At 44.0% G+C, this 126765-nt stretch overlaps 1 protein-coding gene across 1 annotated transcript; it reads left to right on the top strand.

Annotated features, from left to right (window-relative positions):
* Window positions 1-25093: 25093 nt before the first annotated feature.
* On the top strand, window positions 25094-120769 carry HS3ST3A1 (heparan sulfate-glucosamine 3-sulfotransferase 3A1). Its single transcript, XM_082705775.1, has 2 exons — window positions 25094-26911; window positions 118015-120769. Exons 1-2 carry the CDS (start codon window positions 26313-26315, stop codon window positions 118634-118636), a joined length of 1221 nt encoding a protein of 406 aa, XP_082561901.1. The 5' UTR covers window positions 25094-26312; the 3' UTR covers window positions 118637-120769.
* The last annotated feature ends 5996 nt before the right edge of the window (window positions 120770-126765 follow it).

The following is a 126765-nucleotide window of genomic DNA, read 5'->3' as shown; positions in this document are numbered from 1 at the left end:
CCCTATCTTACTGAGATGATAACGTACAAGGATCTGGATGCAGAATTTGTGTGAAAACTCAAAGCCCTTTGCCTTGATTTCCTTCGGAATAAGGGAGAGCATCTATGGATCAGAATGTCCCCGGAAGTGTATCAAAGACACCGATGACTGAGCCCACTTCAGAGTCTGGATTCAGGAGGTCAGGGTAGAGCAGAGAACCAACATTCCTGACAAGGCGTCCTCCAAGGCTGATGCTGCTGGTCCAGGTGCCAAGCTCCATGAACCCTCACTCCCCAGTTCCCAGAACTTTCGGCGGAAAGTGCAGGACTCTCCAACTGGGATAATGCCGGAACCATCTTGCCACTAAGCCTGACCTTGTACATGCCCACTGAGCCATTTATTCTTGCTAAAGTCTTTATTGTTCGCAGACAGAAGAGTGAGAGCTAGACCCGCAACATGGCCACCATTGATTAATGAGCCCCCTGCCGCCCTTGTGGCTTTGGGAGGCTCTGGCATGAAGCTTTTGCCCTCAGAGCCCTGCATTTGGGGGGAAAGAAAGAAGAGGTCTCTTTAGAAAGGCTTGGGGTGAAGCCGGAGGGGCTGGGCAGGGCTACAGCTCACTGGAGAAATACCAACCTGACCCTCTCCAAACCCACAACAAAACCTTTTCTTGAGTGATTAGCCCCAGAGAAAGGTGATTTGTTAAAGCCCTGGGTTCACCGCTTTTGTGTCCTGGCTTAGGACATCTGGCAGGAGCCAGAGAGCCCTCTGATACTGGGCTCGATCTCCATTCTCATCCACTGGACTGTGCATCATTGAAACACTGGCTACTCATTCTCATGCTAATCCATGAACCCGGAGAGCAGATGTGAAACATTCGTTCTGTTCCTGCTCACTTGTAAAGAACTAATGCCACTTTTTTTTAAAGGCAAGGGCCGAGTTGGGCTGAGAGAGGGGTGAAGGTGAAGGAGGAGAGGGGAAAGGAGGGGACCGGGGTGAATTCCAGAAAGGCATAAAAGTTTCCTTTAAATGATGGTCTCTCCTGGTGGGCAAAGGGCTACAGTTTGTGTAGCACTACAGCCAGCTCCACAGAAGACGGGAAATACAACTTCATATTCAAGGAAGTGGGTACCTCCATCTTGCAATGAGAGTAAGGTTTATAGGATGCAGAGACAGAAAGGCTTGGAAAGTTCTCTGCAATGGGCTCCCATGAGTCTTTGCCTCCTGCCTTTCCAGAGCTTCATCTGTGGGGCACGGAGACATCATTGCCTCCTCCAAAGATTTGCTTGACAAAATACTGGCTCACGTCAACTCTTTCTATTTCGAGTGCCATTTGAGAATGGAGGCGAGTTTAAGTGCAAGGTAGGAGTGGCTCAAAGGATATATATCTATATTTCTCTTTGTCTTTCCTCTTCTCTATGGATAGAAAAACATGGATATATTTATAGAAAGAGGAACAGATAAATAACTCCTTAAGCTGTCAAGCATTTCATACTGTTACTGCTATGCACTCCGTTGGACTGAAGTGCCTATACTATTGATTACATTGTAAATCTGGTAATGACAACATCGATTCAGTGGAATATCTAGATTTGTTTCCGACACTGTCATCAGAAAAATTCTCGGGGAGAAAGACTTATGATACATTTGCTGATGGCAGACTGTCCCTCTTGCCAGGATTTGTGGCCTGTTTAATGCATGCCACAGACACAGGCTGACATCTGCAGAGCATTGCCAACTCAGAATTGTTTACAGCTCTCACCCGAATGTCCTCTGCATGCCACCCCTTACATCACTCACTTGAACAGATCCGCTGTGTCAGGAGCCTCTCTGCATGCTAAGTGACCAGACCTCCACCTTCCACCCTTGCACCTTTTGAGAAATCCTTAAATCAGTGTTGTCCTAACTTCCTTGGGGATAAAAGTAACCCAGAGGGCTTGTGAATCAAAGACCTTCTGCTGGACGTTCTTAGTGGACGTGGGCAGGCAGGGGTTCTAGCTCGTCTAACGAGCGTCCCAGGGGAGTTTGATCGACAGAAAGTTCTGGGTCACACTGTCCACGTTCTTCGAGTGCATTTGTGGACAGCGTCTGGAGTTAGCAGGGTTCTAAGCCCCAACCTGAGCTGCTTACCCTCTGCCTCTTCTCTCATGTTGTCTGTCTACCTTGGCAGGTCAGGTGTTTTGAGGATCACCTTTGACCTTGGATACCTTGGGATGCCTGTTTCTGCTGTAGAGTCCTTCCCTGCCCTTCTTGGCTTCTTGTCTTCTGGTACTTAGCGCTCTGTTCTTTTTCCTATAGGAGGCTTTTGATGAGAAGGGGAGGCACAGGGACATTTGATGATTACATTGGTTCTACTACTCCAAAGATTTGCTCTTGTTTGTTTTGCATCGTTAAACTCCAGAAAAGTCTCAGGTGGTTTAGGCTGATTCTGTTCTGGATGTATCTATTCTAGAGAAGACCTAGAGAACACTAAAGATAGACATGATCAGTCTTTCCATTCTTTCTTCTCTGTTTCTTTCATCTTCTTTCTCATATTCTCAATTATCCTTCTTTTTTTCTTCCTGCCACCTTGGAATCACTTCCTGACTTTACTCTTAATTTTCTAATTCTATCTTCTTGAGGGATGAATTTCAGGGTTTTTTTTTTTTTTTTTTTTTTTTTCCACTTCTGGGAAGCAATGTCCTAAGGAAAGCTACCACCCAGGGAGACCTCAAGAAGAGGGTAATTGGATCACAGTGGGACACGGCTGTTGGAGTCACCACCTCGTGATTGCTCTGTCCCCGAGTGGGGCCCACACATCAGAGTCCTTCTTCCTTCGTGGTGATTGTCTCTCACTAGCCTCCTTCATCTGTACCTGTAAACTAGGTACACAGACACACAGACCCCTCCCAAAATTCCAGAATTCTCAGACATTTATAAACAGTTAGCCTTACCCCTGGAACAGGTGCATGCTACTTCTCAAAAGGGCTCATCCAAACCGGAGGATGTAAGGAGGCACCTGTTTAGGGGACCCCAAACATCCAAACATAGATAAGGAGACCTCTTCTCCATCCCAGACTCAAAGAAGATCTCAAAAAACGGTGTCTGCAAACTTTACCCGCTGGGACAGGCAACTCAGCCAAGGTGCTCTGTGCCACACCCATTAAGAGAGTTGTCATTTCTTCCTGGACCTTATTCATCAATATTTCTGCCCATATTTATTCCTACCTGGATGTCATTACCCATGTCATTCCCCTTGCCCGGAAGGCCCCTCTTCTTCTTTCCACCTATCCAGACCCTAAACTTTAACAAACAAACAAACAAACAAAAGAAAAAACTATTCAACCTTCAGATTCTTCCAGACCACAGAAAGCAAATTCCCTGCATTTCTAATCCTGCATACTTTTATCACGTAATTTGTATTTAATTACATATAATTTGTATCATAAACTATCCGTTCAGGTACATATTTACATTAGATTCATGAACACTAGAAATTCCATTTTGGCATTTCTTTCACCAAATTCTATTTCTTTGGTGGGCATTTATGTTCTTATTTTTGTTGTTCTGTATTTTTAAAATTATTTATTTATTTGAGAGACACAGAGAGAAAGCATGTGAGCAGAGAGAGAGCAGGCAGAGGGAGAGGGAGAGACAATTCCTCAAGCAGACTTCCAGCTGATCATGGAGTCTGATGTGGGGCTCGATCCCAGGACCCTGAGATCGTGACCTGAGCTGAAATCAAGAGTCAGCCCCCACTCAACCAACAAAGCTGCCCAGGTATCCTGTTCTGTATTTTTTTAAATTAATATATAATGTATTATTTGCTTCAGGGGTCCAGATCTGTGAATCATCAGGCTTACACATTTCACAGCACTCACCATAGCACATACCCTCCCCCATGTCCATCACCCAGTCACCCCATCCCTACCCCTATCCCCCAGCAACCCTCAGTTTGTTTCCTGCGATTAAGAGTCTCTTATGGTTTGTTTTCCTCCCTGGTCCCATCTTGCCTGCTCTTTTTTTTTTTTTTAAGAGATTTTATTTATTTATTTGACAGAGAGAGATGACAAGCAGGCAGAGAGGCAGGCAGAGAGATAGGAAGATGCAGACTCCCTGCTGAGCAGAGAGCCCGATACGGGGCTCGATCCCAGGACCCTGAGATCATGACCTGAGCTGAAGGCAGCGGCTTAACCCACTGAGCCACCCAGGTGCCCCTATTGCTTTGTATTTTTTTTTAAGTCACTTCTACACCCAACATGGGGCTCAAACTCAGGATCCCAAGTCCAAGAGCCCCACCACGCTCCACTGGCTGAGCCAGACAGGCACCCTCTTCCTTTCATTGCCAATGAGTTTTTCAAGTGTCCGTCTTCTGGCCCAAACTTGATTGTGGAATAGTACATCATGCAGCAAAGACTCACGGAATACCCGCCATGTGTTGGAGAAGTGTGGTTAGTGGGGCAAACTTATCACTGTCATAGGGCACATGATCTTCCACTTTTCTCCAACTAAAAACCATTGTTATTTCAAGGATCCCCGCATGCTTTGGAGTCTGGTATTTCTGGTGCTAAGACAGCCTTGAAACAAGATATAAAACACACAAACCGTAAGTTTGGCTAGAGGGTGTTCCCATTGCTGTACCTAAAGAGTAAGTAGAGTGAAATGATACTGGTTACAGTATTTGCCATTTACTGAGTACTTGCTGTGAGTCAGGTGCCTTATAAAGTCCTTTATATGTATAAACTCATTGGTTGCTCACAATGACTCACTGAGCTGTTAACACCCAGACGCATGAAGAGGTCTCTTCTTTCCTTCTCTCTAAATGTGTATGTTAGAACTCCGCAGCCTTGATAGGCTTCCCAAATATAACTTCTTGATTATTTCCCTTATCCTAAGAACCTGCTCTGACTCTTTTGTTCGGAATACAGGACGTGGATTTAAGAAATATCTTTCCCCTCCAAAGAAGTACAGAAAATGTTATCTCAAAGAACAAAAAGATGCCCAAGTTTCAAACACATTTTTAAACAATAAAGAGACTTTCCAGGTTAGCAGTATTATAATTTCTCCCGTTTTCTTCCTTCCTTGTTTAAAAGGGTAACACACACAAATCAGGGTACTGTTAACGGCAGGAAGGAGGAAAAACAGGAAAGGTGGCGTGAAAAGCTCACCACATGAATGGTTATTTTCACTTTGCAGGTGTGTAGAGGGCAGTGTAATATCATGGAATGTTTAGGGACATGGAGCCAGACCGCGGGGTTCAAACCCTGACCGTCTCCCCATCACTTAACCTGCTTGCACCTCCCTGGTCCTATCTCAAAATGGGAATGATGATTATTTCACAAGCATCGTTAATAAAGATCAAAAGACTTGATATGTGTGAACAATCTAGAACAGCCTTAGGTAAAAGTAAGTTATTCTTTTATATAACCCCTCAGTTCCTCATCTGTAAGATGGGGATGTTAGATTCAACCCGATATACCCAAGTTTATTTCTTCCATGGGCAGGTGATCAGAAATTCACCTGTGTCTAAGTGCCAAGGATTTTTTTTTTTTTAATGTTAACTTTACCGAATTGAGAGTGTCTACACTTAGGAATCGAGTATTCACTATGGCTCAACCATGATTCAAGTGCATGGGAAGGTATCCTTTATACCTATTTTCCTTCTGCCCGCCATCCTTCATTATGTCAGTTTGATGATGTCAGTTGAATGGAGTTAGACTTCAGCTGCTTAAAATTCTTTGAGGCATGACATTGCACTTCTGTTATAATTGCTACCTGATCCAAGTCTGCTAGAGGCACACGTGGCAAGGTCAAGCTCTGCACAGGAGGTGTCGGCCAGGGGCACATGCTTCCTGCCCTGTGGACTCAAATGCAGTGGCCAAATGGGTAAAGAGCATTTGCTAACAGGTCTTCTGGGGCACCTCTGTGGCCCTCAGTCTACCGCAGGTACAGTAGAGGGGAAAGAGCATAACCAGAAAGACCTGGAACGCATCCCAGCTCACCCTGCTTCTACTTTCTGGCCCTGATCTAGCATTTCCAAGATTCCCGTAGAAGAGCTGTGAGGTTGAGAGTTGATAAAGAGAGAGAATCTAGAATACAGCTAGTACCTAGTGCATGCTCAGTGCATGGTCCTAGCATGTGTTAAAGTTATATGTAATCGTGAATAAATAGTAACAACAGGAGGCGGGAATCGTGTAGACTTGAGTTTTCGAGTTATTCAACCAGAGGTATGTGTTCACCTCCACCATTTTCTAGGTCAGTGACTTTGGACAAGTTACACTAGATACCGAGCCCTCAGTATTCTCATCTGCAGACTGGGAATAATCCCTGGAGGGTTTATGATGAAACAAAAAATTGGAAATAATACATGTAGCATGATTAGCTGAACACATGTCATAATCAATGTTCTGTAGAAGGAGATGGCTGTCCTTGAGTCTTCTATCTTGTGTTGTCCTTTCCCTCCAACCTCTGCATATCTCTGGTCTATATTATTTTTATTCATAGAACCCATGCAATATTTGAACTTACTTATTTCTCATCTTGTCTTGTATCTTTCTTCATGCCACCTCTTTGATGAGAGCCAGATTTGCCCATCATGTTCATCATTACTCCATCCTGAGGACCTCCTATGTGTAAGACACATGATAAATCCTGGCTAAATAAACAAAATAATAATAATAATAATAATAATAACTATTGTTACCGATATAGATACACCAGACTAAAAGAATCCTGCAGGTTTTCATATATTTAACTGTTTTTTGTATTAAAAGGAGTTTTTGACATTTACATGAGGATGATTGTCTCAAATATCTTACACTCTGGTACAATGTTGGCATGCTCTTTTGCCTAAAATTCAGCAATTCATAATGTATGCATTCTTCTGTAAATAGGTCTTATTAACATAAAATACGTCTTAAACATCTGTTCTCATACCTCTGTACTTTAATAATAGTGATCTGCTTTTAATCACTGAGTGTTGATGACAAAGGGACTTACGAAGGGGGACTTAATCATGGTCATGAATAGATTGGATTAAATTGAAAAATCTAGCTTTGCTTTCAAGAGATTATTGGGCCAGTCATCATACCCACCAAGCAATATAAGTGGAGTCTTCCTTAAAAGTCTCCTGACTTCTGACTTTGGCAGAGTCGCTAAGAGGCAGAGGACCATGGGAAGGTGAGAATGTACAAAGGAAATGAATGGAAGACATTCCAGTTTTAAATTTATTCCCTGCAGAGAAAATACTATTTGGCATTGAACAGCATCGATTCAGTGACAGTTCATTTCATTGACCATTTTTTTGGTCTTGTTATGCCCCCAAATTTCTATAAGGTCACATTGAATTTGACCAATAGTAGCATTTGAAGTAATTGACCCAAGCGATTGTCCTTAAAACAAGCTCTTTCTCCACCTTATCATGCTAAGCTCATTTTCCTCCAACTCCACTGGTTCTTTCTTCTTACATTTCTTTTCTGACTTCCCTTCCTTTACCCAGTCTTTATGGGAAACACCATATGGAACATCAAAGGTCTCAGAGCCTGGTATTCTTCATTGTTTTAATTTATGCTCTTTCTTCAGGCCCTGATTAAATATACTTCCATAGATTTAAGTATATTCCATAAGCTAGTGGCTTCCATATTTACGCCTTCAGTCCCAACTTCTCCATTGAGCTCCAGGTGTGTGTCTGTTTGACATCTCCTTGCAGATGTCCAATGAGCATCTCAAACTTGGCAAGACCAAAACTCTACTCTTGATTCTTTCTTCCAGGCTATCGTGGAATCCTTGTTTCCCCATTTATGTAAATGAAACAATCACTCTCTGAGTTGCTGAGGCCGAAGACCTAGAAGCCAACCTTGATTACCCCCTTTCCTTTGTGCCCCACATCGAATCCTTCAGGAGATCCCATTGGCTCTACCCCCAAAATACATTTCAATATCTTCTCTAATTAGTACCTTCACCAGTAATACTCCTTTCCACAGAACATGAGTTCTGTCCTGGAAAATGATAAGAGTCTCCTCAATGGTATTCATGTGGTCTCTCTTGTCCCCCAGATTTTATTCACCAGGCATCACTAGAGTAATCGTTTAAGTATGTAAATAGTATCATAATACATTTAACTGAAAATCCTCAATGGTTTTCCTATCGCACCTAGAATAAGCTCCATACTCCTCTCCATGTCATAAAAGATGCTAAATGATCTAATCCATACCTCTTCAATGTCATATGTGTTCAATGAATGAATGAGTAGGTAAATAAATAAATAAATAAATAAAAGAAACAGAGTTGGTGGTTATGAGTGTGGGCTTTGGTATTAGATTACCCGTGGTTGTGTCTTGGACCCGCCAACTAATAGCTATGGGGTCTGTGAGACTTTTTTAACTCTCTAAGGACTGTTTCTGATTTTTTTTTTTAAACATTATTTTATTTATTTGACAGAGATCACAAGTAGGCAGAGAGGCATAGAGAGAGGAGGAAGCAGGCTCCCCGCGGAGCAGAGAGTCCGATGTGGGGCTTGATCCCAGGACCCTGAGATCATGACCTGAGCCGAAGGCAGAGGCTTAACCCACTGAGCCACCCAGGTGCCCCAGGACTGTTTCTGATTTTAAGCGATAGAATCTAGCTGAAATTACAAGAGAGAATTTATTAGCTTGCTAAATCCGGAAATTCAAGGGGTTCTTCTGGTTTCGGGTATATTTGGTTATAGGTACTCAGATGCTACCATTAGGAATTTGTCCCTTCTTTGCCATAAACCACCACCGATACCTCATTATGGTCTTCAAACTCAAGCAAACTCTACCCACAATGGGGCAGAGATATCTCTGTTTTCATCTTGTTATGTAGCTGACAATTCTCTAGGAAAGAATATTTTTTATTTTAGCAAGTCTTGAGAGTTTTAGAAAAACTCAGTTGGTTTTGGATCATTTGCTTAATCCTGAATCAAGGACTATGGCTAAGGGATGACTAGTGTTGGCTCCTGTACCTATTCCTCAAAGTTAGGCTGGCTCCATTCTTCCTAAGGGTATAAGGGAGGACCAGCTCCCCAGAGAGCTGTTTTGGGTCTTTCACATGCAAAATAAGGCAAGAGTTTCTCCCACGTATATATAAGGCTCATAACACAATGCCCTGCATACAGTAAGTAATCCATTAACCAGATACAAACACCACAAGGAAAACTTTGGGGTGTGGACCAAGTTCTACTTAGATAAAACATTATAGTCTTAAAAACTCCTACCACTGAGCAAGAAAGACATGAAAATGAATAAATATGATTTCTGTGTTTGCTCCATGTTCTAGAACATCACCACAAAATGTACCTAAGGAAAGAAGAAAGGAAATAACAAAGTTACAAGCAAAAATCAACAAGTCAGAAAACAGAAAATGGTACCTCTCAATTGCCTTTCTGAACAAAAGAAATAAATGCACAGAACTCCAGCACACTTAAACACTTACTAAAAGGGCCGGGGCGGGGGGGTGGGGTGGGTGGAGAAACACGGGTGCACTAAGTAAGAATTAGAATTATAATACAAAGAGATACCATGTTTTTAAAAATTAAAATTTCATGTATATACAATTTGAATAACTTGATAAATAGAATAATTTTAGCCTGTTCTTCAGGTATATTACACAAATATCGTACCGATAAAGCATGAATACATTATCACAAAAGAAATCATTAAGTACAGCAAGAAAAAGAATGTCTCCTTTTCACATTTCTTTGCTTGCTTTCTTCTTAAAAATAATCACTTTCAGGAGTTGGGTTTTCATTCGTTTCCCCCATGAATCCATTTACAAATGTATGGATTTATGCCTTCTGTGTTATATGGAAAAATCCACATGTGAGTTAATAGTATCCATACCGCTCTGAAATGTACTTTTTCGCTTAAGCAAATGAGTTGGTGATAAATCTAGTGCTGACATATGGGTCTATCTCATCCAACGTCCCAGCCTTAGAGCGCTTCTCAGGAACGTCTGCCTTTTAAATTATTTAACTGCCTCTCTGTTGATGGACATTTCGGATGCTAACAATTTTGTTATTACAAATAGCATCTCTGTGCATCTTTGGATATAAGTGCAAATACTTATTTAGCAAAAATTCCTGGAAGGATTTATCGTTTCTATTTTGACAGAGAGTGGCAACTTGCCTTCGTAGAAATCAACACCAATACAGTTTTCATAGAACTGTTTCAGGTTTTCTATTTTCTGCTCATTCTTGAAAACACTTTCTATCACCGATGTTTTTTCTCTGCTAATTGGATGAGGCCACCCCATAATTCATTCCGTGCATTTCCCTGCTCCCCAACAGCAATCTCTACTCCTCATTGATCAGAAGAGACAGGGAGAGAAAGGTGCTCTCCTCCGTTGTATTCCCTCCTGACTTGGGAATATTTGTAAAAATTCTCAGGATTATGTCTGTTCACCGGGATGGGTTCTGGGGATTAAACAGCAGAGACAGGAGCAGAATCAAGCTTTATTACCCTGTTCTGAATGAATCAGATTTATTTTCTTTCTTTCTTTCTTTTTTAATTGATGAAGTTTGGAATGGGAGAGAGGTAGGTTGTTTCTTCATTTTTTACTCATTTCTGCAGGTATTGGGAAAGAGATTTTCTGTGAAGGCATTTCAATTTTTTAAAAAGATTTTTTTTTTTTAATTTTCCTTATTTGAGAGAGAGCAAGAGCGAGAGAGAAGCAGATTCCCCGCGGAGCAGGGAGCTCAATGCTGGCCTTGATCCCAGGACCCCGGGATGATGACTTGAGCAGAAGACAGACACTTAATGGACTGAGCCACCCAGGGACCCAAGACACTTCAATTTTAAGGCAGAAATCTAGTTGATTTTTTTCTATGAATGCAATAGTGTCTTGATCTTCACAGATGGTATTAATTTCCTTTTTTAAAAAAAGATTTTATCTATTCATTTATTTATTAGAGAAAGAGAGAGCACAAGCACAGGGTATGAACAGAGGGAGAAGCAAACCCCCCACCAAGCAGGGATCCCAATGCAGGACTGGATCCCAGGACTCTGGGATCATGACCTGAGTCAAAGGTAGACAGCCAACCCACTGAACCACACAGGCACTCCTTAATTTTAGTTTTTAAAGTGTTTTTCAGGGGCGCCTGGGGTGGCTTAGTTAGTAAAGGGACTGACTCTTGATTTCGGCTCAAGTTATGATCTCAGGGTCCTGGGATCAAGCCCTGAGTTGGGCTCCTGCTCGGTGTGGAGTCTGTTTGAGATTCTCTCTCTCTCCCTCCTCCCCCTCCTCCACCGCAAATAAATAAACCAAGTCTTAAAAAAAAAAGTAAGAAGGGTCTTTGTAGATATTTCCTTGGTCCACCATTTTACCTACAGATATTGTTTTTTCTTTTAATGTGATTAAGTATTGATCTGTCCCGGTGGTTCAAAGCAGGTTAAACCAAATGTCACTACTGATATTCAGCCGTTTTGTAACCTACAAAAATAGCAATTTATATCTGGCTTATCTTTAAGAATCTCTGTTTTTCCGCCTAAGCTTTTCTCTGTGGTTTGGCCACTGACGAGGGGTCAGGAGTTGTTTTCCAGATGAGGTGGGCTGGTCCTTTTGGGAACCAGAGCCTCTGAGGGTTTCCCCACGGCTGGGCCACACAGCAATCAGTGTGGGTGGAAGAGGCAGAGGAAGAGGGTTGAACGTCATTTTCCATTTCATCCCCCTGATGAATTGCCCTTTGCTTTTTGAACCTACTTGTTGCCTGTGACATTGGGACTACGTGGGACCACTCTCCTCTCTGAAACTATTCTTCCTACAGTATTTCGGACTGGCTTGGCTCCACGTAACTAATCTATTTTTCTGTCTTGCTTTCATCCATTCGCAACATTTCCAGTCTCCTGGTTACATTGTTTTCCTTTCAGGGTGGGGTGGAGTGGGGTGGGGCGGGGGTGGGGCTTGAGGTAATTGATTCACTTTGAGCAGGTGAAGACAGGGATGAGCCTGCCCTTTACCATCTTGATCTCATTTCTCATAAATGACTTTAAGGAATAATTACTGAATCAAAAAATGCTAGAAATTCTGAATATAACAGCCATGAAGAAAAGTTTGAATCGTCACTGAGTACCTTTTCTATTAGGCTCTCGATCTGAATCGTCATAGGGATAATTTTGATATTACTGTCAGGAAATATCTAATCTCTAAATGATTTATACTCTTGCAGACCACTTAAAAAAATATAGAAAACTTTCACGTCATTTTAGAAATTCAGCTTAGAAACACTAGAAAACCCCCGACAAAAATGGAACACAACAAAAGGCCGGCCTATTTTTTTTTTTAATTTATTTTTTAAAAGTCACTATTTATTGGGACACCTGGACAGTTCAGTCCATTAAGCAACTGCCTTCAGCTCAGATCATGATCTCAGGGTCCTGGGATCAAGTCCCTGCTGGACCCTCCTTGCTCAGGGGGGAAGGCTGCTTCTCCCTCTCCCTTTGTCCTTTTCCCCCACTTGTGCTCAGTTGCTGTCTCTCTCTCTCTCTCTCTCTCTCTCTCTCTCTGTGTGTATCTCAAATAAATAATATAATCTTTAAAGGAAAAGAAAAAAAAAACCCTAAAACAGTCTTTAGAAAAAAAAAAGATCTAGGGGCACCTGGGTGGCTCGGTCTGTTAAGTCTCTGCCTTCAGCTCAGGTCTTGATCCCACAGTCTCTGGATACAGGCCCACACTGGGCTTCCTGCTCAGTGGGGAGTCTGCTTCTCCCTCTGCTCCTCACCCTATTATTATTAAAAACAAATAAATAAAATCTTTAAAGGAAAGAAAAAAAAGAACTAAAATTGCCTTTAAAAAGAGAGAGCATGCACACGAGGGGACGGGGTCATAGGAAGTGGGAGAGGGAGAAAGAAATCAAAAGCAGATGCCGCACTGAATGTGAAGCCCAACCCGGGGCTTGATCTCACAACAGTGAGATCATGACCTGAGCCAAAACCAAGAGCCTTCACCTACTGAGCCACCTAGGTGCCCCAAAGGGCTGGACTTTTAAAGGACTACAGATGGAAGAAAATAAAACCTTAGCAAAAAATACTCAATAGCAAAATAAAATAAAATAAAAATACCACCACCACCAAGGAGGCAAATGTGAGTACACTTCAACATTAAAACAAATAATGTACCACAAATATGGCTCGATCACACATAAATAAATAAGTAAACAAAACAAAGCAAGACATTCCCCGCCCCCACCCAAGTATCTTAGTAGATATCTTAGTATTAGTATCTGCAAAGGGCTCTAAATAAAATCCAAACCAATTTATAATGAATGTGCAGTTTTAATACTAGAAATAAAGTTAGCTAATTCTTTAATAAGAGGAAGAATTCATCCTGGGAAAAAAGACAAATACCATACTTAATGATCAAAGTATAGAAGCATTTCATAAGCAGAAGAAAGATACATGATTTTTTAATATTATTTCCCATTATTCTTAACAGTTTTTAAAAAAATTAAAAAGACTTACTTAGTTAATTCATTTAGTGAGAGAAAGAGAGCGAGCAAGGGGAGGGTAGAGGGTGAGGGAGAGAATCTCAAGCAGACTCCAGGCTGAGTGTGGTCATGCATCCCATGGCCCATGAGGTCATGACCTGAGCTGAATTCAGGAATCAGACACTCAATCAAATGAACCACCCAGATGCATTGTGTTCTTAGAGTTTGAACCAATGCAACATGGCAAGAAAAATGAATGAGTTGGATTTTTTGGAAAAAGGATTTAAAATTTTTTACCAACTAGAAATTAGGTCATTGAGAGAGCATTGAAAGCATTGAAAGTAATAGGTGTGCCCAGTAAAGGTGCAAGTTACTGGAAGTATTTGGAAAAGTTCATAGCCTGCTTAGATTCAGGGGGGAAGAAATCATGAAAATATCATGGCAGAAAGATTCATCCCCAGAAGAGTCATTCATCTAAATCCCTTAGGAACAACCACAGCAAACAATGCAAGGAATTTTATGAAGGCAATGAAAAATTGTCTGTGTCATACAATAGAATAAAGTGTTCCATGTTCCTTGAAGGCGTCAGAATATATTATATTATAAATAGGTGAATTCCATCCTCTTCCCCCCCAAGCAATCAATAAATGCAGTGATAGACCAATAAAAATGTTAACAGTCTGTTTTGGGGGTGACTGACCTAAGAAGCCTAAAACTGGGGTAGAATAAATATGTGAGAATAATCAAGACACCTGAAATGATAGTATTTGGAGTCTTCGAGTGAAAGTATATAATAAATACCAATATTGTGTAGTTCTGATGACAGTGACAGATCCATGGACCTAGATAAAATGTCCCAGCACAGATTCAAGTACATGCCAATTTAAATACAAGATAAATTTGTCATTTCAAGTCAGCTGAGGAAAAGAATGGGTATTAGGAAAACTAGTTCATCATTTGGGGAAAAAAAAGTTAGATGGTTATGTTATTACAGACAGAGAAATTGATTAGGTTAGAAGCTCCCTCAGAGGATCTCTTTCTTGGCAACTCTCCCTAGCCTTGCCCTTACTCCCCATTTAGAAACAAAAACAAAGAGATCTAATCATATACAAGCAAAGAAGGGACTGTTTCGGAAATGACTATACAGCCCTGTCTAAAAACATTGTTTTGTCCTGTGTAAAGGGTCTTTAAAAGTCACATTCTTATATAGGCTGGGATGTGAGTTCTTCTAAGTCCTTTAACAGGGGGACACCTGTGTCATAGGTCAAGCTGTAAAAAGCATAGATGTGAGCTTGGACATCCAGTGTTTTAACTAGTAAAAATAAGCAACTTCTTTGCAGTTTCAGCTTATATAATTCCCGCAGTTAAAGGACAGAATGCTAATGGATAAGAGGCAATCAGACTGGACGCAATGCTCCTTTACCCTCCAGAGAAGTGACATTGACAAAATCCATTTCTGTTTCTCATCTTCTCTCTCTCTCTCTCTCTCCCCCTCTCCCACCTCCCTTCTTTCCTTCTCTCTCTCTTTCCCTTCCTTTTTCCCTCCCTGTCCCCATTCTTGTCCTGGAAAGACTGCCAAAATTACGGAGGTGATCAGGGACAGAAGAAGATCATCTTCAGGTCCTAGGAAATGAAAATGGTAAGAATGAGCAGAAGCCTCCAGAGGAGAAAGCCTGTAGGAGTTCTAACGCCGAGGAATTTTCTAGAACACCTACAGGTGTGAACAAGGCACAACAACGCCCTTCTGAGCTACACAACTTAGGACATGTTTCCTCATCTTCCTCAAGCCTCAACCTTTCCATCTGTCAAATAGGACTAATAAAACTCACTCTCACAGGAGAACCAAGGAAAACCTGGTTGTGAGTCACTTAACACAGGGTAAGAGCTCATCAGTATTAGCTATTATCAGTTAGCCAATTGTGTTGATGCATGTCTGTTGTGGTTTGAATTGCGTCCTCCTAAAAGTCATGTTCATGTCCTAATCCTTAATACCCGTGAACATGAACTTTTCTAAAAAAGGGTCTTTACAGCTGTAATTAATATTTCAGAGGGAGTATGGCTCTGCTGACACCTTGATTTCAGACTTTTAATCTCCAGAATGAGGGGAAAATAACTTTATGTTGGTGAAAACCACCCAGTTTGTGGCCATTTGATATGGCAGCCCTAAAAAAATCAAACAGTGTACGGTAATTAATTTTGTGCTTTTATTTGCTTAGTGGTATGACTGAAGAAGCTATGTTATTGCGTAGAAAATAATAATCAGGACTAAAAAGAAAAGGAAAAACCATCTGCGGAAAGATGTGCCATCCATGGGTGTTTGAAGGCATGCCTTCTAGGGGCTCATGAGAAAACCGCAGGTAGGGATCTATCCCTACCTCTGCAAGTGCTTCAGGGACAAAAATCTCTGCCTGGGAAGTCAGGTGTGCCCAAGAGAACTTTCTTGTGCTTTTGAAAACTGAACTGAGTTTCCATTCTAGCGTTTCTAAGTGGTAGAAATGTACTCTCATTCCATTCTTGATCATCTCAGGGTCACTTCCGGTTCCCTTGTCCCGGAAACCCTTGTAAATCTTTCAGGTCCCACCCAGTGTCTCCTGTTTGGTCTTGGAGAGTCCTGAGATGTCATAGAGAATATGGGCTTTGGCCACCATTACCCATTCATGGGGCGACTGATGAGCTGCCCTTTTGCCCTACCCATGTTTTATGCCTTGTTCTAGACGGCCAGCCTTCTCAGTTATTCTGGGTCCTTCTCCAAGCCTCTAGAGCTTCGAAGGACCCCCAAAGAATTGTTGTGGGTACTTTGTGAAAAGGAGCACCAAAGCTCTTCTGAACTCTCCTTTGCTCTCAGATTCTCAGGCTCAGCCCATGTCTCTCCTCCAGGTCCTACTGAATGGGTGCCTTGGAGTGGAAGGGACAGGACATTGGCTCTTGCTCAAAAAGCACCAGCATGTTGTTCTCTTCCTTTCTCTCTGATTTATCCCTGCTTAAAGCGCAAAGAAAAATTCTGAATCTCCTATACCGGTGGGGAAGCAGGGAAACTCACTCAGACCCTCCCTTACATTTCAGATGTATTATTTATATCCTACATCCTTCTCAAGTTCACTCAAAAGATTAACTTAATTTTATCTGCTATGAAAAGTGAATATTGTCTTTAAAATAAAAGAAAGAGGAGCACCTCTGTGGCTCAGTGGGTCAAAGCCTCTGCCTTCGGCTCAGGTCATGATCTCAGGGTCCTGGGATCGAGCCCTGTGTCGGGCTCTCTGCTCACCAGGGAGCCTTTTCCCCCCTCTCTATGCCTGCCTCTCTGCCTACTTGTGATCTCTATCAAATAAATAAATAAAATCTAAAATAAAATAAAATAAAGCACCAGTATTACCATCAAACAAACAAAAAGTTATGGACTCAGTGTCTTCCATGTTGAGAAAAGAAACTGAGGAAGAATAAAATAATCACATAACCCTCCATGAGCCAAATTTTAGGTCAATGTCACTTATTTAAATAGGTCCAGTTTTTCAACAATCAGTTGTTTGTTCTGATGCTTTAGTGGGATGGTCAGCCTATGGCACAAATGTCTCCTGACGCTTTTGCATGCTAATTCAATTTTTGGTAGGGTGTATTTTGAAACCTGCACCCCTTTCTTTCCATCTGGGAGAGAATCTGAAATAATTGAGCCAGAACAGAAGCAAGAAGCAGCTCGGGGAAAGCTTTATGTAATGATCAATCTTCCCTGTTATTTTTGGTGAAATCAATAATTCATGAAAATTACCATTTGTCAAGTCCTTAGATAAAATCCCATCCCCTAGGGGTGGTGGGCCCCTGGAGAAATTACAGAACAAAGGAAATCCCAGATACTTGGGGAAAGGTCCTCCACCTGATCTCGAAGTAAACCAGGCTCTCACTATAGGCAGCTGAGACCCCACCATGTTCACAAAACATGTGTCCTCTGAGGTTCCTAACAATATTAGGCTCCACACAGTTTAGGGTTATGTTTCTGGATCTGTGTTCCTCAGAACAATGAATGTTACAAGATAGGACATGGGTAAAGGGAATCCATTGTCCTAAAGTCTTGAAAACGTGGGATTCAGCGAAATCTGCCTTTACTGAAAAGTCATCTCAGAAACTATCATATGATAGTATTTAACAGGAATCCCCCAGACTTCTTCATAGTGCCCTGTCATAATTTTTGTTTGTTTCTCAATCTGGAACGACCACTGCAGTCCTCTCCCAGTGCAAAACTCATACTCCTTCTTCAACAAGGACCTTCTAAATTCCACCTACTATGGGAATTCCTGGTCATCTCTCTATCTGATTTGAACTTTCAATAACCCACAGTGTGGAAATCACAAATTGTTAGTCATCGTCTCACTCGCAATTGGGAAAACCATTTTTCCCCCGGTGTGAGGTGAGTGAGGACCACATCTGACTTAGAGGACAATCGAGAGTCCCTGTGACCTCGTTTCCAGCCTGCCTCATCATTTGCTGAGAATTGACTCGACACCAGGGCTGTATTTTCAATTCTGAACGGGACTTGACCCAGCTTCCATTCCGGCTTGTCCCTTTGACTGCTACCTACCCCACCCCCATCTCTCCAATCCTGCTGGCACATCACCAGGTCAATTTAAAGCGAGGAACCAGCTTACATGACTGCAGAGATAGAGAGAAAAGCCAACTGGCAAACAAACACCAGACCAGCCAGGAATGGACCAATTCAATGGCAATACTTCGGGTCAGTTCTGACTTCTGTTTCTCCTTCATCTGCTGTATCTACTCTGTCATGTTTCTTGCTTTATTAGATATTTTAGATTTTCTCTTCCTCTTTGTGCCCCCTGCAGACACTGTAGTTTGGGATTCTATGATTTTACGGTGAGTGTTTATTTAATTTTAGCTCCTTCGCTGGCTTGTCTGCTTCAAGCTTTTCTACCTTATCCAGCATTCAGATCTCAAAGTCATTTTCTAAAATGCTACCTTGATGAATCCTGGGGCTGTGAACAAGAAATCAGGCACTTGAATTTGAGGTATGAAGATCCTGGACCTTCTTATTTTTTTTTTTTTTGTCTCTTTGTTTTTCTCTGTTTTGATTAGAAGTAAGCCCAAGTATGTGGGACCAGGTAGTTTTATGTCCAAGCAGGGATGTATCAACCTTCTATTCTCTTAATATTGTTGTGATTGAAATCAGTTCTGAGAAGCAAAAAAATATTCATGAATGATAAAGCTTTTAAAAACTATATTGGAATGATGTGCACGTAAAAGTCAGAACGATCCGTATATTTGTTGCATAAGAGTCATTGATTATTGGGTTTCGAAAGCAAGAATTTCTATAGCATAGTTAAAAAAAAAAAAAAAAAGCAGTAATGTGTCAAACCTCTCATCAGGCAAGTACGAAGATGACTTAAAATATCCAGATTAGCCTACCTGTGAGAGCTACACTTTCTGGAATCAGGCCAGGTGGTGAAGAGTTGAGGCCTGGCTGGTGTGTGGGGACAGAAGATGAGGGACAATCCGACACCTGGTAGGTCTCACCTCACAAGCACACTAGGTACAGTTCAGGGTCATTAATAAGATCACCAGTGGGAACATCTGGTCATGTGGCAAGAAATTCTGTATGGTGCAATAGGAAACGAGATCTGATTCTCTTGAGGCAAGACATGCTGCCTAAAATCTCAAAGAACATTGGACAGAACAGAATTTAATCCAGTGTGGAGATGAATCAGGACTCAGACCAATTCTCCCAGAACTGACCACTTTCCCTGGCTCACCTTTGTTTCCTTTGATAATTTCTTCCTCAGGCAGGTTCTTCCCTCCTGGAATAAAGGATGGTGGCCAGCAGCTCCAGATTATGTCCTGCCCACCTAGGGCAAGGGCACAGATTTCCAAGAATCCCACCCAAGTCCTGTCCTTGAACCTCTGGGTCTGGCTTATTTACTTGCATTTTGGAAAACTAGGTGCTGCCCTGACCGGGAGACAGATTGCTCTGACATTGAGAAAGTTGCAAGGGGTGAGTTGAGCGGTACTGAGATTTTTATGGCATGAGTGTAAGAAGTAGTTTTTGCCAGGAGGACAACCCGGATGCTGGTTTTAGAAAAAGGGCAGACAAACATCATAGGTGACCACTGCCCTCCTACCTCTGGTCCGAATGGTCAGAGGTGCTTTCTGGTCCTTCGCAGGAGCTTGTCACAAGCAAACTACATCCTGGAGACTTCCAGCACCCATCAAAATGCCCATTCACATTGATCAAGGTGCTTTGTCCCCAAAACACTGTCCCGCCTTCTGACAGGAAATTGTTACAGAGCAGCAATGACTACCATGCTGACGATGTCTCCTGGGATGAATCAAGGTGGGTCAGACCTATACACCCCAAGTACGGCCCATTGCTAACAGTCCTTCAGTCCTCATGTTCCCCTTTCTGATGAACAGTGCATTTTTAAAAAAAGATTTTATTTATTTATTTAACTCAGAGAGGCACAGCGAGAGAGGGAACACAAGCAGAGGTGGTGGGAGAAGGAGAAGCAGGCTTCCCACTGAGCAGGGAGCCGGATGTGGGGCTCCATCCCAGGACCCTGGGATCAGGACCGGAGCTGAAGGCATATGCTTAATGACTGAGCCACCCAGATGCCCCATAACAGGGACATTTTTTGAGGCTATTTTTGACCAAAGTTGATACTGCGGGGACTTTAAGATAATTCCTGGATGCAAAATGTCTGAGGCAAGTGTTGAGAGGGAGACAACTGAGGGTAACAGCAATGTTGGGTGAGACCATGATAAAAGGAACATGGCCTCTTATCTGGTGACGTCATTCTCAGGAAGGGTGAGTCCCTCAGAGAAAAGACAAGAGATCCGTAGTTAAACAGAGACTAGCGTAATTCAGAAGCCCAAGTCAAGTCATGAGGCTACCAAAATCACACTTCTGCTTCTAGGAAACTTTTCTTAAGTAAATAGATAAATATAAATGCTTTCTTGGGGGCTAAAATCAGTCTAAATAAAGATTTGGTCCGTTATTAATTCAACATTTACTACCACCATTGGTTGTGTCCACCACATTCGTACTTACACGCTGCGATCCCTGCTCCCAACCAATTCCTCAGGACCCATTTTGAAATCCACCACCTTCCCCAAGCCCCTCCCCACCTAATTTCCAGCTAATTGTGGACTGTCACAATGGCTCTGTTCTAGGAGGGTCAGTGACTGGGCTGGCGCAGCCTGCCCTCCAGTCTTGACCCTGCTGAGAAAGCTTTTATGGGAAGAAGTCTTCCTAAGAAAGCCAAGTGTTTTCCTGTTGATCTCCGCAGATGTCCTATAAAAGTAGACTCTCGAGAAAATCACACAACGTCCTCAGCATCTGGCTGCTGCCTTCTTCTCTATGGTCATTTCTGGGTCACTTCTGGCTCCCTCCAATGGCTTCCCCAGGCCAAGCCCACGCTTTGTTCATGCTGAAACACAGTTAACCACACACAGCGCCCTGTCTTGACTTGACCTTTCTGTGAGGTGCTCCCAGACAGGAATGCCTGGTTCCATATTTTCCTGGGGTCATGAGTTCGTCCACATACCTTTACTGGGCATCTCCTTATAGCAGGTGATACTACATAGGAACGGTTTCAGGCTCTGTGGGGTGCTTACACTCTCATGGGGAGACGTAGCCCAGGCGCGCTCTGATAACGTTACAAAGCCTCATAAAATCTGTAGGGAAACTGTTGGGGACTGGGAGAATCTGCCCCGGGGAGATTTGCTCAAAGCAGGGGTGAGGGATGGACCCGAAGGGACCCTTGAAGATGTGTTGCTCCAGCTGATAGCTGAAGGGTGGAGGGATGCGTATTATAGGGAGAGACACGGTGCACCTTGAGACAGTAAGGGGAGGTGTAACCAAGCACTGACAATGAATTTGGTGAACACAATGTCAGGTACGTGAGTTGAACACAGTGCCAGTTTGCATTCTAAGGACTGTGTGTATGTGTTCGTCTCATTCAGGTTATAAGCTCCTAAGGCTCCCGTTTCCCCGTTTGTGGGACATACTCTGCTCTCTGGGATGCGTTTTACTCCCTGTTCCTGCACCTGTTACGTCCGTGGGCTCCCGGCCTCTCTGGCTTCCATGCTGGTGTGGCGAGCGGGGTTGGAAGGACACGGCAGGAGGGCTGGGAGTAAGGGACAGACAGGAAAGGAACAGGACAATGGAGGGCCATAGGAATGTCTTCTGGGGTAAGGGAAGGTTAAAAAAAAAAAAGGTCCAAACGAGGTACCCCAAGTTGAGCATTCGTAGGTCTGTTATTACAGGCTAAAGGATGCTATCTATCTATATTGTCCACACTGCTAGAAAGTCTTAGTATTTAAAAAAAAAAAAAAAATTAAGATTTTTTTTATTTGTCAGAGAGAGAGCGTGAGAGACCATGAGTAAGGGGAGGGATTGAGGGAAAAGCAGTCTCCCCACTTAGCAAGTAGCCTGATGCAGAACTCGATCCCAGGACCCCAGGATCATGACCTGAGCCAAAGGCAGACACTTCATCAACTGAGCCACCCAGGTGCCCCAAAAGTTTTAGTATTTTTAAAGAACTATGTTTAATTGGGTGCCTCCGTGGCTCAGTTGGTTGGGCGGCTGCCTTTGGCTCAGGTCATGATCCTGGAGTCCCAGGATCGCGTCCTGCATCGGGCTCCCTGCTCAGTGGGGAGTCTGCTTCTCCCTCTGACCTTCCCCCTCTTGTGCTCTGTCTCATTGTCTCCTTCTTAAATAAATAAATAAATAAAATCTTAAAAAAAATTATGTTTATCTATCTCATATATACCTATCCACCTCTCTCTCTATATATTTATCTCTATATAGAAAGAACTTATGTATATAACATTATATAGAAATGCATATAAATAACATATATGATATAGAAATAACTAGCCAATATATTAATCATGGTCATCTCTGGGCAATAAAAATGGAAACTGGGGATATGATTTGTTTTATTCTTGATACCTTTTCATGTACCGCATTTTAAAAATAGCACACATTCTTGCTTCTGGGGCAAGTAGGAGAAAGGCATCTGTAAAGATGTTCTTCCTTCTAAAATGTAAACCCTCTGTGGGTGGGGCATGAGAGAAGATAAGAGGGGGTCCTCTGTAAGGTAGAGCGAATGGGTTTATGGGATCCAGGGCTGGGGGAGGCCTGAGGGTAGGCACTGAGTGAGGATGCTGGCGCAGGGGTGGGTACCCACTAGGGAGAGAGAAGAAGGAGGCTAGAAGTCAACCTCACCTATTCAACCCTGAATACAATATCAGCTTCTATGGTAACAAAAGCTTTTCCTAGCAGAACCTATCACTTTTTTTGTTTTTTGTTTTTAAGATTTTATTTACTTATTTATTTGACAGACAGAGAGAGAGAGATCACAAGCAGACAGAGAGAAGGGGGAAAGCAGGCTCCCTTCTGAGTAGAGAGCCTGATGCGGGGCTCGATCCCAGGACCCTGAGATCATGACCTGAGCCGAAAGCAGAGGCTTAACCCACTGAGTCACCCAGGCACCCCCACCTTGTCACTTTTAAGGAGTAGCTATGCACTCTAACAAGGAAGGATGGAAGAAAGGCAGAAGTAAGGAGAAATTGCAACACAGTCCATTGTGCTCTTTGGTATTTTCATGGCCATTGTTCCTCTTGGAAAGCGCCTGTTTAATAATGATGAGCTGGAATTGTTTTCCACTCTAGTAAATGCATCGAGTGGATCAAAGACAAAGCATATTATGATGAGTGGTAGGGCAGTATGATACTCGTAATGTTATCCAGAGACTTTAATCAGTCTTCTCCATGTCCTTCTCATGATCAGACATAATGCCACATTCTTCTCACCTGATGTTTGGTCAAGAATCTTTCTTTCTCTCTTTCCCTGAAACATTGTACTTCCTTTGCAAATACCACCCCCCCCATGAGTTATCCTGATTTGAATGTGCTGTTTTCTGTTAGATGCTGAGAGATACATGTCTTTCACCAAAAATAACATCACGGTTGATGTTGCCCAGCATGGCAGCCAGTAGCCACCTGTGGATACCGAGTATCTGAAATGTGGCCAGTGCCCATAAAGATGTGTTGTGAAGGTAAAATACACACTAGATTTCGAAGCCTTGATAAGAAAAGAAAGAACGTAAGATGATCATTTTTTTTGTATTGGCTACAGGTTGAAGTCATGTTTTTAGACGTGCCAGAGACTATTAACATTGACTTCACCTGTTTCTTTTTTCACCTTTTTCAAGGTGGCTGGTAGAAATTTTGAAGTTGCCTTTAAGGCTTGTATTTGTGGCTCAGAATTTATTTGGGAGGCACAGTGCTGCCTTAGACATTGTGCATAATCCTGAAACCGTGTCTCCTCAACAGTGTAGGTCTTCAACGTTCCTGTAAAGAAAATACCTGTTTGAAACGAGAAAGCATAAATGCATGATCTTGTATCCTGTTGGAGCTTTGGAAGGGAACGTGGAGACCATCATTTTCCCAAGGAGGAAACCAAGGCATGTTTGTTGGCGTTTAGGAGACTCTATTGGCTTTCAACTTCATTTTAAACTGGACTTTGTTTTTATGTCTCCCTTCTGCAAATCAGACTGAAATATCTAGAGAAAAACTTCACAATATATTACAGCGCAAGACTGTAATAACACAGAACTGGTTTGTCGATATCCAATTTTAGGACACAAAGAGACAGCAGACCCTGGCAGTCCTCGCTGTTCATCCTTGTAAAAGTACATTGCTTTAAGGCATCGGAAGCTAATAAGCTCTTGGCTGCTTTGTAGAATACGGTGGGATTGGTACTTCATAAACATAGAACCACGTCTGGCAAAGGCACAAATACACCAGCGCCACCCGCCCACAGAGTTAGAATCACTGGATGTTCTTTAAAAGGGTCGGTAGGACTCCCATGATTTCCACTTCCATGGTGAAATAGAGCACAGGGCGCAGGAAGGCAGGCGAGAAGAAGGCTGGGAAGTCCCAGCAGCGGGCAGCTTAATTCCCTGTGAGGCCCAGGAGCGGTGCTTGCTGGGGGGTGGGGGGGGGTGGGGGGGAGTGTCTGGTCAGCGTCTACACTGGGCCCAGAAAGCTGCCAGTGTAACTTAAACGGGTTGGTGCCCAGCGGTCAGGCTACCGCCCACATTGCCTGGCGTCCTGCTGAGACAAGGAAGCTAAGAAATCAGCAACAAATGGAAATGGAATAAAAAACCACCCCATGCAGGGTCCACGGGCCACCTCCCTCCATTAAACAGCAAGGTGATTTGTATCCCTTCCTGACCTACTCTCCGAGGAGCGCGCGAAGAGGATATAGGGTCAGGGGAGGCAAGAGAAAGAGGAAACCGCTGTTTGGGAAAGGATATTTAACTCCTTTACCCAGACGCGTGCGCACACGCCTGTGCGCGCGCGCGCGTCCACACACACCCCTACAAACCCACACGCTGGTACACACAACATAAACAAATTCCTTCATCAAAAGGCATATGGATGTGAAATCGGAGTTTTTTTTGTTTGTTTGTTTGTTTTTTTGAAAACTCTTAATTTCTCTCCTTGATTCGTTTATTGGTTCGTTTCCTAAGAGGTTGTTCCTTTCCAGGTCCTGGGGAAACTCTCGATCATCCTAAACTAATACAAGGCAAGACCGGCAGAAGGAAAGACAAAATAAAATACTGCCGAGAGGCTAAAAGGCTTGCCTCCCGGCCCGCTGCGGACAGTTGGGAGTAGGTGCAAGCCCGAGCGGCCCCGAGGAATTCAGTGCGCCCCAGACAAACGGGGGCGTGGCGTGCCTCGGGGACTGGCAAAGGCCGCCAACAAAACTTCCAAAGGGCCGGGGAGGTGGCAGGGGGCGGGGCGGGGGGGGTAGGATGGAGCGACAGAGGCGGGAGCAGGGACTCGGAGGGAGTCAGGGCTGAGCGGAGGCTGCGGGCTGGGTCGGGTGGAAGTTAGGCCCCCGGGGATCCGGCCGGCCCTAACTGTCACTCTGACTACCCCGGAGCCCCCGCAGACGTGCCGCTCGCCGGAAAGGGGGCGAGGCAGCGGCGGTGCAGGGAGGGTGGAGTGGGGAAGGGGCGTCGCCCCGGTCGCCCCCGCCCTCTCCGATTCATTGGGCAGACGCTGCGGGGTCCGCGCCACCTTTTCTCCATCCCACCCCGTCCGCTCCGCTGCGCTCCTCCAGGGGCCAGTGCGGCTCGGGCCGTTGACGTCACCGCCAAGTTTGCTGCCCTCCGCGCCCCACGTGTGGCAGCGGCGACAGTCGGGAGGCGGCGGGGGAGCGCCTGCGAGCGCAGTGGCGCGGCCGTTGACAGGTCTCGCGCTGCCCAGCTCCGGCACGCCGCTCCCAGGTGGAGACCGAAGGCAGTTTGGAGCAGCCGGGTGCGCGCGAAAAGGGGTGCACGGCCCGCCGCGGGCCTCGGGTTCCCGCTGGGGCAGAGAGAGTCGGTGGGACCTCGCAGCGGGGCTCAGAGGGCGCGCCCGGGCGGCCACGGGCACGAAGGAAGGGACAATCGCTCGCAGCTGTCTGCAGCGCACGGAACTCCGCGGCCCGGGAGCCTTGAGTGCCCTCCCCGTGACCGAGCGAGGGATGCAGGATCGCTGAGCGGAGACCCGCGCCGAGAGGCCGCTCGGGGCCGGCGCTGAGACGCACGCCTTCGCGGCCGCCGCCGCCGCCAGGACCCCCGATCCGGCGACTCTCAGAGAACCGGGGCGACCCCAAGGCTCTGGACTCGGGCGAGTCTAAGACGATGGTTTCTTAAGCACCGCACCACGACCCCCTCCCGCCCCCTCGACCGGAGGCAGGGATCCCGCGCGGGACGCCTGGGGCTCAGTTCCCCCGGGGCAGCTCGCACGGCTGCAGGGACGCACGGGCGATGCGGGGCCCCCCGCAGGAGGTCGCGGCACCCGGCGGAGTCCCGGCCTAGCATGGCCCGCGCGCGGCCCGACGTCGCCTCCGGCTAGGATGGCCCCTCCGGGCCCGGCCAGCGCCCACCCCGCCTCCGCCGAGCCGCTGTCCCGCAGCATCTTCCGGAAGTTCTTGCTCATGCTCTGCTCCCTGCTCACGTCCCTGTACGTCTTCTACTGCTTGGCCGAGCGCTGCCAGAGCCTGGCGGGCCCGGCGGTGCGCCCGTCGGGTGGCGGCGACGAGGCGGGGGCTCCGGGACGCGGCGCCCTGGCGGGAGGCCCGAGGGAGCTGGCGGTGTGGCCGGCGGCGGCGCACAGGAAGCGCCTCCTGCAGCTGCGGCAGTGGCGGGGACGCCGGCTGCCCGCGCTGCGCGACGACGGCGAGGAGGCGGCCTGGGAAGAGGAGCCCCCCGGGCTGACCGGAGGTCCCGGCGGCTCCGGGGCCGGGAGCAGCGTGGCCGAGGCCCCGCCGGGGACCCTGGCCCTGCTGCTGGACGAAGGCAGCAAGCAGCTGCCGCAGGCCATCATCATCGGCGTGAAGAAGGGCGGCACGCGAGCGCTGCTCGAGTTCCTGCGCGTGCACCCCGACGTGCGCGCCGTGGGCGCCGAGCCCCACTTCTTCGACCGCAGCTACGACAAGGGCCTCGCCTGGTACCGGTGAGCTGGCGCGGGGCGCAGCCGGGGGAGGGGTGGGGCGCAGCCGAAGCGCGGGGTGGGGGGACCCCCGCTCCCCTCCCTCCGGGTTTCCTGCAGAGGGCAAAGGGTCCTCAGTGGTTGCTTTTGAGTTGAGGGGTCTCGTCCCCCCGCCCCGTGCCTTCTGCTTCCAGGGAGGTGGGTGTCCAGGAAGACGGTGGGAGGGAAATTCTGGCCTTCGTGATTTTTTCTTTAGTCCTGGGGACTTCCTTTCCATCACACAGCCAATGCCATCTTTTTCTCCTGCTCCCTGAACGTGACTCCCTGAAAGTGACCCTGTTGTTAGCTAAAGGGGGGAAAAGGGAACTTCCTAAGTGAGAAATTTGTTCCCCGATTATTAGCCTTGCAGTCTACTCCATGCGCTCCCCAGAACGCCTAGTTTTTCTTTCTTTCTTATCTGCGGAACTAGCCCCTGCGGCTCCCGCAGTCTTTGCCCTCACGTGTTCATTTACCTTGACCCTTGGCCAGATCATTGTCCAGGGTGGTCAGTAAAATCGAGACTTAGTAAAAGTGTGAAGAACTCGATAGAGTCTAGGTAGTTGGGAAATATATGTCCGCGTAAGTGCCAACAGCCAGTCAGGCTGCTTTAAGGAGGGGCTTCCTGGATAAAATAACTTTTGTTTGTGGTGAGGAATGAGTTTTGGAAAGTGTTCTCTAAATTTAAAGGGAATGCTACCTTGTGTTTTTGGCCTGGCTGAAACTTTCCTAAAGATCTTCAAACAATTCTCTTTACACAAGAGGTAGCCAATTTTTTTTTTTCCTTAAAAGAAGAAAAGGGGGAAAAATAAGGATACTAGTTACATTGTGAAAAAGCCTCCTAATAAAAGTTTAGGAAACAAGTCTGATTCGGATCTTAATCTTAAATTTGCCAGTCTTCTCAAATTTAGACTACCGTTAGTAATGGAATCAGCCAAACGCCAATAAATCCTGGTGTCACCTGGATTTTATTTGCCATAAAGTATTGGCTTGTTTCTTTCCTCTGAGAACAACCAAAAATCACGTGGCCGGAATTTTCATTTTAGGAAAATTTTAGGAAGTCTCATCTTGTTCATTAAGCGTGCATTCTCTGTTATTTTAACTGAAAGGACATTGAGAAAGTGACAGCACAATTTAGATATATTTCAAAAGTCCACTAAACAAATAATTCATCTCCCAAACAGAAATGGACATGATCTGACAAGTTTATTTACTTGAGCCTGGTCAGGCCTACCCCCAGGTTGATTTCGGGAGCCGAATTTACAGTAACCCAACTTAGGAGAAAACATTGGGTCCTAAAAGTCAAGTTCAAACATTAAACACTTTTAAAACAGTAACTTTCCATTTGTTGGAAAGAAAAACAAACAACCTTCCTCAATATAGAATATATATCATTTAAAATCATCAGGCACTTAAAAAATCCCCCTGTGTTTCTATCATTTATGTTGTATCCTCTGGGAAGTTCTTATAAAAATGACCTGTTGAATTTGAAAACAACAGGTCCTTCTTTTTAGCACAAAGGCAGCTCTGTTTTTTCCATCAAGGACACAAGAAAGAAGTGATTAAAGACCCCTAAAACTCTTATCTATAGCCGTTTGCATTGAATTGGGCCTCGTATAGTGCTGGAAGGGAACACATTTCAAGTCAGTTTCACGAAAGGCCTAAGACAATGTTTGGCTGTGAGGTGCCATTAAATTCGGTGAAATATTTAGTACTAAAACCCTTTATTTTCGTTTTGCCATATAGACCCTATTTCCACAAAGTAGGATTGTTTCTTCTTATTCCAGAAATGAGTATTTGAGGGCACAGGATATCTACAGACCTGGATCTTATTTTCTGTGAGCCTTTCTAAGCTCATGTAAAAGAAGGAAGGTTTCAAGGTAACTAGAAACACAAGTACTAACCAAAAAAAAAAAAAAGGGGGGGGGGACGACAAAGAAAGGAAAGAGTTATAAACTTTTAGGTCACTCTCTCTTTTGGAAACTAGATGCACGCTGTAAAGTAAATCTCTCCTTGGATTGTTTCTGCTGGATTCCAGCAGAAGAGTGTTATAAAGCAATTTATGGTAGTTACAAAAATAACTGTACGGTAGACTTCATGGTTTGCTGAATTTAATTTTCTAAGTGTCGGAGCAATGTCTTTGTTTTACCTTTTGCAGTGGTTTTTATTGGATGCATAAATTTAAGTTTAACTCAATTACATATAAAACTCTTACTTAAAAAAAAAAACCCTCCACCTATGCAGCCTGGATTATACAATTATTTAATGAAATTTTGCCACAGTTCTCTTTCATGTTGGCTCTGAACTTGGGAGTTTGATGTTTGCGAGAGAAACTGAAGACTATGAAAAAAAAAATCTCTTGCACGGAATACTACTTACACCTATATTAAGCGCATGTTACTGCTTGTGTTTAGCTAGCATTTACAGTTAGGGATTTAGTGCGATCTTCCTGAGTCAGCCCCAAATTTGTAAGATGGGATTTTGACCACATACTGCTGACTCCCTGCCCCCCCCCCCTCAACAACATGAACAGAAAGAAAACTGCAGCGTTGACACCCTGAAGTGAATTATGGAAGAAAAAAGTGTGTAAAATATTTTGTAGATGCTCATTGACATGGGACAGTCCTATATGTCCACTCGTGCGTTTTTTCCCCTGGTGACATCTCACAGTTGGCCATAATAGTTCGTTGTGGCAGTGCCCCCTACTGTCCAGACAAAGGGAGAAGTGTGTTGTTAGGAAGGCAGAGGGAAAAGCCTTGGAGAATGAGTTTGAGAATGAAAATAAGGAGGACACCATGGCTGGGATGTTTTGGTAAATTTCCCTTGTAAATTTCCACTGTGAGAAAACATAAAGTACTTTTCAAATTGCACTGGGAGACCAGTATAATCAATTTCTTTCTTCCAGCAGGTTGGTCTTAAAGGCAAGAAAGTGAGTTCTTTTCAAAATCCCTTAAGAAAGGAAGTTACTCTGAATTGGTTTAAGATGTCCTAATGTTATTCTAGAACAAGTGAAAACAGGCTGATATTTATATGCCAGGAAATTTATTAATGATCACAGGGGATGCTTCACCCCAGTCTTCTGCATGTGAATGAAACTCCACCCTGATAGGGTTTTAAAAAACATTCCACATTACTTAATTTAGCAGACATGATACCAGTGCAACAAATGTTTGTGGCTTGCATGTCATGGGAAAGCAATGCTTTGCAGTGAACAGTCTGAATTTCCATTGTATGGGTGACAGGTTCATAAAGGAACATAGGGGATTGTTGCATTCACTTTAAAACTCGGGATCCTTTTCTGGAATGTCAGATGCCTCTATGGTAGTTCAAAAGCAGGTTAGAAGTCATTAAGAAGGCCTCCCTCTCCCTGTGTATTTCTGCGCCAGCAAGGTGTGTTGTGTTGGTTTTTTTTGTTGTTGTTAGACAAACGATACCTATTTATAAAGTATTGAAGATATATGTGTACCCACACATATATGTGTATATATAAATAACGCTATTATTTTCTATAACGTTTCTGTCTCGTTTCGAATTTGGGGGCAAGAGAGTAAGTGTTCCGTGTTTCTGAAAGTGCTAGCACTTTATGTGTTCATGTGTTTTCTTCAGGAATACTGGATAATTTGAGTGGAGAAGAATATCACTAAGATATTTTACTCTATAGCATCCAGGAAGATCAAAGATCACTCAACCTGGGGTTTAGGAGTTGGTTCTCTTCTCCCCCATGTCCACCCCAACGCCATCAAAATTATAAAATTTTCTGGCCTCTAATGATCATTGCCTTGTTTTCCAAATCCACTGAGGAGGCAGATGGAACAGAGGAACTTTCAGTTCCTATCAGGAGAAACCGGCCTTTCTTAGCAGCTGGGAGCAGCTGCAAAGTACCTCCATGTACAGTTTCCCACCCTCCCAAGCGAGGAGCCCCTTCTGCACGAAGGGGTGGAAATGAAATTCGAGCCAAGGGAGCTGAAGAATCTGGCCACCCATGCAAGGTCATAAGGACTGAAGTCCAAAGAGAGCTCTTCTGTCCTTAGAGAAGAGTTTAGAACAGTGGAAAGGGATGTGGGATGAGGAGGAAAGCGGGCAGAAGTTGCTTTGGATGGCGAGTCTAGGGTGCTCGTCTACAGGGGGAGAGGGTGCAATTTCTCTTGGGCATAAGAGTTCCCAGGAGCCCTCAGGGACGATACACTCTCTATCCCCCTAGAAGCTGCAAACAGCCCCTTTGAGAAGCCACCGCGCTGTCATTTTGTTAGCTGAACGTCTCCCCTCTGGGCTTAGCATTCCAGTAGACGACTCCGTCCTATGTCCCAGTTCAGACAGCCCAGTTCCCGTGAGTATGTGTGTGTGTCCAAGTGTGCGGGTAAGAACAGGCACTGCATAGGTGTGTAAAGTGATGGAATTAGGAACAGGCAAGTTACTAAGTTACTGTCGAACTCCCGAGCACTATCAGCACTCAGGATATGCAACAGGCATATGCAAATAGCAACAACAAAAACCACGTTTGTTATGCCCCAATATTCTGTATAACAATGAGATTTATCGTGTGCGGATACGTTTCATGTGAAAGGCATAACTGTCTTGGAGCAAAAAACGCTCCATAATATGGTCCTCTGCCCTCCCCTTGAAAAGAGAACCCTCCGGCCAAAATATGTGTCTCGTATACATAAGTCTGTTGATTGGCCAGCAAGGCATACATGCCGGATCTGTGTTTCGGAGGGGGTCATGGGAATAAAATAATAAGCCTGTGCAATTAATGACATGAGGGGGCTAACCTTACATAGACCAGATGCTCACATTGCGAGGGGAAGAGTGTCACAGAGCAAACAAACCTCCTTGATATAAACAACGAAAGAGCCTCCCATCTCTAAGGGGGAACCATGTGAACAACTGCAAATTGCAATTAACCATCAGTCCAACTGCCGGGTCCTGCTGGGAATTTAATGCGTTTAGCACTTTTCCTTAGGGGGAGGACGTCTTCCTCCCCCAAGTAATAGTAACTTGGCTGATAAAAAGTGTCCTTTCGGGGTGCCTGCGTGGCTCAGTGGTTTAAAAAGTGTCCTTTCTTGGTACGTTTCTAGGTGATCCTAGACTCCCTGCTTTTCCAAAATTGGTTTCTGCTGGGGTGATGAGTTACAATAGTGAAAATGAGATTTCTTTCTGAAGCTATGCCTTTAATAGGGAATCAGAGTGGTAATGTAACTATATAATGTTGTAACTCCCTGCTCCTCACATTTGTGACAGTGTCTTAAGGTGCTGCACAGCAGGTTTGCTAATTTGATACAGTTTTAAGAATCTCGGTGGCAGATCGTGATACAGTTAACAGATAAACCTGTGTGAAACCAGAACTGAGAAATTGAGGAAATGCAGAGGTCAGTGACCTGACCTGAAGCGTCTTCCCAGTTGCTGGTCTCTGGTGATGCAACACTTGATTTTTTTTTTTTTTTTTTTGCATTAGTCAGAAAAGTCATGACCACTGTGCTGCCCCGTGATCCCTTGAGGACAGTATCCCAAAAGTCCAGGCTTGACCTGTTTCATAAGCTGTCAGATGACAGTAAATGTTAAAAAAAGAAAATAAAAGAGGGAGTGTTCATTATGAATGAAATTTAGTACTTGCCACGAGCTGTGTGATTTTCTTGCACAGTTGAAAAATAGAATCCTTTTTTGCAGACGGTGGAGGGCAGCCCACTGTGGAGGTGACATGTAGCGCCACCTAGTGGGAGGGAGAGTCAGCAAGGGACCAAGGCGGAGGCTTGAACTTGGAAAAACCTCAGTTATCAGAGAGAAAGTGCTGTCTTAATTAGGGAAAGCGGGACAGGTCACCTTGGGTAGCACCTGGAGTGCGGATCGCCTGTCTAGCGTGGCTGAGCTGTGCTTTGCCTGTCTGAGCTCACTTCTTCTAGGCAAGGAGTTTATTCTTTGGAGAGAAATAAAAGAGACTTGCCTTCACCATAAACCTCAGAAACAAGATATAAATGATTAGGAGATTTTTATTAGAAATGCGCATGAGTGAAAAGGAACGCCAGATGCCCCAGATTAGTTTCGTTAGTGTGTCTTGCCTCTGTTTCTGAAAGCCGGCCTCAAATGAAAATACTTCCAGATGATTTTATTTTGACAGCAGTAATGCAGCCTTATTCCTTCCCCTGCGGTGTACAGGCTCTAGGAGAGTCTTAGGAGAGTCCCCAGATTCCTAACAGGCACCACATAGAAGCATGTTTAATCCCGAATGCACGGAGACGCACTATGAAGTTCCCACGCACAGGGGATGGTGTCACAGGAGGTTGCTTTCAGAGTCCCAAAGAGAGAATCCTCCCGGGACTGCAGCTCCTCTGTGCCCGGGGAGGGCAGGTTGGGGGACAGGGGCGATGGTCAGGTGAAAGTTACGCAGGGAGGAGGGAAAATATAGGAACACTACAGAGGAGATCCTGGCAGACCCCATTATAGCCAGGAGTTAAGGTTAACACCGCCTTGTTATCACATGGAGATCGTGCAGATCAGAGACAAGAGACTAAACCACTAGTGACTAAACACTGTGCGTCACCCTTGATTAGATCCCGAAGGAAGAATGGGAATTATAGGGCTAGTTTGTTCATGGAATGATACCAAGATCAGTTCTGGGGTTTGATCATGGTACGAGAATAATGTGAGATGCTAACTTTAGGGGAGTCTGGGTGGAGGGGTATCTGAGAATTTTCTCCCCCCCCCCTTTTTTTTTTTAATTTTTGTAGAGAGAGAGCGTGCGCGTGAGCAAGGGGGGAGGGGCAGAGGGAAGATGCCCAACAGTCAGGGGGCTCAATCCCAAGACCCCGGGATCATGACCTGAGCCAAAGGCAGACGTTTCACCAACTGAGCCACCCAGGCACTCTGGTGGTTTTTTGTTTGTTTGTTTGTTTGTTTTTAACTGTCTTGCTATCTAGTACTACTTTAAAACCAAAGGAAAAATAGCCACATCCACAAAGAAGGGAGGAGATGCCTTATGGCATCATGGGCGAGGGCTCTGATCGCAGGACTCCTCTGCTCTGCCCACTGGCTCCCGTCTCTGCCCTGTTTCTTCTTTCCTTCCGAAGGCCCCCCGGCGTGGGCCTGTCGGTATCCCTTGCTCCTGCCAACACCTGTCGCTTCCAGACATGCTGATCCTTCCCTCAGCTCATTCCCCAGTAGAACCGGCTCCGGGCTCCCCTCCTAGTCTCCTGTCCCTGAAACAAACACAGAGACTGTTTCATGTTTCCTTGCTTCTCTTCTCTTAGGGCTGGTGCATGTCAACGTGAAGACAAAATAAAAAGTCACCCACCCCGACTGAATCCTGCTTGTTCTGAAACTTTGGTGATGTCCAGGACAGGTTTAGAGAGCACAGAGAATGGCAGTTAGGGGTCACAGGCAAATCCGTCGTGGGCGTCTGGCTTTTTGGCTGCAGCATAGGAGAAGCGGTTGTTCGGTAGGGAAGCTGGTCATGGGGCTGAATGATTACTCTTGTGGCTGAGGTCCGGCACGTCTCAGATCTTCTTGCCAGCTTCCCTTTTCTGTCTGCTCACTTGACCTGGTGCCTTTGGTTTACACACTGTGGCTTAGGGGACCAGGCGTGGGAGCAACACAGACACGGAGCGATCCCAGGTTTCAAGGACAAGGAAGGACCGGAGAAAATCCAGCTTCTAGAACACTGGAGAACCAGGACCTGGGCCCCCAGGGGGGTTCTTTCCGCTGGGACTACTGAGCCTGGATGTCCTGCGCACCATCAGATTCCAACGTTCCGCGTGGGGGACACCCTCCTGGCATTTTCTGCTTCTGGTTTTAAACACACAGTTGTGCATTGGAGATTCCGGTTTACCAGAGTAATGAAAATCTCCCTTGGAACATTGCCTTTGATATTTTTAACAACTGTAAAAATAGTGTTATCCACATTACATCTTTACTTAAGCAAAACAAAACCGGGCGCACTGACTCTTGAGACACGAAAAACCTAGTGTTTCCTTTTAGTCGTTATTCTCTTTCCTGATTGGATCAGTTTTTTTGTTTTTTAGAGACCTAGAGAGTGGTGGGGAGGGGCAGAGGGAGAGGGAAGGGGAGACTCCTATTAAACAGACTCCACAGAGCCCAGCACAGAGCCCCATGCAAGGCTTGATCTCAAGACCCTGTGACTATGACCTGAGCCAAAATCAGGAGTCAGGAGGCTTAACCAACGGAGCCACCCCGGTGTCCCACTGATTGGATTAGTTTTATGAACCCGTTTTGTGCAAAGAGCAGGCTACTAATGCTTGTGTAGATAAGACAATTTCTGTGATTTAATACCATTCTCTACTTGGGTGTTTAGCATCTTTCCATCTTAGTCGCTCTACACTTTTCTTCATGCGTTTTGAACCTTTCTTAAAAATGGCAAAATATTTGAACCTTGAAATGGACATTTGATGAAATATCTCCTCCTAGTCTCTATTCCATTGATTTCTGCTCTGCTCTTTCTTTCCTTTCTTCTGCTAACTTTGGGTGTGGAGGTTCTTTTCCTAGTTTCTTGAGATGTCACGTTAGGTTGCTCATTTGAGAACTTTCTTTCCTCTTAACTTAGGCACTCGTTGCTCTAAACTTCATCTTAAACCTGCTTTAAGAGTATCTCTCCATATCTCTCCATATCCATAATATTTCCAGTTTTCCCGTTGTTTCTGATCGCTAGTTTCACACCATTTGGTTGGATAAGATACTTGACATGGTTTCAGTCTTCTTAAGTTTGTGAATACTTGTGTCGTGGACCAGCACATGATGCGTCCTGGAGAACATTCTTCGTGTGCTGGAGATGAATCTATATTTTTGCTACTCTGGTTGGAATGATCTGTGTATGTCTGTGAGGTCCAGCTGGTCTAAAGGATCATCAAGGTTAGTGTTTTCTTTTAGATCTTCTTTCTGGACGGACGATCTTTTATTTTAAATGGACAGGAACGATTTAGTGACGTTTGGTGAGGCCTTACCTTGTGCTGGATGTTACCGCATGTAGTCTGGATATCTTATTAATATGATGACTGTCATTAGATCAATCCTATCACTTTTTGCCTTTTAGAGATCAGGAAAGAGAAGCCCAGAAAGGTGAAGTAATTTGTCCAAGGTCATACAGCCAAGTCTAGTGGTAGAGCTGTGCAGGATCCTGGGCCAGCCCCTCCCCACCAGGGTATTTTGATGGGTTCTCAGAATTACCCCTGTGTGGTTCTGCCAGTGGCTCCAAGATTGTGGGGATGGAAAGGCTGCCCATGGGATGGGACATGTCTGATCCTGGTTTTGGACCTTTCATTAGAAAATTGGGCAACGTACCAACATATGGTTGGAAAAATAAATTTTTCAAGGTAGTTCTAGACCTTTGTGAATCTTTTAATCTGTATGGAAAAACTAAACCACTTGCGTGTTTGCTCAACTTCTCTCTCTCCATTTTTTTTTTTTTTTTTAACAAAAGTAATCTGATGACAAAGTCCATCTTCCTGAGCATAGCAAAATCCTGGCCGTTCACTTGGTCCCCCCCCCCCCACCCGTTAAATACAAACAATTTAACTATGAGAACTAAAAAACAAAAAAACAAAACCTCTTAACTATGAAGTGGTCCACATGAGTAAGTTTCCTCCTCAACTGCTGTATGGGAAACCCAAGATGGTGTTGGACAAGCAGTCGGAAGGCTGGGAAGGCTGCTTGCTGCGTGTGGCAATTGGGGCCGAGTGAGCTGGGGGCTGTGTCTGGTGGCTCCCCTCATCCTGTCATTACGTCCCGTCCCGTCATTGCCTGTAAGAATCCACTGAACACGTGCCTGGTCCTCCTGAGTAAGGCTGAGTCACTGCCAACGTCCTGATTTCTCACTCTTCCCTGTGTGTGTACATTTTTTCTCCCTCCCCCTCCCTTCCTCCCTCTCTTGCTTCCTCCCTCCCTTCCTTCCTTCCTTCCCTGATGATGCCGGGGCTTGATCCCAGGACCCTGAGATCATGACCTGAGCTGAAGGCAGATTAACCGACTGAGCCCCCCAGGTGCCCCCCTGTGTACACCTTTTGACTGACGTTTCGTTTTTTGTTTTTTTTTTTTAAATTAATTGAGGTATGCTAATACTGCCCGTCAGGGCACAGCCTAATTGTCACCCCAAAGCATGATTCTGTCTATCTTCATTATTATTTTATTAATCACCATCATCTAATTGCTTCACTGGCAGCCGGTCATCATGAGCGCCAAGCCCTTTACTCTAGCGGTCAGGTCATTGCTTCGTAAGACATCGATGGTGATGTGAATTTCCTTTGGTTCCAGCCGGATAGGATCATAGACTTCAAAGGTTGCTGGAGTCAGAGGGTATCTGGGAAATAAAGATTGTCTTGTTTACAAAGGGTCCGCCATGCCTTGCTCAATGTTCAGCTAAAAGACAAGAAGGGGCTTCTAATTCTGCACTACCGTTCTGGAGAGTACAATTAAGAAACAATTTGGGGCGCCTGGGTAGCTCAGTGGGTTAAAGCCTCTGCCTTAGGCTCAGGTCATAATCCCAGGGTCCTGAGATCGAGCCCCACATCGGGTTCTCTGCTCAGCGGGGAGCCTGCTTCCCTTCCTCTCTGCCTGCCTCTCTGCCTACTTGTGATCTCTGTCAAATAAAGAAAATCTTTAAAAAAAAAAAAAAGGAAAGAAAGAAACAATTCTGTGTCCAGAAGATACAAATTCGGTTTTGGAGACTTGGCAACTATGACAGAAAAGTTCCAGAGAATGGAACAAGTTACAGCATTACATTTTGCTCTTTCCAGAATGCATGATTTAAAGCATTGAATTGAATTGAGTCAACAGTCAATTTGTCTTTCAGTGGCTGGTTTTCATCTCAGATGACTTACTTCCCCAATATTTTGGTGCATATAGATTTGGGGACCCAGCTAGCATGATTGGCTTGTGGATCCTCATGAGTAATTTGTATTTTATGGTTGGTGCCTGCTTGGTAAAGATTAGTAGGGAAAATCGTAGTACCGACAGGAAGAAGTTTGCTTTTTCTTTCTTCTTTTTTTTTTAAGTTTGCCTTTTCTCTCTTGAGTGTTCAGAGTAGGAAGTAATCAATCAAATTATGAGAATAAAATTCCTTTACCCTTTTTCAGTGTTCTTACTTGGATTAGATCTCTCTTTTCGATAAGAAATATCAAAGTTGCCAGGCTGGTTTGAAGGACCAAGTCAAAAACGATGAATGTGTTTGGTATGGTCATAAATCTTTGCAGATTCTTACAAAGTTCATGTAGTTTAAAAAAAGAAAACCAAACAAAAAAACGGGTTAAGCTGTAACCAAAGCTAATTGTGTGCCTCATCATCTTTCGAAACAGGAGCCTCATCTGTTCTACCTTGATAGGTTAGAAGGTTGTGGCTCTAGGAAAATGCTACAGAGATGACATTATTTTATTTCCCAAACACAGCTTTTGAGTAAACAAAATCTGGCCTCTGTTTCTTTTTCTTTTCTTTTTCTTCTTTTTTTAAAAAAATTTCCTGGTAGACTCTTAATTATTCTTGTTATTTGATCAAATGCTGTGGGTTTTTCTTTGCTTTCTTTCTTTCTTCTTCCTTTTTTTTTTAGAAGTAAAAGAAGAAAAGCTACTTGTTTTTCTTTCTAATGAGATCTCACTCTTTCTTCTAGGTGTGGGAGGATTTGGGATACAAAAGTATCTGTTAAAAAAGTCTCCCCAAAGCCAGAGGGTTAGTAGAAAGCCCTGCTATGGTTTAATGATGGAAACAAAACAAATTGGATCTGTTTTATATTTATCTTGGGGGGAGGTCATGGGGAGCTAATGCCTGTGATGAAAATTCTTGGGATTTTCAGGTGCATTTGCCCTGTGGCAGAGGGTGGCGAGTTGGCAGCAATCGCTTCTCAGCTTTAGCTGGTGGTTACCAAGTAAGAAAGTAGACTCATTATTGCCATGCCCTCTGATTTTTCAAAATAATCTCGGAATACTGACTTTTTAAAAAACATAATTGAGAAATGACATAATGATCATGAGAAACCCAAAACAGTGCTAACAACAAAATTGTATGTGGGGGGGAGCTGGTTAGTCTCATCTGAAGGTGAATGGTGGCTAGTTAATAACCTTTGGTCTGTGGTGGAGATGGAAGAAAGACCATCAAAAAAGCTGGGGTTAAACCCAGAGTTTCCTAAACTGTGAGTCATAAGACATGAATTTATAATAAAATCCATAGTTATTTTTTAATTTTTTTTTTAAGATTTTATTTGACACAATCAGAGAGGGAACACAAGCAGGGGAAGTGGGAGAGGAACAGAGAGCCCGATGTAGGGCTCGATCCTAGGACCCTGGGATCATGACCTGACCCGAAGGCAGGCGTCCAACAACTGAACCATCCAGGGCACCCCCATTGTTAGTTTTTTAAATGAAAGGCACTACCATAGGATGAAATAGGAGTGTTGATCCCATATAGTAATAAGCAAGACAAGGATTATCTTGACAAAATTGTTCCGATGTTTATATAGGCATAGATGAGTGGGTGTAGAGAGGGTTAGGTGTAAAAAAATGTATTTGTTACAGTGCCTCTTGATGGGAAAAAACGTTTGGAAGATGCTGGCTAATGTGAGCAGAAGTCCTGTTAGAGAAATCCAAAATGAATGTGCTTCCGGGTCTCTCGAGAAACTAAGTGGGAGTCGTGCTCCAGGCTGTGGAATCACCACCTTAGGCTTCTTCAACCTTGTTATCTCCAGGGCGTGAAGCTCTCTGCCTGCCTAGAGAGAGACTGACTGCTAATTTATGAAAAACTGGCTCTTGGGTCAGAGGTCAGCAATATACTATCAGAGGGCCTGATAGTAAATATTTTAGGTACACACACACACACACACACACACCGAAATGCCATGGGCGGAAGCTCTCAACCCTGAGTTAGTGAATAAATGAACAGTCTGAACTGTGTTCCGATAAAACTTTATTTGCCAAAACAGACCTTTGGCTCACTGCCAAAAGTTTGCAGCCTTCTAGGGTGGGCGCAAGGCTTCGAACTGGTTGATTTCCCTTTCTTTACTTAATCTTGTTACTGGCTGGTGAGTGGCCTCCACCGACCTTCATGGCCGCCATGCGCGCATGGTGTGGAAGTAACCTTGCACCTGAACCCAGCTCAGAAGGAGCAGAGCTCCTCCTACCTGCAGAGCAGTGAACTGCGGAAAGTTGGGTGAGATCTGCAGGTTTAAGATGGTGGCATTTCACGTCAACAGAGTTGATCATACACTCAACTACACACATTTTTTTTTGGAAGAGAGACCACATGAACAAAAATCAAAAGGAACCTTTGGTCATTTTTCCAAAAATCTTAAGAATCTGTTCTGATGTTTCCTTGACCTTGTACTTGAGTGCATTTTCTGTTGATAGATCTACCCCTGTGTCTCCATTTTCCCTTTAGTCTTCTGGGTACCCAGTGCATCCTGCAAAGCCTTTAGAGGGAGGACGCCAGGAGGTCATACTTCCCCAGCTCATCACCGTTAGGAGAAAGCATCCTGCCTTGTGGTTGAATTCAGTATTGTCTTTGCAGATGAGGGGTGAGACATCATGGCTGGAACCAAGCATGGGGAAAGAGTTGTGAGGATTAGTAATTGGTGTGTGTGGGGAGATGGGCTTTCTTCTAGATCAGCGCTAACAGAAATATAATGGGAGGGGCGCTTGGGTGGCTCTGTCGGTTGAGTCTCCGATGCTTGACCTCAGCTCGGGTCTTGATCTCAGAGTTACGAGTTCAAGCCCCACATTGGGCTCCTTCCTTGCTGGGTGTGGAGTCTACTTAAAAATATATATAATATATTTATAATAATAATCAATGTCAAATTAAGTATTTATCATTTAATGATAAATGATTAATATTAATGATCATTTATTGATTGTTAAATTAGATGGCAATTTATATAAATAATTATTAATATTATAATGAATATTATACATAATAGTGTATATATAAATGGGAACCACATTGGGCATATTAAATTTTCTAGGGGCCACCTTATAAGTAAGACTTAAGGGGTGAAATTAATTTTAGTAATATTTTGATTGAAAGCCAAGAAGTCAGAAATATGGTAATTTCAACAGGTGATCAAAACCAAAGCCTTCTAGATGAGCTATTTTGCATTTTTCCTGCGGAGTCTTCCAAATCTACTGTGTGTTTGATGCTTGCAACATGTCTTCCTGAGCCCCATGAGGCTGGTGGCCATCATATTGGACACCACAGCTCAGGAGGCAGGAATGGGGGAGTAGGTAGTGGGGACTTCTAGCGGAGGACTGAACAGATGACCTCAGGTTCTGCTGTGGAAAAAGGGGGAAGATGCAGACAGATCTGGGTGGCTGTCTCAGAATCCAGAGGACAATGATGGAGGCTTGATCTGGAGCTGGGCAGTGGGTATGGGAAACGGGAGAAAGATTTGCCAGAAATTTTGGTAGTAGGGATTAGAAAACTTGGTGTGGGCCGCAAGGCATGAGGGAAGGAGGAGAAACTGGAGGGTATTTGAAGATTTCTGGCTCAGGTGTATTCCTGAGGACCTGCGACGGTGGTAAGGAGCATGGAAAGAAGTAACGGGCACCGATGAGAGCAAACATCTGTGTGTTAGGCATGAACGGGAAGGGCTTCAGGGTAATAAGCAGGAGCTCATGAGTGAGGTCGGATTTGGGAGCCACGTAAGGCATGACTGCTAAGGTTTGGTCAGCCGTCACACAGCCGAGAGGTGAAAATGTGCAGCAGAATACAAGGAGTGGGGCAAAGAGAACAGGACCAGGAAAACGTTTTTATATTTTTAAATTTTTTTTTTTAGATTTTAATTATTTATTTGGCAGACAGATCACAAGCAGGCAGAAAGGCAGGCAGAGAGAGAGGGAGAAGAAGGCTCCCCGCTGAGCAGAGAGCCCGATATGGGACTCGATCCCAGGACCCTGGGATCATGACCTGAGCCGAAGGCAGAGGCTTTAACCCACTGACCCACCCAGGCGCCCCCGTGTTTATATTTTTATCCCAAGAGCATATAGTTTCTATCATTTATGCTGTGCACGCAGGAAGTGTAGAGTGGGAACTATTAATTTCCTTTGAGACACATTAAAAAAGGTAAGAGGGTCGATGGATAAGGTGATGATACAAATAGAGGTTTTTAAGGAAAATACATATTTAGGATTTAGTTGGAAGGCAGAGGGCATTTGCTGCAGCATTCCTTCCAGTTTTTGCGGTGTCGAAAATTTTCCCCACAACATGTTAGCCGTAGAGGGGGTGCGTTTTACGATCAGCGGTATCAGATGCTGTGAAGAGGGGGAATAGAGGTTTGGGATGATGGAGGAGTGTTTGGTCATCAGGTTGGAAGTTACTGGTGACCCTGCGACCTGGTGGGTGGCTGTCACATGACAGACGCCAGCCAGCGGTAGGTTGATGAGTACATGGAAATGTGCCACAAGATGCAAGGTAGGTAATGAACTTGGGCCCTGTGTCTGTCTCCCTCTTCTTGTCTGGAATGGAGTCAGCGAGTGGGGTCTTCGTACAAGGCTTTCTGGCCATGACAGAGAGTCCTCATGTAGCTAAAACTGCCCTTTGTGAAAGGAGGGCTTAAAACGTGCCCAGTGGGCTTTTCGTTTGGTGGTTGAATTTGTACATCCTGCCTTCTGCCCGTGGTTACTTAGGTGTGGTGACCTGATCATGACTTTCTTTTATCAGAGGCTCTTAGCTAGGACTTTATGTTTTTTAATGGATGCTTAAGGCTCTCAGCATTGATTATGGAACACAAGCAGTGTTGATATGCCTGTTTTCTTGGAAATCTTGGTAACTTTCCAAGGTAGTGCTGCACCAGCCTACTTTGAACACCATTGCAAGTGTGGAAGGGAAAATGGACTTGCTTTACGAGCCTCCTTTCGCACACTCGCTTGAAACTTCCGTCAGAGAAGCAAGATATTTAACAGCTTCGTGTTTCCTTGCTCTCTCATCAACGCTGAATTGTTTTTTTGAGTTTCAGCCATCAAATCGTCTTCCCCATCAATGACATCATCTCATTTTTTCACTGTGCAAGTCGTGTCCTTCTCCTGATATTGTCTCCATGGTCAGATGATGATACTTTAAGGCAGGGGTTTCCAGGAAATTTCCTGAGACCCTCAATTTACTCCCCTTTCAGTTTCCCCCATAACTGTTGTCCACTCGATCTTTTTCAAAAAGAAACATTGCCCCTGTTTTTGGATACTGAATGGCTACACAGTCTTCATAGGATCTCATGAACTGTGTCATCTACGTACACATTATCAAAGCCGGCACCCAGGGTTATTCTGTATGGTGATGCTAGTTTAAACATAAGGCATTCGGAAAGATAAGTGGTATTTCAAATGTGGTTTCTTATAATGATTGATTTCTCAGAGAGAGGAAACATGAAAATTACTAATCAAATGATACGATGTATGAGTCATGCACTGCAAATGTTAAAAGGTGATGTTTATGAAATGCTTAGAAATCCATTGGACATTAACCTCATTCACAGTCATCCCCTTGATCGTGTAGCAGACTGCATCAGATGGATACATTTTAGTTTGGCTCTATTTTTAAAAGCATGCTTATCCTTCGTTTATAAAAAAAAAATACAGAAACAAAAACAAATAAATAATAGTTCATTTAAAGGACTCTCTCCCCATATATCGGCTTGAACATGTGAATTGTGTGTGCCTGTTACCATAACCATTGGAAAGGTTGGGTGAAATCATTGCCCTTCAAAACAGGAAGTTTTTTAAAAAATTGAAAAGTAGTGAGCTATGGAAGCAATTTCGGTATAATGATTTGGACGTTTGACTTAGGTATGCCTGTTATCAGAATGTTGTAGAATATGCTAGCTTCATGTTGAAGGGTTGGGCAAAATCATTTTCCTTGAAAACAGAAAGTTCTTTTTCTTCCTCCCCAAGGCCTCTAAAAATCTGAACTATTGAACTCAGATTTGAGTAATGATGTACGATACTTTGCCAAATGAGTCGCTTCCCTTTTTATAACATCCATCAGGAAAACGAGGAAGTGTCTCACCGGACAAACTGTTTCCCAGGAAAAGCCTTTTTGTGTGTTTGCTTAAGTCAAGGTAACTTTTTAAAATCAAAGGAAAACTTGATATGGTTCTCGGGTGACATTTACAGAGCGAAAAGGCTGGAGTTTCTGGCTTCTCTTCTGTAGCCACAGAGAAAGTAAGACAGTAGTTAAAGGAAATTAGTGTCGTTTGTAATCAAAAGAAAGCAATTTGCACTGTTTCACAGCATGTGTTCATATAAAAATGACAGAGATAAGAGATATTTCACATATTTGTGGTTGTTTAAAACGCTGCTTCAACAAAACATCAAATGTATTTTAAATATTTTTGTGTGTGTGAAAAATCTGAAATATTTAGGCTCAGAATGGCATGACTGGACTTGACCGTTATTATTTTCAGTTCCTGTTTGGAATGCATGGAGCTCGCTAGTACTAAATCGCCACCCCCTGGAACGTAAGCTTGTTTATTTTTGGTGCCCAAATAAATACCTTGTTATTAAGAAAAAAAAGCGTCCTGTCGTAAAATCTCATCATTAGCATTGGAAATGACCTCCGGGTTATCTAGTGCAATAGTTATCTGATAGACCAAAATTTATTAAAACAGCTTCAGGGCTCTTATCAAGGAGTGCGGTACAGATAGGGCTTCAGAACATTGATAAAACACAACTTCTTTGAAAAGCGAAATATTTAGTCCCTCCGCTGCTGTTTTTTGCAGACACAGCTGTCAAGCTGATTCACATCTGTTTATTCTTTGTTCCTAGGACTAGGTGTTTTGAGGCAGTGTAGGGTGTGTAGATGACTTTACAAATAGGATTTTATTAGCTCGTATTAAAGTTTATTTGCCTATTAGCAAGATAATACGGTCCGCTCTGCTCTGAGGCTTGTTTTGGAAACAGGAACGTGTGCCAACGGAATTAATATATTAGGAGCCCATTGTCGGATGATGCCAATCACGTTTGCTTATGCAGATTTTGAGGCACGAGAAGCGTGGGATGAATGCAGAAAACAGCAAGCACTCAGCTGATGCCAGCCGTGCAGGAACCGGCGTGCCCGTGTGCACACACATGAGCTCAGCTCTTACCAGCTACGTCCGTTCGCTGCCCCCTCCCCAGTCACACCCACCCCTGCCCGGTAACCTGCTAGATGCAGCCCTCTGGTGCCCACTGCCACAAGCAAACTTTAGGGCTCTGTCAAGGTCAAGCGTCCTATTGTAGGACGTATGACTTTCTTAACCATGGAAGTGTGTAAAACTGTACTACCGTTATTACTGGGTTCGTATCTTTTTAAAAATATGGCACGGATAAAGTTGAGAGCGTAATACCCTAACTCTGCTATCCCCACGGGCCCTGCGGTTTTTACTGTGTGATTTTATATAGTGCGGTGATTTTAGGAACGCGCCTGTTGGAATTAACAGCGGCCCTGTGTGTGCGCTCACCCATTGCAGAAAATGTAGCAAAGGCACTAAAGACTGTCCTGGTAACTAGTCTGAAGTGCTGACTCCCAGAATCCCAGACATTTTATTCATTGTCACGCAGTTTAAAAAAAAAAAAAATGGTTTACCTAATTTGGTTCAGGGTGTATATATAATTTCTTATGAATTTATCATTTACAGGAACAGTTTAAATATTTTCTTTTGAAGATTTTATTTATTTATTTGGGGGGGCATGAGCTCTGGGGATAGGGGCAGAGGGAGAGGGAGAAGCAGACACCCCACTGAGCAGGGTGCCTGATGTGGGGCTTGATCCCAGGACCCTGAGATCATGACCTGAGCCAAAGGCAGAGGCTTAACCAACTGAGCCACCCATGTGCCCCTAAACATTTTTTAGCTATATTGTTAGTCCTTTTATAAATACTGTGATGACTTCTAAATTCCCCTTTAAGAACATATCATAGGCGTGTCTGGATGGCCTGCTCTTTTAATTGTTGGACTCTTGATTTTGGCTCAGGTGGTGATCTCAGGATCCTGGGGTTGAGCCCCACCTCTGGCTCCATGCCCCGCATGGAGTCTGCTTGGGATTCTCTCTTTCCCTGTCCCTCTGCCTCTATCCGTGTGCTCCCTCTCTCACAAATAAATAAAATAATTTACAAAGAACACCTCATTTACTTGTCATTTAGCCTTCAGGTACTTTTTAATTTGGGGCTGCTATAGGGATAGCACTGTGATGGCTATCTTTGTTTACAGTTCTGTTCCTTCTGTTCCTTACATGGAGTACAAGTTGTTTAGAACGAACTCCCAGAAATAGCATCTAAAGGTCAAAGGCTATGGATGTTTGATACATTTTGCTAAGTCGACTGTCAAAGTGATTACACGAATGTATACTCCCAACAGTATTGAACAGGTGGAGTGTGGCAAACTTCCTATGTGTCCACGATTCTCAAACAACAGAAAAATTTCATTTAAATAGAAAAAGGTGTTCAGTTATACAAATGTCTTACATTTATTTTTATAAAAAGAGACACAGTGCTGGGCATCTGGATATTTTAGAGTGTATCATTGTGCGGGATGGTCAATGAGTCTCCAACATATCTAATATTAATATTAAAATATTTTTCAGGGCACCTGGGTGGCTCAGTGGGTTAAGCCTCTGCCTTCGGCTCAGGTCATGATCCCAGGGTCCTGGGATCGAGCCCCGCATCAGACTCTCTGCTCGGCGGGGAGCCTGCTTCCTCCTCTCTCTCTGCCTGCCTCTCTGACTACTTGTGATCTCTCTCTGTCAAATAAATAAATAAAATCTTAAAAAAAAAAAAGGATTAAAGTTGCTTGGTTACCTTTTAAAAAAAATATTAATATTAAAATATTTTTCTAGGTATTTAGACATCCTACAGCTCATACATTTTGTATACTTAATGTAAATGGCGAATTTCACTACCATAACGATGGAAAATCAATTTTTTTAAAGATTTTATTTATTTATTTGAGAGAGAGAACAAGTGAGAGAGAGTGCATGAGCAGAGGTGGGGGGGAGCAGAAGCATAGGGAGAAGCAGGCTTCCTGCTGATCAGGGACCCCAATGTAGGGTTTAGTCCCTGGACCCCAAGATCATGACCTGAGCTAAAAGCAGATGCTTAACTGACTAAGCCACCTAGGTGCCCCCAATTTCTGTTTTTAATACATGAACTAATTCAAATGATTGCCATACTTGCAAATAGTTATTTATGTTGCCATGCTGTTAATTGGATTCTGGTATTTTACTATAACAAAACTGTGGTGAATTCTTCTTTACTAATCCTTGAATGCTCACCCATGATTATTTCCTTAGGATAATTTCTCAGAAGAAAAATGTTGGGTAAAATGGCATATGCGTTTTTTAAGTTTTTTTTTAAAGATTTTATTTATTTATTTGATAAACAGAGATCATAAGTAGGCAGAGAGGCAGGCAGAGAGAGAAAGAGGAGGAAGCAGGCTCCCCACTAAGCAGAGAGCCCGATGCGGGGCTCGATCCCTGGACCATGGGATCATGACCTGAGCCGAAGGCAGAGGCTTTAACTCACTGAGCCACCCATGTGCCCCTTTAAGGGTTTTGACAGAGAGTGCAGAATTAGCTTTGGGCAAAGTTACACCAAATGCTCCTGGTGGTGGTGTGAGAGAGTACGTTTGATAGGGTTCTAGATTAACGGCCATTCTGAGAAATTCGTGGGTGTGTATACAGAAGAAATACTTTACAAGAGTCATCAGACATGAAAGTTGAATTAGACTGTACCTGAACTTGATGTCTATGGCAGTCATACTGACTGGGGTGGAAAAGCATTTTGTGGTGAAGAAGTCTGGGTCTACTTCTGGCTTTGTCATTGATTAGTGAACTCATACCAGGCACTTGATTTCCCTGAGACTGAGTTTTGTCAAAATAATGTCAAACTATGTGATTTCTGTTCACTCCCTTGGTCTACAGTTGTACCATTCTATGAGTATTCTGGACTGTTCTGTGTGAATAGTGGGGAAGCTTTTGGATTTTTCTCTCATGACCAGTATTCTCAAGCTCCCGTTCTTCCTTTCTCTTAGGAGGGCACAGTTGGCTTGGCTGGTTCCCTCCACAGCCAGACCTAAAGGTTCTTCGAGGTGAAAGGCTGTGGGGAAGACATCTGGAAAACAGCCCTGTGGACCTGTTAGAAACACAGCCCATAGTAGTTTAGAGGATCTCTCGTCTAGTCCAGGCTAGGCTGAATCAGGGGTAAGATACCTAAGTTCCACTAATTACCAGCATGCTAGGTGGGCCATTGCCCCAACACATGTCTGTTCTAGCATCTAATACCAAATAATGGAAATTGTGTTAGTGGCATTGGTCCATTTAATGGCCAAAAAAGAAAAAAAAAGAAGAAAAAGTTAAAGTAATTGCTTGTACTCAGAGTAACTGAGTCTTACAGCATCTCTTGATCTCATATTCTGGGGAGATCTTAATTAAAATGGGTGCTGGGTGCTGTTAATGGTTGTGGGATACGTCCAACACTGCTGTGATGGTTTTGAAGATAGGTCTACACGTTCTTGATACACCTTCCTTTAAGAGATGGATCTTGGTCCTCCTCCTCTTGAATGTGCTCTGGGCCTGGTGACTCACCCACAACAACAAATTCAGTATGGCAGAAGGGATAGCATGCTGCTTCCGGGGTTTCCTCATTTAGCGACTACACTTTCTAACTTGGGTGTGTTCTTTGTCTCCCATGACTTGGCACGGGGAAGTGAGCTGCCATGCTTTGTGAGTAACCCTGTAGAGATGCCCATGTAGCAGGGAACTGAAGCCTCCTGCCAGCAGCCCCATTAGTGACTTTAAAATGGATCTTTCAGCATAATCAAGCCTGTGAACTGCCTCAGCCCTAGCTGATAACTCGCCTGCCATCTCAAGGGATACCCTGAGCCAGAATTACCCAGATAAGCTGCCCCAGGACTCCTGTCCTGTCAGAAACCCTGTGAGATAATCAATCCCTGTTATTCTGAGTCACTAAGTTCTGGAGTCCTGTTATGTGGCCGTTCCTAACCCAACGCTCCCTTCCCCAGCACCATTTGTGAAGCCAGGATTTCTCAAATCTAAGTGGGCATCAGAATTATCTAGAGAGTACCTTAAAACACAGATTCCTTTGATGAAAGAAATTAAAGAAGACACAAAGAAGTGGGAAGATAGTCTATGTTCATGGATTGGAAGACTTGATACTGTTAAAATGTCCGTATTACCCAAAGCAATCTATAGATTCGGTGCATCCTGTATCACATTTCAGTGGCATTTTTCACAGAAATAGAAGAAACAATTCAAAAATTCCTATGTAGCCATGAAGAACCCTGAACTGCAAAAGCAATCAGAAGATTGAAAGAAGACCAAAGATGGAGGCTTTCCAGCTCACTCTTTACCAATACAGTCTCTCTCCTTTCTTTCCTTTTATTGGCAGGCTCCTTGCTAATCCTTGGCATGGTCTTGCACTGTCTGGGAGTGGCTCAGGCAAATGCAGAAGGAGCTAAAATCTCTGAATGACCCATTGAATAGGCTATCAGGTGCATATCAGGTGAGGGAGTTGAAGGTTAGGAAAGCTTTTCTAGGGCGCCTGGGTGGCTCAGTCGGATAAGTGTTCACACTCTTGATTTTGGCTTAAGTTATGATCTCAGGGTTGTGAGATCAAAATCCGTGTCAGGCTCTGTGCTCAGTGGAGAATCTGCTTGAGATTCTCTCCCTCCACCCTTCTCCCCTCCACTCACGCTCTCTCAAAAGAAAAAAAAATCCGACTTTTTTCTCTGTCAGAATCACCATAATTAGAGACAGAGAGAGAGCACGAGCTCCCTGACTGAACTAGAAATCCACTGGGTGTGAACTCCTTTACACATTTCTGTGGTCTGGCTCCTTCTTGAGAGTGCACGCGGTTCCACTTATGATGTCTTGCAAATTTAGCAAAGGATAAAATCAGAACGGGAGTCTGGGAATTTCATTTCCTTCTGATCTCAAGCATCATGATCCAACTTTTTGAGCCTCCAAAAGATACCTTCTGCCCCCTCAGCACAGAAGCTTGCCATTCGGTGGGGGGATTTGGGAAAGAGTCGCAGTACGGGGTAGCATACGCAATGTCAGGTGAGGGGGAGCAGACGGCAAATAGAGAATTTCAGAGCTTGAGTGAGCAGGAGAGATCCCTGTGTAGTGGGGCATTGAGGTGAAGCCTCCTGAAGGAGGTAAGATCTTTAAAAACAGGTAGAAAGTAGATAAGCAAGGGGACTTTGGGAAGAGTTCCGGGGTGGGGGAGGGAAGTACACGTGGGCACTGTTGCACTGTGGAGGCAGTAAGATTCATGTAACTGGGTAGCTGTTTTGTCTATGGAGAGAATTATGAGATAAGACAAGAGAGACAAAAATTAGAACCTCTTGGTGGGAGATCTGGGACATCAGTTGGAAAGTTCTGAAATTCTTTTCCCCGGAAATAGGGAAGCTTCAGAGCAGGGTAATGATGAATGCCCTTACATGCCTTAGGAAGATGGATAGGGCCATGAGTGTAGACCGAGTGAATCAACGGGGTGTTGGGTATGGGATAAAGCTCCCACCAAGGAACCACTTCTGTCTTCGGGGCTAGAGCTAGTGAAGCGAGCCGTGGTAGGATACCTGTTGCATGCAAGAGGGCAAATCATCCCCATTTTGGGGTCTAGTTGGCTTGGGAGAATTACAAGGAATTAAAAGCAGCTCTCCCCAATTTCTCATCCCAGAGGTATGGCGACGGGTGAAGGCAAGTGAGCGTGGGTAAAGAGTTGTCGTTGTAGATGCACCGAGCAGTCTGGGGATGAGTTCTGGGGGAGCTTTCATCAGACAGAGGGGTCACGCTACAGTGCAGACTTGGAGCGATCTGTTGGAAGTCTGAGAACACATCAGGCATGGATCGCACTTTGAAGAGAGGACGAGCAGGAAGCCTTGCAAGAAGTCTTAGTGGAGCCATTGGGATATTTTAAAATGTGTCCAGGAGGTCAGAGGGAAGCTCAGTGAGATGCCAGGGAGGACGGTGTTCATCTTAAATGCAGACAGGCGGGAGCTAGGAGAACCAAGAGCAATAAAGATCGAATGGGTCTGGCAATTAGGAGGTCAGGGTGAGCAATCTGAGGGGCATTCAGTATTTTGACTGAAATCCAAATGTAAGAGGAAAACCTTTAGTGGAGCGGGTTGTGCTCTTTCCCCAGGACCTCCCGAACTCCAAGGCCACACATAAAAATCCCCTCCTGCCCACTGGGATTGGGCTATTAAATAAGCAGGGTCTTATGTAAAGGGTCATCACTGTTCTGCAATTCAATATGTAACCTTTTAAGTTACTTTTTTCACGTCTTCTATAGCCTTAACAGGATGGTGAGTTCCTCGAGTCAGTATTTTGCTCAGTTTTTTAAAAAAATATATATGTTTCCTGTGGTTTCTGGCCCAGTGCCTCACACCTGGTAGGAAATCAGAAACTAGCTGTGGAATTCCCTGGCTCCTTTATTCCTGCAAAATAAGAGCTTGATCTGAAGATCAAGCAGGTGAGGTGACTTTAGCAGATGAAGATGACCTTCATCACTGCTGGGCAGTCTGGACATCTCCTCTAGGGAGCCCAGCCTCTATGAACAGAAGCCAGAGGTTCAGTAACAGCCCTTTATTAACCATAGAATCCAATTCACTGGGGCAGCTCTCCCATACCCTTGGCTAGCTCGTGGCTTTCCTCGGCGTCCTAACTTGTTTTAAGCCTCCACTGAAAGTTTCCAAACACGTTAGTTCTCCAGTTCCCTTCAGATTAAAGTCCCACAAGAAGGAGGTCAACTGCTCAACCCCTAGGAAGGAAAGTGTATAGGGATACTGTGTCTTCTGGAACACAGGACACCTGTGTTCTGACCCTGAACTGGCCTTGGCTTGTGCAATGGATTGATTTGGAACAAGTCAGTTCCCCTCTTTAAGACTCACTTTTGTCCTCCCCAAAACGGGTTTGGCTCAGTACTTATGGGCCACATTTGGTCATCTTTAGGGACATGGTCTGAAGAAATTCATAGAAGTCAAAAGAACAGGGTGAGAGGGTGAGGAGAACAAAGCTGAAGAGACGTGGGAAAAAAGTACCCAGCAGCCTTTTGTTACTTAGGAAAGCATTTTCCTGGGAAGCTCGCTCTCTTCTCTTCTCTTTTCTTCTTTCTTTTCTTACCTTTTCTTTTAAAGATTTTATTTACTTATTTGTCAGAGAGAGAGAGAGAGAGAGAGCACAAGCAGGGGGAGCAGCAGGAAGAGAGAGAAGCAGACTCCCTACTGAGAAGAGAGCCCTTTGCGGTACTTGACCCCCAGGACTCTGAGATCATGACCTGAGCCGAAGGCAGAGGCTTAATCCACTGTGCTACCCTTGTTTTCTTTTTTAAAACAGCATTTTAGTATGAAAAATTGCAATATGTAGCAAAGCTGAAAGAATTTTACAGTGTGTGTGTACCAACTCATTGTCTAGATTGTCCTTAACATTTTATTTTACTTGTTGTATCACCTATCTTGCCATCTATTGGTCCTCTGTCCACTGAGAATTCTCTTCCATTTTCATGATCCCTCAGGGCACTGGGAATCCTCAGGGCCATTGGAAAATTAGGGCAAGTTGTCAGTGAACCTCTGAGGCAAATTGGAGTTGAAAGATGGGTCACCAGCGCCATCTTGGATGTCCTCCAAGGGAGATTTTCTTCATGCAATCTTCAGAGGAGAGCGTTTGCTAGAGTAGTGCATCAACTGTGTAATATAAAATATAAAAATAAAGACAGTGCGTTTTTTATAATTTGTCCTTTTAAGTGAGTGAAGTTCAAAGCAGCCTCCAGTAGAGAGATATGCCTATTCCAATATTGCTGTTATGCAGAATATTGGGGTGGATTTTTTTCTTCTCACAACTGTCCAGCTCACAAGAAAACCAGTTTCATTGCTTCTGGATGGGCACACACTGATTATAGATTCATAATCGACACTTCTCAAAGTCACCCCCCATCCCACCTCTTTCCCCTTAGTCTTGGTGGTGGCTCTCCTCTCAAAACGCATGAGTTTGTGTGGACTGCAGTAGCAAATATGAGCTCCCTGGGCTTGCAGTTGGCCAAGAAGAGCTTTAATAATGAAGGGACACCTCCCGTCTCTCTCTGATGCTCTGCAAAGGGTCAAATGCCCACATCTCCATTTCCTTTTCTGTAAGCTACGGCTAAGAATTTTTACCTTGTTCTAGTTTGAAGGTTGTTGTGATTGAAGAAAGAAAAGAAGAAAGGAGGGGAGAGAAGGAGAGGAAGTTTAAGAACCCGAAACTCCTGTAAACACATGAAAAACTTGAACTGTATTGAAATAAAAATTATAAAGGAAAAAAATGACTGATGTACATTAGGAAACTAGTACGCTAGAATTAGTGGATGAGTGATTATTTCCTCTTCTGGTTTCTAAAATTACTTAGAATATGATGCTGTCATTCAAAAAAAGATAATGCATGAGGACCAAGCATCGTTCTTAGCACATCAAGACAAAAAACAAGAAATGATCTCTACAGTAGATAGTTGGAGAGGAAAATGACCAGTCATTTGGGAGACAAACTGAAATATTATAGAGATGAAACTCTTTTTGCTTAAGAGGATCAGTGACTGCTGATTTAGGGCTTCCATACCTTAAGAACATTCCTTTACTTCACACCCTTGCAAAGGGGAAAGAGCAGGAATCTCTCAAATGTGTTGAAAATACTTGAATGTCAAAACTTCTAGCAGATTTTATCACTTTTGAGCTATAAGAAGACTTTTGTGAGGTGAGGTTAACGGGCTAACTGCTGTCTTCTGCCCTGAGCTACTTTCCGAGCAGGATTAGTGGTGACTCCCAGAATAGAATTTCCAGTGTACCCATCTAGGACACAGTTTATGTGAGCAGGAAGGTGGGAGGAATGTGGAATGTCTAAAGATCCAGTTTAGATTTCTAGAACACGCAACGCAAAAACTAGGGGAGGTCCCAAGGGGAGGTGTCATTGAGATTCTTTGGGTGTGTATGATTCAGAAGTTCCATTTTTACCTTTCCCCCCAACTCCCATTTCCAAGGGATTGAATTTCCTTCCGAATCTTATGTTCGGTCTTGTCTTCGGCATTAAAGTTTCAGAAGCCGAGAGCTGTGAAAAACGAATGTCTTAAAAATCGTGAATGGTTATGGAGGAAGCTAGAAATTGCCGGAGTGGGCAAGGCATAGCTTGGGAACATGAGCAGTGAATCATCTGATTGATTTCATATCATCTCAGAACATCAGGCTTTGTGCACGGAGCTGCTGGATGCTTAGCCTCTCCGCTTCTGAGATGTGGGACAAATATAACCTTGTCATTAAAACCTTTGACTATCTCAGAAACACTTCTGGTGATGAGATGGACAGAGTGGAGTAAAGATGTGGTCTTCTTCCCACCTCTTTCTGACTATTAACAATAAACACATAGGAATGTTGCATAAAATAGAACAACAGTCACAGTAAAAACAAGTACACTCAGTCAAAGTTTAAAGAAAGGGAATTCTGTCAGAACAGCAAAGAGAGCTCGGGGCTGCAGGAACCCACAGAGGATAAGCAGGAAAAAGGATCTGCAGGCAGAAGGCTGGGGTTCTGGGGTTTGACCTGGGTTTACCAAGAGCTACAAATTTTGCCCCACACATACTTAAAAGCAAATGCTTTGACACACTCCATGCTCTTTGACCCCATGGGTTGCCTGCCGGCTCAGACAAAAGTGCTGAGGAAGCTTTCCCTCTCTATAAGATTTTGGACAAAAGAAAAAAAAATCACCCACAAGGAATTAAAACCACAGGTAATAAGAGTTGTATATTTGCACGTGGTCTGAGTTTACACTTCCTGTAAGGTGGTAGAACCACAAGTCGAGAAATCAACTTAAGAACAGGACTCAGGACCATGGACCCCCCCCCCCCCAGCCCTGTCCCCGTAGCTTTGGCAGAAGAAAAACTGAAACTACTCTGGATGATTTTCATAACTCGGTTCCCCTGGTTTCCTAACTTCCCCCAGATGAACAACCATGATTGAGGATGCACCATTAGCAATTTCAGTCACTTGAGGAAAGATACCAACCATGAGGGAGAGGCTATAGCCCTAACAGATACTCTAGAGTGCTTGGGTGGCTCAGTCAGTTGGGTGTCTGCCTTTGGCTCAGGACGTGATCCCAGGGTCCTGGGATTGAGCTCCCCACTCAGCAGGGAGTCTGCTTCTCCCTCTGCCCCTCTCCCTGGTCATGCATGCACATGATCTCTCTCTCAAAAAATAAATAAGATCTTTTAAAAGCCCAGTACACTAAAAGATACAAATATGCTTATTTCAAATTATTCAAGAAATAAGATATAAAAACCATAATGAAAAAGCTGACAGCACAAAGAGAATTGGAAAAAGAACCAGAGAGAATATGAAACAAGAAGTAGACATGAAATGAACAACTAAATGGATAGGATAAGCTGCAGATTAAAAGAGCAGAAAAACCCAGTAATAATAAAAGATGAGTCTGATAAGTTTTTCAAACAGGAGAGCCAGACAGTTGAAAAATAAGAATAACTAAAAGATTTGATAAAATTATTAAAGAGATAAGGAACTAAAAACTAAAAACGGGCAGTTTAGAGGCAAGAAGAGTAGGCTACATAGATCCTAGATCCATTTAATAAGATTTCCAAGGGACGGGACACAGAGAACATGGACAAGGCGTTAACTACACACAGCCGTTGACCGAGACCACTACTAGATGGCATACTTTGGCAAGGAAGACTTGTATCCAGAAGGGAAATGTGATGTCATACAGCAATGTTAAGGCAAAAGATTGTTAAATGTGGTAGTACATCTAAATGAGCCGTGAGTATAAAATTAACAAAGGGAAGAAATTGTTGGGATTATTAGTGAGAATGAAAGGAAGGTGAAGTGAGGGTCAGCGTCAAGGCATCTTAAAGTCTTTGTGTGGATTACAAGAAGGATAAGGATAGCAATAATTAGTTTTCCAATTTTCTTAAGTCCTTCATCATACACATTTTGTGTAACCACTAAAAGAATTAGAAGAATTGCCGGCTGGAGAGACAGTAGAACAGAATACAAATAAACATGATCGTTCCAGTAGAAGTTAAGGAAGGAGCAAAGAAAGAGACATAGGAAATAAAAAGTGTCAAAGAAGATGGTAGAACACCAGTGCAGATTTATAACTTAACCGAAATAAATGTAAATGGGTTAAACCCAAACATTGAAAGATTCACAGATTGGGTGATCTCTGTAGAAATACAGGTCACTGTCAAAAGGAACCTGGATCTTTGGGGAAGATCCTTAACTCCCTTCACAGCTTGGCAATGCCTTCCACTTCTCGTGTTTTCCACACCAAGGGATAAAAATACATGTTGTGCACAGGCATAATAAAATCAGCATATAGAAAAAAAAAAAAGGCACTAACACATGTCCTAAAGTGTTGCTGATGGAAGAACAGCTTTTCTTGGATTAACATTAAAAACTTCCTAAAACCAATTCCAAGCTCAAGCTTCCTACAGAGAAATGGTAAGACAGCTTTTCAGTCAATGGGACGGGTCCAAAAGTTTCTTTGCATAAAAGACGATTGAGCTCTAGCTCTAATAGTTGCCATGTTGTGATTTTCACATTGCCCTCTGACCGTTAATTAAGAGCATTTAAAAAGTTCACAGACTTATACTCAGGAAAGGAAGGAGCTCCAGCCATGTTGTCCAGGGAGAAACATCCAGAAGAGGAAGGAGAAAGAGAACGGTGGTCTTCAGCCTCACGGACAAATAAATATCTTGAGGGGAGGACATTTCCTCATGCTCTGATGGGCTTAAAAAACAAAACAAAACAAAACAAAAAAAACCCCAAAACCTCTGGACTCCACTTAGTGATTCCTAGAGGCAGAGAGCATCGGAGCTGGGAAGAACTTTCTGAATTTCCAACCCACCAACCTGCTACTGGGATGAAGAAAACTTTTTGTCCTCCTACCCTGAATGCAATCAGCAGAACAGCTGGACATAATTGACAGGTTCTTTGTTTGCCCAGATTCCTACTATGAGATGACCTGCAAAAAAGTCCTCCTTGGCTGCCCTGTCTCCAGCTGACCTAAGGTCCCCTAAGGATACGTAGGGACCGAGTGATTCATGACGTTGGTACAGACCCAACACGCAGACACTTACGGTTCCTGAAAGAGCAGAGAATTAGCTCCCTCCCTTCGAGGGCAGGTGGCACCCCTGTCATGTCCCCGCTCACACTGTGTTTTGATTTTACCCCCTTCGAGTACCCTTGCCACCCTGAAAAGATGATCGTGCCTCTAATCTGTCCCAGGGTTCCGGTGGCATGTTTGAGACATCCACAAACTGCCTTTCTTCCTTTCTAATTGGGATTCACGCGTCCCTGGAGGAAGGGGGGTTAGAAAGGTTGGGGAATGTGTTTGCCTTCCCCCCAGCTTCTCTTCCCTCTGCAGCACGCCCAGAGCAGGTACATGTTTTCCCACTTCCAGCTCAACCCCTGACAATCCGTGGATTCTTGTTGAGGGACCGTTTTAAGTCTCACTTTGACTCCTCTACCCCAACCAAGTGAGCCAACAGCAGCTGGCTGACTGAGCTTTTCAGGCTCTGCATCCGCTCCCGATACACAGTCTCCTTGTAAAAAGAAGCTAAGGCCTTCCGGGCAACCGAAGTTCGACAAAAACCATCTTTTTTATGAACTCAAGTACTGTCCTGTCGTCGTAAATATAAGACGGTTTAGGGTCTTGGGGTCCATTGATGGGCCTCATAAACCCTGCCTCCCGGAGCCCAGCTGGGTGCCTTGATATTTGACGCTTTGGATGGAGTTTGGGCCAGTGGAAATGTTTGCCAGCGATTTCCATCAATGTAGAAAAACAGGACTTACAGCCCATAAATTCTCTGCCCGGCTGGGGGTTGGGGTGGGATAGGGGTTGGGGGGTGGGTAGGTATGGTGGGGCCCCCAGGGAAAGGGCCTGAAGACAGAGGACGTTCAAGGACTGCCATCGGGATAATGTTTCTTTGGTTTCTGAATCTGTCTTTCATGCTAGACATTTTTATAGGGTCATTCAATCCCAGGATGTAAGGGAGATCAGAGGGGGCGGGAGGGGGCCGCAGTGTCAGGAGTCAGATAGGGTTACTGTCCTGGCTCCACTGTTTTCTCTGTGTGTGCCTGGGGCTGTCACACTGGGGACAGGATGTGAGGTGTCACAGAGTGGCCTTGGGGGTGTCCCTACCTCTTGCTGCTTGAGGCCACGCCAGGGTCTGACTCATCTCCTGGCCTGTCGCATGGTGCAGAGCTCCCCTTCCCTGGAGAGGGAGCCAAAGTTACCACTTGCCTATTCCAGAAAAGACAGTGTGGCCGTGGGGATGGCCAGAAGGGTAAAAAGGGACAGAGTCCCATCTGTCCTGTGTTCTCATTTTTGGGTACTTGAAACAGCACAAACATGGGTCTTTGCTGGGGAATTCAACTGTCCATAAGGGACACTTGGGTGTCTTTGACAGCTACCAATTTCTCTTGCGGCTGAGCTCTCTGGCCCACCCATCACGGCCAAGGACTTCTCTGTGGAAGCTGTCTCTGGCCCCACATTGCCCGGTACACGGCGTCCTCAGTGGGCCCTTGGTTCCTCCTGTTCCCCAGCCTGCGATCTGGGCATTTGTGCTGGCAGGATGCACGGCCCCATGTATGCAAAAGGGCTGCCATCGACCGCCATGTCCCTCCATCCTGCTCGAATTCCCCAGAGTCTCCAGCCTGGCGGGAGGTCTGCGGCCAATGTGTGGAGGCATGGCCCCGGCCTGGCAGCCGGTCAGGGTGAATGCTTGCGAGAAAATCAGCAGCGGGGAGAGAAGAATGCAGGCCGGTGTTACGCACTGAGACGAGAGACTCCATGCTTGTTGGAGACGGATGGAAACGCACAGCTGTGCCCTGCCTGTGCCTGAGCTCCCGGTCCTCCAGGCCCGGGGTCCCCGTGCTCGATGCTTAGTAAAATCCCCCGGGACACCTGTCCTGGCCGGAAATGCCTATTGAATGGGCCAGAGGTGGGCTCCAAGGAGCCTGTGTGTCCTTGACAAGGTCCCAAGACAGCTCCAGCGTGCACGAGGGACGGGGCCCCTCTGCATCGATGAGTTAGGAACCCAAACAGGGACCTGGCAACCGTTTGCTCCTGGCCTCGTAACGAATCTGTTACACCCTCGTCCCCGCAGCTCAAGTTTGGGGCTCTGCCAGATGATACTGCTGGAATTTCAGTCTGGATTTCTCCTCAGCCAGTGACCTTGAGGAATGTCACTTTAATTTCCCGAACGTTGGGAAAAAAAACAAAAAACAAACAAAAAAATTTACAACGTTGTCCCTGAAGTGTGTGAGTTCGAAGTCCGTTTCTCCCGTGGGACTTGTGCTGTAGTTGTACTTTGAGTAAGATAGAATTATAATATTTAATATTATGTATGATATCATTATTATATAAGACATAATATTTAACTACTTAGCGGGTCTTCTCCTTGGTATGGAGAGATGGAGCCGTCTGGTTTTGCACCAAAAGAGGTCAGCTCACCCTAACGTGGGCAGAATACACAAGAATATGCAGGTTAATGAAAACCCTATATTCTTTTTTTTTTTTTAGTTGTAAATATCAATATTTTTTTTATTCTTATGTTCACTTAGCCAGCATATAGGACATCGTTAGTCTTTGATGTAGTCTTTGATGTAACAATTCATTAGTTTTTTTTAACACCCAATGCTCATCACAACATGTGTCCTCCTTAATGCCCATCACCCCATGACCCTATAGTCTGAACCCAAATCCAGACACGTGTTATGACATATAATGGTAATAATAATAAATTGTCTCGATGTTAATATCTGGAGTAGGATCATGGTTTGGTTATGTGGGAGAATGTTTCTGTTCTTCAGAAGATACATCTCATGGGTGGCTCATGGGGGTCAGTTGGTTAAGCATCTGCCTTTGGCTCAGGTCATGATCCCAGGGTCTTGGGATCGAGCCCTACATTGGGGTCCCTGCTCAGTGGGGGATGTGCTTCTCCCTCTGCTGCTCCCCCTGCTTGTGCTCTCTCTCTCAAATAAATAAATAAAATCTTTTCAGAAGAAGAGGCACCCAGAAGTATCTAGGGGTGTCTGGGTGGCTCAGTCAGTTAAGCATCCAACTTTTTTTTTTTTTTTTAAGATTTTATTTATTTATTTGACAGAGAGAAAGAGATCACAAATAGGCAGAGAAAGGGGGAAGCAGGCTCCCCGCTGAGCAGAGAGCCCCAAGTGGGGCTCGATCCCAGGACCCTGGGATCATGACCTGAGCCAAAGGCAGAGGATTTAACCCTCTGAGCCACCCGAGCACCCCAAGCATCCAACTTTTGATTTCAGCTCAGGCCATGATCTCAGGGTCCTGGGATTGAGTCCCGCGTCGGACTCTGTGCTCTGCGGGGAGTCTGCTTCTCCCTCTCCCTCTGCCTGCCTCTCCCCCTGTTCACTCACTCTCTTGCTCTAAAAATAAATAAATAAAACTTTAAGAAAAGACCATTAGTGTTGGTGGAATATAGCTTTCCTGAGTCTTCGATACTTTCTCCAGAAATCCTGCCGAAATCGGATTCCCGGCCTTAACAGCGCTTAACCTTGTGACAGAGATGCCTCTGACCATTTGCTGTGTCTTCCTTTCAGATGACTTGTAGGATTCTGTCTGTATTCTTAAAACTCAGAACGTTCACTGGGATACATTGCATGATTGTCCTTTTTCGGTAAGTGTGCCTCCTCTATGGCAAATCTCTTCCTCTCTGAGATCCCAGATTGTGAAAGCTTTTTCCAGAACATGAATTTGGCCTCTGACAATTACCTTTTCCACTTGTTTTGTCTCTTTTAATGATTTTTTTCACGTATCCCCTTTTTTCTTCCCTTTTTTCCTTCTTTCTTTCCTTTCTTCCTTCCTTCCTCCCTCTCTTCTGTTTCTTTTCTTTCTTTCTTTCTTTTTTTTTTTTTTTAAGATTTTATGTATTTATTTCAGAGAGCAAGTGACAGAATGAGCAGGAGGGAGAGGGGCAGAAGTGGAGGGAGAAGCAGGCTCCCCAGTGAGCAGGGAGCGCTATTTGGGGCTTGATCCCAGGATCCTGAGATCATGATCCGAGCTGAAGGCAGATGCTTAACTGACTGAGCCACCCAGGCGCCCCTCACCTATCCCCTTTTCATTTTTGTCTTTCGTCTGAGCATTTCACATTTTCTCTCTGCTTTTATAAAGTCCTTCCTCTATCTGGGCACGTTGGGCACCTATCACTTAAATCTCATTTCGGGTTTTGTCGGTGTGCTGTACACTCTTTTTTTCCTTTCCAAAATGTACCTTTGTTGTCTTCTTTCTATTTAGGTAGGGCTTTGTTCCTTTCCTTTAATTCTGTGGCTTCCCTTTCTAGAGCTCGTGCCGGTGGTTATCTGTTGACTCATACTTGACGGTTGAGCCTTTAATTTGCTCAAAAGACAGGGTGCGTGATTCACCTCAGATAAACAGGAGGTCCAGTTAATGGAAAACATTCTGATTTGGTGATTCAGCAGCGGTGAGGAGGGGGAAAGAGGCCACAGCCCAGAGCACCCACTGGGAAAACATTTCTGAGCTGTCCCTCCGATCCCTGGCCGTCTTTGTGACTCTGCTGGACAAGATGACGGGTTTCTGCTCACTGGGGCTGTGTGGGTTTTGTTTGACTCGCTGGGCTGAGCCCTGTCCCTGGATATACAGTGCCGACTACCTGATCTTCCTATCCTGGCTGCTACCTTGAATTCCGGGACAGTTTCTGCCATTCTGTGGATTTTCTGCTGGGTGCAGACCCCAATACCATTGTGTTTCTGAGTGTGTGTGTGTGTGTGTTTTAGGACTTCTCCCTGTGTTCTAACCCTCCCTAAATTGAGGGGGATTCCCCTTGTTGTTCTTTTTTTTTTTCCCCCCAAAGATTTGACAGAGAGAGATCACAAGTAGGCAGAGAGGCAGGCAGAGAGAAAGGAAGGGAAGCAGGCTCCCTGCTGAGCAGAGATTCCCTATGTGGGGCTCGATCCCAGGACCCTGAGATCATGACCTGAGCCGAAGACAGCGGCTTAACCCACTGAGCCACCCAGGCGCCCTACCCTTGTTGTTCTAAGGTAGATTCTGTTTACTGCTGGCCGCAGTGCACTGCTGTTCAGGGAAGGTATGAGGTACCGTAACCCCACGACCAACCCCTAGCTTAAGTCCGACTGTGTCCGCTCTGCGGAGGAACCTGGACATGAGCTTTCTATGAGGAGGGAGGTTTCCTGCATTTTGATCTTCCTGGGGTCCTTTTGCCTAGAACGGATGAAGGATCTGAGAAGGAGGCGTTTTCATGAAGCCCGAGGTCTCTTCTCCTCTCATGGCTTGTTTCTGTGCATTTACACTGAGAAAAACTTCTCCAAGAATATCCGTGCCCTCGTCTCCGTTTCCCAGTTCTTGTGTATTAACATACTAAGGCCCATGCGCATTTACCTCTTCGCACACCCGGAACTAAACTTTGCCGTGTGCTTGGAGGGGCACATGGAAATTTGTGTCTGATTTCAAAGTTGCGTGGTCATCCCAGCCCCTTGGGCTGAAAAGAAATATTTTCATTTTCATTATTTCACTAAAAACTGCCACATTTGGGACGGCCTGGGGGGCTCAGTCGGTGAAGCATCCGCCTTAGGCTCCGGTCATGATCCCAGTGTCCTGGGATCGAGCTCTGCATCCGGCTTCTTGCTCAGTGGGGAGCCTGCTTCTGCCTCTGCCTCTGCCCCTTGCCCTGCTTGTGCTCGCTGTCTGTCAAAATGAACAAATAAAATCTTTTTTTGTTAAAGTGCCACATATATGTCGTAGGGGATTCATGTCTTGTTGGGGTGTTAGGTCTTAAACTCCGTGGGGAGGGGAAGATCTTAGAGACTTAGATCCCTACCTGAGACTCTCCTTAAGGTCTGGAGTGCTGGCTCGGGAGGGGTCCTGCGGGAAGCCAGTGAGCCTGCGGAGGAGGCGTGGACAGCATCAGCTCCTCTGCCTGACTTCCTAGGGCCTGCAACCCCAGCCGAAGGTCAGTGTGGATCCCCTGCCCTATTTCGCTCATGCTTTTTTGCTGCCGAGTTGAATCTAAGTGAAATGGGCATTATTTAAGGGGAGGGTCATGCTTCTCTGTCTGCCTGTTCTCACTGCAGTCCTCCACACTGCAGGAAGCGGTGGGTTTAGAAGAGCAGGGAATGGAATCGGGGGGGGGGGGGGCAGGGAGTTCCAGGCAGACACAGGGCTCAGCAAAGAAGGAGGGTGAAGGTTCTTTCTGTCTGTGCTCAGGGAGCCATAGGTGTTCTAGATCAGCAGAAATGTGGGTCGCAGGCTGGGGAGGGGGTCCGAGATAGGACTAGAGAGGGGGCGGGCAGTCTGGGACTCCGCAGGGGATAGCGGTGAATTCCAGACTGAAATGTTCCATCAAGATCTGCTCATCACCGAATGATTTGGAGTAATAATGCCCTCCCCAGGGGAATTAAGGAAGACAACTTTGACAGAACCCAGATGCAAGACCGACTGGAAAGGGGGGCGGTCTGCCTTACAGGGAAGCCACTTAGGTGAATATTGTCATAGTGTTGTTTCGAGATAGTAAGGCGGTCCTGGAGGTGGAGGGATGGGAGGGCAGTGGTACCTCGTAGAACCTCAGGGATGGCATCTTTTCCCACGCTGGCAGGTTTTGAAAATCTGGGTGACCTTTCCCCCCTTCTTGGTTGAAAACTGGCACCCTGGCTCTCTTTCGAAGGAAGGCTGAGCGTGCTTCAAACTAGATTGGCATCGCGGGTTTGGGACTTGACTGGTTTCTGAGTCACCAGCACTCAGCAGGGAAGGCTTTGATCACAGGGCGGGGCTGCTCCCTGATCCCTGAGCCTCCATCCCTCAGGGACCGCACCCTGGTGACATCAGTGCCACGTGGGACCTTGCCTGACGGGACAGCCGGTCTGGTGGTGGTGGTGGTGTCTGGGAGAACTTAGTGGATTTGCCATGTCCCTTGTGATCACTTTCTCATTTTTATTTTTAATAAGCTTGATACATTTTTTAAAGATTTTTTATTTCTTTGACAGAGAAAGATCACAAGTAGGCAGAGAGGCAGGCAGAGAGAGAGGGGGAAGCAGGCTCCCCACTGAGCAGAGAGCCTGATTCGGGGCTGGATCCCAGAACCCTGGGATCATGACCTGAGCCGAAGGCAGAGGCTTTAACCCACTGAACCACCCAGGCGCCCCAACTTGATACATTTTTACATTGCTCGTTTGCTACTAAAGTTGGAACTGGTAGAGCAATAACTGGCAATTACCTCTTAGAATGCTGTGAATTTCCCTGCTGTTCTTCGGCCATCAGCAGAAGGCTCGGAACTGGGCAGACTGCTGTCCTGCCCGGAGCACGGGCTCCAGAAACCCCAGAAAGAAGCAGAACAAACACCCTCCCCCGACCACCCCGCTTCGGAAATAAACCTACAATCGGATGGATAAGATGTCTTATTCCTGAGGCCAGAAATCCCCTGCTCTGGTTAATTCACCAAGAATGTTGTTTTTCCTTCTGAACCTCTGATTTTCCTGGCAGGGTCCAGCCCCGCATCCTTGCAGGCAATCGTGTCAGCCACGTCGTGCGTGGATCTTGGGGGCTCCTTTTCCTTGAGATGCTTGCCTAAATTTTTCGTAGGAGAATGATTAGATCATCCATTGCTCTAAAGAGCCCATCTGTAAAGGGCATCAAAGGAATAAATTTCCCTCTGGATATCGTGTTAGAGGACATTTGATAAAGATGTGGGCAGGTAGTCCCAAGAGTCTACTAACAGTTTTAAAAGGAAGTATTTGGGGGCCTGGGTGTCTCAGTCAATAAGCATCTGCCTTCAGCTCAGGTCATGATCCCGGAGTCCTGGGATTGAGCCCTGCATCAGGCTCCCTGCTCTGCAGAGAGTCTACTTCTCCCTCTGCCTCTGCGCCCCCCACCCCATGCTCTCTCTGTCAAATAAATAAATCTTCACCAGAAAAAAAAAAAAAAAAGTAAATATTTGAGTGGGCGCCTGGTGGCTCAGTCGATTAAGCATCTGACTCTTGATTTTGGCTCAGGTCATGATCTCAGCGTTGTGAGATCGAGCCCCACATTGGGATCCGTGCTGGGCGTGGAACCTGCTTGAGATTCTCTTCCTCCTCCTGTGCACCTGCTCCTTCACTTATGCTCTCTCTCCCTCTCTCTTTCTTAAAAAATAAAATAAAATAAAATAAAATGAAGTACTTGAATGAGTTAAGAGTGGGGGTTAGGGATAAAGAGCTTGATTTTTTATTTTTTAATCTTTTTAGAAATCAGTCCTGTTCATGTGCCTAGAAAGAACTCCAGGAGCACTGAGAATAGCAATGAGCTTGTCCAGGGCACCTTGAAGGAAAAGTCTCCAAAGCCAAAGTGTGCTGTGGATGGGAACGTGGAGATGTCATCTCCGAGATTTTTAGGGAGACTTGAACTGCTGCTTAGAATGTTGGTCCACGGGTGGTTTCTTGAGGAAGCAGTCTGACCTGGAGAGGATGCTGTAGCAGGCACAGGACACAGGATATGAGTTTTGGCAGCTAGGAGAGAAAGCAAGCATGCAAGGAATCTTCCTCAGAGGATCTTTACTGGTGGTTTTGTAAAACCACCGAACAGTGATGGCCTGTGGAAGCTCCCACATCAGCAGGTGCAGCAGCAGAGAGCTGCTCCTTCCTGCAAACCGGGGCTGCACCTGTTGGGGGTGGGAAGGTGTTTCTGGGCCCGGGACTTGCGGTGCCTCCCCACTGACTCTCCTGTCCCACGTGCACGGGGAGTGCCTGGAAGGAGCCAGAGGAACGGGGCTCCAGCTCAATGGCGGAAAATCTACTCACTTGTTAACAGGGCTCTGGAATTTGTATGTGCCTTTGCGCCAGTAATAATTCGTGGTTACTGTGTAGACCCTGCCTTGTGGGAATAAAAAAAAAAAGAAGAAGAAAAATTTAAGCTAACTCAATTGTGGAAAGACTAGGAAGTCTTAGACCCTGGGAACTGGAAGTTCCAATGACACTAAAAGGCCTCTTTTAGAGGCAATCGATAGATCACTGTTCTCCCTGATTAAAGGGAAGGATAATGGCAGAGTCAGGAACCACAGAGGGAAGAACTCCTTGACTGGGTTTGCTCAAGGTTCAGATTGTTTGCTTGCTGTGAAAAGGTAACCCGTGGGAAGCCCTCACCCTAACCTACTGTTTTGATTCCCTCTTCTCAAGGACAAGGGCCGCTGATGAGGCTGGAAGTTGAAAAGTCTTAGCTACACTTTTCTTTGCTTTCATTTGCATTTGAAAGGGTCCCCCAGACCCGCCCGGGATGTTCCTAACAAACTGTGCACTGAGAAATCCTGAAGGTGAATTTTAACAGTTTGTCCAGCCAGTAGGCCGAGTTCTGGAGAAAAATGCATTTCGGTACAGATGGGAACTTTTTTTTCTTTCTTTTTTAATGTATATAAATAAATTTACAAATGAGAAAACAGAAACAGGCCCTCCCCAGTGCACGTATCCCCTTTTGATATTGCCCTTGAGAATGCTCTCGTGGGGAAGCTATATTGATCAATGCTGCGATCGTATTTTCCCTGACGTACCTAGCACTCAGATTATAAGTCTTGTGGCCAGCCAAGGGAAAATGAAAGTGTTCAAGAAGCAAATCCAGCAGTTGCCGGTCAGACAGCCACAAAGTGAAGGTGAAATCAAATCAGTACATGCCGATCAATGGGCATCTGTGGGTGTGGGGAAAGAAGGAGGACCCAGACAGGATTCTTGACTTTCTCAAAGCCTTCCGCAGAGTGGGATAGAGTAGACTCAGACCTGGAATGTTAAGTAGTGATTCCTGAATTCAATCAGATATGGAGAACATGAAAGCGAGCAAGGAAGTGCCACAAGGCAAATAGAGGATTATGATAAAGTTGGTGGAGTCTGGTCCTTCACTGAGGAGGGTTCCGGATAATGGAGAAGGTTAAGAAGGAGCAACTACGGATGGGAGGCAGTTCACGTACCAACGTACCACATAAAGATGGAAGCAAATGCAATTTATTCAATAAAATGTCTTTAAAAAAATTTTTTTTTTTTTCCAGAGAATGAGAGATCTGTGTAAGCAGGAAAAAACAGTTTGGAGCCTGAGAGTGAAGGACTCTAGCTAAGCGGTTTACAATTACCTGGGTGCCCTTTGCGTGGGACAGTTAATCTACAGCTGTGTGCACGGTGGGAGAACCCTCTCTTAGTTTGGGAAACAAGCTGCTGGAGCAAAGAAATGGGTGTTCCTGTCTTTCTTTAAAATGTTGATAGTTTGCTCATGATGGGTAATTTTTTGCACCAATTCTGATTTTTTAAAAAAGTAAATGCATTCAAATCTTACTTTGATTACTAATTTGGGGGTGCCTCCTCATAGGGTGCACCTTTTGAAAATTGTGCACCCGTCTCAGCCTGGTCCCGGCCTCGAATAAATCCCCAAATAGGATTGTCTGCATGAAACGGGGGTTTATTTTTCACTCAGATATCTGACAGTGCAGGTGTTTCGAATCAGGCGACTCTGCTCCACACAGTGATTCAGGGACCAAGGCTTCTCATCTGACACATGCCTCCAAGCTTGCTCTGGGGCTTATCCCCATTCCAGGAGCCAGAAATAGAAGAGCACTTGAAGGATAGTGGAAGAGAAGTCTTCACAAGCCAGGCTCAGAAGCGATGCACGCCATCTTTGCTCTCCCACTGTTGGCGGGAGCTCAGTCACATGCCGTACCATACTGGATTGAGTGGGTGAAAAATATCATCTTGTCAAAAAGCAAAGGGGATCAGCGGGTGAACTGCTAGCAGACTCCTGTGTCACAAGTTCTAGAACGAAAATGTAACTGGAAAAAAAAATACAAAATTTCAAGAGCAAAAGAAAATAAAATTTAAACTAACTCTATTCTGAGTTTGGTTCTTGCGTTCTCAGTTTTAAAAAAAAATTCTGCTACCACCAGGTAGGAGTAGTGTCCTGGTAGATTACTAATAAATAGGTTTGAATATTGAATAAACTTCTAAATGTTTAATACTGCTGTATTTTTTAGCAGATTTATAATGCATATTAGCATTTTAAAACTCTGAGAATAAATGAAACAAGCTTGTTTTAGTGACTTTATGTTCCCCCAAACATATATATAACCATGGACTCTTCTTTTCATAGAATATCCATCAATATCCTGTGGACATTTGGGGAAATGGTGTGTCTAGAGAAAAGGAAAGTTTTCAGATAAAATCAATAAGAAATGAATAGAAAGCCCTGTAAATACCATTAGCCATTAACAGTCCTATTAAATTTGTTGAAAAGAATTTATGGAGGGGGCACCTGTCTGGTTCAGTTGGTAGAACATGTGACTCGTGATCTCGGGTTGTGAGTTTAAGCCCTGTGTTGTGGGTAGAGAATACATAAGAAAAAATAACAAAATTTGTTTTTTTTTTAAGAGAATTTATAGTGAGTTAAAATAGGCAAGTTTTGTGACTTTTTGCGGTAAATTTCCTAGAAGCTGGAATGGAAAAAGACCTGACTAGCAAGTTCCAAGTATGACAACTACTAGAGCAAACAGTAAACTCTTCATGGGGGTTGAGGGGATTTGTGAATGGTCCAGCTACAGAACCCAACAGAGTGAGGAACAATGGAGTTGGTTCGTGGAGAGGGATCAGTGTCAGGGAAATCTCCCTGGGTCAGGATTGTTGAATATTGGGGAGCCAAGGGAATGCAGCAAGAGCAAATACCGCCATAAGAAGCAGAGACTGAGCAATGCTGTACATTAACTAAGTTTGTGCCATTGTTGATGGGTGACAGGTATAGATAGAGTAGAGGCTGTCAGGGAAGTCTTAGTCAAGACGGTAGAACAAAGGTCAAGGTTGTGTGTGGTTCGCTCACCTGAATACTATTTAGGATGTTAAGAAACATGGTGGTTATATGTTATGGACTGAAGGTTTTCATCTCCCTCCCCATCTTGTATCTCATATGTGATGATACTTGGAGGGAAACTTCGGGATGTGATTAGGTTTAGATGAGGCCATGATGGGGGAACCATCCAGGTTGGTATTCGTGTCCTTACGAGGAGAGAAAAGACAGAGCCCTCTGTCCCCATGCCGTGAGAGGATACAGTAAGAAGGTAGGTATCCGCAAAACCGGAGAGCGCTCTCACTAAACACCAGCTCTCCTAGCACCTTGATTTTGGACCTTCCAGTTTCCCAGCTGTGAAAAAGTTTGTGGCTTCAGCCACCCAGCCTGTGTATTTTGTTACAATAGCCCGAACTAATAAAGACAATATATAAAAAGCAATACAGGTACAAAGTCATTAAAGACTGTGGAAATGACTATTATTGGAAACCATTAGAGTATGAAAAGGAGACTTGGACTTGTTAGTATAGTTCAATAATAGGGACTGTTAAAGGCAAGACGTGGGGTTAGGTGCTGAGGGGAGAGATTGAGCTGAAGACTCCTTTCCTTCCTCTGTCATGGATGGGGATGGAGAGGGACTTCTACGTGGGACACATGGTCCTGGATTCTAATAGGTCATAGAATCTAATAGAGTAAGAAATTTGGTAGTCACTGAGTCTAATGCGGACTCTGAGAGGGCTGTCTACGAAACTTGCAGAACATGAATCCTCCAGTTCAATATGTTTGCTTAATGTTCCATATCATATATCTTGGAGTTTCGTGTTGCTTATTAGCCCGCTACAGGGTCTGAAAGCCCGAGAGTCAAGATTAAACACATTTATCTCACCTCTCCCCAAACTTATTTGCCTATGAAATCCATTTTATTTTTCATGGTACATGTATTTTCACTCATTGAACACATTATTTACCAAACCTCTAGTCAGCACTATCACTGTGAAAGGCTGGTGTTCTAGAGAACACAGTTTGAGAGATGATGATCTTGTCCAACCTCTCGGTTTTTCAGATGAGGAAATTAAGCCTGTGAATAGTCAGTCGAGAGAGGAACAATCCCCTCCCCTAGGGAAGTCAGTGGCACAATAATGGAAATTTGAGACGTGTGATACGGAACCAGTAGAAAAATTTGGGAAACAGCTACTTTTTTTTTTTTTTTTTGGAAGATAGAGGGATTGGACAGGTGAAAGTACACACATCTTAGTGGTGAGAAGAGGGTCTACCTCTTAGTGTCATGAACTTAGTGGAAAAGGACTGGTGGAAATTAAGTAGAGAACTACACCTACGTGATCGCCCCAAACGACTCGAAGTTGGAGATGAATGTCCATTTATCTGAAACTTTTTGAGTTACTCTGCTAGATACTCTGCGTGACAAAGATACCAGGAAGAGAGCATCCCTTCCGTGGAAGAGAGAGGTCTTTTCTGTGACCTCCTGGAAGATGTCATGCAGCCTCTGGTCCAGGATCGCCCACCTTCTGTGTCCCAAGCACAGCTGGGTCACTGGGGAGATCACCAAGACAGACCCCCAGTTCTAGAGCTCAGGGGACTGAGACAGAAAGTAAAAAACCTCTTCCCTCCAGAGAGATGCTTCGTTCCCGCGCGGAGATAGGCAGAAGGGAGAAAAGGTTTCTCAGATGGTGAAGGCAACACAATGGAGGAGAAAATCGAGGAAGGAAAGCTCTGTCATGATGACAGGCAAACCCCAGGATGAGCCACCGAGTGAGCAGAGAGCCTTGATGTCTCCATTCCTTGTGCACGGTCCCTCTCGTGGTGCTTTCATTATTTGAACACTATCTGGTGTCATTAAGATATCAGTGTTATTTAGGTATATCTGCATTGGCAGTTTAATTATGTCTGGGCAAGGCTCGGTATTTATTCATGGGGATCTTGGGGAGTTGTCAGACACCAGCCTGGAGATAAAGACGAGGTGCCTGGAGAATGCTAATGGCCCCCAGCTTGCCACTTGACAAACCCACACGCCACTTATTCCCAAACTGATTATTTCGATCATTAACAAGCCATACATCAGCCTCCTTCACCCGAGATCGCCACACGCATTCATCTTTTCATAAATGGTTATCTGACGAGGGCGCTGAGAATTGATGTTCTGGGGGGTGGGGGGATTGCCCGGTGCGGGTCAGCCGTGGGGTGCAGCGAGCTAGACACCCTGTTAGCGACCCCCTTTCATTAATCAGATTAGGACAGTAAAGCCGTGGAGGGGACACCATGTTCCTAAACAATAACCAATCGGGGTGCCTTTGTGTTGCCCGCGGCAACAGCTGCCTTGCCTTTTAAGAGGATGTTGCTTTGCAGATCCCCGTGGAAAACCCGCATCTTTGCTCATCCTATCACTGCCCGCTCACAATCATTACTCTTGTTCCAAGGAGCGGGGCACGAGGAGAGGCTCCGGGCTTGGGACACACCATCTGCTCCTCATTGCTCACCTGAGTCTGAGCTCCTGACATCACTTCTACGCAGCAGTGTGAGCCAAGCAGAGCGAATAAAGAGGCTGGGTTTGCACCAGACACTGCGGGGCTTGCGAGTGATGAGCCAGAGCCTTGGGGGAGAGCAGATCCGCTCCCGAGCAGGGAGCCCTTTCCTTCCAAGGAAAAGGCAGAATGGGCTGTTATGCTCGAGTTAGAAAGGACGCCCTCGACCTGTCTAATGAAGGACTCACGTGTGTTTTCTCTGTGTCTGCATCTGGTTTGGATAGTTCTCAATGGGGAGGAACCCTCCGTCCAATTACATTTACAAGGATGATGTTTCCATTTAGATGATGTTCCACTAATATGGTCTTCTTTGATTTTCATGAGAATTGGACTTGCTGTAAAAATTTTTTTTTTTTTCCTTTGGAAACTAAGTTTAAGAGACTTTATGCAACTTGCCCAAGATCACAGGCTCGTTAGTGATAACCATTCCCGAGAGATCTCCTTAGTCTTCTTTTACCACCTTGACACTGTCATAGAGTCCTATTAGTGCGACATTACAAGATCCTATTAAATAGTGACTCGTGTCAGGGCGTCTTGTTTTTTGGGGGTATATAGTTTGTTTTTCTTTTGGATACCTTCAGCAGTTAAATACTCTTGTTTTATAATAAAGCCAAAGTCAGGGCGCCTGGGTGGCTCAGTGGGTGAAAGCCTCTGCCTTCTGCTCAGGTCATGATCTCAGGGTCTTGGGATCGAGCCCAACATCGGGCCCTCTGCTCAGCAGGGAGCCTGCTTCCCTTTCTCTTTCTCAGCCTGCCTCTCTGCCTGCTTGTGATCTCTGTCAAATAAATAAATAAAATCTTTAAAATAATAATAATAATAAAGCCAAAGTCTTTATCCTTTCCCGCTCCTTCTAGATTTCCTCCATGGGACACATAGAAAAATCTGATTCTCCACATGGTAGCCCCTCAGACATTTAAAGACAGAGATATGAGTCTAGAATTGTCTCCGCTTTAGGCTGATTCCAGGTATGGAGGGATGTGCTGTCTCTGTCTTCTATGGTGGCCATAATGAAGTACCACAGAGATCTGTTGTCTCCCAGCTCTGGAGGCTAGCAATCCAAGCTTAAGGTGTCTCCTAGCAGGGCTGGTTTCACTATGTCCTTGCATGGCTTTGCCTCTCAGTGTGGCACCCTGGGCTCTCTCCCCCTTCTTACTAGAAGAGTCTCTAAGTCTTATTAGGACCTTATTTAACTCTCATCACCTCCTTGAAGACCCTATTTCCGAATCCATCACATTGGGGGTTAAGGGTTCGACACATGAATTGGCGACACCATGACTCTACCCGTAATAGGTACGATTAAGTCAAAGCCTCCCGTTTCTTCAGCCTAGTTTGTGACCTGTACAGGAGGCAGAAAGCCAGCCCCATTCACTGGTGGAGAAGGACCTGAGCTGTCTGTCTGTCGTTTGAGTAGCCTTCCGGATCTGTGTCCACTGCATGCATTCTGTGTATAGCCAACGGATGGCTACTTGGGTGTGACGCCCAAAGGCTCCACCGAAGTCAGCGTGAAAACCGTCACCCCTAAGGAAGGGGGTGTGATTCAATGAAGGGAAGAGAGCTGTCAAGGAGCACGAGTCTCCCAGAGCTGGAGATTTTGCAGCGCAGGATGGAAAATAGGAAGACTTGCCCTCTCATATCTCAAAGCAACTAGACGCAGGCCTTGTTTTCTCAGAGTCCGTCTGGGAAGGTGGTGAGGGTAATTTGAGCTACTGGCCCTTCCATTCCCAACGTGGATACCAAGAGTGAGTGAGACAGTGATGAATTACCCAAGATGAGGTTAGAATAATTTAATAAAAAGAGGTGGAAATGGGGTCTTTAATTCCTAACCTTTGGAGCTGTGGCTAAAATCCATTAATAGAACATGGATTAAGAAATCCAAAGTAAGATTAGTCAGCATCACCCACCAGTGAATCACTCTGGAGCTCGGGTCAGAATTAACATCTGAAAATTCTTTAAAACTTTACGGCGGAGATTTCTCCCCCCCACCCCCCCCCACCCCCTTGGCCTGACTTCTTTTGTAGTCTTGGCCTTTTTAGCCGGGGAGATAGAAAATGTTTGGCATCCATTCAAAGCTCATTCAAGCCACAGGGTGGAATTATAAAGGAGGTCTTTGGGGATATGTAGGGTCAGCGTGAATAGTTTATATCGTAGCTTTCAGTTAAAAAAAAAAAAAAAGAAGGGAAAAATTCTTTTACAGCATCAGTAGGGAGAATTATATCACAATATATAAGTAGATTTAGCAGAATTTACAAATCCACATGTGTTCCCTTAAGCAGTAGTTTTCAAATATTTGATGACCTTGGAACTCTTGGCTCAAATGAAATTTTACACTGAAGGAAAACGGAACAAAACTTATACAAAGAAGTTGCTTTGCTCACAGAAGGATGTGGGGTCTCAGAGACCCTAGTGTTTCCGTTGCACTCTTTTGGGTAGCCCTTGATGGGAACAAATGCCAAGATCGTCCAAGAAGATAGATTGAATACTTTTTCTCTTGGAGAGTCTTACTCTACGGTGAATTTCTCCCCGTGAACCACAGACTATGTGTGAACGACAGCCGATCATTAAATAGTAAGTCACACCTCTCCTTGAGTTTTGAAAAATATTTTGAAAGCGATGTGGTCTTCCAACAAAAATGTAGACATTAAAGGTGATGACTTTTTCCCACAGCAGGAACATTTAAAATGCAGACTGTTTAAAACAAACTGCTAAAAAAAAAAAAAAAAAAAAAGCGAATTTTACCAACCGAGCATGTATTTTCTTAAATCATCAAATCATACACCATCGAAGATGGAAGAGACCCTGTATATTGAAATCAAATGAAATAATTACATAAAGGTGCCTTTAACCTATAAAACATTTTGCAAGAGTAAATGTTGATGGTGATGATATCCATCTCCTTTCCTTTAACCAGGGCTTTCGTATTTCTTTCTAAATCCCTTAACTGGAGCTCAGAAAAGGCAAAATATCGTGCCCAGCGTCAAGTGGCTAGACGCAGATAACACTAGGATGTAGATTTTTGTTTGAGGGCATTTAGATCAAGTCACAAAAGCCTAGTAATCAGGGGCCAGTCAGAAAGTACAATACTTTATCTTGTGTAAAAATGCATGTTAGGGCACCTGGGTTGACTCAGTCGGTTAAGCTTCTGCCTTTGGCTCAGGTCACGATGTTAGGGTCCTGGGTTTGAGCCCCACACTGGGCTCTCTGCTCAACAGGGAGTCTGCTTCTTCCTCTCCCTCTGCCTCTCCCCCTGCTTGTGCTCTCTGACTCTCTCTTTCAAATAAATAAGTAAAATCTAGGGGGGAAAAAGGCACTTTATCTATACCTGAGATGGATCCCAAGAAACTGTTCAATATTGGCACACACTTTACTTTACTAGCTCTTGAGTGAAATGTTTGGAGAATACCAAGTGGGCTTTCACCTTACATAGTTGGTGGTGAGTTTCTAAAATCAATACAAAAAGCTAAACATAAAAATAAAATCAATATAAGCACTGGTTCCGCTGTGGAGCATGCGATTCTTGATCTCGGGGGTTGTGAGTTCAAGCCCCACTGTGGGCGTGGAGCCTACTTTAAACAACCCTGAACAAAAAAATATATCTATGTTCTTTGCCACAGTGTAAGTGGCAAAGATCCTGCAGACTCAAATGATCTCTGAGAATCCTTTGGGCTCTTACAAACTCAAAGACATATCATCTATTACTTTTGTCTTTGGAAATTTGGCTGAGATGTTCCTTTTCCTGTGATGTTGGAGGCCAAGGTGTCTTTTGAACCATGCAACATGGCCTACATATGTTCTGTGTGACCTTGATCAGCTGACTATGTGGAAGGAATTGCATAAGCTCTGATTCCGCTGTACAGATTTTCTGCTCTTGTCGCTGATTGATGGTGATCGAACTGTCCAGTAACTTAAATAAATTCTAAATGAGAACATGATAACAAATACACAGTAATGTGTAAGTTTATGTTTATGTTTAGTTCTTTGGTAGTGTTTCTAACTTGTTTTTTTTTTTTTTTAAGATTTTGTTTATTTGTCATAGAAGCGAGAGCAAGCACAGGCAGACAGAGTGGCAGGCAGAGGCAGAGGGAGAAGCAGGCTCCCCGCCAAGCAAGGAGCCCGATGTGGGACTCGCCAAAGGCAGCTGCTTAACCAACTGAGCCACCCAGGAGTCTCCTGTTTCTAACTTGTTAATTGAAATTATGGAGAATCACCATGTCTTCCCCTTCTGCCCCCCACAAACTGGCCATTAATACTCTCCCCTGAGCTAGGATCTGGATTTAGAAGAACACTGAGGATGGTTATGGGCTTATCACCAAGGATGGCTACTAGCACTTCCTGCCATCCGCATTCATACATTCTACTTCTCCCATGAAGAATTGAATTATTTCCTCCCCCTTGGAGCTGAGCTGGCCTGTGACTTGTGGTGATCCGTAGAATGAGACAGAAGGAGTTCTGTGTTGGTTCTTGACTTAGCCACGTGGAGGCCCAGTGATTTTCTCTTTTGCTCCCTTGGAACCCTGAGCCACTGTATGTGGAGGCTGACCACCCTGCTGGAGAGAGAGGTCAGCCATCCCCCAGCTCTTCAGCCTCCCCACTAAGGAGTCAGATGCATGAGGGAAGCCATCTTGGTCATTCTCGCCCCACCTGAGCTCTAGGAAGAATAAAACTCAGTGACTACAATTGACATCCCATGAAGCAGAAGAACCACTTGGTCCAGTCTTTCCTATAATACAGAAACATGAGCAAATGAATGTTTTGAATTGTTTTTTTACGTTCCAAGTGCTTTGTTAAACAGCGGAAGATCTTTGAGATAGTTGGCCAGGAAATTTCTAGGACATTGGGTTTCGTAGACCCTTGCTGGCTATTTTTCCTTCTCCCAGATTGATTCTTCTGTTTTTCTAACCTCTGATGCTGCCCAGACTTTTGGTGAAGAAACGTAAAACAGTCAAAACCAAGTAAACCAGAAGGGACTTCCCAGGATCCTGTAGAAGCTTCCCTTCTGCTCAAACATGGTGGAGCCAGTGGACGTGGCCACTGTGTGTCGACGAGGCCCTCAGCTTTGTAGGTCACCAGTGCTGGGCGTGGTTTCATAAATTTCATTTTCCATATTATTTTACTGGTGCTTGGTTTTCAATTCCTAGCTTGGAGGGAGACAGGGACAGGTGGCACACAATTGCTTGCCAAAGGGTTAAAATCCTCGGGGAGAAGGAGGCAGTGATAAGGATCAGAAATGGGAAATTGGACACTTAGAGGAAAAGGAAGAGTAAATGAGTTTCTAGGAAAATGAAGGACTACCACGAAAAACTCAAAAAACAACCTTTCCATGGCTTGCAAAATGGTGTATCCATCTCTCCTGGGCTGCTCAGTTTTCCATCCCGATAGCTGGGAATAAGTCAGTCATGGAGTCACGTCAGCCAACGATAAAACGTATTTTTTCTTGGGAGGGAGGTGGAATCACCATCTGTAAACACAAAGGATGGCTTACTCATGAAGGACCCCAGTGAGTTTAATTCCATGAAACACAGTTGCTGGATGTCTGAAGATTAACTAAGGAGACATGTCACTTCTGCTGGATAGGAAAACACTCCAAAATTGATGTGTCACTTAAAATACACAAATGTAGCACTTACAGGCCAAATAGATATTTCTTGATAGAAAACCTCTTCTAAGAGCTTGGCAGGGCCAAGCAATCTGCCCACGAATGTTTATTGTGCTAGAGGGAAACTCAGTCAAATTCAGCCGCGTTGTCACCCAAGAAAACACGAAAGCCCAGATGTTAACCTTACTGAAATACTGATGGCAAAAGTGGAGGCTGATAAGATAAATAATTCCTATGACTTTCAGTGCTTTGGAGTAACCTACCTGTGCAGGAGAGGAAAATGTTTCCCTGCTCCCTCCCCAATTCCTCCCCCTCCTCTCTATCTGGGGCAATAGTCTACCCTCTGTTGACAAGTGTCTGATGGAAGTTTTATAAGATTTTTTTTTTCGCGAGGCACCAGTTGTCTTTAATACTTGAAAGAAAATTGAAGAGCCGGATCCAGTTACTTCTATGAAAAATGAACGTTCTCCCCGAGCTTTGGCCACTGCTGGTAGGCTTGTTTTAAAACTGAATTATAGGCGTAATACATTTGCCAGAGACACGGGCATTAATTTTTCTCGAGCCGTTCAAGATCGGGAGGACAGAACAGGAGGGAGCAGAGAGAAAATAAGATAATCAGAGTTTCACGTTGATTTATTCCTCCGTGTGCAAAGGAATGGGGGCACGAGGGAGACTATTCTGGGGGCCTGAAGGAGATGGGGGGTACTGCAGAGAGAAAGCAGAGCGAGGGACGGCGGGGCGGTCTGCCAAACCCCAAGTCCCATTGTTGTTCTTCCATGATATAAGATTACTTTATTTCTCGAGCTGCTTTATAAAAACCCGTATGCATAAAACATGCCACGCCGTGGATCCGGGAAACGACTGTGTTCCTAACCTGCCTGGCTCATTCCTTGAATAAAGATCAAGTGGATCTGTGCAGAGCTGGGCAGAGGTTACGATTCCAGAGTGTTCAAGAGAGCTTGGCTCACAGCCTGCTCCGGGCAGATGGGTGGGCTCTTGAGGCCCGAACTCGACTCCACTCAGAAGTCTGTGTGTGACCCGTCTCGCAGCCCTAATGTCGAATCACTTGGCGGAGGTGGGAGAAACCCTTAAACCAGCGACCTGTGGCCTCCTCCCTCCGTCGGCGATCAGCTGCCTGCTGGACCGGGTCTCTAATTTGCGAGTCTCCGTGCACGATGAAAGTGCAGGGCTCTTGGTTAAAAAACTGAGTTTGGGGGGAGGGAGGGATGGCCGAGCATGAAACAAAGAGGGGGGCTCTTCCCAGCGTGGAGTCCGAGAGGGGATACTGGATTTATGCCCCGAAAGACCATCCAGGCTCCAAGACGTTGTGATAAGAACCTTCTCTCTCTCTCTCTCTCTCTCTCTCTCTCTTTTTAAATTTTATTTTATTTTTTCAGTGTTCCAAGATTCATTGTTTATGCAATCACACCCAGTGCTCCATGCAATTCGTGCCCTCCTTAGTACCCACGACCAGGCTGACCCAACCCTCCATGCCCCTCCCCTCCAAAACCCTCAGTTTGTGTCTCAGAGTCCACAGTCTCTCATGGTTCGTCTCCCCCTCTGATTTCCCCCAATTCACTTTTCCTTTCCTTCTCCTAATGCACTCCATGCTATTCCTTATGCTCCACAAATAAACGAAACCATATGATAATTGACTCGGTCTGCTTGACTTATTTCACTCAGCATAATCTCTTCCAGTCCTGTCCATGTTGATACAAAAGTTGGATATTCATCCTTTCTGATGGAGGCATCATATTCCATAGTATATATGGACCATATCTTCTTTTTTTTTTTTTTTAACTTTTTATTTTTTATAAACATATATTTTTATCCCCAGGGGTACAGGTCTGTGAATCACCAGGTTTACACACTTCACAGCACTCACCAAAGCACATACCCTCCCCAATGTCCATAATCCCACCCCCTTCTCCCAAACCCCCTCCCCCCAGCAACCCTCAGTTTGTTTTGTGAGATTAAGAGTCACTTATGGTTTGTCTCCCTCCCAATCCCATCTTGTTTCATTTATTCTTCTCCTACCCACTTAAGCCTCCATGTTGCATCACCACTTCCTCATATCAGGGAGATCATATGATAGTTGTCTTTCTCTGCTTGACTTATTTCGCTAAGCATGATACGCTCTAGTTCCATCCATGTTGTCGCAAATGGCAAGATTTCATTTCTTTTGATGGCTGCATAGTATTCCATTGTGTATATATACCACATCTTCTTGATCCATTCATCTGTGGATGGACATCTAGGTTCTTTCCATAGTTTGGCTATTGTGGACATTGCTGCTATAAACATTCGGGTGCATGTGCCCCTTTGGATCACTACATTTGTATCTTTAGGGTAAATACCCAATAGTGCAATTGCTGGGTCATAGGGCAGTTCTATTTTCAACATTCTGAGGAACCTCCATGCTGTTTTCCAGAGTGGCTGCACCAGCTTGCATTCCCACCAACAGTGTAGGAGGGTTCCCCTTTCTCCGCATCCTCGCCAGCATCTGTCATTTCCTGACTTGTTGATTTTAGCCATTCTGACTGGTGTGAGGTGATATCTCATTGTGGTTTTGATTTGTATTTCCCTGATGCCGAGTGATATGGAACACTTTTTCATGTGTCTGTTGGCCATCTGGATGTCTTCTTTGCAGAAATGTCTGTTCATGTCCTCTGCCCATTTCTTGATTGGATTATTTGTTCTTTGGGTGTTGAGTTTGCTAAGTTCTTTATAGATTCTGGACACTAGTCCTTTATCTGATATGTCGTTTGCAAATATCTTCTCCCATTCTGTCAGTTGTCTTTTGATTTTGTTAACTGTTTCCTTTGCTGTGCAAAAGCTTTTGATCTTGATGAAATCCCAATAGTTCATTTTTTCCCTTGCTTCCCTTGCCTTTTGCGTTGTTCCTAGGAAGATGTTGCTGCGGCAGAGGTCGAAGAGGTTGCTGCCTGTGTTCTCCTCAAGGATTTTGATGGATTCCTTTCGCACATTGAGGTCCTTCATCCATTTTGAGTCTATTTTTGTGTGTGGTGTAAGGAAATTGGACCATATCTTCTTTATCCATCTGTCCACTGAAGGGCATCTTGGTTCTTTCCACAGTTTGACAACCGTGGCCATTGCTGCTGTGAACATCAAGGTACAGGTGGCCCTTCTTTTCACGACATCTGTATCTTTGGGGTAAATACCCAGTAGGGCAATTGCAGGGTTATAGGGTAGCTCTATTTTTAACTTCTTGAGGAATCTCCAGACTGTTTTCCAGAGTGGCTGCACCAGCTTGCATTCCCACCAACAGTGTAAGAGGGCTCCCATCTGAGTTGTCAGTTTCCATGTGTTAAAATAAACCAATGGTGGTGGGGGAGGGGGGCGTGGTGAAAGCTTGGTGAAGTCAGTTAGCAGTCATACTAAGTTGGATCTTCTCTCTTTTATGGAATTCGGGTCTTCGTTCCAAAGAACCTCTCCCCATCCTGTTCTTTAAACCATGTGTCTCTGCAGAGAGATGTGCCTCTGGGACCTTCTTGGGTACCCAGGAGGTGGGAAACAGAAAGCTTGTGGCCATTGGTGTCTTGTAGAGCAAAGAAGAACTTAGGTCAAAAAAAAAAAAAAAAGAAAGAAAGAAAAAGAAAAGAAAGAAAGAAAGAAAGAAAGAAAGAAAGAAAGAAAGAAAGAAAGAAAAAGAGTATTGGGGTGTCTGGGTAGCTATCGGTGAAGTGTATGCCTTCAGCTCAGGTCATGGTCCTGGGATCCTAGGATTAGTCCCACATTGGCTCCCTGCTCAGTGAGGAGTCTGCTTCTCCCTTTGCCTCCTGCTCCCCTAATTGTGCTTGCTTTCTCTCTGATAAATAAATAAATAAAAACATAAAAATTTTCTTTTATCATATCCATAAGATAAATTCAAATCCATTCACTTGCCTTAAAAATGACTCTTTGGGGGCGCCTGGGTGGCTCAGTGGGTTAAAGCCTCTGCCTTCGGCTCGGGTCATGATCTCAGGGTCCTGGGATCGAGTCCCGCATCGGGCTCTCTGCTTGGCAGGGAGCCTGCTTCCTCCTCTCTCTGCCTTCCTCTCTGCCTACTTCTGATCTGTCTCTGTCAAAGGAATAAATAAAATCTTTAAAAAAAAAAATGACTCTTTGCCTTTCTTCTAAGACCATGTAAACCTCTTCTCATCCCTCACACAGAAATTTAAAAAAAAAAAAAAGCATAAGTTCATCTGTCTTAGAACTGACTTTGCAGGCAATGTTGGTAAGTTTATCTGTTTGAAAAAAGACCTTGAAACCCTAATGCCATCTTTAAAGCCTGGGTTCTCAAGCTCTGAACCACGGGGAGATGAGAGAGGGGATTCGGTCGAAGTATAACTTTTTTTTCTTGTTCAAAGCATAAAAGAATCACTAAACTTGAGCATACCGATTTGGCTTGTGAGTTTGAGAAACATCACTCTGTGTCTGACAGCTGAAAAGTGAGGAACGTTGTGGTTCTCCAGATCACTTGGGGAAGGTTTTGGAGTCCCCAGAAAAACATGCTTTTTTCCGTTTCTGTTCTTGAAGAGAGACTCTAACACAGTTCTGTGGACCTGCTATTTTTTCCCCCTTTTCTTGCCCGGGAGAATAGACTATGAGGTCAGTGAACCCACTTGTTAGCGTAAAGAAAGCAGTTTGACGTCAACTTGCTATTTTGTAGGAATGGGTGTGTTTCTGATCTGTAGCTGTTTTGCTTTTTTTGCAAGTAGGAAAAACCCGATTTGGAAGAACAGAAGCCCCGCGATACATTGGGTCTACTTCTATACATTTTTAATTTCTTTTTTCTCTTCTGCTGTCTAATCAATACAGCTGACCTTCACTGCCCATAGGTTCCTCTCTGTGAACTCGTCCGCTTGCTAAAATTGATTTGCAACCCCCCAAATTAATACCTATCTATCAGTTTTGGACATGCCCAGAGCAACAAGAAATTTGAGTCACTTGAATGCACGTTCCCAGCCGAGGTCAAATAAAGCAACCTTCTGCTTTCCTGTTTTCAGCTCTCCTATTGTAAACAAGAATCCTTTTTCCCATCTTACGCAGTGCTGTGTTTTTCACATTCTTGTGGGTTTTTTTGTTAGTTGTGATTTCACTGTTCAAAGCATCCCCCCTTCTCCCGCCCTGCCCGGGAGTGCTGAAGAACACCCTTCTGTTTCTAAGCAAAGGACGGCTGTGTTGTGATCTATGGAGAAAATACGGGTGTTAGATAAGCTTTGTTCAGCAGGAGTTACAGTGCGGTTGGCTGTGAGCTCCGTGTTAATGGGTCAGTAGTGCGTATTAAATAAGGGGGCTTTAAGCAGAAACTCATACAAGATTTTGCATTAATTGGTTGGCAAAAGTGTGACACCAGGCTCATGAGAACCTAACCCTACATTTCCCCTGGGATCGATGGTTCAGTATACCCTAATTCAGCATATCTGGGGACTTTATGGAATACAAGGACCTCAGATAATGAGAATAGATTATATGGGTTGAGAGCCCATCTTGGTCAGGAACCCTAAAGTGTCACAGAATGAACCCCATCCTCAAGGAGTGTGTTTAATGGCAACAGGGACCATGTGCGACTATTACTTATTCCAGGCACCTGAATACAGTATCTGCTTTAAATTATCTCAGTGATACTGTAAGCTGGGCATTAAACCATCTATAGGAACAAACCATCAAGCTGCCCCAGCTCCTAAGTCGAACAGCCAGCATTGGGACCTGATTCGATTCATTGACTCCCCAAACTCATTCTCCCACATGCTTCTATTTAACTAGTCAAGAAGAAGACAAGTGCAGTCACTCTTGGACCCAGAAAGGGAAGGAACTAAAATAGATATTTCTGTTTGGTTTTCTTGACAACACCAAGTCCATCCTAATTTCTCCCTCTGGCTTGCTTTGAGAGAGCTGCAGAAATGTTCTCAGAGAAGCTTTTCTAGAATTTATAGTCCTTAATATAAGTCCTTTGTCTTCTGATTTGTTGCAGTAAATATCAGATAAAAATTTTAAACAAGAAAAGAACTTTATTCTCTAGTCTATGATGCTCTGTTACAATAAATAGCATTTAATGGTTTGTTTGGGGTTTTTTTTGGTTATTGTTGCCCTGTTCGACCAATTTATAGACCACATCTAAAGCATTAGGAAGTTGTTTCTGTGAAAGCAACATCTTTTTATTACATACAGATTGCTCTTATTACTTATTATTTTGAATTAACCTGTTTGTGATGGATGTAAGGAAGATCCAATAACAGATACAGAGTGGTTTCCGCTTTAAAGAAAAGTTGAGTAACTTTTCAGACTATGAGTTATTTGGGGGTTTTGCTGTGGTTACTGTCGTTGCCTTGAAAAGTCTGGGAACACTTTTTTTTTTTTAAGAATTTTTATTTATTTTAATTTATTTATTTGACAGAGAGGTAGACAGCACAAGCATAGGGAGCAGCAGGCAGAGCAAGATGCCGAATCCCCGCCAGGCAGGGAGCCCGATGTGGGACTCGATTCCAGGACCCCGAGATCCTAACCTGAGTCGAAGGCAGATGTTTAACCAACTGAGCCCCCCAGGCATCCCATGGGGATTTTTTTTTAAAGTAGGGTCTGTGTGTCAGACCTTTCCCTTCCAAACAGAACTTAGGACAATGCCACTGTTTCCATGTTCTTCAAAGGTTGCTGTTAAGGACAGACAGGATACATAAAAATCACCTTCAGCACTACCCGTGTTAATCATGGGGCGCCTTCCATATGTGTTCCTTTTCTACTCCCCTTATTAAATGGTTATTTTTCTTGAGTTGGGGTCTTTTATAAGGCTAGTAGGGCACATGAGCAAGCCTATCTTGTATAGCTCTTACCATATATAATAACTTGACACATGTAGAATTTTCTCTAGCTTACAAAGCTTCCTCTCACTCTCAGATGTATTTCATTCAATGTGATCCTTGCAGCGGCCCTGAGAAAAGAACAGAGTAGGTGCCATTGCCTTCTTCTAGGTAAGATGACCAGGCAGGGGTCTAGAGAGGGAGAGGTTATTGATTGCCGATATCCCTGAAAATAACTCAGTATCATTCTTCTGTGATCATTACGGGTCCAGGTAAATAATGTCACCATAACGCTCCCTTGCCGCAAATGTTTCTTGGACACACAATCACCAAGACTCTAAAAACCGCCAGCACTGGACTGTAGCCTGCTACTGTTATCTCATGCTGCCCAGATGGTCCAGATTTCAGACTCGGATTCGAGGACGCCTGAGGAGCCTGTCTGCAGAACCCCGAGAATTTTTTTTTCTTTTTTTTTTTTTTTTAAGATTTTATTTATTTATTTGACAGAGAGAGATCACAAGTAGGCAGAGAGGCAGAGAGAGGAGGAAGCAGGCTCCCTGCTGAGCAGAGAGCCCGATGCGGGACTCGATCCCAGGACCCTGAGATCATGACCTGAGCCGAAGGCAGCAGCTTAACCCACTGAGCCAGCCACCCAGGCGCCCCAGAACCCCGAGAATTTCTTAATCCTCTCCGACACTCTGAAGATCCAGCTTCCTCTTCTGGGCGGATCGCTGCTTTTCTGCATTCATTCTGACCCCTCGGGCTGTGGAGGCTCCTGGAAAACTTCTTTCCTGCCATTTTATGGTCTCCCCATCTCCTCGGTGCCAGGTCTGCTGCCTGCTTCTTCTGGAATTGGCTTCTGGTCCCCCCCGGACGACAGCCCAAGGACCGTTTAGTGGCCAGTTTGAGATCTTAAGGAGGGCAGGGGAGTGCCGATGCCCCCCCCCCCCCGCCCCGCAAGCTCCCGGGATCTTGCCAAAGAAGTCACTCCCGGGTCCATGCCGTCCGTGGCCTTTCCAGTTGAGCGTGGGCTGGCTGGGCTCGCAAAGGAACTTGATTCTCCACTCTAATTACAGCCGCTAATTCAGGCCTGGCCTTCTGATCATTCATCTTTTAAGTGTTCAGCTTCTGAATCCCATTTGGTTCTCTGTCCCTCTCTTTCCTACCACCTCCCCTTGATGTGGGCAGAATAGTTAACTCAGACAATTAGTAAATGCTGAATCATTGAGTCAGTGAATAATGCAAGTGTCTGTGTGAGGTATACAACTTCCTGAGTGGGTTTAATGGAAGTCTAAAGAGATTTTTCACAGATTCATGGGTTTTCAAAGGAGAAATTTGCATATTAATAAGAAGCTGTTCAGACTGATTCGCTTAATGTGTTTGGAGTAAGTATAATTAAATGTCAAGGGAGATATATCATGGAGTAATGAAGCTGAAGCCAATTTATCAAAAATAAGGTCTAGGGAGAGACATTTCAAATAATAAACAGTTCTCTAACCTTCCTTTTTAAGGTGATTTGCTTAGTCTGGGCCAAGATTTACATGTTTTTTGAGGCTCGTGCAAACAAAGATTCCGGGAACGGGAGTGGGGGGCGGGGAAGGAGAGTGGACATTTTTCCTATTCAAGTTTATTACAGATTCAAGGAGGTCTTTCCTGGCTGAAACACTTTTTAAAAGGGACCAAACCTATTTAGTTTTTCCCCTCGCAGATCATTGAGATGTGCTTAGGATCGGACCCCCACCCCACCCCCTCACATACGGCTGCCAATTGCAAACCCAGCCGGGGGAAAGGCCAGATACGGAGGTGGTTGACTGCTCAGAATTGCACCTAAAATGGAAATTGATGGGAAGTGGGAAACCCAACGCTGGGTTCTGGATTCTGAGCCCCGAGCCTGTCCGAGGCGTTGGCCATTCTTGGAACAACACTCCGTCCACGCTGTGCTCTGAATTCACTTAGGAGAGAAGTCATGATAAAATTACACGAGGCCTCTTTGCATCCTTTATTCCTTAAGTGTTTGATTGAGTTAATCAGGAAGTTCGGGCTCGTGCAGAGGATGGATTCTCTTCAGTCGTCGGTGACACCAAAGTGACCTCGGGAGAAGCTGCTTTCAAGCGGGGTCCAGTGGAAGTAAATACTCACAAGTGTTTGATTCTGTTGATGTGCATGTAAAAGCCGATGAGTTGGGTCCTGGGCAGAAAGGAGCCATCAGGACCCTCCCTGACGTCTCCGGGAAAGAGAAGAGGGTTTGAGTCAACGTTGTAAAACCATTAGGTGGAGAAGAGCAGGTGCCTCCCTCACACTCTCTTGTTCCACTAACCATGTGGAAAGCCACATTTAAAAACAGACATTGAGGGGTTCCTGGGTGGCTCCGTGGGTTAAGCCTCTGCCTTTGGTTCAGGTCATGATCGCAGGGTCCTGGGATGGAGTCCCGCATCAGACTCCTTGCTCAGTGGGGAGTCTGCTTCTCCCTCTCCCTCTGCCTGCTGCTCCTCTTGCTTGTGCTCTCCCTGTCTCTGTCAAATGAATAAAAAAACCAAACCAAAACAAAACAAAAAACCCAAAACCCTGAGAGATAGCGAGCCGACAATCCATTTTGTCCTATGCCTGGACGGATCATGGTACCCAGGGCTGTCAAAAGTTAGTTAATGTGACCCATGCCTTTGAAATCTGCCTGGCTTGGGTTGAAGTCCCAACACCCTTCCTGATCCCCTGGGGCAACTCTGGACAAGCGACTTAGCCTCTGTGAAAATGGAAGTCGTGAAGTCTGCCCTGCCTGGCTTTGGTCAAGAGTAGAGATGGTGTGTATGAATTACACTGTTTTGATTATGGTGGTTTTTATCATTTGACCCTTGAGCCCACGAAGCCATCCCTTTTGGACACATCATTTGCGAGCGTCCTTCCCTCTTACAGTGACGAGAGACATTGGACCCTGCAAACTCAACTTATTTTCAAGTTAAAGTAAGAATAATATGGTAGGTGGGGTTTGTAATATGGAACTGGGATAATTCCTTGGGAACTTTGTTTTGGATCTATTCAGAACAATGACAAGGAGGGCATTTCTTTACCAGTGATCAAGCCCCTGGTCATGACTCTTTTTCCAATGACTGATTTACCTTCCTCTGTGTGTTTGTGTAGATACATAGATTAAAGTTGTGGCTTTCAGTGTCTGTGCCACTAGGACTCATTCTTAAATTTAAAAATAAACCCTGTTGCCAACTCCATATAATAGAATCTGGGCTGGTTGGAGGAAGGAGGGGATGTCTAGAATCCACCTGCTTATCTACTCTCTTCCTTAGTTGGGTTTCCCAAAAATATTTCCAGGAAGCCTCAGCCTGGTTTGAATGCATAGCTCACTGGCTTGCATTTTCCCGAGCTTTCCCTGTGTCAGACAGATTTGTATCACTGTTTTAGTAGTGTGTAATTTTTTAATCACATCACTGAAACTTAAAATGAGCATAAGAATATGGCACTGCAGTCCTAAAAGTCCCTTAGTTTTATAGAATAGGGAGTTCTTTCCCTAGATGGTTGTTCAGTATCTCAGCAAACTGTAGGCCTGGAACGTCTTCAAAGTGGGCTTCGGCTGTGAACTTTTCTCTTTTGATCACAGAAACAGTAAATTGAACATTCCTGTCTCACCATTCACTGGACCTTCGACAACATGACCCGTTGGAAGGACTGTCCTCATATCTAGCTAGAGACAAACCCCTTTAACTTACTAATCCGTGAGTCCAAAGGCAGCAAGTTCAAGAATAAGTTCAATCCTTTTGTTTATTGCCATCCGTTTTGATATGAAATGCTTTTGAAACCCCCAAAGTCAGCCTACGAAATGTATTCCTTATAATGTTACTTCTAGAGTCTTTGTAGGTTTCATGAAGGAAGAGGGATTTTGCGGTCAGATACGCATGGGAAATGAATCCTTTGTTGAACGAATTTTTTTGACAGTGGACTTTTCATAGTTGTGTTTTAAGGTTCACTGTGACAAGCCAAAAGGGATTCGTCATGGGCAGTGTTTCCCCAGGACAGTGACCATGCCAGACGTTTGTCACGAAAATCCGTAGGGCTGTGTGTTCCTTGGAACACAGTTTGGGAAATGCTACCTTTTTTAAAATTAGAGCGAGTTGTGATTTACAAAATCACAGGATGGTTACACTTCGTTGTTGGAATTTGATGCTGGTCTTCAGGAGGTTAATTTGGGACCAGTGCAGGTCCTTTTCTTCTCCTGAATAAGTAGACAGAGATAGGAATATTAACTGCCTATTTCTTTCCTGAAAACATTGGGCCTCAGGACTGAATTTTACATGATAGATTGGTGTGATGCTATGATTGATTCTTTTGTACCATGGGACAAGCAATTTATTTTCTCCCTAACAAATGGCAGGTGCTGTTCGTTCAAGGAAACCACCTACATAGAAGTAAAATATCATTTTTTTTAAGGGCTGTCAAAAGTACTATGTTATGAAATTTTCCGTATTTTTATTGCTTTGGGTACCTCATTATTCTCCCACAGTTACCATTTCCCTATATCGGAGTCTGCAAACCATTAAGACTGTATCAATAAGGAGGTTGTGACAGCTGTATATCTTGGACCCCTACTTTCCAGCCACATGTCCCCAGCCCACCCTTCAGCCCCCGCCACTGCACACAGCCGTACTCCATTCCTACACATGGCCTGTGACCCCATATCCAGCATCTTTATATTCTTGTGGCTTTGTGCATATGTCCATCCCACTGACTGAAATCCCTGTTCTGTTTCTTCTACTCCCCAACTCCTTCTTGAAAGATAAATTCCGATGCTACTTCCTTCGTGACTTGGCTTGTCCCCGTGTGGTTCCAGTGGTTGGCCTTCCTTTTTGGAGTTAAATGCCACTTTGTTTATAATTTATGCTTTGTCGCCATTTTGGTTCTCCACAAAGCAGATCCCGAGAGGGAGTGAGGAGTATAAACAATGTCTTGGGAACCCTGGAACAGGAAAAGGGAAGGAAGCTGGATTGGGCAGACCCAACCCCGACCTGACAGTCTCTGCAAGCCCCACCTGGAGACTTGGAGTGAAGATTGCTCCTCAGGGGCGGTCCCAACTCGGGCAGATAGGGCTCAGCTCCTGTGCCGCTATCTTGTTCGGTCACTGACCAAGAGCCACTTAGAGCAAAGTAGGTGCTCGTTGAGACTGGCCCCAAGGAAGGACTCCAGCAGCTGGAATCGGTCAGCTGATTATACCTCCCGCAGCTAGGCTACAAGTCCTTTCGTGAAGGGGGATCAGAGTAGCCCATCATTGTCTTCTATCTTTTTGGTGCCTTACTGGACTTTTTTTTTTTTTTTTAAGATTTTATTTATTTGACAGACAGAGATCACAAGTGGGCAGAGAGGCAGGCAGAGAGAGAGGAAGGAAAGCAGACTTTCTGCTGAGCAGAGAGCCCATGTGGGGCTCGATCCCAGGACCCTGGGATCATGACCTGAGCCCAAGGCAGAGGCTTAACCCACTGAGCCACCCAGGCACCCCCTTACTGGACTTTTTATTCCACGACCCACATACCCAGAATGCTAGCTTCGAAGGGGCTTTCAAGGTCATGCAGGCGAGGCTCCACATCTTACAGACAAGGAAACCGAACCCTTTGGCACCCCACTGGATCATGATTTCCTTCGTTGTATCACCCATCGAATCCCCAGTTAGAAGCTGGTGGGTCAGCCCAGCTAATCCCGTTCCGGTGACACCCAAGCATCTATTTATCTGGTCACCCAGGAAGCACCAACCTTTCGTGGGGGCCAAACAGAATAAATGCTGCTGGATGTTGGTTAGAAAATGAGAAGATTATTAGTGATATCGGTGGTAGGCTGTAGTGATTCCATAACACATTAAACAAACAAAAAACAGCACCGACACTTTAAATATTAGGCTTTTACGACTCGAACTCCCCAAATAACAGATGATGAAGGAACCTGAAACTCACAACAGGTCAGCAGCCATTGGGAATCTGAACAGATTTTTGTTTGTAGAAGGAAGGAAATCAGTGGGCAGAATGGGACTAAACGGCAAGAGAGCGTCTGTTTTCTTTTCTGTTTATCAGTCGCACTTTCTAGAAGCCGCCATGGCTCCAAATGCACTTTTCAAGACTCTGCTCTCACTGGCCCTCGGTGCTGTTTGTGGGGGTGGTGGTGGGGAAGGGGGGCTCCCCTCTCCCACAGGGGTCTGCCCCCCTCTACTGGTGACCCATAATGCCTTAATTACCAAACCCAAAGCAGGTGATGTCTGTCTCCTCGGTCCTGAGGGCTCTTGATGACTCAACTCCCTAAAAGGCAACACTTTCCACATCAATAATTAAACAGAGCAATTAGGGGAATTTAAAAAGTATAATTAGACAGAATCAACTCTCCAGTCCCTTGAGCATTCTGTCTTTTTCTTTTTCATGCTCCGTTCCCTCCCTCCCTTTCCCCTAGAGTGTTATTTTGTGGACATAGGAGGTCTCTGTTCTGTGTTTTTAAAGCCCAGGCGGGGGGTGGGGGGTGTCCATCGGAAGGGGAACTGCAGACCCAGACTGCCCATTTCCAGTTCTTGTGACTTGTCACTTTCTCCTCCCAGCCGGCCCCAGCTCTTGGGGCTGAAGGAGTGGAAAGAGGGTAAAGTGTTTCAGGCTGACCTATCCAAGTTGTGTCGGAAGTCTCTGGAAAGGGGACCCCCCTCCCACCGTCCTTGGAATAGTGATGCACACAGCCAGAGCGCGGTGTGTGGCCACCCCAACGGGGCACCCATAAGACGTTCACTCTCTTCACGACCTTCCAGTTGACTTTGCTGTGATCTGTTGGGTGTCCTCAGGTGGAGAGAATCCCATTTTAACCCCCTACCTTGAGGTCGTGGAAATCTTTCGTGGGCAAAGCAGATAATATGAAAAATATGAAAACTGAAGATGTGTCCTCGTTCAGTACATTAATAGGGGTAGAAGTTTCCCCTTCTCCTAAGTCCCCGGTGAAGGGGCCAAAGAAACGGTCAAACATTGTCAGCGATGGAGCAAGAGAAGGTCACCAGCAATGCAAATTCATAAACCAGCAAAAAATTCGTAAACTTCTCTAAGACAGAATGTGGGGAAATTGGGATTGGGGAGAGGACAGCCCGTGAAGGGAAGAGAAGGGACCTTGTAGACATCCATGTGCTCAGGCACGGGGACTTACGGGAAGGCCTGATGCTCTGCAGTGACAGGGGCAGACCCACGCCTCTTCCGGGGACCACTTGGTCTACGCCAAGTGCGTTCATGTGTGCAGACCACAAAGTCAGCCATGGGGCCCTGATCCCGGCTCGGCACAGCTCATTCCTGCTGTTGGCCTCCCCTGACTTGACTTGCCAGTAGACAAAGTAAAGCCCAGATAATATGTAGCATGTCTCTTCTCCCTTCTTCTGGCCCTGGCGGATCTCCACGGGAATCCAGAAAAACAAAAGCCATCTCAGCCCTAACGAGGGACACATAACAGATTTCACCTCCAGTTCCCTGGAGGGGCAGCCTGCATTCACAGGATCAAGCCCAAGTCTCACTGTCTTACGAGAATCTAACCAGGTGGGGGAGTGGGAACCAGCGCCTCCCTACCTGCTCCTCCATGATGTAGAGAGCTGTCGCGTGAAATAGAAGAAGACTAGACAAAAATCTCTTATCTATTTTCTCAACAAGATTTTAGTCTTCCAAGGCCATCCAAATACCACACAGAAGTAGTGAACATGGCCTTACAGGTAACCTATAAGAAAAGTTTCCCAAAGGAAGAAGGGAGAAAACAACAAAACAAAAATCTTACAATCATCTAGACGACAAACACAGGTTCCCCTAAAAGAAGATAAAGAAAGCTTCGGTGAAATGTCTTCCTTAAAATACCGTCTTTTGGAAAGCACTGGACTCATGTTACAGAATTTTGAGGGAGAAAAAGGTTGTAACCTAAGAATTTTTAACCATTTAGATGACCTCAGATGGCTAATGTAAGGAAAGTTAAGTTTACAGTAAAAACGAGTGAAGAAAATTGTATAGTGGAAAAGGGAATTAATAATCTGTGATGGCTGTTTGTTGTTTGCAAGAGACGTATGGAAACAGTGTGAAATAATGTTTGCAAATAGAAGAATAGCCAAAGCCAATTCAGATGCGTGGGTGAATGAGAAAACATGGACACGCAGACATACACGTGTACACATGTGTGCACGTGCACATACATGCTTGTGCACGGGGAGATATACACACGTGCATGCACATACACGTACACACACACATACTCACTCAAAGAAGAGAGAGAAAGGAAATAAAAATAAGCAAAATAATAATAAGCATGACAAAACTTGCTTTAGACAATGCAGAAATCCAAGAGAAAACACTTAAAATGAAACAAAAAGATCCGTTTTTAATAAGCATTCAACCCATAGCTTAATTTCCATGAACCTTTAGGTACCAGGTGGCGTAACCACATAGCATCAAGATAAATGAAGGGAAAGCTGTTATGCAAATAGATGCCATGGTTTGGGTTTTTTAAATCTTTTTATTATGTTTAAAAATTTTTTAAAGTTTTTATTTATTTATTTGACAGAGAGAGACAGTGAGAGAGGGAACACAAGCAGGGCAAGTGGGAGAGGGAGAAGCAGGCTTCCCGCTGAGCAGGGTGCCCAATGCAAGGCTCCATCCCAGGACCTGGGGATCATGACCTGAGCTGTGAAGGTAGACGTTTGACGACTGAGCCACCCAGGTGTCCCCTTTACTTTTTATTTGGAAATAATTATAGATTTGCAGGATTGCAAATAAGTGGACAGAAAAAGTTCTGTGTACCCTTCACCCACCTTCCCTCAATAGAAACATCTTGTATGTTGTAGTACAGTATCATAACCATGACTGACACTGATAAAATTCACAGTACAGAGATTGCTTAAAAGATCACAGTACCTGTAAAATATTCCAACACATCCGTCTGAATCTTTGCCAGAGCAGTTGAGGAAGTATGAATAAACACATGGAACCCTTCAAAATACACTTACTTTTTATTTAAAAAAGAGCTATCAGAAGGCTACCTATCCTACAAACAGAAAACAGGTGGTCTTTTCAAAAGCCTGTGAAACATTTGCAGAAATGTTTATATAAGTGTCCATAGTAAGTATCCTGAAAGTTTTTATAATATTAAACTCACACTTTGTCCACAAATGAAAAATAATAATAAAAGGGAAAATAAAATGAATAGAATGTCGAGATTAAAAACTACTTTCTTTAAAATCCTTGAATGAGAGAGGAAATCAAAATCTTTGGTTAAAGGTCATTAAGATAAAAGCCAAATGATAAACTAAATTCCTACCATACTTGTGTAGTCAGTGATGTAAATAGAATGAATTCATGTCTGTACTTTAAGATCACACTCGGAAGGAATGAGCAAAATCAGCATTCAAATCCAAGACCAACAGAATACAAGGAGCAGAGATACGGCCAGAAATATCAAAGACATTAGAAATCATCCAGCATTAACATTAGAATAATGAATTCTAAATAGCCTAGACATAAATTATCTACCAAAAAGTCACCCGTCAGCCAAACCGTCTGCAGGCAACAGAATGGCTTCACCTATTAGTGAAGGACGATCCAAATTCCGTTAAAAACAACCACGTAAGAGCAGACAAAAGTAAGCTCCAAGGAAACCATGCTTTCTGAGGATGACTGCATTCACAGTCTTTATCATGACTTTGCTGCATTTGGTATTTGACACTTGATCAGAATGAGTTTTTAAAGTGCACCCCCTGTGGGTTTTTCCCCCGTTGACTTCACCCTCCTTCTGTGCTGTCTTCTTCCTGAGTTCACCCCACGTGGACCCTCAAAGGTCCAAGCTTCGCCCTACCGGTTGTCAACGCCCTTTGTCTCAAGGAAACCATCCAGTTTTCCTCTCGAGAAAATAAGGGGACTGGCCTGATTCTTTGTCTCTTCTTTATTATTCACCCATTTTCTGTGTAACGACACAACCAGGTCTTGACATCCTTTTTTTCTAGAAAGGAACCTACAGAAGGAGGGAATGGACAGAACTTCCCTTGATCTTTTGCCTAGATCTTAGAGGCTGGACCCTTGAGGTCCAGTTCCTTCCCTCTCCTTTATGAACCTCCTGGCTTGTGTAACTTCTTGCTTTGACCACAACTTCTGCCTCTAGTTCCCATCTCCACCCCATTTCTGTTTTGTTTCCAAATGCTCAACATTTCTACTTCATTCCAGATGTCTGTTTCAGCGTAAGAACGTGCTCTACCACTGCCTGCAAAACTCCACTTCCATGTTCTACAGTAATATGGTGTAAGCCAGGAGTGTCCCTCTGTACTCACTGTGTGTGTGTGTGTGTGTGTGTGTGTGTGTGTGTGTGTACACACGTGCGGTCTATGAAGCTTGACTTGAAACAAGCTTTGGTGTTGTTAAACATTATTTGATCATTATATACTTGTTTCAGTGTTTACAGGTTTATGTCCTATGTGCCTAACTGAGCAAAAACCATTTCTTATATGACTCCCATTACTCACCAGCAAATTCTGTGTGATCTCTTGGCAAAGTCAGGCATACATACATGTTACTTACTAGATTTTATATAGAAATAAATGATAAATCCTGACATAGAGAGGTCCGGCTTCACACATTTTCCTTTCGCACATAGTAGAGATGCACTAAATTGCTAGATGATCTGTGACATTCTGTTTTGATAATTTTGTGTACCTAAGGGGCACATATATTACCACAGTTGCCTTAATATGACAGGAAGACTAAATTTCATTAGTTTTGATAGAAAACTATATTAAATTTAAGACAACTCAAAGCATGCAGTAAACTTTTGAGGAAAAATTGGAGATTTTTTTTTTAATTTATTTGAGAGAGAGATCACAAGTAAGCAGAGAGGCAGGCAGAGGGAGAGGGGGAAGCAGGCTCCCTGCTGAGCAGAGAGCCTGATGTGGGACTCGATCCCAGGACCCTGAGACCATGACAGGAGCTGAAGGCAGAGGCTTAACCCACGGAGCCACCCAGATATTTCTTTTTTTTTTTTTTTTAAGAATTTATTTATTTATTTGACAGAGAGAGAGATCACAAGTAGGCAGAGAGGGGCAGGCAGAGAGAGAGGAGGAAGCAGGCTCCCTGCTGAGCAGAGAGCCCGATGTGGGACTCGATCCCAGGACCCTGAGATCATGACCTGAGCCAAAGGCAAAGGCTTAACCCACTGAGCCACCCAGGCGTCCCAAAATCGGAGATTTCGAAGTGGTAGATGAATACCCATCTCTTAAGCAGTAACACAAATAAATATTTTTTGAGAGTCAAGATACTCTATCTGTATTTTTCAAACTTTTTAAAAATTGTGATTCATAAATCTCCAAACAAGTATGAAATACATGTTCATGAAAGAAAACTTACTCTTACTTGATTCTGTCTGATAATTTCTATCCCATCCTATATTTTAAAACCTCTGTTCTTTTTAATGCAGGTAATAATCTTGTAAAGCAATGATTCTGAATAGAGGGTGGTTTTGCTACCCGGAAGGGGACAGTCGGCAGCATCTGGAGACATTTTGGGTCATTATCATGCTCTGGGGATGGGAGGGAAGAAGCGACTGGCATCGGCTGGTCGAGGCTGGGGAGGCTGCTGAAACCCTTCATTAAACCCCACATTACACGGGACAGCCCCACAACAAAGAATGACCCATTCTGAAATGTCAATAGCGTTGAGGTTGAGAGACACTGATCGCGAAGGAGTTGTACCCACAAACCTAAAAACACTTCTTTGCTAGCGTTAACCAAGAAAGGGGGAACATTGCTTATAATAATACCTCGGGGTTCTTTCCAGGGGAATCATAAGAACAACTTTTGTCGTTATGGGCTCCCCTCAAAGTAGACTCATTTCTTCTCACTATAGTGCTTAGCAGACGCTTTTTTAGCGTTTATGCCAACTTGTGAGACTTGGGTCATCAAAGCCATGCAGGGCACTTTGAGGTTAAAACGTTAACAAATGCGTCTCTTAAGTGTCCCTGAAAGCTGATTCAGTGTTCGGGGCGATTAGCAATGTTGGGTCAGAGCTAATGAGCTCTGGGTGCCAGTAATTGGTATTTGAGCTTAAGTGGGGCATTAAGACCCAACGGCAGTCAACTTCTTTCTGACCTGCTTGGGCCTCTGTGTCTTCAAAACCCAGTAGGGAAAAAAATCGCTGACATGGCAATTTATTCCCCATCGGGCTAATTACTTCTTTTCCCAAGATCAAGACTATGGTCTGGCAACGCTGTGACCTCTGAAAGCAGAGAACATCCTGCCTACTGGGGTGGGGAAGCCGAGGCAGGTTTTGTGCCCTTCAAAAGAAGCAGGCGATTAGCAAAGACTATGAAAGCGGGGCACATGGTGGAGGGACTTCTAATGTGGTCTGTAGAATGACACGGCCAGCGGGCACATTGTGGCTCTAACCCAGAAGCGTGGGTTTTGGGACCGTGCCACCACGGACAGCTGCGCCGTGGAGAAAGAGGACAACAGTTCGTGTGTGCACAATGGAGAGTCTGGAAGGAAGCATATGAAGTTGCTTTTATTTGAAAGGTTTGAGGCTGTCTCAACAAGCCCAGTAGAGAGGGATGTTGTTCTAGTGCTTCTGTGAAAAGCAGTCTGTTTTATTTATCTAAATGGAAATGTTGGGGCGCCTAATGGCTCAGCTGGTTAAGCGACTGCCTTCGGCACAGCTCATGATCCTGGGGTCCTGGGATCAAGTCCTGCGTTGGGCTCTCTGCTCAGTGGGGAGTCTGCTTTTCCCTCTCCCTCTGCCCCTTCCCGATGTGTGCATGCTCTTCTCTCCAAATTAAATAAATCAAATTTTTTAAAAAATGGAACTATTTTGCATCTTCTTTAGCATCCTTAGCTCTCATCACCATGGATTGCTTCTGCAGACATATATTGGTTGGGGAATGTTGGAGAAGCTGCTCTGGCCTACACGATGGGGTCCTAGACTTTTGTCCCTATTTGACTTCTCTCATGTTGGGCAAATTATCTCACATCTCCTAGTCAGGTACTTGTAAGTATAAATTTACCTTGATGTTTAAATGCAAATGTGAGTGTATGGTTGGGTGGTATCATCCTTAAAGGTGTCTTCCCCCTTGACTCTATTATGGATTTAAGAGAACTGGGTCTCAGTGGAACTGTCCTGACTATAGCAGATCTTTTATAGCTCCATTCAAGTGGACACTGAAGATAAAGGCATGGCAGGAAAGGGTCCTTAATAATGAATCAAAACTTTCTCCTTCTAAGAGATAGTGAGAGGGGGCCCTTGGGTGGCTCAGTCGGTTGCGCAACGGACTCTTGATTTTAGCTCAGGTCATGATCTCAGGGTCCTGGGATCGAGCCCCCTAGTGGGCTCCACACTTAGCAGGACATCTGCTGGGGATTGTCTCTCTCTCTCTGTCTGTCTCTCTAAAATGAATAAATAAATCTTTAAAAAAGAGAGAGAGATGGAGAGTGTCAGTAGCATAGTGCTTCAGTTTTTATTGATCCTTCGCCAGACTTATTTTGAAGGCCGAAGTAAGGAGATGATGGCAAATGAAAATGAATTTGATTCTCATAATGAGAGTACTTTGGTGATTTTCATTAAATGGATGGGGAAACTGAGCCACAGAGAAATTAAGACACTTATGGGTCACCTGCCTGCTGGAAAATGGGGCCATATACTTTGAGTCCCCAAACCTGACCCATTTCCAAGGTATTTTCCCATCCTACTGCCTCTGAGTTCTGTGCTTCTCAACAAGGGATGATCCTCTGAGATTTTTGATTTCTGCAGTTACCTAAAATGCTCTGCAGGCAGTTAACTGTACTTGTTGAAGCTTGATGTGGGGAGAGCAATCCAAGCAAATTAATAGTGGTTTGTAATTACTTTCTTTTTTTAAGACATGGTAAAGGTTAAGCATTAACCACATCTTCTTCCGGAGAGTTGGTATGAATGAATGAAATAATGATACACATCAGTATCCAGCCACCTGTAAAACATCTGATTTAATTTGATCATCTGAAAGTCCAAACTAGACCAACCTCAAGGAGTTTAAGAGCTCAGTTAGTTGACCGTTGCTGGGTCTAAAAATACACATGCCATCATCATCACCATCATCATCATCATCATCACCATCATCATCATCATCCCCATCATCACCACCATCATCATCACCACCACCATCATCATCGCCATGCTCAATACTCTCAGATTATTTGCTCATTGGTACAGATTTCAGATAGCTTTCACAGTTTCTCATCATGGCTTATCTCGTTCGTAGCAGACAATGATGATTATCTCAGTGACCCCACCCCCAGCAGAAGCCTCTTGCCTCTTTACAAAAGAAAAATGGGCTAAAAAGTAGAGGTTAGTGGCTCCTTCACCGATGTTCTGTTTGTGTTGCAGACGGGAGCTATTTTAACTATTTTAACACTTTGCGAATAAAGTAAGTGCTGTAACCATTTAGACTTACTCTTCTGGCAGCTTCCAAAATCAGGACCCAATTTCTTATCTAGCCCACTTTTGACACTGAAAGAACAGGTTAAAGAAGGTAAATGAATCAGATCAGGAGTACCAGTTCTGTTTCTTCGAGAGTACAGCAGGCCTTTCAGTGTTTTGAAGTACAGGCTGACCAACAATTCCATTCCCTAGAGGTAACCACTATTAATAGTTGGGTGTGCATCTGTCCAGTCATTTGGTTAAGCCTGTATTATAGACAAATGCAGTGTATTAGTTATCTATGGCTAAAATAATATTCCATGGCATTACCACAAAACCTCAGAGACATAGAGTTCTTTATTTTACAAGGCTGCTGGGTTCCATGCTTGGTTTGAGATCTGAGCCGGCCTTGTTCATGTGTCTGTGGTCAGCTGTGAGTCGGCCAGATGGTTCTTCTGATCTTGTCTGGGTCTGGTCACATGTATGGGAATCTGCTGGCCGAAGGCTGATTTCGGGTAGTCTTTGCTTGGATAACTTGGGTGACTCAACTTTGTTCTTCATCTTCCAGAAGCCTGGTCCAGACATGTCCTCATAGTGATGGCCAGGCACAAGAGCATGAGTGGAATAGACAAGAGGCTTTTTAAGCCTCTTCTTGAAATAACTATACACTCGCTGGTGTCCATTGGCCAAAAGCAGGTCACATGGTTGAACTCAGTATCAGGAATGGGAAAAGAGATTCCACTCACATTGAAAAGCTGCAGAATCCATGGCAGAAGGCAAGGATTGGGGAAAGGGACAGAAAATTGGGGCCATCAATACAATCAGCCTAATAATCACTGAAACATATTTAAACACACAAGCATTTTTTTTATATTGTATGTTTTTAAAAAAATTATGAGATAATATCCTGTTGCTTTATGGCTTATACTATTGCGAAATTTCAGACTCGGATTTTGGTGATCTTACTTAACTTGAAATTGGTTTGAAAAGATCTTAATTTGAAAAGCTGTAATTAATCTTTTTAATGTTGCAAAATGTTCCATTATATGGGTGTACCAGAAGATTCTATCCAGTCTTCTGGTGGTGGACATTTAAATCGTTTCCTGTTTTGGAGACCTTTTTGACAGTGCTTTGGTGGACATGCATTTGCATTGATGCTTGGGTATTTATACTGGTATTTCTGGAAATTTCTGAACCAGCAGATGTAGAATGGTGGGATCCCTCACACTTAATCCTCCAACAAGACTAAGCCACTTGGAGTCCCCCAAACACGCCATGATCTCTTATACCTCTGTGTCTTCAAATGCTTTCTTCTAGAATCCTCCTGCCTCTTCTACTTGACTTTGATAAACTGTCCTGAAAGCCATGATAAAGAAAGTCTGTATATAACTGGTGATGGGTTCCTAGGCTCCATGTCACGCTCACTCTTCAATAACCTCAGGTCCCAGCGTTTGCAGTTGAAGGGTTCTGCAGGCCACTTAGAGCTCTGCTGTCATCAACATTCTCATCTGCACTCATGCACCCCTGTATTTGGGGAGTTTTCTCCACAGTCTGCAGGAGTTCCAGTGCTCCTTTTCTGAACTTAATGACCGGAGACTCCCATTCTGGAGTTTCTCCCACTGAAATACACTTGCTATTATGTCTTTGCAGAAACATTGCCCTTTTGTTCATAGAGTTCTACCCAAGTATTCTACTTGGGTGCTTGGCCAAAGCAGGCACTCAATAAATGCTAAATAAAAACCTTAAACTTGAGGTCAGACCCAAAGTTTTACTGTATCATAATAGTTCAAGAAACATATATTTGTTCAGTCATTCAATAAATATTTATTGAATGTGTACAGTGAGTTGGATATGTTTGAAATGAGAGAATGGGGAGAACGTGAGTGTGCCTTCTTAGAATAGAATGGTATTTTTAGAGAGTCTGATGAGATTTCAGACTTTTTACCCAGGGTAATGCACATATGCTCACATTCACATTTTTGTACACACTTAACAGTGGTTTCATTACCTCCCAATACTCATTCTTGGAGCTTAGGTTAAAAACCTCTGACTTCAGGTGGTGGGCAGGTGTCAGACTTAACTACCCAAAGGACAGATCTGAGGACTTAAGGTTAGACCATCATTGTGACTGACCCACCCATCACAATCCTCATTCTTACCTCATTCCAAGTGTCCAAGTGGCCAGAATATATGGATTCTGCCTTATCTATCTATAGATACCTATATATCTTCATCTATATTTTTGATATCTTGCCTGCCCCTAAAATATTTTTTGACACTCACATGTTATTTTTATGAGACACATATGAGTGGAAGCATCTATTGCATATATGCCTCATGACTTATTTGCCATTACATGACCATAATTCTGTGTAAACATGCGATCTGTTCAGTTTATTGGAAGAAAGAGATTTGAAAAACATTGCCAAATAAGAAATACGATTTTTGCATCTTCATTTTAAGGTAGAATTTAAATAAAGTGAAAAATCAGTAATCCACTTAAAATAGCAAGAAATAGAAGCTATTCAGGGATAATAGCAACAAGAAGTATACATCACTAGTCTGTAAAAAGCTTTACTGAGGATTTGTAACCAAGAGTCATAGACATGGTACCAAAAGCATAATCTGTGAAATAAATGGGTAAATTGAACTACATCAAAATTAAAACTTTTGTTCCACCAGAATCATTGCTAAAAGAAAGACAAATACTGTGTGCTATCACTTTGATGATGAATCTAAAAAGAAAAGTCAAAATTGTGAAACAGAGAGTAGAAAAGTACTTACCAAGTGCTTGGGGTTGGAAAGTAAGGACAGGCTGGCAAAAGGATACAAATTCTCACTTAAAAGATGAGTAAACTCTGAGAATCTAGTGTAAAACATGGTGACTATAGTTGGTAACACTGTTGAAATTTACTAAGAGAGTACAACTTAAATGTTCTCACCAAAAACCAAAAAAAAAAGTTGGGGGGGTGGAGACCAAAACAGTGTTCAAAATTTAATCATCACAGAATAGTCAAGCAGTTATGAAAAAAAATAATGAAAAGACAAATTGCAGACTGGGAAAACATTTCAAAATTCTGTTGCCAACAGAGGATTTCTAGTTACAATATACAAAGAACTTTCAAAATTCAGCAGTAAGAAAATTAATAGCCCAATTTAAAAAATGGGCAAAAGGCTTTCACAAACATTCAACAAAGAAGGGTATTAAGTAAAGGAAAAGATGTTCAATAGCACTAGCCATTAAGAAGATGTAGATGAAAACCAGTATGAGGTATCACTGTGTATCTATAAGAAAGGAAAAACAAAGAAAGCCTGACACTACCAAGTGATGACAAGGATTGGAGCAAATGGAACTCTCATACATTGCTTCGGGAATGTGCATGGGAGGGCCACTCTTTGAAAATGGGCAGTTTTTTATGAAGTTAAATATATAACTCATCAAATAACCCAGGAATACATCTTTTTGCTAGTTACCTGACAGAAAAACTGCTATTCACACAAAAAACTATATGCCAGGTGTTTTTAGCAGTTCTGGTCATGATTGTTGAAAGCTGGAACCAAACCAATCGTCCTCAATGTGTGAATGAATAAAAAATATGGTATGCCCATACAGTGGAATACTATGCAGCGGTGAAAAGGAACAGACTCTTGATGCATGCAGGAGCTTGAATGGATCTCAGAGACAGTAAGCTGAGTGAAAGAAGCCACGCTCAAAAAATTAAGTGTCATAATTCTGGGGCGCCTGGGTGGCTCATTTGGTCAAGCATCCAACTCTTGATCTCAGCTCAGGTCTTGCTTTCAGGGTGGTGAGTTCAGGCCCTGTGTTGGGCTCCAATTGAGCATGGAGCCTACTTCAAAAGAAAAGTTACTTGTCATAATTCCATTCATAGGATATTTTCAAAAAGTCAACACTATAGTGATGGAGAACAGATCAACATTTGCCAGGAGGTGGGGAGGAAGAGAGGGTAAGACTACAAAGTAAGAGCACAATGTGGGAGCAATGGATCTGTTTTACACTCTGATTGAGGTGGTAGCCAAACAGACCTAGATACACACTGAATTTGACAGAACCCTGCTCCAAAAAAGTCAGTTTTCGTACATGTCCATTTAAATATGAAGTTTTATTAGGAATGTAAAGATCTTTGCACATGAAAACCATGTCGTCTTTCTAGACTGACAGACTCAGTATAGCAAGATGTCCTTTCTTCCTGAATCAGTACTTAGCATGTAATGACATTCCAGTGCCAACTGGAAGTGAAGAGGGGCAGGGGAGTTGATGAAAATATTTTATAATTCCTTCTTTTGGAAGAAAACCCACTTAATAAAAAAGACTCAAGAATAGAGGCACCTGGGTGGCTCAGTGGGTTAGGCCTCTGCCTTTGGCTCAGGTCGTGATCTCAGGATCCTGGGATCGAGCCACGCATTGGGCTGTCTGCTCAGCAGGGAGTCTGCTTCCTCCTCTTTCTCTCTGCCTCTCACTCTGCCTACTTGTGCTCTCTCTCTCTGTGTCAAATAAATAAATAAAATCTTCAAAAAAAATACTAAAGAATAGAATATACAGGCAATTTCATGTGAGATTGGAGACATAGCCTAAAATTACAATAATTGAAAACGTGTTCTCCTGGTGCAAAAATAAATCTAGAACAGGTTATAAACTTTATGTATAATACGAAGGTTACATAGGAATTCAGTATATGGAGTAGATGGCCTATCAGAACTGGATAAAAAGCCAATTATCTGTCATTTTTTAAAAAGGAAAAAAGTCTAGAATTCAGTATCAGCAAGTATTTCAAGTGAATTTCAAAATAAAATGAAAATCAGTGGTGAATATTTATTTAATGTTAAAGGAAAAACAACCTTACTTAGAAAACATTGTGAGGGAAGTAGAGGGAGCAGAGGGAAGGTCGTAAGTAAAAATCTGACAGATTGGAGAACATTACAAAAATTTGAAGTACTATAAACAAAGAGTACATGAAAAATGATAAACTGGAATTTTTGCTACATTAAAATGTATAAATATTATAAATAAAATTTAATGATGATTAAATTAAATCTTACTAAACATTTTTGGAAAATTGGAACTATTCTGAAGTCTAGCTTTCCATGTCCCATCTGGCTTCCCAGGGAAAGACTACAGCGTTGTGTTTTTCTGTCTTTTTGACCTTGAACTACACATTTAAAAAGTTTTGCATTGCCCCTTTTGCTTAATAGTACAAAATGTCCCTCTACCTCCGGGTGCAACTCTTGTGAGCTGCAGGCTAGTGTGTGAGCACCTCCGGGACCATGAATTGGAACAGGAAACAAAGCAAAGGAATGATCCCTCAGTAACACTAGCCAATGATACTTTCATACCAAGAAGGTATGCCATGCTCTCTGATCTGCTCTATTTGATAAATGAATTCTTCTTTCCCTCCATGATCCACTTCGCTCACTCAGATCTTCCCCAAAACGGATCCGTGTCCCCCCTCCAGTGTCCGCAGTGACTCAGCCATGTCCCATGTCAGCATTCAGACATTTGCTTGGAAGACACAGGGTAAGAGTTAGGGAGAAGCTTTTCCCTGGAACCTGAGTAGGGTTAGTCACGAAAGTGGATGCCTAGGGTCACGGGTTGCCTAAATGGGACCACAAAGTTAGGTCTGTCACAGGAGGACCTCGTGCATGGCGGGGCTCTGAGCAAGGATGCTTTTCGTCCAAGGGCGTCCTTGCTGATGCTGTGCCCCGGGGTCCCTAGTAGAGCGACGAGAGTGCCCTGTGGCATATCCACACTGACGGACTGTGTCTAATGGATGCTCATTGATTGCTTTCCCGAAGTTTGTTTTGTCTGCACGCCTCATTTCACGATGAGGTCATATTCTGGAGGCTTCTCTATAGCATACAAGTGAGATGATTTGGGAAGTTCCATTGGCAGGACAGAAGGTATATCTTTTTCTGCTGTACGAAACCAGGGAAGCTGGGGACTGGGTCACCTGCTGGCAATTTTATTTATTTGTCTATTATTTATTTATTTATTTATTTATTTGAGAGAGAGAGAGAGAGAGGAGAGAGCACATAGAGAGGGAGAAGCAGGCTTCCCGCTGAGCAGGACCCTGAGCCCGATGCTGGACCCTGGGGATCAGGACCTGAGCCAAGGCAGAGGCTTAACCAACTGAGCCGCCTAGGTGCACACCTGCTGGCAATTTTGGAAAGAACATCCAGGCAGTCTGGCACCCTGGACCATGTTAAAACCACAGCTCCGAGTCGCCTTTCCTGTTTTAAACTTGAAAGACCTACTGACTTAGCAGCTACTCTGCGTCCAGAACCTAAAAAAAAAAAAAAAAAAAAAAAAAATAACAGAAGGAAAAAAAAAAAAAATCAAAGACCCCAAAAGAAGCACATGCCCCACTGTTTCCAAAACGTAACAAAGGACCTCCTTCAGGTTTCCCTGCACCTGTCTTCGTATCCCCCACTGTCCTTAGTTTCCATTCCCAGGCAAGGAAAGCATGATTCTTCCCTTATCTCCAGCAACACATCTGCAAAGAGCTGATAATTCCGGGTTAGGAGAGGGCTCTGCTCGGAAGCAGCTGTCCACAGTAGCACGGAGCTGATAGCCCGGCTCTCCCACATATCATTTATAAAACTCCTGTCATGGCCAAGAGGAGCCTTGACGGGGCTTTGCGGAGGCGGCTGCCACAGAGCGAGGAGGGGGTGCCCACCCTCCGCGCATGCCTGCCCACGTCCATGAGGAACTCCATATTCCCCTTCTAGACCGTTTATCTTCTACCGTCGGTTCAAGTACCAGATAGGAGGACGAAGAAAACCCGATTCTCCTTTTAATCAGGGCTCACGTTCAATGTCACTTTCCGGCGTCAGACACAATGGAAGGGAATTCATTCTCCACCAGGGGAAGTTTCTTTTCCAGGGCCTTGAAATGAGAAGGTGGTCCAGCCCGGTGCATCTTGTTTCTAGAAACAGCGAAGAAAGCTCTGTCACAGAAAGGGAGTGAACCAGCGACAGCGGAGGGTAGCCAGTGGACCTGCATCTAAGCTAAGCTTTGTGTCCCCTGTGAGGCCTGACTTCTTGGACCTTTTGCATCTGAAATGAAGGGGGCTGCATTAGGGGATTTCTGAGACTCCTCCCATTCTCACGTCCAGGGGTTCTGCTGCCGAGCAGAGCGGTCCTCCCACTTTTCTTTTTCCAGAACATTCTTCTCCTTTTAATCCTACCTTCCTCTTCTCTGTAATCTGTCTCTTCCCCTACCCACCCCACACCTCTCTTTCCCTCTCCCTCTCTCTCTTTTCTTTCTTTCTCTCTCTCACACACTCTTCTGAGGGTTTGTAAATATCTATCAGACTTCCGATCCCAACTAATTTAATCACACTTCATCTCTGCTCTTTGTAGTCATTTTTTGATAACTAGCTGCCGAATCATTCTTTGAGACATTTCTATTCTAACTGATGGTAGATGTCCCCTTGGTTTCTTATACATGGACTTCTTTATTCTTGAGCTTTTAATTTGGCTCTGTTGTTCAACCAAAGTGAAACTTCAGGGTTTTTTTTCCCCAAGGTCACATCGATGCTAAGGTTTCTGAATCATTGCATATCTGAAAATGTTATATTGCTATGACTTTAAATGAAATACCGCTTAGCTCAGGAAAGGAGTTCTTCTCTTTTTAATCTATAACAACCTTTGGGCGCTTCCTACAGAAGTGCAATTTCAACCCTCCCCCCACCCCACGCCTTGACCTTTGTTTTTCAAGTAGCTAGTTCTGGTGTTACTGCGTTTGCCTTTCTATATAAATGCCTATGAAATGCTTTCTTTTTTCTCAAACACCCAGAATTTTGCAAATAGTTTTCAAAGCGTGGATCTCTAAGGAGGGCTTTCTGTGATAGTTGTCACTTTATAGTTTGGTGCCTCAGGAGTGTCTAAGGTTCAGGGTCCTTGGTGGCTTAGTCTGACTGGTGATTGTGACTCAGGTCATGATTTCATGGGTAGTGGGATTGAGCCCCTTGTCTGTGTGTATGTGGGCTCGGGGGTTCCATCCTTGGTGGGGGTTCTGCTTGTAATTCTTTCTTGCCCCTTTCCTCTGCCCCCCCCCACCGGAATAAATAAATAAATCTTTAAAAAATATATTTAAAAAAGAAAAGAATATCTAAAGTTCAGAGACAGACCCACTGTGGAGAGGCTTGACAGGTTCCTGTCTTTCTCTACATGATTCCTTAGAAAAAGAGAAAGCTGTATATGAATTTCAGTTTTTATTGTTGTTAGGTTTTGTTTTTGTTTTTGTTTTTCCCCCCTGGATATTTTTTGGCATCTTGATAGGACATTGGGAAAAGCACATCAGTTCCCAAGAACCAGACCCCTTTTTAAAACAGAATTTGGGATCCATGGATATAGAGTTAAAAATTATGTTTTAAATCTTACGAATGCACAAATTCCCCCAATGCAGTAAACCTGGAAGGAGAAAATCAGGGTGAAGCATGGAGCCTTGGGAAACACTGGTCTATTTCTGTATCTGCTCAGAGTCCATGGATGAGACAATTCGTGGCCTGGTTTGGGGAAACTAAGGCCTGCAGAGGCATAAAGGATTCGTGCTGGAATCTATGATGTAAGATAACTCTTGTTCCTTCCCTGTCAGGGTTCTCCTCTCTGACCCAGATACAGATGTTTTTTCTGCCCTATTATGATGCCCCCTCCCCCAAAATAAAACCGATCAACCAAGAATGCTTGACTTCTCTCTCCTCCCCTGGAGCACCAAGGAACAGAATGGGGCTTTGTTTGTTTGGTTGTTTGGTTGTTTTTCCAAGAAGCTTTCTTCCTTTGTCATAGAGCCTGGGGAGAGTTAGAAAGCTTCCTCTTTCTTCACTTGATCATTCACAGTTTTACCCGGAGTCGCCCATCAACGACCATGGGACACGTACCAGACTTTACGCGTGATGTTGACGTGCCTTGACGAGGGTTGGGTTATTAGAATCGTACATCTAGACGGGGTCAGCATGGGGGCTGGTTCAGAAACATAAGCCTTCCTCCCCGACAGAAGTCAACTCAAGGGAGTTTTCTTTCCAGCCTTGCAAGTCACGTTTGGAGTGGGGTCCCACATCACAACAGCAGGAAAAGAAATACTGATGCGGTTGGACCTTGGCCCGAGGGATGGCGGGCTGACAGCGCGGGGAGTTTGCTGGAAACTTCCCCTGCCCCAGACTCACGCCGTCAGGGACCCCTGGGAGCCACCTTCGCTCCAGGGCCATGCAAAGAGCATGTTTTTCCTAGAATTTCCTGCTGCCAGAGGCTTCCAGAAACAGACATGTTGTTTCTTTGGGTTGTATGGACAAAGCAAATGTGTGCTTGCAAGAGCCAGATTTATTGACTCCTCAAGGTAAATTACCTTTGTGTTACAACTCCGGGGACTTTTCCTTGCACCGTGACCTTCCCTGACGGAAGAAAGCCTTTGACAAACATGTTCCGTCTCTCGCCTGTTTGCAAGATTCCAAGCAGAATGATTTGCGCTCTGCGATGCATAGAGAAGTGAGTGCATTGAATGCTCATTTGTTTTGACAGAATATCGAAGATAGCCAATAACCCCCCATTGCAGGGGTCCTGCTCGTGCCGCCTGGCTGTCTGGGGAGGTTCAAAGCACATGAGAGCTGAACAAACCTAGACTTTCATTCTGTCTCTTTCCCTCATTGCTGTGTGTCTTCGGACAAGTCACATGACCTCTCTGAACCTATCTCTGCAACCATGCAATTACATTAGTAATTCCAGCTTTTCCCTTGTTTTTAATGACGCGAGAAATCTTTATCGGATCCGGGTCTGTCTGTGGTAAATGCGTGGTGAGTGTCCATTGGCTTCTGTCTTCAGACACCTCCATTTGAATTCTTGGTTGCCCCTGCTTTGAGACCACTCATCTCCTGGACTTCCTGGTCTTTCTTCTGCCTCCAAGCACCAAGGGAACAGCAAGGGAATCTTCATTGGGACTAACCCCATTCTTTCAGATCTCATTGATTTTGAATGAATTCTGTTGATGCAGATTTTTCCTAATGATTTATATAATTTTTTTTTCGATTTTTATTTATTTATTTGAGAGAGAACAAGAGAGATCACAGAGGGAGAAACAGACCCTCAGCTGAGCAGGGAGCCCCATGCGGGGCTCGAACCCATTACCCCTAAATCAAGACCTGAGCCGAGGGCAGATGCTTAACCGACCGAGCCACCCAGGCTCCCCTGATTTATACAAATCATTTGATGTGGTTGATGGGGTCACACTTCAGAACAGAGCAGTTGTGAGGCTATGCAGAGTCGTAAGCCTGACAAATTAACAATAAATTTAACTTCTGAGCCATACATGGAGTCTTGGAGCTGGGAAGGCCCTAGAGACCTGGAGGACAATAGTGTTACTGTTTTGCTTGTGAGGCAGCCAAGGCCCAGAGAAAGAAAATGATTTGCTCAAGATCACACAGTTTAGGAACAGCAGGATCAAGATGGGTCCACATTCCTATTCCCAGTTTTGAGTTTCCTATAAAATGATGTTGTCTTTATGGAGACATAGGTGATCCCTCAGTATTGTATTTTATAATAAAATCAATAATGTTTTGCCCTCATGAGAATTCTTAGGCAGAAATCTTAACTTAAAAAAAAAAGGGGGCGCCTGGGTGGCTCAGTGGGTTAAGCCTCTGCCTTCGACTCAGGTCATGATCTCAGGGTCCTGGGATCGAGCCCTGCATCAGGCTCTCTGCTCAGCGGGGAGCCTGATTCCCCCTCTCTCTCTTGCCTGCCTCTCCACCTACTTGTGATCTCTCTCTCTGTGTCAAATAAATAAATAAAATCTTAAAAAAAAAAAAAATTAGCCTCTTGGCACCTGGGTGGCTCAGTGGGTTAAGCAGCTTTAGCCCAGATCCTGATCCTGGAGTCCTTTAGTCAAGCCCCACGTCAGGGTCCTCCCTCAGCAGGGTCCTTGCTCCCTCTCCCTTTGCTGTTCCCCCTCCTTGTGCCGCTCGCTCTTTGCCAAATAAATAAATAAAATCTTTTTTAAAAATTAAAAAAATATATAAAAATTGGTCTCAACTCTCCTTAAAGAGAAACATTTTCCCTCCCCCCCTTTTTTTAGAGGAAGGGGAGCTTCCTTCTTTCTTCAAAACAACTCTTTATTGGTATAACCAAATTCAGAAAAGAACACAAATCCCACGTTACGGAGTGGGACACGCCCACCTCTCCAGAAGCACCTTGTGTCCACTTCCAGTCACTCATTCCCCTAAGGGTAGGCACTGTCCCTGATATCGAACACTGTAGGTGGGGTTTGGCTGTTTTTGAAATTTTATAAGAGAAATCATACAGTACATACATTTTTGTGACTGGCTATGTGTGTCAACATTGTGTTTATGGGATTCATTCACAAATGTTGAGTCATTCATGCCAATTCTGTATTTCATGTATATCTTATTTATATATACATATATGTATGTAATACATTGTTTATGTAATCAAAAAAGATATACACACACACACACATATATAGACATGTATCTACATATACATATATAAATATATACAAACATCCTTCTGTTTTTGATGGGTCTTTAGGGAGCTGGCCTTTGGGGCTGTGATGATTAACTATGAGCATTCATGACCATGACTTCTGATGGGCATATGTATGATGTCTGTCTATATTTCCTGGGAGCAAAATAGCTGGGACTTATGTATATGTATGTACACACATATACATATACATGCATATGTCTGTATATATGTGTACATATATACACATATATGTGTGTACACATATGTGTACACATATGTGTGTACATACATATACACATATATACATATACATACATATATATATATATATGCAGCTTTGGTAGATCGTTCCAAATAGTTTTCCGAAAGTCATTATGCCAGTTTATACTCAGACCAACAATTGTTCCACATCTTTGCCACATTTGGAATTCACTGTGGTTTTTATTTTAAGCCATTCAGGTGGGTGAAGGTTATAGTGTTTTAATTTGTATTCCCTTGAGGACTAATGAAGTGCAGTATGTTTTCATACGTTGATGGACTCTTTGATACTGCTTTTCGTGTGCAGTGCCTATTCAAGACATTCGCCCATTTCTCTTTCCTGATGTCTAGTTTTTTAACTCATTGATTTGTAGGAACTCTTTACATATGATGGATGTAAATCTCTAGTCAGGTATATGTATTTTAAATATTTTCTATCATTCTCATGCTTGCCTTTTTACTCTCTTATTGGTATCATTTGGTGAACAGATATTCTTATTTTTAATATAGTCCAATTCATCATTCTTTTCTTTGTGGTTCTTCCTTTAAGAAACTTAAGATGCTCTCCTAGGTCTCCTTCCAAAAGTTATATTATTTTATCATTTGTATTTATATGTACCAGCCATCTGGAGTTGATTTTTCCATATGGTGAGATATCAAGATTTATTTTTCCATGTGGATAATGCAATGAGGGAGGGTAATTTTTTAAGGAAGACCTGCAGAGAGGGCTAGTAGCAGTTCTGGTGGAAGGGTGCAGGCACGGGAGGACAGTATAAGGACAGAGGGAATTTGGAACAAAGGAGTAGGGTGAAGCACATGAGGTAGGTTCTTTCTTACCCTTTCTTGAGTGTGTGGAATGTGCAATGAATATGTGTTGTTCATTGCCTTCGAGGGCTGCCTCTTGGTGGTGCCACTGACCACGCGGATGAGGGTGATGCAGATGGTGGTGACCTTGCCTCTGGGACTATAAGTGGGGCGCTGTCATGGAGGCAGATCTGTCCTGTCCACAGTGTGGCAGGTGGAAGGCCTTCTGGGTCACCTTTGTACTCTTACCATGAAGTACTCAGTCGGCTTAGGGCTTAAGAAAAAATAAATTATTTGGCAGGTGTCTCATGGTTCATACTTGGCTGTTTCCTATACCAGAGACCACTAGAAAACTGTTCAAATAACTGTAGGCCCACAATGATTCAACCCAATGTGATTGGTTAGATCCAAAATGAAACCCCCAGGACATCCAGGAGGCACAATATCCCGAGTCACATGGAAGTGTTACCAAGCAGTTCCCTTCCAGAAATAACTGTGCCACATGGCATGGGAAGAAATTGATTCCCCTTAAAAACTGAGCTCCCCTCTCTCCCATTGTAATAGGCAAATAACTTGATTTTGCCAGTTTGTGGCCTTCAAACCAGGCACTGTCACTGCTGGAATGTCATACATATAGGGTCTCTAATGGACAGGTGTGTGGCTGTCGCAGGAATATTTCAGAGGGGTTCTGACCTTCTCTGGACTCTTGTGATCTGGACTAGATGGGGTTCTCCTGGCAGCTGAAAATTCTAAACACCAGGCATCACCTTCTTAAGGAACAGTTCTTGGTATGCTCCTTACCCTAATGGTCATGTCAACTCTGCTTATGGTCCAGATTGCCCAGTCCCTTGGCTTGATTTTTTGGGTAAGGTGAGCTGAGATTGGAGAGGTTGGATGACTAGCTCGTGGTCACCTACCCAGTGGTGAGTAGATGCTGGCTAAAGAACATTATTTCCTAATCAGACAGTTCCATAATAGCACATAAATTATTATATTCCCCTTTGGTCCAGCAAGAGGAAAGCAAAACTGTAGCCTCTTTCAGCACCTTGTGCTAAATGCTTAATTATCTGCAAAACCAAAAAGGCTTTTTTCTAATTAAATTCTACTAATGCAATTGAAGACCTTGTCTTCTTGGTGAGTTTTATTTTTTAATTGATAATACAGTAAAAATAAACATCACGTAATGTTTACCATTTTTAAGTGTACCATTCAGTAGTGCTGAGGGCATTCACACTGTGGAGCAATCATTTTCTAGAACTCTACCTCTCGCAAAACTAAAACTCCAAGCCATTAAACAACTCCCTCCCCATCTCTCAGCCCCTAGTAACTGCCATTCTACTTTCTGTCTTTATGAACGTGACGATTCTAGGGGCCTCATATATGTGAAGTCACATAATGTTTGTCCTTCTGTGACAGGCTAGTTTCTCAGAGCAGGATGTCCTCAGGGTTCCTCCATTTTGGAGTAGGTGTCAGAATTCCCTTCCTTTTTAACGACTGAATACTATTCCATTGTGTGATATGGAGCATATTTTGTTTCTCTGTTCGTCCGCTTATGAACTGTTGGGTTGCTTCCATTTTGGGGCTGTTGTGTTCTTTGGGGAGAAAGAGCACATGTGTGCAACCCACTCTGTAATAATCCTTACTTTGCTTGTGAGATCCCTTCTAACCCTTGCCTTCCTTCAGAGCAATAAATAAATAAGTTTTCCTGATTTTTCCTTATCATTTTGATTTCTATCCATTTCCACATCCCCATACCTACTCTTAACATCTCCAGATCTGCATTACTATTTAGAAGTGAAGTTACGTTAGCATCACCTGGTGAGCCAGGAAATTAGGGCCTCCTAGGAGCCACCCCTCCCCTCGTCCAGTCGTATTTCTCACTCCCCACCCCAACTTGTCCCATCTTTAGGGAAACTTGATGTATCTTACTATACACACCTTTCTTTTCCCTTATTAGCCTGTCTGGTATCTTTTCCAAGCTTTCATGATAACTGGGGTGGCTTTTTCTCTGCCCATTCGGGCCCAAGTCCTGGCACAGAGTAGAGTCACAGTGTCTGTCTCACTCAGGTAAGGAAGGACGATTTGCAAGTTCTCAACACTTTGAAAAACGGTATTCCAAGTGACACACGTGTTTCGGTTTCTGTCATAGATGAGCTCTGCTCTAAACATGGAGATTCAAATTGCGGTAAGAAAATGAATAAAGAAATGAAAAAGGAGATGACGATTTAAAGAATCCTATTGTGAGTCCTTCTACAATATAAGCTTCATTAAGGATTTATTTAGACTATCACTTCTTCCTTTTTGAAAAAACCGGCTTGCAGGCAGCTTCCGGTTTGCTAGGACTTCCCACTGTCGCCCTCTCCCCCCACCACCCCATTGCAAACCAGTCCGTTTTCCGCATCCCAGAGATGACAGTCATTAATGTGTTTTTCTTCTGAAATCCTATTTTAGCTGTTTCCTCTTCAAATGCCTATTTTGGATTGCTCTTTCCCCGCCTCTGTTGAAAGGATGGAAAATGTGGTTTCTTTTTTCAGAGATGTTAGTGGGATTTCCTCTCATGCAGCACAATCTCCAGCCAGAATCTGGGCTGAAAAGGGCTGCTGGAGATTCTATGTTCCTCTGAGACAGGAGAGAGGAAGATTGAGATCCCCAACCAGTAGCTTCTGAGCGAAGTATTTTCTCTCCATCTTATGGGCCAAAAATAAAGAGGTTGACTAGTTAAAAGTCAGAGATCACAGGAGAAGAGGCAAGAATGCGGACTTTTTTTTTTTCTTTTTAATCACCAAATATTCTTTCTTATCACTTTTGCTGGTGCTTAGTGTTTGCTTTTGCTAACCCAGACTTTTTTCACAGAGTTGATCAAATTTCCTTCACCGAATTATTCCAACAGTGTCTGGATGGATCTCCTAGCTCATCTCATAAAGGTGTAAGCCAAGCTTCCACAGTGGGTTGGCCTCGCCAGCTTCTCAGTTCTCTGTGGGGAGAGGCACGGTGATGAGGCCATGAATTCAGGTCGTGCAGTGACACCAGTGTGAGCATGGGCACTGACCGCTACCTGGGTCTGCTTTGCGGCAACACTGAATTTTGGTTGCTGCTTGATCCTCCCCAGACCCAAAGGTATATTTAGGGAGTGGGGGATGGGTGACATAAAAGGTTCTTTTGCAAAAAGAATTGCAGGTTTCTGGAAAGAACAACAAAGAGCAAGAGAAATCAGATATCTAATTATCATGTCCTTCCCTAAGGATAAAAGCAAACATAAGCAGACTAAAATACCAAAGACAACAAAAATCTGAGAATCCCAGCATCACTGAACTAGCCAAGGGTCAATGGCTTATTGCTACAGATGTTGAGGAATTTGTGCCAAAAATAATGACAATGGGAAGCAGAATGGGTCTTTTAAAAGTTCTTACATAAATCCCAGTTAGGTAACATATGGTGTAATATTCCTTTCAGGGGTACGCGAGAGTGATACAGCACTTCCATAGGTTACCCTCTGCTCATCATAAGTGCGCTCCTTAATCCCCATCACCTGTTTCATCCACCCCCCCCCACCCACCTCCCCTTTCAGTTGGTTCTCTATATTTAAGAGTCTGTTTCTCAGTTTGTCTCCCTCTGTTTTTCCTTTGCTCATTTGTTTTGTTTCTTAAATTCTGCATATGAGTGAAATCATGTAGTATTTGTCTTTCTCTGATTGGCTTATCTTCCCCAGCATAATCCTTTCTAGTTCCATCCACATCACTGCAAATGTCAAGATTCCATTCTTTTTGATGGCTGTGTAATATTCCACTGTGTGTATCAATCACATCTTTAGCCATTCAGCAATCATTGGACATTGGGCTACTTCCATCATTTGGCTGTAAGCATGGACATGCATGTATCTCTTTGAAAATTAGCATTTTTGAATTCTTGGGGTAAATAGCTAGTAGTGCAGTTGCTGGGTTTTAGGGTAGCTCTATTTTTAACTTTTTGAGGAACCTCCATTCTCTTTTCCAGAGTGGCTGCAGCAGTTTGCTTTCCTACCAATGGTGCAAGAGTGTTCCCCTTTCTCTGCATCCTCCTAACACCTGTTGGGGGACCAGAATGTCTATGAACTAGTTGATGTGATGTCTGAGACAGACTTGAAAGTAGCTCATTTGTGGAGGAGGGAGTAGAAAGGGAGAGGGTTATGAATGAAATGAAATTGGCCACCAGTTGTTTTTTGAAGTTGAATGTAAGGTACACAAGATTGACATTACAATTCTCTCTACTTGGGATTGTGTCTGAAATTTTTCTTAATATAAAGTTAGCAAATAGTGTAAGTGGGACTAAATTATAGGAAGTCAACAAAGACAAATTCACATAACACAAAGTACATTATTTTCCAACCATTAGAATTAAAAGTAAAAACAAAAGCAATCCTAGATCACACCAGAGCTATAAAGGAGATAAAAAGTACAAAACACAATTAACTAAGTAAATATTTATGAAAATGACAACAGTACATGTCAAAACATGAAGTTTGACCAAGTTTTTAGGTAAAGAGGTAAATAATAGCTTCAAAATGCTTTTATTACTTGCAAAAAGGGATTGAAAATAGTGAAGCATCCTGCTAAATAAATTAGGAGAACAGCAGATAGATAGAAGAAGAATAAAGGGGAGCATTAGGAAGGTAAAATGCAAATAAGTGAATTTAAAAAGATAACAGAACAGGGCGCCTGGGTGGCTCAGTGGGTTAAGCCTCTGCCTCCAGCTCAGGTCATGATCTCAGGGTCCTGGGATCAAGTCCTGCATAGGACCCTCTGCTCAGCAGGGAGCCTGCTTCCTCGTCTCTCTTTCTGCCTGCCTCTCTGCCTCCTTGTGATCTCTCTCTGTCAAATAAATAAATAAAATTTTTAAAAATAAATAAAAATTAAAAAGAAAACAATCTAGAGAGCAGAAAGAAAGGGAAAAAAACAGGAAAACCCTGGGGACTATCAAATCACAGTCCAGACTGCTGATGTAACTCACTGCACAAATGGGTGATTTTTAGAAACATCAGTTGCCAAAATTGACACAAGACAAGGCAGAGTATTTACCAGAAACCAATTACCATGGAAGAAACTGAAAAGATAGGTTTGAAAATTCTCCTTTCTTTCCTATCCTTACCCTCAAAAGCATCAGTATACGATGGCTTTGAAGGTAATGCCCACCAAATTTAAGCAACAGAAAATTAGGGGCGCCTGATGGCTCAGTGGGTTAAGCCTCTGCCTTCAGCTCAGGTCATGGTCTCAGGGTCCTGGGATCAAGCCCTGCGTCAGGCGCTCTGCTCAGCAGGGAGCCTGCTTCCTCCTCTCTCTCTCTCTGTACCTGCCTCTCTGCCCACTTGTGATTTCCTGTCTGTCAAATGAATAAATGAAATCTTAAAAAAATAAGAAAGAAAGAAAGAAAGATTATTTTGCCAGGCACTTGGGTGGTCCAGTCAGTTAAAGGTCTGATTCTTGATTTCAGCTGAGGTCATGATCTCAGGGTCTTGAGACTGAACCCCAGGTTGGGCTCCGAGCTCAGCTTCCCACTTCTCTCTCTCTCCCTCTGCCCCACCATGATCTTTCTCTCTCTTTCTCTCAAGGAAATAAATTTTAAAAATCTTAAAAAAAAATTATTTTGCTACCTACACTCTTCTAGGATAAAGAAAAATGTGAAACATTTTTCAACTCATTTTATTGGTGGAATAATTCATATTCCAGCCAATGATTAAGCTATTGATCTCAAGAAAAACTACAGGAACATCCCATGAGTGAATATGAATGAAAAATCTGGAACAAAATAATGATGAACCAAATCCAGAATGATATTGGAAGAAAAATCTATCAGAATCAAATGGAAATGGCTTATATTCCAGGAATAAAAGTGAATCCTGTATAAGAATATGTAGAAGTTTGATCCTTCTCCCAATGGATCAGAGGACAAATTTAGTGTGGTTATTGAAATAAGTCCCCAGCTATATTTATTCTAATACTGATTTGAGCCAGAGCTGTTTCTTATAAAACTTGGGATTAGAAAGACAGTGGGGTAATATCAAATAGTGGATGTAATGGTAGTATGTTTAAATTGGAAGAGTAAATAGGTTTTTTCTCTCTGGTTCATCCTTTTTGACTGGCCCTGACACCCACCAATTCTCAGTAGGTACTGTTTGCTTGACCTAGGTGGGAACGTCTGCTCTGTCAAGACCCCAGTGGCGTATTTTTCTTTCCCAGGGGCAAAGTGATCCTAACATACATTCATCAGGAAAAACAAGCAGACAAGAATCAAGAATGTTTGGAACAGCAAAGAGCCAGAATTCACTTTGTCGTGGGGAAAATACATGATAATAACAACAACTGGGCCCAGTTGAGAGGAACTAAGATCTACAGACTGTCGCAGTGATGGCGTTTCACGTTCGATAAACGATGGATTATTTAATAAGTCTGGTTTGTTAACAGGAAAATTCAGAAATTCTAAAGAAAAGTAGTGTTGCGTACGAGGCAGTGGCTTTATATTAAATAGAACTCCTTTGTTTGTAAGAAAAGTACAAAATAGGGGGTGCCTGGGTGGCTCAGTGGGTTAAGCCTCTGCCTTCGGCTCAGGTCATGCTCTCAGTGTCCTGGGATCGAGTCCCACGTCAGGCTCTCTGCTCAGCGGGGAGCCTACCTCCCCCTCCCTCTCTGCCTGCCTCTCTGCCTACCTGTGATCTCTGTCTGTCAAATAAATAAATAAAATCTTTTAAAAATACATTAAAAAAAAAAAGAAAACTGTAGAATAGGCTCAGGATATTTTAATACCATCTCCTAGTAGTGTGATCGTGCTATTATTAGGATAGTCTAATTTACCAAAAGAATTTGATGAAGGTGACTTTCTGACAGCAGTGTGGGTTAAGGATAAAAATAAAATAAGAAATTACGTAGCACTTAAATTCTGTGCCAGGCCCTCTTCGGAAGTATTGAAGGATATTATATTAATTTAATCATCCCAACAATCGTGGGAGATGGATATTCCTATTTCCCATTAAATACCCAAGGAATGGGCGCCTGGGTGGGCCAAGGGTCTGCCTTGCGCTCAGGTCTTCACCCCAGTGTCCTGGGATCGAGCCCCGTGTCGGGCTCCCCACTCAGTGGGGGAACTTGCTTCTCCCTCTCCTCTTGGCTGGCGCTCTCTCTCTTTCAAATAAATAAATAAATAAATAAATAAATAAATAAATAAAATCCTAAATAAATAAATAAATAAATACACAAGGAACCTGAGAAGTCTGTGCAACTTCTCCATCTAGGAAGTGGGAGGGTGGGCACCGCAGCCCAGGCACCCCCCACTCCCCCAGGCTCCCGAGTCTGGAGGACGCTCCCCTCCCTGCAGTGCGCGCTCTCTCTGTACAGCAGGGAAAGCGCTCCCTCTGCAGCCTCTAACAGGCCCTTTTGCTTTTTCCCCAGGGACCTGATGCCGAGGACCCTGGAGGGCCAGATCACCATGGAGAAGACCCCCAGTTACTTCGTCACCCGCGAAGCGCCCGCGCGCATCTCGGCCATGTCCAAGGACACCAAGCTCATCGTGGTGGTGCGGGACCCGGTGACCCGCGCCATCTCGGACTACACGCAGACGCTGTCCAAGCGGCCCGACATCCCCACCTTCGAGAGCCTGACGTTCAAGAACCGCACGACGGGCCTCATCGACACGTCGTGGAGCGCCATCCAGATCGGCATCTACGCCAAGCACCTGGAGCACTGGCTGCGCCACTTCCCCATCGGCCAGATGCTCTTCGTGAGCGGCGAGCGGCTCATCAGCGACCCGGCCGGCGAGCTGGGCCGCGTGCAGGACTTCCTGGGCCTCAAGAGGATCATCACGGACAAGCACTTCTACTTCAACAAGACCAAGGGCTTCCCCTGCCTCAAGAAGGCCGAGGGCAGCAGCAAGCCCCACTGCCTGGGCAAGACCAAGGGCAGGACCCACCCCGAGATCGACCGCGAGGTGGTGCGCAGGCTGCGCGAGTTCTACCGGCCGTTCAACCTGAAGTTCTACCAGATGACCGGCCAGGACTTCGGCTGGGATGGATAACTGTCTAATTTAAAAAGAAAAAAGAATATCAAAGTATAATATATTTTTTTACCAATCGGTAGAGGAAAGGCAGTTTAATATTTGTGCTGAAAATGTTTGTTTCAGTATTTTTTTGTTTTTTGGTTTTTTTCCCCAATGAATGTTAAGAGTGTTCTCACCTCTGCCCCCATCTTTGTGGGTCACGGGCACGGAACATTTGGATAAACGAAAAAGGAAAACCTCACGCATCGATATACTTGCAATTTTTGATTTCTGTTTTATGTTTTATATGCACAGTTCTAGACTCTGAGCGTCCGTCGCCGTGAAAACTTTCAAAGAAGTCTGTCTCTGTTTCTGTCTCTGCTTCTCTCTTTCTGTCTCTTTCACAGGTCCCAGATAAAACTCTCTCTCTTTATATTTCCTCCCTTTTCGTTTTTTTCCTTTTCTCAAAAACCATTTCCCAGTTAATAATACTGCACGTTTGCCCACCATCTCACAGTTAACCACAGTGTTTTCAAATAAAACACCTTCCGTATTTATGCGATGCGGTAGAAGAACGTAGCAGAGATGATGATCCCCATTTTGCAGATAAGGAAACAGTCTCAGGGAGGTTGGGCAAAAACCCCATCGTCCACTTGTTCCCTTTCCCATGCCCCTTTTTTCAGAGAGAATGAGAAGTAACACAGCTCTACTTTTAGAAACGGTTCACTAGTTTGGGGATGATTGGAGACAGGACAGAGAGGGTTTCCTGTTGCCTTCGAAAGTTCCTGGCCAGCCCTATGACGCTCTGTCATGAGGAATCACCAGGGTTCAAGGACACCTGGGCACATTATCTTTTAAGAGCCAGTCTTGGCAAGTTGAAATGCCCTGAGGTTGGAACTCTCGGATTGACTGAGGCTCAGAGAAATTACTGGATTCTTATTTGGAGAACGAGATGGACAATCACACTAGGAACAAGACAAAAAGTATTAGGAACTAATTAGTAGTTTTGGTTTTGACTTTTTTTTTTTTTATAAGAAAAACACACTTCAGTAACGGCTTACTGAATGAATCTCATTTTCCTTTACCTTTTTTTTTTTTTTTTTACCTCTTTTTTTAACAAAGAAAATCTGCTTCTCTTTGTAATATCTCATTTCTCATCCTGGAGCTAATACTAAAAAGATGAATAAATGTTATTATTTTTCATGAGTGGAGGACTGTCACTTTGTCACTTTACTTTTCCCCACTTCCTGTTCGCACCAAGAATAACGGAATATTCATGAATATTTGGAAAATATTCTAAGAAATACAGATGTGAGTAAAACGGAGGTTTTTCTTCTCCCTTCTAGTTCTCTCGTTCCCCATTTAAATAGCTCAAATAAATCGTTTATTAACAGTATTCCTTTCCTCTCTGAGTGGGCATTAACAAGATTAGCATTAATGGGAATTAAATTGGTTTAGAGAGAAGCACATATGCACAAAATATATAAAACATTTATAATTAGTCTGTCAGCAACATTTTATTACAGGTTTAAACCCAAGAGGAAAATGTCTCCTATCTCGTGGAAGTTTTCCATATCTGCTGAAAATTTAAAGGCACAGACACTATGGTATTCTTAAGTAGTTATTCTTTATTTCTCCAGGGTTGTCAGTCCAAGGAAACTAAAGTTGCTGGAAAACACGCAGAGTGCAAATGGGCATCAACCCTAAAAGCTGCATCAGGTGAAATAAATCTTCCTGAGAGGGCTAACGCGGGATTAAAATGCAGGGAAAAAGGGGAAAGATTTCTTAAGTGTCTAGATATTCCAACATTGCTCCAAACCTTTGAATTTCTGTGATTATTCCATTTATGAGGATTGAAAAGAAAAATAATTCCCCGGTCTCCTTTGCCCAGTAGATTTTCTTCCCTTCTGGTGCCCTTAGTTTTCCAATGCAACACCCTGTTTTCACTGTACTTAAATCATCACTTCTAGAAACAAGATACTCCTCTTAAACTCTTTCCATTTTTTTCTCTTAACGCATTTTGTTTGTGCCTCTGATCCTTTTGTAAGCATTTGCTTGGCAATAGGCAGACGAGGCTTGCACAAGGAAAGGAGTGCATCTAAAAATTGTATTGAACAATCTTCCTCTTTCTGTGTGAAGAAATAATAAAAGAACAGAATTGAGTTCAAAGCACCTCTTCTTGCATGTAGATTTTTTTTTTTAATTCTTGTGTTTTAAATAATAAATGACTCTAGAGCCTTTTAGGAAAACTTTGTAACTTAAAGTTCATACGAGTGTCAAAAGTTCTAGATCACAGCAGAACATCTAGAGACCTAGAGTCCATTCACTCGAGTTCTTCCAGAACAGGAATTCTACTTAGTCCTGCTATGTGTGGCTTCAGATTCCTTTTGTCCATGTAGCTGTACTAATTAAAAGGTACAGTTCTTGATTCAAATGTCTTAGCCATGCTTCCTCTGAGCCATCGGCTCCATGGCCACGCCACTGACCTACGTTCTTGGTAGGGGTAGAGCATTCTTTCTCTCTAGAAGAGCAACTAAGGTCTGGAGTTTTATCCTGAACAGTTTGCCTTTGAAGCCCCATCTATGGTATAAAAACATCTCTCAGTCACTTAGTAACTTTTAGGGGAAATTCATTGATTCTAAGAACTGGAGGTTAATAAGCTGCTAGAGAATGAATATTTATTACCCAAGGAGTATTGCTCCTCCGTAGTTTTCTTAATTTCCAAGATCTTCAAAGTTAGAATACACCTAGTGGATCAAATCGCCATTTGGCCCTCAAATCCTTTCTTTAACCAGTCGCACGGCGGTTTCAAACACGAACGTGTCTGGGAATTCTCCTCTCTCAATTTTGCTGTTGTAAAGACGATCAGCTTCAACACCATCATCCGGTTCCGCGGGCTGAGATCGGCCAAATCTGTTACACATGAAGATACTTACAATGCAACGTGTGGATATCTACAGGTGCACGTATTAATAATGGTGCATTACATTCATCTAGCAGATTATCCTTTCATTGCCCCCTTAAACCGACAGCCACTCTCTTGTTCTCCACAAGTTGTATTTTCCAGACAAGCAAGTGAACACTTGGGAGAACAGTGGTTCCCCACCAAAGACCACTCTGCCTCCCAAGGGGATCTCTGGAAATACTTCGGTTTTCCCAACGCTGGTGGAGTGTAGGGTGCTTCTAATGGGCGGTGATGCCCAGGAGAGCCCCCTGTAGCACGAATCATCCTACACACCACCAGCTAGTGCGTGTCTGAAACAGGTCTACAAATTCTAATGAATGCTTGGCTGGGCATTCTTCCCCTCATCACCCTAAGTTTCTCTCTTGCAACCTTTCATTCTCCCTCTCACTCCGTGACTGATTCCATCATAGTAAGCAGATGAATGTTGACTGTCCTGTCTGGCCAAGAGGAGCACTAACAAGAAACTTCATTGAACTGGGTTTTTACAGCCAAGATCCAGGAGCCGCTTCCAACAAACAGCTAATTGAGTTTCTGTGAAGTGGAATCTGTCAACTTCGAGTGGGAACCTCACAGGGTGATAAAACATTTCTAAAGGTGTTCTCAAGTTCAAGTCCTGCAGTTTCAATTTGCCTCCACAACAGTGCTGTTGACTGTATTTCTTGCTACCTGATACAACCATCATGTCGAGAGAGCAAGAAGTAAACACGTCCCACTTCTGTTAAACAGCAGAATTCAGACGGATGTGTTAGGGCTTACAAGGGCCCTCAGCTTCTGAGTAAATTGCAGAGGAAGGCAAATTCTTTCTGCCGTATTTTCTAGAAACCCCAGAACTTTGTGTCTAATTTCCATTGAATCAGGGAAAGGGAAGAGCTTATGATCGCCAAACATAGGGAAGTGCGGCTGGGATTCTGTCCAAGAAAATTCTTCTTGTAGAAATACAAGACCCTACCTATTCTGGTGTATCCTGTAATCACAGAAGAAAAATGACTCTTTCCAAACCCAAACCTCAAGGCCTGTTGGGGAAACATCCCCATTATCATAGCCTGTCTGGTCCTTGAAACATCTTCAATGTGCAAACGGATTTGCATTTTAGAGTCTCAATTCTCTGGGTGAAAAATAGAGAGGGGGAAATCTATAAACCTGTGTATTCCATCATGGAATGTTGGAGTGGTAGTCCTTCCCTTTAAAGCTTGAAAAAAGGATGAATTTGGAGAGTTCACAAGGCAGTGCAACTTTATACGCAGTCATAGAATTGTGGATTTTCACTATGCCAGGAGGAAAGAAAACTGAAAATAGAAATTGCTTCTAATATATGGACCCATTGTGGGGTATTGGGAAATGTCAGTATGTCTCAGACTCTTTTCAGTTCCTTTTAACTGTCCATTGTGTTCTTTTAAGAGCGATATGCTCAACAACTTAGCCTCCTTCCGTTTAACCGTCAAAATAAAAGCTAGCAATAAATGGGGAACATGCTTTCTGCTAGGTCTCCTTTCTATCCCACAATTCCTGGGTCTGATGTTTTAGGTGGTTCTGAAGGACCGGATGTGATCGGGCTGGATTTTTAGCGTGGTGTTAGCTGATGACTCAGAAGACGTTTAGGGCACCGACTGGTTCATGTAGGGTCAAGCAAGCACTAGTCTCTGCTTCACGTCCCTCCCAAAGTCACTTTCTAGTAGGCCCCAAGGGTTTAGACACCCCTGGGGGGCTGTCTTCATTGAAAACAGGACCAATGTGCCTTTTTCCCTTCTCACTTCCTCTCCATGCTTCCTACGCTTTCTAGTGCCTTCTCTCCATGTCCTGCCTGTGTCCTGTGATTGCTTGCATCCCAGCCTCTACCGACCTAAGCCCTTCTGTCTTCAAACGCACTGTGCTCTATGGTGTCCACTTCCTACCTCAGATTCCTGGGGGGAAATTGCTCTCAGCTTCGGCAGCTCTACAGAAGGTAGTGGACTGATGGAGACACCAGGATGGGTGGAGAGCAGATGGATTTAACTTTCCCCAAGGGGCGCCTGAGTGGCTCAGTGGGTTAGGCCACTGCCTTTGGCTCAGGTCATGATCTCAGGGTTCTGGGATCGAGTCCCACATCAGGCTCTCTGCTCGGCGGGGAGCCTGCTTCTCTCTCTCTCTCTCTCTGCCTGCCTCTCTGCCTACCTGTGATCTCTCTCTGTCAAATAAATAAATAAATTTAAAAAAAAAATCTTTAACTTTCCCCAAGAATGTCTATGTGAGGAGAAGAGGGCCCAGAGGAAGACAGATGAAACGAAATGTGAACCAGGGCACTTTTTTTGACAGGGGATGGAGGTGCTGTTGGAAGGACACTTCCCAGTCCTGTGTCCCGCGCCCCACCCCTCACCACACACCTGAAGAACAGGGTTGGCACCTTGGCTTTCCCCTTCTGAGGCCCTATTTGCCTCTGGTCTGCGCAGTGGCATTTTTCCTCCGCCTGTTTTCCAAGAAGGCTTATCCAAGCTCCTACTTCCTTATTTCAAGCCCACAACAGCTGGTCAGCTAAAGGATAGGAGGAAACAAAAAACCTTTCGCTGCCATTTCTTAACATGAACAAAAGTTCTTGATCGCTCCCATCAACTGATGCCTTTAGAGCTCCAACCCAATTCTTCTCTCAGACTATTTGATACTACTCTTCGAATCCCAGATCGGTGCTCTGTTAGGAAAGATGCGACTAACTAGTCTATCATAGCAACAACTTACTTTGAATAAAATGATTCAAAGCATTTTTATATACAACTTTAGCCTGGAATATCTTTTCCTTTGTTGGTTTTCCTCTATTTTCCAGAGGAGAAAAAAAAGAGTTTATAATTATCACATTTTCTCATTTCTAACCACATTTCCCTTCAACTGAACGACTTGCAAATCATATCATTTCTTCTGACAGTATCATTTTTCTTCTGCCTGAAATTTTACCCCTTAACATTTTCATATTTTCCTTCAGTGAAAAGCCATCTTACGTCTTTATTTTTGTGTATTCCTCTTTGCTTTTCAATGAGACTGGTAACTGTCTTCCCCCACTTTTTGCTAACCATCTGGCCCCAGAATTATATCTTATTTTTCATTTCAAAAGTTGGCCATCATTCTACTTGCTTGGATTCCCCTTTACTTTTGCTCAGATGGTGCCTCTCCATTTTAGGGCACGTTCTCTTTATGAGACTGACGCGCTACCTACTGCGCTAAGGAGGCACCTAGGGCACGTTCTCTTTAGAGAACCACTTCCTTTCCACCAGCCTTCCAGCCTATGGCATTTGGAACTCTCTGGGGCTGGAGATGCGTGACCCTCTCCTTACCCACGAAAGCACAGAAGAAGCAAGCAGCATTGGCTTCCAACTGTAAAATGATTTCCGTTCTTGAACACCCTCCACTCTTCTACCTAGCCATAAATAATGAGCTCTTTTTCAGGACTCTTAAGCCCCTGCTATTTGAGGAGGCCATCAAAAAGAAATTCTGTATCAAAAGAATGATAAACCCTACTTGCCCAAGCCCACATATAATGAACATCCAGAAAAAAATTGGAAGCAGATCTGGTTCTACCAGCTGCATCTTGTCTTCTAACTTGGGTTGCAAATCTCCCAGGTGGTATGGATGCCCAGTGTCTGGTTTTCAAGTCAGTCCTTCAATGTGTGTGCCGAGGTTTCCCAACCAGTCTTCTGTGCTTTTCCATGCTCATTTATTCCCACCATGTTTTCACTGAATTTAGCTCTCATTTCTCCAGCCCAATGATCACCCATTTCAGAATCATTCCTTTATTTCTACTCTAACCACTATGACAACTTTTTAGGTGTCTGTGCTGAGTGTGCCTTTCCCTGATGTTCTCGCATCTTCACTAACCCCTCCTTCATCAACATCAAATAAATAAAGTATTTAAAATGTTTGTGCATTTGCTGAGTCCTGGGATCCAACCACATGATAAATCATGTGATTATGTATTCATTAGACTTTCCTGGCATGCCACACCTCTATGGACCTCGAAAGGAAGCCAGACTTTGTTCAAACCACCCATTTTCTTGATCCTACTTATTTTTTTTTTCTCAAAAGATGATGTTCCTTTAATCCATCAGCTCTTCCTGTGCCTTAATGATGAAATCCCATATCTTGTGGATAATTTGGGGAATAGTCTTAATTTGACCACAAATAAGGAAGTCTTACATGAATCATTCAGACTGCTGAACTTCAGTGTGTGTGTGTGTGTGTGTGTGTGTGTGTGTGTTTAAATAAATTTAAAAATGCAGAAAATAAACTGTGTTTATTGCAATCAAAATGTCTGGAAACATTTTATGGTAGGGGTCGTCACTAATTATTTTTCTTCTCTCTTAAAACGGTTATCATTAGATCAATCACTTTACCTCTTTACCATAGGCCACTGGAAACTATAACCAAACTGTTTTTATTAGTAAGATTTAGTGCCGGCTGGCCACCAAAATTTTCTTCCCTCTATCACTTGGGTCACATTTGTCAACGTTGGAGGAGTGTAACTGGATTTGAATTGTGGGTTTCTTCCTACTTTCCTTAAAGTGCAGGCATTATCATTGCTTCTCAACTCTGAGGCTGTATCTTTTCCGGATTTTGAAAAAGTTTTATTGGGGAAAAAAAAAAAAAAAAGTCCTTAATCACAGTTTCTAAATTGGGCCTATCTTAATCCATCCATTTTAGCCTCTTTAATTTACAGACCACCTCCCACCTGGAACAGTAAAATATAAAGCAACTCATTCCTTCTTGTGCTAACCATTGCCTCCATCATTACTTTGATCTGGTCCAGATAAAACATGTCTTCCCTTGGACATCTGCTATTTTCTGCAAACTTTTATACCATGTTTTCCCCACCGCCTGCTCCCTTTCTTGCTTTTGCAAAAGAAGGATGTAGCTCTCTTCCTCTTTTTTAACCTTTTATAACAACATGAAATTGGAGAGAGTGCTTCTGGCTTCCTGGTCAACCATCAAAATGCCTTCTGAGTCTAGGATTTGCACAAGGAGTGTCATCAATTAATAGAAAAGGCAATTATATGTTGCTTTGGGGCCTTGCCTATATGGTCCCTACAATGAAATCCAGCCAGCTTTCATTTGTGGGAATTTACTTAGGTCCCAATGTGTCTTTTGAATTCCCTTTTACAAAGAAAGGAGGGCCATTTAAAAAAAACTGTGTAAAATACACATCCCATAAAATTTACCCTCTTAACCATTAAGTGTATAATTC

Source organism: Mustela nivalis (assembly GCF_964662115.1).
Source record: "Mustela nivalis genome assembly, chromosome: 17".
Taxonomy (NCBI): Eukaryota; Metazoa; Chordata; class Mammalia; order Carnivora; family Mustelidae; genus Mustela; species Mustela nivalis.
This window is presented reverse-complemented; position numbering and strand designations above follow the sequence as displayed.

What these genes read in the sequence shown, in the direction of transcription:
- HS3ST3A1 (XM_082705775.1), top strand. Translation starts at nt 26,313, where the DNA reads ATGGCCCCTCCGGGCCCGGCCAGCGCCCACCCCGCCTCCGCCGAGCCG. An exon ending in AAGGGCCTCGCCTGGTACCG is followed by an intron (nt 26,912 to 118,014) that starts GTGAGCTGGCGC and finishes CTTTTTCCCCAG; the next exon opens with GGACCTGATGCCGAGGACCC.